General features: G+C 46.1%; 1 protein-coding gene across 5 annotated transcripts; it reads left to right on the top strand.

Moving 5' to 3' along the window:
- The first annotated feature begins 26,335 nt into the window (after window positions 1-26,335).
- Window positions 26,336-88,513, top strand: ACHE (acetylcholinesterase (Yt blood group)). Of its 5 annotated transcripts, XM_073562433.1 has the most exons (5): window positions 26,336-26,482; window positions 57,837-59,369; window positions 59,475-59,644; window positions 63,223-63,288; window positions 79,517-79,762. In XM_073562433.1, the coding sequence occupies exons 2-4, from the start codon at window positions 57,859-57,861 to the stop codon at window positions 63,282-63,284; spliced, it is 1,743 nt and encodes a 580-aa protein (XP_073418534.1). In that variant the 5' UTR covers window positions 26,336-26,482; window positions 57,837-57,858; the 3' UTR covers window positions 63,285-63,288; window positions 79,517-79,762. The 5 variants fall into 5 exon arrangements, with proteins under 5 accessions (XP_073418534.1, XP_073418530.1, XP_073418533.1 ...); XM_073562429.1 differs by lacking the exons at window positions 63,223-63,288; window positions 79,517-79,762 and adding an exon at window positions 85,595-88,513; XM_073562432.1 differs by lacking the exon at window positions 63,223-63,288.
- The last annotated feature ends 55,666 nt before the right edge of the window (window positions 88,514-144,179 follow it).

Below are 144,179 nucleotides of genomic sequence, written 5' to 3' on the forward strand. Positions count from 1 at the left end.
CAATGCTAACAGGGTCTTTTCAGCCTGATCAATAGCATTAGGTTCGTCGTACAGCAACCCCAAGGCTTGAAAAAATGCTTTCACATTAGTCAGAATAGGGTCATCTGGTTTCAAAGAAAACGCCCAATCCTGGGGATCGCCGCGCAGCAAAGAGATGACAATTTTAACCTGCTGCGCGGGGCTCCCTGACGAGTTAGGCTTCAAAGCAAAAAATAATTTACAATTATTTTTGAAACTCAAAAATTTAGATCGATCCCCAAAAAATACATCAGGTGTGGGGATCTTTGGTTCAACAGCATGTGAACGAGCAAGATAGGCGGAAATTCCTCGCACTTCAGGAGCGAGCTGCTCCACAAGATCAGACACTTGCTTTATCTCCATTGAGAGAAAAAAAAAATCCCCCTACGGCCTCAGAGATATAGAGGAAAGAATATACACCTTTTTTTTTTTTTAAACACAATTCTTTCCTGCTATTGAGTACCCCAGGATCTGCGGTTTGGGCGGGTGATTCTGTTATGATTGAGTCACCGTAGGAGGCAAAAACAGAAAAGCTAGCTAAGTCCTGAAAACCGGAGAAGTTGGCAACTATTAGATTGCAGACCCCTGAACCTATCAACACAACTAGCAGCAGCCGTGGGGGTTCCTACGATGACCTAGACCCCTCGATCACAGCCGGAGAGATACATAGGCCTAAAGAAGGAAAGGGGAAATCTAACTGCCCCAGAGCAGACCCCAAAGCAATAGGCAGCCCCCCACATATAATGACGGTGAAGCAAGATGAAAACACTTACACAGACAGAAAGACAGGCTGAGCAAAGACGGGGCCCAAAAACTACCTAGATAGGAACGGATAGGAAGGCTGCTGTCTGCAATCTGCCAAAACCCTATCAGAGACAAAAGCCAACAAGCGGATATAAAAATGGCCCTGAAGCAACTAAGCTTCAAAAATTAAATCAGCACTCAGGTACCTTCAGAAGACAGAGCTCACGGAACACTGCACACTCCAGCAGGGAGTGGCAGAATCCAAAAGCAAGAAAAACAAAAACAAATCTTAGATGCAAAAAGGCAAAACAGAAAACTTAGCTTTAGGAGAGCAGGAATCAGACAGGTGTCCAAGAGTCCACAGAGAAATCACCCGCAGGGCAGAAAGGGCGTAGGCTGCCTTAAATCCAGTCAGTGACTCCACTCAGCCAATCGTCTTCATTAGTCCCAGGTGTCTGATAATCAGGCTCACTACCTTCCTTCACTAGAATAGGGAGTTCACCAGGCAGCTGAATATCCTGACCCTTGAGTCTTGTTCCCAGTGCCTTGTCTGTTCTCTGTCCGCTTGCCAGGAGGCAGTATATCCTGGTCCTTGTGTCTTTGTCCCGGTGTCTCTGTCTGAACTCAGTCTTACCTCTGTCTGTCAGTCTCCTTGTTTGTGGTTCCTTCTCTGCCGTGTCTTTCCTTGTGTCCCCCCCTGTCTGTGCATCTGCACCTTCGCAGCTTTATCTGTGCATCTGCACCCTCGCAGCTTTATCTGTGCATCTGCACCTTCGCAGCTTTATCTGTGCATCTGCACCTTCGCAGCTTTATCTGTGCATCTGCACCTTCGCAGCTTTATCTGTGCATCTGCACCCTCGCCGCTCTGTCTGCACGGCCCCCTAGCCGCTCTGTCCGCACTCCTGCGGCTCTGCCTGCTCCGCACTCCTGCGGCTCTGCCTGCTCCGCACTCCTGCGGCTCTGCCTTCTCCGCACCTCCTGTGTGAACAGGTCTAATCCTGTTCCTTCTTATTCCACCCCTTCCTGCCTATATCCATACCTGCACCTCTTGTGTGAACAGGTCCAAACCTGTTCTCTCATACACCACTCCCTCCTGCCTACACCTGCTGTGTGAACAGGTCCAAACCTGTTCTCTCATACACCACTCCCTCCTGCCTACACCTGCTGTGTGAACAGGTCCAAACCTGTTCTCTCATACACCACTCCCTCCTGCCTACACATGCTGTGTGAACAGGTCCAAACCTGTTCTCTCATACACCACTCCCTCCTGCCTACACCTGCTGTGTGAACAGGTCCCTACCTGCCCCTTCTCTTACCACGCCCGCCTGTCCTGTGTCTCCAAGCCGTGCCCGCCTGTCCTGTGTCTCCAAGCCGTGCCCGCCTGTCCTGTGTCTCCAAGCCGTGCCCGCCTGTCCTGTGTCTCCAAGCCGTGCCCGCCTGTCCTGTGTCTTCAAGCCGTGCCCTCTTGCCCAGTGTCTCAGCCTGCCTGTTAGTCACACCTGTCCGAGTGACTTGTCCCCGTGTGGGATCAGCAGCCACAGCCAGACACCACCCTGGAGTGGCACCCGACAGCTATCTGCCGCACAAGCCTGACCTCACCATCAGAGGCTCCAGTGAAGACCGAGGCAGCTGTCGTAGTCATGCCCCTTCCAGGGTAGTCTGGTTTGTGGCTCAGTGGGGCCACAAACCCCCGGCTCGCGCCATTCAGCCAAGCCACGAGCGTGACAGTTTGCACAGGCCATGGTCCCCGCTGAGTCCAATGTCCTTCCACTCACAGAGCGTCATGAACTCTCTCCCTGCCAGTGTGAGCCACCGGAAGAGTTTGTTCCGCCTTGTGTGGTTCCCATTGTGGAGACTTCTGAACCACTCATAGTCTCCAAGGCCATCTATGAGCAGCTCCTGGCCTACGAAGAGCACGACCCAGCAGATCCGCCTAGGTTCTATGGGGACCCCAAAGAGTGCCAAGGGTTCCTGAAAAAGTGCCTGCACTACATCCTGCAGAATGCAGTTTGTTTCCCCTCTGACCAGGTCAAGGTGGCATATATCATGTCCTACCTAGCTGGTGATGCCTTGAATTGGATCTGTCCCCTTTGGGAAGCAGGGGACCCTGTCGTCATGAGCCTGGTGGCCTTCCTGGTGGCCTTCTGTAAAGTTTTCGACATGCCTCGACCAGTTGCTCCTGAAAAGTCTTCCCCTCCAAGCTTCCAGAGACAGACTAGACAAGAGGAACCTGTGGGTGAAACATCTCAACCACCTATGCCCATCCACCCATCACCTGTTCCACAGTCTGCCGATGTAGCCTCCCGTGCAAGATCCAAGAGGTCTAAAAAGAAGCGGGCCAAGTTACAGCCGGAATCTGGCCTCTGCCCTGTGAAGCCTGTACTCCAGAACCCTGGGTCAGTAGAAGAGGCTGCCCCTGGCGAGAGTACTCCCTCTCCATTAAACTCTTTAACTGTTTCTCTGCCTTCAGGGAGCTTTGGTGTGTTTAAGTCACCAGTCTTACAGAGTCAGTGTGTGGTCTCTGTCATACAGCTCCCGAAGCCGGCGTGGGCGTTGTCTCGAGGTGGCCGAGCCCTATTGGAGAACAGTATAGTCCTGCAAGGACAACTACAGCTCCAGGTCGGAACTTTGTATACGAAGAAGTTCGTCTTCCATTGGCTGTCTGGTATGCCCATGGGTCATTCTGAACCAGAGATCCTGATGCCCATCTATGTTTGGAGACCCAGCAAGGCACCACACTTGAAATAACCAAGTGACAAGAGGTGTCTGGTTCCCTTGCGTCGTATTCAGTCAGCAAGGTCGTCTTCCTTGCCTGGTTTGCTAGTCGCCGAGTCAAGGTGTAAGGATGCCTCTGAAGAGGGGGAGGCGGTCTCAGTCTCCTCACACATCCCCAGCGACTATACCAGTGTTCTGCTCCCAAGAGCACCCCTGCCTCTTGATTGTCTTCCCCAGGATAAAGGGCTGAAGATGGATCCAGAGTGTATGCCTTCAGCTCCCCTGTGGCCTAGGGGTGAAGGTCCCAAGACAGAGCTTCACTCATCCTCTAACCAGGAAGATGTGGTCCAGTTTTTTCAGGGTAACAGGCTGAAGTGGCTCCCTGTATGTATGCCTCCAGCTTCCATTTGGCAGGTGGGTGAAGAGGTTGGAACAGTGACCTACGTATCTCCGTTTCTCACCAACCGGAAGGAGGAGGTCCAATTTTTCTGGCATATCGGGCTGAAGTTGGACTCAGTGAAGGTGTCTTCTGTTTCTAGCTGGCCGGCTGATGTAGGGGTCAAGTCTGAAGCTTCCAGGTCCCTGCCTTTTGCCAATTTGGAGGAAGAAGTCTTTGTACCCTCTGTGTTGGAAACTGACTCCCTTGGGCACCAAGAAACCGGGCAATCTGGGATTCCTGATGGCACACATACTCCACCCTACCTTAAAGATGCCGTGTCAGCCTGGACTGTGTGTGGTTCCATACTCCTTCTTCAGGTCATTCTGGCGGGCTTGAGGAAGAGGGGCCGTAAAGGGGGGTACTGTAACAACCCTGCTGGCATCACTACATTGCCTCCCATCCCCCGCACACCAACTTACTTTCTGCTTCAAGCCATGCTGTGAATACTGTCTGTTGCCAGCCCTGTGCTCCATGTGCTATGCCTCGTGTTTTCCTGCTTGCTCTCCATGTTTCTTGACTGTGTGTATAGGGGGGCGGCGCCTGAACTCTCTGGTTCTTATGCAGTCAGGGTGCACCTGGGTAATCTGTCCCTGACCAATCACCTGGAGCCCTTGACTATTTCTGCACCCTCGCAGCTTTATCTGTGCATCTGCACCTTCGCAGCTTTATCTGTGCATCTGCACTTTTGCAGCTTTATCTGTGCATCTGCACCTTCGCAGCTTTATCTGTGCATCTGCACCCTCGCCGCTCTGTCTGCACGGCCCCCTAGCCGCTCTGTCCGCACTCCTGCGGCTCTGCCTGCTCCGCACTCCTGCGGCTCTGCCTGCTCCGCACCTCCTGTGTGAACAGGTCTAACCCTGTTCCTTCTTATTCCACCCCTTCCTGCCTATATCCATACCTGCACCTCTTGTGTGAACAGGTCCAAACCTGTTCTCTCATACACCACTCCCTCCTGCCTACACCTGCTGTGTGAACAGGTCCAAACCTGTTCTCTCATACACCACTCCCTCCTGCCTACACCTGCTGTGTGAACAGGTCCAAACCTGTTCTCTCATACACCACTCCCTCCTGCCTACACCTGCTGTGTGAACAGGTCCAAACCTGTTCTCTCATACACCACTCCCTCCTACCTACAAGTGCTGTGTGAACAGGTCACTACCTGCCCCTTCTCTTACCACGCCCGCCTGTCCTGCGTCTCCAAGCCGTGCCCGCCTGTCCTGTGTCTCCAAGCCGTGCCCGCCTGTCCTGTGTCTCCAAGCCGTGCCCGCCTGTCCTGTGTCTCCAAGCCGTGCCCGCCTGTCCTGTGTCTTCAAGCCATGCCCTCTTGCCCAGTGTCTCAGCCTGCCTGTTAGTCACACCTGTCCGAGTGACTTGTCCCCGTGTGGGATCAGCAGCCACAGCCAGACACCACCCTGGAGTGGCACCCGACAGCTATCTGCCGCACAAGCCTGACCTCACCATCAGAGGCTCCAGTGAAGACCGAGGCAGCTGTCGTAGTCACGCCCCTTCCAGGGTAGTCTGGTTTGTGGCCCAGTGGGGCCACAAACCCCCGGCTCGCGCCATTCAGCCAAGGCGCGAGCGTGACAGTGACTAAAGTAAGATTTGAGGCTTAAGGAACGCCACCGCCACTGCTCGTCATTAATTTTTGACTGATCCCGACTTCAGACTTTATCAGAGCTGGGCAAAAATTGCATGTGAAAATTTTAGCATAACCTTGCGTTGCAACAAAATTTTTTGACTTTTCAAAGATTTTCTAGCCAAAAATTTTGAAATACAGTAAAAGTTTTGATCAATCCAGGCCATTTTGTCTATTGTTAATGAACCAAAAAAACCTCACATGAGATACTATATCTGCTACCTTTTCACAATAAATCGTAAACCCATAAGGATACAAGAAACTATGCAGACCAATAAATAAATGTAAAACCTGAATATTTATTAGAATGACATAAAAAATTGTTAATACAATATAATATACAAGTACATGGAAGAAAAAGAACTACATAAAGGAGGGTCAATTCTCCACACTAAAGAGAACAAAACCCCATACAAGAAATATAGAGTAACTGAAATGAATATAGTAGTGCAATATATGATCAAATGCATACAGTACCAGCCTCTTACTCAAAATAGGACACACCTAAGGGAAAAGATAACTGATCAAATGTCAAAGGTGTGATATAGATACATAGGTTCTGATAACCTACTAAAGTAAAGTATAACAGAGAAGGGTAGGTAGCTCACCTATCATATACAGTATACTTTGAGACATCCTGTGTTCTGTGAGGGGTAAGCTCCACCTCGATGCGCGTTTCACCTTATTATATATTGCACGACTAAGTGTATATTCATTTGAATCATTATGTATTTCCTGTGTGGGGTTGGTGTTCTCTTTGTGTTGTTAACTGCCTTGTTAACAGATCAGTTTTCAAGTACAAAGTTACGCCAAGAATGGATGATTTACTTTTTCTCAGTTTTATAGATCACAGAAATGTTGATAGACCACATAATACTGTATGGCTGAGAAATGGGGGCCTACAAAATTTTTACAAACAATTTCTCAGCTTTAGAGATCAAAGAATTGTTCACAGACCATGGAACAACTTATGGCTGAGAAATGGAAGCATGGAAGCCTGCAACATTTTTAAAAGCTTTTTCTCAGTTTTAGAGATCACAGAAATGTTCACATACCACAAAATACTGTATTTCTGAGAAATGGAGGCCGGCAAAAGTTTTAAACTTTTTTTTCCTCAGTTTTAGAGATCACAGAAATCTACTCCACCCTACGGAATAGTGTATGGGTGAAATGTAGCCCAGGAAAATGTTTCAACAACTTTTGAGTGTGTTATATAAAACCAAAAGGAGCTCAAAGCAGGAAATACTTTATGGAACAAATTATTTCAGCCCACACAAAAAAAGCTGCAGCTATATTCTTGGCAATGGACTGTTAAGGCCTAATCCCTTTCTACCGACTGGATTCTGTCTCTCTCCCTACTCCTGCAATTCTCTCTCCTTCCCTAGGCTAAATGCAGATTGTGTGTGATACAAACCATTATCCCTTAGTGGGGCTGCTAGTATGATGGCTCAGCTTCAGCACCAGTATCTACACTACAGGCCTCTGATTCGTTTTACTGTGCACACACAGGCCTGGCACTATCTCCCTCCAATACGAAGTGTCACAGAGCTGTGGAATGGAGTCAGTGTGCCTAGGCGGTTGGCACCTCTCCTTCTAAAACCTCTGATGATGTCTCACGGCAAGCCAATCACAATAATGCCACAACCAAGATAGCTGCAACGATACAATGACTCACAGACAATCCCCGCATGCTTAATATCTGCTCAACAGGCGCCAAAAAATACGGGGCAGGATTCAAGTTTGAACTCAAGCATCGCCCATTGTTCAGGTGTAATGAGCACATCCGAGCACAGTGATACTCAAGTGATAACCGAGTATCACTGAGAATCTTTGTTCATCCCTATATTTTACCCTTCAATGTGGACAAATGGAGATTTGAACTCAATTTCGAGATCAAACTAAACAAAAAGACGAAAACCGATACTGCCAAGGTCACGGGGTCGACACCCGTACTGGCTATTATCATTTGTTTTTGGTGAGTCCCAATGATTTTTTTGGACTAATTTCACAGCTTTTCTTCTTTAAGGCCTCGTTCACACGTACCGTTTTTTTCGCGTTTCCGCAGCGGTATTTTCCGCTCGTTTTTGCCGCGAAAATGCAAAAAATAAGCATCCCATGCATTCCTATGGGATTCCGCAATGCTGTGCTAATGCTGCGGCTTTTACCGCGGTGGAATCGCTTCGCGGTAAAAAACGCAGCATGCTCATTAATTTTGCAGAATCGCGGCGATCCCGCACCCATAGGAATGCATTGTTCCGCTTACTTCCTGCATGTGGCTGTGCACACTATGCGAAAAGTAAGCAGAACATTTGCGGATGGTACCCACGGTTCGGAGGAGAGGAGACTGTCCTCCAGGCTTTGGGTACCATATCCCTGTAAAAAATAGAATTTAAAATAAAAAATATTGTTATTCTCACCTTCTGGCGTCCCGCGCAGCCTTCCCGCCTCTCTCCACGCTACCGATCCCAGTAAGCCTTTGCGAGCGATGACGTCCGTTCTCGCGGGATCGCAAAGTCTCGCGGTCATTCGCGAGACGTCGCGATCCCACGAGAACGGACGTCATCACTGTAATTGTTGCAAAGGATTACTGGGACCGGGAGCGTGGAGAGAGGCGGGAAGGATGCGCGGGATGCCGGAAGGTGAGAATAACAATATTTTTTTTTATTATTATTTTTTACATTCTATCTTTTACTATTGAGGCCGCATAGGCGGCCTCAATAGTAAAAAGTTGGTCACACTCGTCAAACACTATGTTTGACGAGTGTGACCAACCTGTCAATCAGTTCTCCAAGCGATGCTACAGATCGCTTGGAAAACGCTAGCAATTCTGCAAGCTAATTACTCTTGCAAAATGCTAGTTTTTCCGCGGGAAGATCGCAGGAATTTAAAATGCGATTTTCCCGCGGAATGGAATTCCGGAATTCTCACGGTAATTTCCGCGACAGTTCAGCTACGTGTGAACCCAGCCTCAATGTGGAAATTACTCTATTAGCACAGCATACCTTGCTTAGAGTTAGTATGCGGGCATGCTTTATCTTTAATATCAGTTGATTAGAGAGTTGTACAAATAAAAGAAAGTTGAATTTGTTACCAATTTTATGATGAGGGTTTTGGGTTTAAAAAGTTCCTTTATACCATTTTGGGCAAATTTTACACCATTTCACCTGCAAATATTGACAATTAACGCTCTGCGCTCTATTTTAATCACAATCAGGAAGTAATGAAAGGAAGAGGTTTAATTTACTGGTTGATAACATCATGTTGCTACTTACATCAAAGTTGTAATAACTGGAGTTGAAATAACTGTACGTGACAGGTTCTTCTGTCTCTGATGGCCTTTCTGAGCGTTTATGCAATTTTCAAAGCATTTTATCCTTCATTGTGGACAAATAGAGCTTTGTTGTCAAAGACACCGCACTGAACTTGCTCACTGAGCCAGTGCGCGTGCCCCGAGTAAGCGAAAGCGTGCTCAAAGCTACCTGTGGAGCGGGCAGCAACCGAATAGATGCGTACTTCAGAGCCGCAGGAGCTGAAGCACGTGACTGCTAGGGGCGTGGCTTAAACTCCACAGAGCTAGGAGCTGCAGGGAAACTCCTAGCAGGGTAACTGCGAGACAAAGTTACCAAGGGCATAGACAGGGAGAATAGTCAGGACGTAGCCAATGAGTCACACACAGAGATAGCTGCAAGGTACCAGAGGGGCGAGCAGAGAGTAGTCAGATCACAGGCAATGGGTCATACACAGATAGCTGCAAGGTACCAGAGGGGCGAGCAGAGAGTGGTCAGGTCACAGGCAATGAGTCATACACAGATAATAACGCAGTACAAAATCAACAGGCAAATTCACAACGGGAAACAGAATCGGGTCAGAACCATATAAACAAGGTATAGCAACAAACAGGCACACGGGGGTCAGCACACTAGGCCAAAGGCAAAAGTATAACTGACAGGGATTGAAGCTTCCCAGGGGTTTATGAAGCTCTCCCAGAACCAGAAAGAGGCCACAATCATTATCCCCAAGTGTGCAGGTCAAAACCTGCACAGAGCTCCAGACATTAACCCCCGGTGTGCAGCTCAAAAACCTGCATTGGGATCATGACAGTACCCCCCTCTCAACAGGGGGCCTCTGGACCCCCAGGCATCCCCGGGTACTTGGCATGGAACGCCCGAACCAGGCGATCCGCATGTACCGAATGAGCAGGGACCCATGAGCGCTCTTCTGGTCCATATCCCTTCCAGTGGACCAGGTACTGCAAAGAGCGGCGCACCCGCCGAGAGTCCACAATATGTCCGACCTCATACTCCAATTGACCCTCCACCAGCACTGGAGGAACAACAGTCTCAGAGTTCTCTTTGACAGATCCTGCTGGTTTCAACAGAGACTTATGGAACACATTAGATATTTTTAAGGAGGCGGGGTGTCAGGAATCGAACCAGTAACCTCTTGTCTGCTGGCCAGCAGCTCAGCCATCTGAGCTATGCGGCTGCTTGGAAGATCCCATGCGAAACCAGATACCAGTGATTCTTGTTCTTGATCAGCTCCACCCTGTGCTCTCCTAATTGGCCCATTGATTGCTAATTGCCCACCCTATATAACCTCAGCCAGTACACTTCCTCATTGCGTGATTATTGTGCTTCCAGCCTGTAGTCAAGCTCCTTCTCCTGCTGCTGCTCCATCTGCTAAGTATCGCTGATCCCGTGTACCGACTTCTGGCTTTTCCTCTGACTTCGTATCCGCCTGCTTCATCTGCTAAGTATCGCTGATCCCGTGTACCGACTTCTGGCTTTTCCTCTGACTTCGTTATCTGCCTGCTCCATTGCTAAAGTATTGCTTATCCAGTGTACTGACTTTCGGCTTCACCTGACTACGCTTCCTGCCTTGCTCCCTCTTGTGGTTACAATAACACTGGCTCCAACCTGAACCAGATCGTGACACGGGGAGACGCAACCTATATGCCACAGGGTTGACTATCTCCATAATCTCATACGGACCAATTAACTTTGGTCCCAACTTAACTGATGGTACCTTCAAGTTGATGTTACGCGTGGAGAGCCAAACCTTCTCTCCCACCTGAAACATGTCTCCCGAGGCGCTCTTTTTGTCCGCAAAATATTTGTATCTCCCCTGGGCCCGAGAGATATTACGCCGGACTTCAGCCCAGAGGTTTTTTAACCATTGAACAGACCCCTCTGCTCCTGGACAACCGGAATCCACCCGAGAAAACTCCCCAAAATGTGGATTAAAGCCATAGTTAATCAGGAATGGGGACATGTTGGTGGACTGACTCACCCGGTTGTTAAAAGCAAATTCAGCCAACGGTAACGCATCACACCAATCCTCCTGTCTGGCGGAGGTCAGACACCTGAGAATTTGTTCCAGGGATTGATTGGTGCGTTCCGTCTGACCATTGCTCTCCGGGTGATATGCCGACGAGAAGGAGAGTGAGATGCCTAATTTCATACAGAACGCCCTCCAAAATTTGGCCACAAACTGCACACCTCTGTCAGACACAACATTCAGGGGTACCCCATGCAATCGGACCACATGCTGCACAAACAACCTTGACAATGTTTCTGCTGAAGGTAATGCTGCCAAGGGAATGAAATGGGTCTGTTTAGAAAACCTGTCCACCACCACCCAGATCACGGTATTGCCCCTGGAAGGTGGAAGACCGGTAATAAAATCCATGGAAAGATGAGTCCATGGCCTATCAGGAACCGGTAAAGATATGAGTTCCCCAGCCGGTCGGTTATGCGAGCTTTTGGAACGGGCACACATGCCACAAGCAGAAACAAATTCCTTGACATCGGCCCTTAATGAAGGCCACCAAAAACCCCTGGTTACTGCCTCTCTAGTGGCCGTGATTAGAGTTGAGCGACTTTTGTTTTTTTAGGGTCGCGTTTCTTTTCGTGAAACCCGACTTTTCCAAAAGTCGGGTCGAGCAAGATCGTCCGATTATAGGGAAAAGTCGGGGTCGTACCGAAACACGAAACCCAATGTAAGTCAATGGGGAATAAAAGTCGGCAGTGAGAGGAGGACAGGAAACACACCAACAGTGCCCATTTGAATGCCAAAAGCATCAATTCTTCTTACTTAAGCTTGTCAACCTTAATTAACTTCATAATACAAGTTACGCACTGAAAAATGGGGGTTATTTGGCTACAGTTGTGGGGGGGGAGGGCTGGCTCCAGGTTTTCATGTGCCCTGGGCGAAAGAGCGCCCCTTTAACACATACCACAACTCATCATGCTCCGATACGGCAGAGAAATAGCGGTATAGTACAATGAAAAATACTTCACTTTTTACATCTCATGACGAGGCCCATCTATTTCTCCATACAGAATCATTGGTCCCATATAATGTTTGAAACAGTATATGATGAGCTCCACATAATGCTACAGTATATGTTGGTCCCCATGGACGAAGCTCCACTGTCTTATGGGCCCAAATAATGCTCCAAACATAATGGGCCCCATTTCTAATGCTCTAGTGTATAATGGGCCCTGTAAATGCTGCTCCAGTGTCTGATGTACACCTTTGGAATGTTCCAGTGTATGGTGGGCCCCATCTATCATTCTCCAGAGTATAGTGCTCCCCAAAAATTGTTGTCCCAACATTGAAAACAATCAAATAAGTCTCCTCGCTAGGTAATCCCTGTACTTGTCTGGACTCCTCGTCGTCCCCATCTTCCATCTCACTGCACAGTATTTCAACTTTGCAAATGCTGTGATCCTGAGCAAGCAGGGGGGGCCCACTCTTTGGCGACGGCACTGGCACAGGGCCCCTGATAGTACGGTGGTGTGTCTGATGGCGGGTGGGCCGAACCTGCACTTTCATCTGCAGCTTCCTCTTTGTCACCGTGTAAGATGGAACTGTATATGGGAAGGGTAACCTGAGTTTCATCAGGGTCAGATTCAGGCCGTGTAGCGTGCGAGGGGAATGTAGTGGTCTGGGTCAATATACCAGCAGATTCATCGAGCAGTGGCTGGGCATCAGTGCACTTGTGTCGCCCCCAGGCGTACGGTCGCCACAGTGGCATTACCTTCTTCCTAGGGAGTGTGATGTCATGCTTGGGAGCAACGAACGATCTCTCTAGCAGGTTAACTGATTGGGCGGTGTTATTCCCACGAGTCATGACCCTCCAAACAGCGTTCATGAAGGCAAAGTGTTTGTTTTACGTGGGCAGTATGGTTGCAAAGCTGAACCTTAAAGGAATGTCCAGAAGGGCACCACCAGGAGTGGAGCCTACGGTTAAATTCGACTCCACCTGGGAAACCTCAACCATGCCAGCTACAGAACAGATGCACACATTGCAAGCTTAATTCCGTTAACGAATGAGACTCCGTCATGCCCGCGGTCCGAGTCCGGCTTACTAGAGGGACACATGAGGCTCTCGCACATGAGATTGGCCAATAACTGGTGTGTCATGCCCTTACATGTCCGTGGCTGCATGTGCACTACACTGAAAAGGCCAGCGTTTGTCACTTACAGGTGCAGATAACCCGCTGAACAACGTTAGTGATGGGGATCACTGATTACAATTATTACCCGCGAACAATGATTTCCCAGTAAGTGCAGGTCAACCGCAGTTCCGGAATTAGGCCTAACCGTCATTCCTGAAAAAATGAAAAACTTGCGTATGCAAACCACTGGTGCTGTAGCTTGCTTCACAGCTCGCCAGCCGTTCTCACGCCCAGTATGGATTACACGTGATTGCACAAAGGTGAGAAAGGGTACCGTATCCCCAGATAACATGTATGGATAGCGTACACATTCAAAATATATGTCTATACATCAGGAGGCAGGCTCAGACGGTGTTAGGCCCAGTATGGATTGCACGTGATTGCACAAAGGTTAGAAAGGGTACCGTATCCCCAGATAACATGTATGGATAGCGTACACATTCAAAATATATGTCTATACATCAGGAGGCAGGCTCCGACGGTGTTAGGCCCAGTATGGATTGCACGTGATTGCACAAAGGTTAGAAAGGGTACCGTATCCCCAGATAACATGTATGGATAGCGTACACATTCAAAATATATGTCTATACATCAGGAGGCAGGCTCAGATGGTGTTAGGCCCAGTATGGATTGCACGTGATTGCACAAAGGTGAGAAAGGGTACCGTATCCCCAGATAACATGTATGGATAGCGTACACATTCAAAATATATGTCTATACATCAGGAGGCAGGCTCAGACGGTGTTAGGCCCAGTATGGATTGCACAAAGGTGAGAAAGGGTACCGTATCCCCAGATAACATGTATGGATAGCGTACACATTCAAAATATATGTCTATACATCAGGAGGCAGGCTCAGACGGTGTTAGGCCCAGTATGGATTGCACGTGATTGCACAAAGGTTAGAAAGGGTACCGTATCCCCAGATAACATGTATGGATAGCGTACACATTCAAAATATATGTCTATACATCAGGAGGCAGGCTCAGACGGTGTTAGGCCCAGTATGGATTGCACGTGATTGCACAAAGGTGAGAAAGGGTACCGTATCCCCAGATAACATGTATGGATAGCGTACACATTCAAAATATATGTCTATACATCAGGAGGCAGGCTCAAACGGTGTCAGGCACAGCATGGATTTGACGGCCCAGACTACACAGCGGAGGAGCAGGGAGAGGTAAAGATTGCAAATGCTGGGGCCCTGCCCAAGCAAGGGGGGCCCACTCGTGGGCGTCGGTACTGGCACTAGGCCCCTCATAGTACGACGGTGTGTCTGACGGCGGGTATGAACCACCACCGTCACAGACACTTGATTGCACTATGAGGGACCCTGTGCCAGTGCCCGCGCCCAAGAGTCGCCCTACCCACCTGTCCAGGGCAAAGGCACTCGCACGGTGTCGTGCGCTAGGTGGTGACCCCGGCCATGGGGGGGGAGGCAGCACAGTTAGGGAGTTTTAGAAAGTGGCATATGTTGATGTTGGACATTCAGCTGATGCAAAAGGTGAAATAGGTCAAGTCCCAGGAAGAGGTGGACCAAAGCAAGCCATTTTTCTGTCACCCTATGTGTCATCAGGGGAAGGTGGGACAAAATCCTTGGAAACCCATGCGTGGTTCATTTTAATGATGGTTAGATCATCCACATTTTGGGTTGACAGACGGGTCCTTTTTTCTGTCAGGATTGATCCAGCTGCACTGAAGACTCTTTCCGATAGCACACTTGCAGCTGGGCAAGCGAGCTCCTGTAAGGCATATTGTGCCAATTCAGGCCAGGTGTCCAGTTTAGCGGCCCAATAGTCAAAGGGGAATGACCTGTGTGGGAGAACATCGATATGGGAGGAAAAGTAGTTTGTAACCATAGTTGACAACTGCTGTCTCCTGTCACTTTCCATCGATGCAGTATTACCAGTTGTGTGAGCGGTACTTGAAAAATCAGTCCACAACATTATCATGAAACCCCTGTCTCCAATGCCACTTCTGCTGTGTGCACCACGAACACCTCTGCCAAGCTGACCCCGGCCCGTACGGCTCGTGTGAGAACCATCACCGCTGCTGTGTGCTGGGAATGCCTCAAGCAACCAATTTACCAGAGTTGCTTGTTTATTAGCCAATATTAGGTCAAGGTTCTCCTGTGGCATGATGTTTTGTAATTTGCCTTTATAGCGTGGATCCAGGATGCTGGCCAACCAGTAGTCGACATCGTTCATCATTTTGGCAATGTGGGGGTCCCTTTTTAGGATCTGCAAGGCATAATCTGACATGTGGGCCAATGTTCCAGGTGTCAATGATGCACTGCGAGTGCTGGTTGGAGGAGCACTTTCTGGCAAATCCACATCCCTCCAGTCACGCACAATACCTGTACCAGACCTTGCCACGCCAACATTTTCACTTGCCCCACGAGATGCATCCTCCTCCCCTAAGTAATCATCCCCATCATCCTCCTCCTCCTCTTCTTCCTCCACCTCGTCCAGGAGAGGTCCCTGAGCAGACAATGGCTGAATGTCATCAAGGATTCCCTCCTCCTCTTCCTCCTCATCAACATTGGCTGCAGAAGCCTGCTCCTTAAGGTGCGTCAAAGTTTGCATGAGCAGAAGCATAAGTGGGATGCTCATGCTTAGGATGGCGTCGTCTGCGCTTACCAGCCGTGTGCATTCCTCAAAACACTGAAGGACTTTACAGAGGTCTTTCAGCTTCGACCACTGCACACCTGTCAACTCCATGTCTGCTCTCAAAGTGCCTGGCCGTGTATCCTCCCACAAATGCATTATGGCCTGCCTCTGCTCGCACAGCCGCTCCACCATGTGCAGGGTGGAGTTCCACCTTGTTGCAATGTCGATAATGAGGTGGTGGTTGGGAAGGTGGAGCAATCACTGCAGCTTCTGCATACGAACGCAGTGTACAGGCGACCGGCGGATGTGCGCGCACAGTCTTCGCACCTTCTGGAGCAGGGCTGTTAACTCCGGATAATTTTTGAGGAAGCACTGCACCACCAGGTTCAAGGTGTGAGCCAAGCAAGGTATGTGGCTGAGTTTTGAAAGGGCTATGGCTGCCACAAAATTACGGCCGTTATCACTAACTACCTTGCCTGCCTCAAGATGTACACTGCCCAGCCATGACTCAGTTTGTCGCTTCAAGTACTCGGCCAGCACCTCGGCGGTGTGTCTGTCACCCAAACACATCATCTGCAGCACAGCCTGCTGACGCTTTCCACTAGCTGCTCAATAGGGGGACACCTCGTGTGCAACAGTGGCAGCTGCAGATGGAGTGCTCGTACGACTGCGCTCTGTGGACGAGCTTTCACTTCTGGAGGAGGGGGAGGAGGAGGAGGAGGGTCGAACGCCTACAGCCAACTGTTTCCTATACCGTGGGCTAGGCAGCACTGTCCCACCACCGCTGTCCCCTGTGGACCCTGCATCCACCACATTAACCCAGTGCGCAGTGATGGACCCGTAACGGCCCTGGCCATGCCGACTGGACCATGCATCAGTTGTGAGGTGCACCTTTCCGCTCACTGACTGCTTGAGTGCATGGACAATGCGGTCTTTCACATGATGGTGGAGGGCTGGGATGGCTTTGCGAGAGAAGAAGTGGCGACTGGGTAGGTCATAGCGTGGTACTGCATAGGCCATGAGTTGGCGGAAAGCTGCGCTTTCCAGCAACCGAAAGGGCATCATCTCAAACGAGATTAGTTTGGCAATGTGGGCGTCCAAACCCAGTGTACGCGGATGAGAGACTGAGTACTTTCTTGACCTACTCATAGTGTCTGGGAGGGTGAGCTGGACTTGAGAGCTGCATATGGTGGAAGTAGCGGTGGACAGGGCGGACTGAGAGAGGGTTGATGATGGTGATGGAGTTGGTGTTCTTTCTGATGGCCTTGAATCAGTCTTTCGTTGATATAACAGTGGGATTCCCTGACTGCTGTGGCCTTGCAACGACACCTCAACATTTGCTGCTGTGCTAACCGGTGGGCTTACAGTGGGGGAAACAATGTAGCGTTGCTGACTACCTTCGTTGTGATCAGTTGCACATGTGGCACTTGAGGTTTGGTGTTGTGTCCACGCTTGCAAGTGCATGGTGTTTAAATGTCTAAGCATGCAACTGGTATTCAAATTTTTCAGATTTTTCCCTCGGCTAAAGGTCTTTGCGCACTTCTTACAGATAACCTTGGCCTGATCATGAGGATTTTGTTCAAAAAAGTGCCACACTGCACTCTTCCTACTTTGGCAGACATTTTGCGGCCTAGCACGCTGTGATCTTTTGACCCTCTGGACAAGCTGTCCAGCAACTCTTTTGATTTTTGGAACCTGTCTTTGGAGTGCTCCGGGCCTGCCAGATAACAGCTGTTGCGATGTCGATGTCTGCTGTGGATGCTCCTCATCTGAGCTATTGGAAGCAGCACCCTCTTCCCCCAATGGATGCCAATCTGGGTCAACAACTGGGTCATCCATCACTTCCTCTTCAATGTCATGTGCACCTTCCTCTGTGTCACCGTGTATGGTGGTATAGTGTGCGGGAAGGGGCACCTGAGTCTCATCAGGGTCAGAATCTGGCTCTGTACACTGCGAGGACAATGTAGTGCTCTGAGTGAATGTACCAGCAGAATCATCCATCAGCGGCTGTGCATCAGTGCACTCCATGTCAGATTCATCTTGGCCTGGGTAATTCACCATTTCACTTGATAATCCAGGCATGGTATGTGAAAACAGCTCCATGGAGTAATCAGTAGTATGGCCTGCGTCATCCTTCAATCTTGGTTGGGGTGAAGGACACAAGGAAAGGTGTGGTTCATGAACATGAGCCTCCAATGACGACTCAGTGCTTTTACTTTTTACAACTGAAGAAGAGGAGGCGATAGAGCTGGAGGCTGAGTCAGCAATGTAAGACAAAACTTTTTCCTGATGCTCTGGCTTTAAAAGCGGTTTGCCAACTCCTAGAAAACTAAGCCTTCGAAGCCTTATGGAGCCAGACGATGACGCAGGCTCAACACCTCCTGCATTCGGTCCTATTTTGCTCTTGCCACTACCATCAGATCCACCACCAACACCATCATTACCAGCTGCCAACCCCCGCCCAATTCCACGGCCTCTTCCACCAGCCTTCCTCATTTTTGGTAGAAATGTAGACAAAATCCAACAAACTATATAGTAATGTAAAACAAGGTACAAGGTGTCTATAGGACAGGGGAGATTTTGAATTTCTGCTCACACTAGTGGACACTGGACACTTTTGGATTGTGTGAGGCCCACTGAATATCTGAGCGCTATGTCACAGGCTCGATGGCACAGCTGTGACCAAAGTGACTAGAGGATAAGTGAGATTTTGAATTTCTGCTCACACTAGTGGACACTGGACACTTTTGGATTGTGTGAGGCCCACTGAATATCTGAGCGCTATGTCACAGGCTCGATGGCACAGCTGTGACCAAAGTGAATAGAGGATAAGTGAGATTTTGAATTTCTGCAGACACTTGTGGACACTGGACACTTTTGGATTGTGTGAGGCCCACTGAATATCTGAGCACTATGTCACAGGCTCGATGGCACAGCTGTGACCAAAGTGACTAGAGGATAAGTGAGATTTTGAATTTCTGCTCACACTAGTAGACACTGGACACTTTTGGATTGTGTGAGGCCCACTGAACATCTGAGCGCTATGTCACAGGCTCGATGGCACAGCTGTGACCAAAGTGACTAGAGGATAAGTGAGATTTTGAATTTCTGCAGACACTTGTGGACACTGGACACTTTTGGATTGTGTGAGGCCCACTGAATATCTGAGCGCTATGTCACAGGCTCGATGGCACAACTGTGACCAAAGTGACTAGAGGATAAGGGAGATTTTGAATTTCTGCAGACACTTGTGGACACTGGACACTTTTGGATTGTGTGAGGCCCACTGAATATCACAGCGCTATGTCACAGGCAGAAATTGGCTAGTGTATCACAAACTACAAGGTGTATGTAGAATTGGGCAGAGTAGGAATCTCCCTAGAGTGCAGGTCTGTAAGAACGGAACATGTCCTCGACTTATCCTCACAGAGTGACACAGATAGCTTCACTGTGGCTGTGATAACAGCCGTTACACGGTACTGTGTGAGGAGCGTACACCGCTGTATGGTGTGAAAACATGCACGCTCAGTACCTCAGCAGGACAAAAAAAAAAATTGGGATTGCTTTTAAAAAAGCAGTTTGCAGCTCAGTACCTCAGCAGGACAAAAAAAAAAAAATTGGGATTGCTTTTAGAAAAGCAGTTTGCAGAGCAGTGGGTAGACAGCAATGCAGCTGTCAGGAAGCCTTAGAAGGCAGCCCAACAACCAACACCACTGATACACCACAATATAGCCTCCCCTTGCACTGCACACACAGTGACTGGTGTGTTGTACAGGCACAATTGCTAGCAGCAGAAGCAGTTTTTTTTTCTTCTTCCCTGCCTAACACTCTCCCTACAGAATCAGCAGCAACCTCTCCCTATACTAAGATCGGCAGAAGTAAGATGGCGGTCGGCGTCCACGCCCTTTTATACCCCCTGTGACGCCCACCAAAGCAAGCCAATCACTTGCATGCCCTTCTGAAAGATGGTGGTGACCCGTGCCTATGTCATCACATTGCCCACAGTGTCCGTGGATCCTGATTGGCTGAAAAAGAGCGCAAAACAAACTTTTGAAACGCGACTTTGGCGCGTAAGTCGCCGACCTCGTGGCCGACCTCATCTAGGGTCGGGTTTCGTTTCATGAAACCCGACTTTGCCAAAAGTCGGCGACTTTTGAAATTTTTCGACCCGTTTCGCTCAACTCTAGCCGTGATACCTGGATGAGCACTCAGCCTAGAATCATGAAACTCCTGCAGAAGTCTAGGCCGCAATGAATCTGGAACAAACAGTTTATCGCTTGGCCTGGTTGCCGGAGCTAGGGCCTGAGCCCTTAGGATTTCTTGTTCCAACTCAGTTGAGACCCCCGCCACTACCACCCCTGGGGGAAGAATGGAGGACAGCGGCTCAGGGGGAGACACTGGATCAAAACTTCTGGACAGGGCATCCGCTTTAACATTTTTGGATACTGGTCGAAAAGTAATTGAGAACTGAAATCGTGAAAAAAAAAGTGACCAACGGGCCTGTCTAGGAGTAAGCCTCTTAGCAGATTCAAGGTATGCCAAATTTTTGTGATCCGTGACAACCGTGATAGGGTGAGCCGCCCCTTCCAAAAAGTGCCTCCATTCCTCAAATGCCAGCTTGACCGCAAGCAGTTCTCTATTGCCTACATCATAGTTTTTCTCAGCTGAAGAGAACTTCTTGGAGAAGAAGGCACAGGGTTTGAGATTGGTAAGGGTGGCCGGACCCTGGGACAGCACAGCCCCCACCCCCACTTCAGAAGCATCCACCTCCACAATGAATGGTTTGGACGGGTCAGGTTGCACCAACACCGGGGCAGACATAAAACATTTCTTAATTGCTGAGAAGGATTCCTTAGCGAGTACAGACCAATTTTTTACATCAGCTCCCTTCTGGGTAAGATCCGTGAGTGGTTTAACCACTTATGAGAAACCTTTAATGAATCTCCGGTAATAATTCGCATATCCTAAGAAGCACTGGAGCCCCTTGAGATCTCGAGGCTGAACCCAGTCAGCGATCGCCAGCACCTTCTTAGGATCCATACGAAACCCCTCACAGGACACAATCAACCCCAAAAAAGACAACTCCTGTACAAAAAACGAACATTTTTCCAGTTTGGCGAACAATTGGTTCTCCCTGAGTCTCTGGAGAACAGTCTTTAGATTTTCCAAGTGAGATTGACTGTCCGGGGAATATACCAAAATATCATCCAAATAAATAATAACAAAACGGCCTATCAGATCAGAAAACACAACATTGGTGAAATTTTGGAAAATAGCGGGTGCATTAGTTAACCCAAATGGCATTACCAGGTTCTCGAAGAGTCCCTCTGATGTGAGGAATGCCGTTTTCCACTCGTCCCCTTCCCGAACCCTTATCAGATTGTAGGCCCCCCGCAGATCCAACTTGGAGAACCATTGGGCCCGAGCTAACTGGTTACATAAGTCTGGGATGAGGGGAAGTGGGTAAGAGTTCCTAACCGTTATCTTGTTCAGTTCCCGAAAGTCGAGGCACGGCCGCAAACCACCATCTTTTTTCTTCACAAAGAAGAACCCTGCTGCCACAGGTGACACAGAAGGCCTGATATGCCCTTTGCGGAGACTCTCAGCTATGTACTCCTTCATGGCTTGGCGCTCAGGCCCAGACAAATTGAACAATCGAGCCTTAGGTAACTTGGCTCCGGATACTAAATCAATGGCACAATCGTAGGGTCTATGTGGTGGCAGTGCCTCAGCCTCACTTTCGGAAAAAACGTCTTCGAAATCTTTCAGGTACTCCGGAATACCTTCCAGATCGACAGACGACACAGACACTGATTTAACAGCGTTAACAAGATGTCCCCGGTTACCACATTTACTATTGCATCCCCATTGAGTGATTTCCCCTGTAACCCAATCAATGGTAGGATTATGGCGTTGAAGCCAAGGCATCCCCAGTACCAGTCCTGCAGGCAAGTTATCTACCACCAGACAACTTAGTGGGTTCCACTCATGTGGAGAAACTTTTAGAGAAAAAAGTTCAGACCTGCAACAAATACCGTCTTGGGTAAGAGGAGACGAGTCAATTGCCACAAGTTTAACAGGATCGTGAAGCCTGACTGTCCCTATCTTATAAAGAGTCATAACCTTGGTATCAATCAGGTTCACAGCCGAACCGCAGTCAATAAAAGCAGTAGTCTGAACAGGACCATAACCAAGTTCCAGTTCCACCTGCAGCACCATTTTTGCACATGAGGAAAATTGTACCTGAAGGTCTGGGTAGCCTCCTCGATTACTACCCAGACCTAGTCGTTTCCCGCCATCTTGGAGGATGACGGACAGGAGGGGCAGTCTTTCTTCCAATGTCCAGATTTCCCACAATAGAAGCACAACTGCTTTTCCCGGCGGCGTCTTCTTTCCTTTCCCTCACAGGTGACAGCGTTCACCTCCATAGCCATAGGAAGAGTCTGGGTCTCATCTCCACTGAAGAATAAGGGCGTTTCCCATTGCATAATGCCTCTAGCCCGCAGCCTGCAATCCATGCGAACCGCTTGGACCATGGCATCCTCCAGGGAGTCAGGTGGAGGATGAAGTGCCAAAGCATCCTTCAGACGTTCAAACAGGCCTCTATGGAACAGCCCCCGAAGGGCGGCATCACTCCAGGAAATTTCCGCTGCCCAACGTCTGAATTCAGTACAGAACCATTCGGCCGAGTGCTCCCCCTGACAGACACTCATCACTTTGTCCTCAGCCAACCGCACTCTATCAGGCTCATCATAAATAAGCCCTAAGGCTTCAAAAAATGCATCCACAGACATTCTCTCAGGGGCAGAAGAGGAAAGCGAGAATGCCCAGGCTTGTGGGGACCCCCTAAGCAGGGACAGCACCACCCACACCCTCTGTTTCTCATCCCCAGAGGAGCGGGGTCTCAATGAAAAAAAAAGCTTACAGCCCTCCTTAAATGCCCTGAAACCATCCTTGTTACCAGAAAACATATCTGGCAATTTAACCGGGGATTCAGGTGGGACTAAAATGACATCTCTATTCCCCACCTGCTGGAAGCCAGCGGAAAGTACCCCCTGAACTGAGTCCTCAACCCGCCGTTGGGACTGGGCCAGAGCTTGGTGTTCCAAACTAAGCTTCTGCAGTGACTGAGTCAAGCTTTTCACCTGCTCAGATAAAGCACACATTGGGTCCATGCTGCAGAAGTGAGGAGAGAAAAAAAAATTGTGGGCCAGTTATAATGTCAGAGACACCGCACTGAACTTGCTCACTGAGCCAGTGCGCGTGTCCTGAGTAAAGTGAACAGTGCTCAAAGCTACCTGTGGAGCGGGCAGCAACCGAATAGATGCGTACTTCAGAGCCGCAGGACCTGAAGCACGTGACTGCTAGAGGCGCGGCTTAAACTCCACAGAGCTAGGAGCTGCAGGGAAACTCCTAGCAGGGTAACTGCGAGACAAAGTTACCAGGGGGCATAGACAGGGAGAATAGTCAGGACGTAGCCAATGAGTCACACACAGAGATAGCTGTAGGGTACCAAAGGGGGCGAGCAGAGAGTAGTCAGGTCACAGGCAATGAGTCATACAAAGATAATAACGCAGTACAAAATCAACAGGCAAACTCACAACGGGAAACAGAATCGGGTCAGAACCATATAAACAAGCTATAGCAACAAACAGGCACACGGGGGTCAGCACACTAGGCCAAAGGCAAAAGTATAACTGGCAGGGATTGAAGCTACCCAGGGGTTTATGAAGCTCTCCCAGAACCAGAAAGAGGCCACAATCATTAACCCCAAGCGTGCAGATCAAAACCTGCCAGAGCTCCAGACATTAACCCCCGGTGTGCAGCTCAAAAACCTGCACTGGGATCATGACATTTGTGCTGTCAGTTCTTGGATCAAACTCCAAACATAGAGACAAAAAATTAAAGGGCAAAATGTGACTGGTTGGCGCAGTAGGTTAGCGCAAGGTGCTAATAACGCAAAGGTTGTGGGTTCAACCACCGTATCGGCCATCATCTTCAGTTTTTGGTGAGTTCCCATGACTTTTTAGACTAATTTCACAACCTTTCACCTTTCAATGTGGAAATTAATGTATTAGCATAGTATACCTTGCTTACAGTTAATGAGCGGGTGTGGAGGACAGGACCCGTTTCTCCCATGTCACCAATGTGACGTAACTACACAGGCACAGCTCTCCGGCGCCCCCTTTGTCTCTTAGGTCAGTAAGGGAACTGCACCTAGAGGAAATGGCCGCCGGGGAGGATGTCCTGTTACCCGCTTGGTATTCTAAGATAAAAGCATCAGCCCAAGATTTATTTTATGATTTAATTGCCTTAAGGGCGCACTAGATAATTACAGAAATATACAGAAAGCTATACAATGGAATTACGGTGGATTTGCAGTCAGAGTAAAATATAACAATAAGGGTACAAGACTTAGAGATATTAAGCTGGAGGTCAATTTACCAGGTTGTAGGTTGCATGCGGATGCCGGGAGCGCTGCAGTCCACAGGTACAAGAATCTTAGTTTCCGGACAGACCCCAAAGCACGGGCCGCTGCTCCCTTGGCAGATCTGTCCCTAGTTCCTTCTTAGATCACCATCATCTGGTTATTCTGTGAGAGTGTGTCTCTCTGCCCTGTGTCCCCAGTTGTTAAGCATACTGGGTTCCTCCCCCCTGTGTCAGAGGGTGGGCTAATAATCTCCACCCTTTAGCTCTCTGCAGAATTTAGTCCCAATATCTAAGAAAGGGGGTAACTTCATCCAGGATGATCGGATCAGGACACGAGAGGTACCAGTGAATGCGGTTTGTTTTGCCCGTTGTGTGGAGAGCAAACATGGCCCCATTGGGTTGCTGTGTAGGGCCAATCTCTATATCTCAGGTCCCAGAGCCCTTACCGACCCAGGAGTCGCACTGCCAGATGCACGATTTCCTCAGGGTCACGCAGATTTTTTATGAGTCTATAACTCGAAAGGTGCGCTCATAATCCATGATCCTAGGATGGAGCCGGAGCGGCTGGGAGAGACAATGGATGTGTATTTCTGTGTCCAGCTGACAGGTATATTCTAATTGAAGCCCCCAGGCACCTTCCTGCCCCATGCTGGGGTGGCTCCTACTCAAGCTTTGAAGTTCTGTTTTGGCCTTCTCTCATTATCATACTAAAAGGCCTTGCTATTCAACATTGGAGTACTAAATCCTGCTTTCTTCAATATGCTTACAGGCCCTGGGGGGGTAGGAGCAGTTAACTCCTTCATCAGAGCAGGCATGTTGCTTTGTCTTTAAAGGGAACCTGTCACTAGTCTGGGCCGATATGAGATATGACCATCACATTTCAGGGCTGGCAGCAACCCGATCTGTAAGAGAAGATGGCATTGCAAGAAGAAGGGAGGTGTCGGACCAAGAAGAGTGACACCCCTCGGACCGGACCATGCCACAGGTGAGTATAAAAAAAGTTATTTTTCTTCTCTTACAGGTCCGGTTGGGGGCAGCCCTGAAAGTTGATGGTCGTATATTATAACGGCCAAAACTGGTGACAGGTTCCCTTTAAAGACAAAGTAGCATGCCCGCTCATTAACTGTAAGCAAGGTATACTATGCTAATACATTAATTTCCACATTGAAAGATGAAAAGTTGTCAAATTAGTCCAAAAAGTCATTGGAACTCACCAAAAACTGTAGACGTTGGCCAGTACCGATGTCAAACCCACAACCTCTACGTTAATAGCACCACGCTCCAACCTACTGAACTAACCGGTCACAGTTTGCACTCTTATTTTTTGTTTCTTTGTTTGGACTTTTATCCAGGAACTGACAGCTCAAAGCTCTATTTGTCCACAATGAAGGGTAAAATACTTTGAAAATTGCATAAACGCTCAGAGAGGCCATCAGAGACAGAGGAACCTGTCACGTACAGTTATTTCCTCACAACTTTGATGTAAGGAGCAACATGAAGTCAACAACCAAACAACTGGCCATGTGATGAGCAACTAATAAGCATAAATCTAACGTTCAGTATTTGGTCAGTATTTTACATCAGTATTTGAAAGCCAAAACCAGGCTTACTACTAAAAATGATGACTCATTCAATAAAACCCAGAGGTGTTTCCTGAAGCTTCTGCCCTTTGAAAAACTTGGACCAAAGTGTATGAGGTTCCCAGGCGGTAAAAAAAATTCTACCGCTTTAGGAGATGCCGACGTTTTATTTTTTTTCTCCTGGAGAGTTTTTGTAAAGGTTTTTGTTTGACGTTCTCTGTGGTTTTTTTTGTGTTTTTTTTTGAGGTGGGAGGAGGAGGATAATTTTTGGACGTTTTTCTCAAATATATTAACCATTTATTAACTCTAGCATTTTTCTGAGGCGTAAGCACTCGGTCATCTTTTGAGCATTTCCACAGTGTTGTAAAAACAAAAAACAAAAATGGAACGCCTTCATAGCAGAAAACGTCTGAACAAGGGTCATGTAGCTTCTTTTAGCCACTTGGCGGTTTTTGGAAGAAATCCATAGCTTGAAAGTATAAACAGCTACGTCCATTCTCACTAGAAACGAACGGGAAGATTATTTCTGAGGGATTGTTCAGGCGTTCTTTGGTGGCGGATCTGCTAACAAAAAAAAATGCAAAACAAAAAAAAATACCCTAAAAATTCTGAAAAAAAGAGAAAAAAAAGGAGCATTTCCTAAAGCTATTGCTTGAAAAATCAGTTATTTAAATTAAAAAAAAAAAGCTTCTCAGCCTGCACATAGCCGTATGGCCAGCTAGTGAGTGCAGGGGGCTGCGCAGACGAGACGCACCTGTCCTGACTTAGAAGCAATGAGGAGGGGGTATAATTGGAGCTGGGGCGGCTGGGAGGCCATGCTGTGCTGAGACTGGATTCCTTGTAGGACTGGTAAGTGCATGGAAAGCTGCAGCCCAATGGCAGGGTTCTTAGTGTGTATGAGGAAAATGGACTGGGCCTTGTCAACAGGTTTTTTTTTTTCCACTGCTGATGACAAAAAGTGTGTATGGTACGTTTAGTCTGTTTGCAGCAAGTGTGATAACTTGCTAGAAGCGCTCAATGTGTGCATATGCCCTAAGGCTGTGGCCCATGATGGGAGTTTTTGCTGTCTAAAACTTAAAGCGTCTTACAGTTCTAGCAAACGGGAAGAGATTTAACAATGTTATGGCCACTGTGTGGCTTTTTTTTTTTTTTTTTTTTTTCATAAAATAACTTGTGCATGTTTGAAATCTGCAGCAAGTTAGGCCTGTTTCACACATCCGTTTGTGTCCATCAGGAAGTTTTTAATAACAAAGCAGCTTTATTTAAAATTACATTAATAAGAGATGAGAAAAATGCATCAAACTTGATGGAAGGGGGGGGGAGGGCCAAAAAAATCTGCTGCATCAAAACCGCATCCTGGAATCTGTCAACCGTGCGGATGTGTGGTCGCTCGTGCGCTCCTTTAAATTTCCTCATTCTGTGGATCCGTCACAAAACGGATCCTGTGCCATCCGTTAGGAACAGATCCGCTTGTCTACCTTTTTGGCGGATTGTAACTGACACAAAAAACTGAAGTGTGAAAGAGGCCTAAAGGGATTGGACACGGGCTAACGCAAACTGTACAGGGAGCAAGTGGCTAATCCCTGATGCGCACGTATGGTGGTGAGCCCATCCTATACCGGGCTGGCTTCATCTGTCATACAGGTGGCAGCCACTAGAGAGCGCTCTGATTACTGCTGTTTGTCGTCCACTCGCCTGTGTATGGTCACTTTGCTGTAGGCTGGTTGGCGGCCCCTCTGGCTGCCATCTTGGTACTCCCAGGATGTTCATCGGAGTCCAAAACTTACTATGCAAAGTATCATGGAACCTGACTGCTGCCCAAAAAAGTAGAATTGCAAACTGCTCATACATATAAGTTAATGTGTGTGCATATGTATGTATTTTTTTTTTTTTTTGTCAAAGGGATAAAGCAAAAAACAGTAGTCTTTATTTATTACACCCGCTCTGTACATGAAGGGAAAGCTAAAGTGTCCCGGACCTGAAGGCGTTAATGCCGCCCGCATATACAGCAGTGATCAGTCCCTGGGAGATGCCACTATCACAGGACACTAATGACTGAGTCCCCCCCCCCCCTCTTTATGAAGTTGGTACAGTCCAGAAGTTTCTAATTGGCTGGAAAGTTACAGAAACTTTTGTGCCAGAAGCAGCAGTGTAAAATGGAGCCGGTGGCCAGTCCGTGCCCCCCGTGTGTGGGAGCAGGCAGGGGCTGCTGGGAGTCACCCGACCACAGGTGAGGAGCTGGGCTTGGTTTGGCAGCATGCTGGTCACTCGCTGAGAAGCTCCTAGTCTGCTCTGCGAAGAGGTTCTGCAGCAGCTAGTACCTGCACTAGTTCAGTCTTCAACATGTAAACTGGACTAACTTTTTGAGTAACTTGCCTCAGCTGCTTCAGAGACTGGCTAGAATCCGTGTCACTCCACCGTAGCTGCTGCAGAACTTCTTGCATCACTTTTTATAGCAAGTCCTCTTGGATATAAATGTAATATGGGGGTGGCATTACAATATTTCTATAACACCCTTCTCGACATGCGCCGTGCATGTACGGTCAGCTTCTGACATGTGCCCCTAACGGCCACGGATGGAATAGCGATCCACCTGCGGCTGTTAACATTCACAAGCCAGGAGCTCGTCACATGACCGTGGGTTACTGTTCGGTTGTCATGACTACTCAGGGTGTGCAGGAGAGGTTCCTAGCTGGATAGCTATGAGCGCCACTCAGTGGCCAGGTCTCCTACCAGGTGATCATTTTAGCTACACTCAGCAGGGGGCGATGGTGAGCACAGAGGGAAGCTCCTCCTCCTGACCATAGGGTATGAGGCATGCTGGGAGGTCTTTGGCTTTTTTTTTTTTTTAATCCTGTTTAGCATATCGCGCCTGCAGTGTTAATATAAAGTGCGGGTGGAGTTGCCCTTTAAATTGGTTTCTCTGATCATGAATTGATTGTTGGGGTCAATAACGCCGATCCGTCATCGGTGGCTTTCTCATTTTGTCGTCTTCCCTTGATGTGAGATTTCTGGTGACCTATGGCAGATGACTTGTTCTGCTCTTCAGCCTCGTGGATCTCTTGCAGGTGTCGGTGCCGTTGATCCAGCGACTAGCTGTACTGTCACACAGGGGTCTATAATGGCGCATCAGAGAGGCTGCACCATTAATACTGGCTTATACAATGACGTCCGCTTCACTAGTTTTTCTTCTCCAGAGCCGATCTTCCTTATATGGGCCCCAAAATGGCCAGTAACTAATGCCCACCTCGTAGTAGTGATGGACAGATCCTACGTGGTCACTGACTGACATCTCAGATGTGCAAAACGCTGCATGTGTCTGTCCTGCAGGGGGCGCTGTCATATTTTCTATAAAGATGGAATTTATTTTTTACCGTAGGGATCAGCTGGATCCTACTCCTGTCCTGATAACTGACCAGCACCATGAGATCTGCCCCGATGGTTTCCTGGGGGGAGGGGTCAGATCAGTGAAACCCACCTGAATGTGAGGAAGCACCATGGGGGGGGGGGGGGGGGGGGGTTCTGTAGGTCTGGGTCACTACACTGCATTCATGCACCTCCACCTATAAAACATAACTTTTAAATGTTACAGGTAGAAGTTGTGCTCCCCTGGTCAAATTACTGTAAGCTCTTGGGCAAGTTGAAATGATCTCTAAGAGGCCTAAAGTTATAGATGACACATTTCCTTTGTAATGTGGCTAAAGAAAATTGATCGATGCAAAATTCTAGGCTCCATTAAAGATTTGTGTGCTCATAACTTTGGCCAAGGTTTCAGACCTTACTTAGACTGTTGGGGTTAGGACTTGTTAACTATCATTGTTGGGGATAGACCAGGTGACTCCAATTTCCCAGCTTTATTAAAACCCAGCCTTCTGTAACCTTGTGCCAAAAAAAAGCAGCCATGGGTTCTTCTAAGCAGCTGCCTAGTAATCTGGAAATGGTGGTGGCCCACAGAGCAGGAGAAGGCTATGTAAAGATGGTGAAGCATTTTCAAGTTGTGCTTTCCTCAGTTTGAATTGTAACTATGAAATGATAGTTACCAGGAACAGTGGAGGTCAAGATGAGGTCTGGAAGACCAAGCAAATTTCAGTGACAGCTGCTCATAGGTTTGCTGGAGAGTCAAATCGGAACCCCTGTTTGACAGCAAAAGACCTTCAGAAAGATTTAGAAGATTTTGGAGTTGTGGCACATTGTTCTACTAGTAAGGCACATGCACAAATATGGCTTTCATGGTGGAGTCATCAGAAGAAACATCTCCTGTGTCCTCACAATTAAAGATTCAGCATCAGAAGTATGCAGAAGAACAATTAAACAAGTCTGATACCTTTTGGAAACAAGTCCTGTGGCCACAAGGATCAAAGATGTGTGGAAGAAAAGGCACTATTTCAGGAAAAGAACATTTTGCCAACCATTAAGCATGGGGGTGGATCAATCATGCTTTTGGGGTTGTGTTGCAGCCAATGGCACCAGGAGCATTTCATGGGAAGAATGAATTCAATGAAATTTCAACAAATTCTTAAACCAAACATAACACCATCTGTAAAAAAGGTGAGAAGAGGATGGCTTCTACAAATGGATAATGATCCCAAACACATGACAAAATCCACAATAGACGACCTCAAAAGGAGCAAGCTGAATGTTTTACAATGGCCCTCACAGTCCCCTGATCTGAAGATCATTGAAAATCTGTGGCTAGACCTCAAAATAGCAGCGGATGGAAGACGACCCAGGAATCTCACAGAACGGGTAGAATCTTTTGAGTAAGAATGGATGAAAATCCCTCAACAAAAGACTCTTGTATGGCTAAAAAAAGTGTTTAAACCCCCCCCCCCCCCCCCTTCATCTTGGTGCCTGTGTAATGGAGATCGCTGCATATATTAAAAGAAAATGCCATGCTACTTGCCTTCCCTCTGCTCCCTTGCATCGACGACTTTCTGATGTCTGCACACTGTAAGCAGTGCATGTCACCGCCGTGTGCCCTCTCACCCTGAGGTCATCTGTCAGAATACTCGCTACTCCTGGGCGTGGGGAGCAGTGAATATATTTCTAAGCACTGTTTTTCGGTGATTCCTCTGTATCCCCATTCATACTGCACCCACACACGATAAATCATTTGAAAGGTAAACTTGCTCCCTTCAGCATGAAAATGGCCAAACAAACCACACATCCACGATTTGATCATAAAATACAATTTAAACATTAATCTTCATAAACCTGCAGAAAGACACAATGACCTTTTTGCACGTTGGTCGTCAGGGGCGCAGGCAATTTCAGAAAAAGCAAGCTGGTTAAATGTATCATGATCTGATGAACACGGGCAGGTATTTATATATGTAGATTGGTCATACAATGTATTGTTTGATAAGTAGAGGCCAAAAAAAGTGAGGTGCCACCTGCAGGTCATCTTCCCTTACTGCAGGTTTATGAAAATGAATGTTTAAACTGTATTTGGTGATAAAATCGTGGATGTGTGGGTGCAGTATGAATGCGGATACAAAGGAATCACTGACGTGTCTCTAGAAATACAGAATAGATGGAAAAGTGCATTTTGCAGTCAAATCTTTTTTTTTTTTTTTTTTTTTTTTTTGCCTTAAAGTAAATGTGTCATCTTTACCTCTAGGCCCTTAAGCAGGTTGAAGATGAAATGATTGCTAAACTGTTCATAATAACAGTAACTTGACTAGGGATGCAAAAACTTTTATATGCCAGTATATAATGGTGGGAGACCATGAAACGTAGGAGACACTGTAATATGGAGTATGAGATGTTCTTCCCTGATACTCTGATCTTAATACAAAATCTTGGCCAGGATTTTATAATCTGCTTGGCAAGGTGGCAGGTCAGCTCATCCTCACCATCCAGACGGGTTGGGTGATGGAGGCTTGTTGCTGCTGGTAAAAGAAGCTGTGATGCACAACATGGGGGTTTTAGATTGTGGGCTTAGACCTGAGTAAAGCCTTCAATGGTGTCCATTATGGCTACCAGGTGTTACACTATGGCCTCCCGATGCAGATTCTGTGCAAGGAGGCTATAAGCCTGCCATTAACTAAGGGTGGTCACTTGGCCAAGCTTGTAAAGATCATGGCAGAGGTGAGGCAGGGCTGTCCTTTCGGCCCACTATTTAGTCTGGACCCTTTCCTCCAACAATTGGAGGATCATGGAGATCTATACAGTGCTGAGGTGTCACCTGCAGAGTTAATGATATGAACCTATCCAGTTGTGTCTTATACTGTAGTGCCACACACTCCTCTAGGAGATCGCAGCCTTAAATGTATTTAACTCCTCTGTGAACATGGAGAAGTGTGAGGCACTATGACTGGGGAGTGACCATGATGTCTGCTGTTCACTTCAGAACAGTTAAGGGTCAAAAAGATTCTTGGCAGTTGTTAGGTGCTGTAGACGAGGAGAAGCTGATGTGTGAGCAGAAGGTGCAGACCTGGAAGTTGAGGTATCTGGAGAAGATCCACCTCTTAAAGACTTTCCTATATCAGGCACTGGGAACACTGCTATGATACTCCCCATACTTGTCAATGTCTTCTTCCCTTCTATTTTAGGGTAACAGTGAAAGAAATTGTCTAATTACAATCTCCTCTGTTATAAGGAGGGTGGTCTCTCAATGCCCTGTCTGGAGCTCTTCTTGAGTTTAAGATTTCAGAGAAGATACCTTGGTCTAGTGTAAGAGCCACACTGAGCAGTCTGTGGTTGGTAGGGGACCTCGTCAAGAGGATCTTGTGAAGCTTAAAGGCTTCTTAGTATGGTGTCCATGTAATAAGTGAGGTCATTAGATGGAGGCTCATGTAAAGCAGCTCAGTAGGAAGGAGCTGTAGAAAGTTCTGTCATCTCCATCAGTGTCCAGGTACAACTGACAGGCGGGCCCAAGTCTAGATGTAAAATGGGCTGCCAAAATCTTCCATGGTTCCAGAGTTCCCCCTCATATGACAGACATTGCATGGCTGGGGCTCCATAGTAAAATGTATCAGACCTCGTCCTAGAGAAGAGTGCCCCATATCCAGGAGACTATGGAATATCCACTCTCGAGTATGGAGTCTGTGTCCTTGTCTCCAAAGTTACCACACCTGGTGGGACAGTCGTATGGTCAGCTGCTGTACAGAGACTTCAGACCTGAGCTCAGGGCGTATGACAGAAGCTCTCTGTATATAATAAATGTGGTGACCATCTACCATCTGTGGTGTGCACAGTGCTGCCTGCTCATCAATAAGGAAGTCCTGTCCTGTGATAATGGCTGGTATAAGATCCTAGAAAGTCTCAAAGCTGTATATAAGGATATAAAGGGGAACCCAGGGAATGTGAACTGGAGGAACATCCATGTATCGGACTTTACAATGTCTTCTAATAAGTGATTTTCTCACACTAGCTTGATTTTAATGTAAAATTTGGTTAGGTTTTTAGACAAATATCATTACAGTAGTAATGGGGCAGTACTATATTGCTTTATATTCTTGTACATAGGGAGCAGTATTATAGTAGTTATATTCTTGTACATAGGGGCAGTATTATAGTAGTTATATTCTTGTACATAGGGGGCAGTATTATAGTAGTTATATTCTTGTACATAGGGGGCAGTATTATAGTAGTTATATTCTTCTACATAGGAGGAGTATTATAGTAGTTATATTCTTGTACATAGGGGGCAGTATTATAGTAGCTATATTCTTGTACATAGGGGGGCAGAATTATAGTAGATATATTCTTGTACATAGGGGGAAGTATTAAAGAACCACCCCAAGTTCTCTATGTATATTGCAATCCTATTATCTTGTGCACGTCCTCGTTTTGCAATGTAAGTAGCTCCACAGCAAACCAATATTATGGCTTCTGGACCTGTTCACAAGGTGTCGAGTGTTTACAAGACCCGTAAACGATGACAGATCTCCAACCTTTCCTCTTTGCGTTAGTTTTGGCAGAACCGTGTGTGTAAAAGGCGTCCTACAATCCAGAATTGTACATAAGTTTATTTGCATAGCCATGATGGGTGAAGGGCCTGGTGTTGCCTCTGACTCCTGTGGGGCTTGTTTTGGTGTCCATCCTGTATTAGGTCTGTTGATTCTTCCTTCTGTGGGTGGGTCTCGGATTACTTGGTAATCCAAGAGTTGTTGGCCATGGCTTATGAGGATTGAGCTAAGACTCCTCCAAACCAGCCAGGGTGAATCAGGTTTGCAGCAGGTCAGGACAGCCAGAGGGGCTCTACTAAGTACTGGGGACTGTAGTCAGGGCGGGGTGAATAATTCTCATCTCAGTCAGTAATGGTGGTGGTGAGCTTAGAGGTTATGGGGTGTGTTTTTTTTTTTTTTTTTTTTTTTTTTTTTTTTTTTTTTTGAGACCGGGATGCATGTAAGGACTTCATAGTGTTATGACTGTTGCAGGTGACTTCACCTTATTACCTCGTAGGTTTTGACTTTTTTGGGACAGTCGTGTCCTGCCCTTTCTGCCTTTCGCTTGCATGTAGCAAACCATAACCACTTAAGTGTAGAAGCCACAATCTGTCACTTCGTATAGATGCACGCAAATACTGACACCTAACGGAAATGTTGAAATCCAAAATTGGAGCATATTGAAGCATGTCATGCTGTACTATTATAGCCCCTTACTAAATATTGGACCCATATCGGAGTTCAAAAAATACATGAAAACCGAAAAAAGATATGAACTCAAGTAGACAAAATATAACAATCTTTATTACATGTAAAAATACATTACATATTAAAAAGGTGGGAAACCCAATTAGAAATACCACCACCCACAAGTCCATTATAGTAGGATATACCAAAAGCCAAGGCACGGTGCTGCTCTTACATAGCCGCCAAACAATGCGAGAGTAATGGGCACAGACATCACTAAGATTCCCCATAAGCAGGCAGTGTCCCAATACAAAAGAATAACCTGCCTCCTGTGGGTGGTGATATAAGCCCCGACGTACGTTTCGGCCTTCTTCCGGGGGTTAACATCACACCTACCAGAGCGTGTCTTTATATACAAGGCAATCCAATCAGAAGTCCCCTCACAAATCACCTTTTTACAATGAAGCTATTGGCTATTCACTTCTTAGAGGATGGGTACATTTAAATCCTCACCATATCCAGGGAGGGGGGTGTATTACATGTAGACAGTGGGCGGAATAATTAAATAATCACACCTATCCGCTCAAAGCACCAATCGTAAACCCGCCCACAGTGTAACTAATAAGGCCCATCTGGTAAATCTACATAAGAAAACATGTAGTAGGGGTGTACTGACATTGCCACCCCATAGTGGCGCATGCTGCACCGACAAGTGGCCCGAGAGAACCGCCAGATGTGGCAAGACGCGAGCCAAGCCCCTTCCACGTCTGACGTAGGAGGAACCAGCCCACACAGCGTTGGACGCCGCATCCAGCGATTCCACCCGGCGGGCGCACAAGGTGCAATCTGGGCAGCCCGAATAAAACCATACCCGAACAGAAGGGATAACCCTCATAATCAAATGGCTAACTTCAAATATAAGGCTACTTTCACACATCAGGTTTTCGGCGTCAGGCACGATCCGGCGTCGTGCCGGAACGCCGGATCCGGCAAATGTTTCGTAAAACCGGATGTGACGGATCCGGTTTTCTGCCGGATCCGTCTTTTTCTTGACAGACAAAACTGGATCCGTCTCATCTGGTTCATCCGTTTTTTGACAGATTACGCCGGATCCGGTTTTTAAAATTGACCCTTGTGACCTTCCGAACGGGATTGGCTACTGGAAAACTATATATAGCGTGTTCCTACAGCCCTTCTTTGACAGGTTGTAGAGGAGAAAGTGCACGTTGGAGAGAAGAGCAAGTTACTGGCGAAGATGGATGTTGTGATTGGAAATATTTTGAAGAATTTGGCGGATTTTATAGCGGAGGCGAATCGTTTGAGGGTGATCTGGAGATGGAGAGAGCGAGACAGCAGCGCATCAGGCATCGTAGACGACGTTTGTGGATCCACCCCATCACAGCCAAGAGAATGACGCGTGGGGTCTATTCTACACTCTGCATGGACCTTCGACGAAACCCGGATAAATTTTTTGGGATATGTACGGATGAAAATGGAGAATTTTGATTACTTGGTGGAGCGCATTGCACACCTCATAAGAAAAGCGGACACCTATTGCCGCTTCTCTGTTTCACCCGCAGAGCGTCTGATGGTGACTTTAAGGTAAGCCACATTTATTGGATATGCTCGCATCAGAGCACACTTTCACTGCAATCTTGTTGGTGGTAGTTTGTATCTCCAAGTGTTATAGCTCAGTTTTGGTATGTAATGCTGTGATTTAAAATTAATTTATTTTTTAATTCCCCACAGATTTCTTGCAACTGGAGAATCCCTTTCGTCACTGCATTTCCAGTACAGACTCGGGATTTCCACCATATCTGGAATTGTGAAGTACACATGCCGTGCGCTGTGGGACTCCTTAGCTGAAGAGTTTTTACCAGAGCCCACAACAGAGAGGTGGATTGAAATTGCTGACAAGTTTCAACAGATATGTCAGTTTCCAAACTGCTTGGGCGCTGTGGACGGGAAATATATCCGCATTGTAAAGCCAGCTGGATCGGGATCGGAATATTTCAATTACAAGAAATATTTTTCAACTGTCCTCATGGCCATCGCTGACGCAGAATACAAATTTATTGCGGTTGATATTGGGGCCTATGGCCGCTCCAATGACTCTCAAGTTTTCAAACTGTCTGCCATGGGGCGTAAACTGTATGGAAACACCTTCCAGTTCCCACCACCTAGACCGCTGCCGCAAACATCTGGTCCACCTATGCCATTTGTCTGTGTAGGGGATGAAGCCTTCCAGCTGTCAGAACACCTTTTGAAACCGTACTCTAGCAGAGGATTGACAAGACCAAAACGCATTTTTAATTACCGCCTCACAAGAGCAAGAAGAATGGTTGAATGTACCTTTGGTATTCTGACAGCCAAATGGCGGGTCCTATTGACTGTGATCAACCTCAAGACAGAAACTGTGGACGAGGTGATCAAAGCTTGCGTGGTACTCCACAATTTTGTTATCTGCAAGGAACCCATTTCCATTGAGGACACCTCTGAAGAAACCACCTTGCAAGATTACCATGACATTACCACTAGAAGTTCTGTGACGGTTTCAGTAATGAGGGACAATTTTGCACTATACTTTGTCACCTCAAGGCAGAGTACACTGGCAGGATGACAGAGTGTGAAAGATTTGTGCCCTAACCAAACTTGTGTACCTTCTGTACCAACAGTATATACCTTTGCCAACCAAAGTTGGCTATCTTGTCATGGTCTCTATTTTTAGCTTTAGGCCACAGGTGTGTACCTGGTTGTGTTTTATGCAAAGTATTTCACCTTTTAACAAAAGTTGTGTACATTGTTAGGAAATCGCCAACAATAAACACAACTTTTTAGGTGAAATACTTTGCTTCAAACACAACCAGGAACACAACTGTGGCAAAAAGCTAAAATTTACCCACAGTTATATACCTGGTTTTGAATACCATTTCACCTTTTAAATACCCTGTATTTAACCTTTTTCGCTGCAGAAAGAAATGACAGACAACCAGTGTAAAATAATTTAACTTTTATTGAAAAATGTTTTTTTTTTTTTAGTAAACTTTTTTTAAAATTTTAATAAACTTGTTTAATAAAGCTTTGAAACTATAAAACTGAAACCATAAAACTGGTCATTTTTATTTAAATACACACATTATAAATCTGTGTACTGTGGGGTGGAAATACTGCTGGAGGGGCTGCGGGACACTTCGACACTGGGAGTGTGGAGAGAGGACTGGGATCGTGGTGGGGAAGGAACAGTTAGAGGTGAAGGTGTGGAAAAAACTACAGAATGGGTGGACATGTGGGAAGCAGAAGAGGTGGTGGGTGGTGGAGTGGAGGGTTGGGCAGGGACTGTAGGAGCAGATGATGTTGATGGCAAGTTGTATGGGGAAGGAGTTTGGTACAGGGCAGGTTGCTGGAAGTGGGGAGATGTCTGGTACGGGGCAGGTTGCTGGAAGTGGGGAGATGTCTGGTACGGGGCTGGTGCTGGGGAGGTTGCTGGTGCTGGGGAGGTGGATGGTATGTAATAGGAGGGGGAGGATGGAAAGTGGCTGGAGGGGGTGTAGATGTAATAGGAGGGGGAGGATGGAAAGTGGCTGGAGGGGGTGCAGCTGGAGGAACTACTGTAGTGGGAGGAAGAGGTTGGGAGGTAACTTGCTGGAGAGCAGCGTGGCATGAATGCATTACATGCATCTGCTGGGCAGGAGAGAGCGTTTCCATGCGCTCCACAACAGACCTGAAAAAGGTGTGGTTTGGCGAAGATCTTGCTTCTGAATGCATGGTTTGCAGAAGTGTCTTCACCTCCAGAATGCTGGAGTTGATCTGCTGAAAGCCTGCGGAGATTTGCTCTGACAAGACTTTTAGACAGTTCTGGAAAGATGCATTCAGATGCAAGAACTCTGGTGCATAACTCTTTTCCTGACCCCTCTGCCGCTGCCGCCCAGTACCCGCAGGTGTACTAGAGGTGGCAGGGGCAGAAGGGTGGGGTAAAGGGAAAGCGATCTCCTCACCAGCAGCTTCATGTAATGTAGGCGGCCACGATGCTCCTGTGCTGGTGGATGGGACAGATGGGTCGAATGTGTGGGAAGGCGCAGATGTACCGGGGCGGTCGAAGTGTCCCTCGGTGCCGGTCTCCTCAGGGATCGCCTCAGAAGGGTCCAATCGTGCAGGCTCCCGAGTGCTGCTCACCGTGCTGTGGAATAAAGAGAAAAAAAAACAATTAAAATACTGACATGGTATGGCCCTGGCTGAAAAGAAAAAATTTACATCTAACATTTTTTTTTTTTTTTTTTCACATGTGGTGTGTAATATTTACCTTCTAGTGACCATTGTTTCCCGGAGGAACAACAGGGCTTCTGCGTACTTGTACTTGCTCCTGCGTCCTCCAGATCCACTCGGGGCCCGCATCTCTTTATTGAACTCCTTCTTGAAACGATCCCTCACAGACCGCCACCGATTCACAATTCTGTTCCCTGAAACGAGTGGTTAGTATACAACATCAGTGTTTCCCAAACTCCAGTCCTCATGGTCCCCAGGGGTCATGTTTTCAGGATTTCCATAGTAAATAGAAATCCTGAACACATGATCCGTGGGGACCACAAGGACTAGAGTTCGGCAAACACTGGTTTACATCAAGCAACCGGTACTGTATATACTTACGCTCTTTAATCTGGGCCCGAACATCGAGGTCCTCCCAGCGGCCCACAAGGAGCAAACAGATTTCCTCCCAGAGTCGTCGGGTAACGATAAGGTCAGCGTGGCGGCGGTCAGCCATATTCCAGAGCGGCTCCCTTTCTCTGACGAGATCGATGAGGTGGTCCACATCGAGTCCTTCATCCTCACCGTCAGAGTCGGGAGCACGCTGTGAAGGCTGTTAAAGAAAGACAAAAATAACATAATTAGCCTCCACAAAAGAAATGAGGAAAAAAAGCAAAAATATTTATACTTACACGCTGGTGACCGCCGCGTTGCTGTCGCCGACGACCCTGGGAGGCACTGCGAGGACCTCTTGGCCGAGCACCAGATTGGGAAGACTAGAGAAGAAAACAAAAAATGTTATGTCTTTGGATGTAGGCATTTGTTTGCTGTGTGTGGTCTGCAGAACATTGTTTTCTATGTGTTGTGTGTAGTGTGATGTTGTGTTTCTGCGTTTGATGCAAAAAACTTACCAATTGTGAGCCCACTCCAAGCGTCTGTCCACCCCTTCCTTCTTCTGGGAGCTCCTCTTCATCTTGTGAATTCTGTTTTGAAATAAAAGGCAATTAATAGACATATATTACAGAGATGATGGATTTTGGAAATAAAAACTTACCGTCAAACGCTGACGATGCAAGGGAGGGCTCCCAGAAGATGATGTGCTGTCTTCCTGGTGGCCACACTCCATGCCTGTGGGTGGTGTTCCAGCTGCTGCCATTGCTGCTGCTGCATCTATTGGGCGGCTGTTGAATAAAGAGAAACAAAGGGCCAATGAATATCTTGATATTCAATAGCCCTAGTTTGGAGGAATGGGGGATTTGATAATTACCGTCTCATCTGCTGCTGGCCTCCCCTCCTCAGCATGTTCCATTTGGGGTGGTGGTGCTGCAGTGGTCTCCTGCCTTCTCCTGCTTCGCTTGGTTGCTTTGTTGGGTGTGGCTGTGGGTCCCACTGTCTTACTTTTATATATGTCTTGTGGGCAGAGCTACTGAGCATGCTCAGACCAAAAAAACCGGATCCGGCTTTCGCCAGATCAGGCGCATTGCGGCGCTCATAGGCTTTCATTGTGTGAAAAAGCCGGATCCGGCTTTTTCGCCGGAGACAAACGTTACAGTAGCCGTTTTTTCCAGACGCCGGATCGCGACACATTGCCGGATCCGGCGAAAACCGGATGAAACGCATGGCCATACGGCGCGATCCGGCGCAAATGCAAGTCAATGGGGGGGAAACCGGATCCGGCATTGCATTTTGCCGGATCCGGTTTCTGTCAAAAGCGCCGGATCGCGCCTGACGGCGAAAACCTGATTTGTGAAAGAGGCCTAAGACAAAATACCCAAATACTAAAACCCCTATTACTAAGAACTTACTAATAGATGTATATCTATCTACCTATAAAACGACATATCTATTAGGGGCATTAAAGTAATTAATAAAAGCAGAACGTTGCACTGGCAAAAACAATTGTATCGGAAGGTTAAACATTTCGTTACCAGATGGCCAAAATAAGAGGTAAAGAAAACACCCACCTGTAGAAACTCCTAATACTGGAAGCCCACCGAAATATGGAAGAATATAATAATTGGAAATATTACAATAGTCTTGAAGATATAAAAATCTTTATAGACCATAATGTACCAATAGCAAGTGTGTGTGTGTGTGTGTGTGTGTGTGTATATATATATATATATACTGTATATATACGACTAGAACCCATAGGAGACACTACATAAATTTAATGCACTAATTGCAAAAATACTTGCACCCACCCCCACAATCTACTGCAAAGATAATCCACATTACGCATAGAAACAGCGGTTTAAACATGTGAACACATCAATAACCTATAATATACAATAAATGTAATAAAATCAGCAAGACATCCTAAACGTTTAAATGCATAATGGTCACAATGTATACATACGGGAGAGAATGCAGAAAGTCATTACATATTACAACAAGTACAAAAACTTTTTTCCTTTTTCCATTTACCCCTTCACCCCCAAGGGTGGTTTGCACATTCATGACCGGGCCAATTTTTACAATTCTGACCACTGTACCTTTATGAGGTCATAACTCTTGAACGCTTCCATGGATCCCGGTGATTGTGACAGTGTTTTCTCGTGACATATTGTACTTCATGTTAGTGGTAAAATTTCATTCATATAACTTGCGTTTATTTGTGAAAAAAAAACGGAAATTTGGCGAAAATTTCGCAATTTTCCAACTTTGAATTTTTATGCCCTTAAATCACAGAGATACGGCACACAAAAAACTTGATAACTAACACTTCCCACATGTTTACTTTACATCAGCACAATTTTGAAACAAAAATTTTTTTTTGTTAGGAAGTTATAAGGGTTAAAAGTTGACCAGCGATTTCTCATTTTTACAACACCATTTTATTTTTAGGACCACATTTGAAGCCACTTTGAGGGGTCTATATGATAGAAAATACCCAAAAGTGACACCATTCTAAACTGCACCCCTTAAGGTGCTCAAAACCACATTCAAGATGTTTATTAACCCTTTAGGTGCGTCACGAATTTTTTTGAATATTTAAAAAAAAAAAAAAATGAACATCTAACTTTTTTTCACAAAAAATACTTCAGGTTCAACTTTTTTTTTATGGTAACAGGAGAAATTGGACTTCAAAAGTTATTGTGCAATTTGTCCTGAGTACGCTGATACCTGATTTGTGGGGGGGAACGACTGTTTCGTCGCATGGCAGACCTCAGAAGGGAAGGAGCGCCTTTGGAATTTTTCAATGCAAAATTGGCTGGAATTCAGATTGGACGCCATGTCACGTTTGGAGAGTCCCTGATGCACCTAAACAGTGGAAACCCCCTACAAGTGACCCCATTTTGGAAACTAGACCCCCCCCAAGGAACTTATCTAGATATGTGGTGAGAACTTTGAACCCACAAGGGCTTTACAGACGTTTATAACGTACAGCGGTACAATTAAAAACATATTTTCCACAAAAATGATCTTCTCACCCCAATTTTTATTTTCCCAAGGGTAACAGGACCGTAAAAGTTATTATGCAATTTGCCCTGAGTATGCTGATACCCCACATGTGGGGGTAAACCACTATTTGGGCGCATGGCAGAGCTCGGAAGGGAAGCAGCGCCATTTGACGTTTTTGGCTGGAATTGAGATCGGACACCATGTCGCGATTGGAAAACCCCTGATGTACCAAAACAGTGGAAACCCCCCACAAATGACACCATTTTGGAAACTAGACCCCCTAAGGAACTTATCTAGATGTGTGGTGAGCACTTTGAACCCCCCAGTGCTTCACAGAAGTTTATAACGCCCGGGCATGAAAATAAAAAATTCATATTTTTTCCACAAACATGATCTTTTAGTCTTTTTTTTTTTTTTTTTTTTTTTTTTTCTTTTTTCATTTTCCCAAGAGTAACAGGAGAAATTGGACCACAAAAGTTGTTGTCCAATTTGTCCTGAGCACGCTGACTCCCCATATGTGGGAGAAAACTACTGTATGGACACACGTCGGGGCTCGGAAGGGAAGCAGTGCCATTTTGGAATGCATACTCTGATGGAATGGTCTGCGGGTGTCATGTGCGTTTGGAGAGCCCCTGATGTACCTAAACTATTGAAACTCCCCACAAGTGACCCCATTTTGGACACTAGACCCCCCCCCCCCCCCGCACGGAACTTGTCTAGATGTGTGGTGAGCACTTTGAACCCCCAAGTGCTTCACAGAAGTTTATAACGCTCAGATGTGAAAATAAACATTTTTTTTTCCACAAAAATGATATTTTTGCCCCCAATTTTTTATTCTCCTAAGGGTAACAGGAGAAATTGGACCCCAAAAATTGTTTTGCAATTTGACCTGAGTAGGCTGATACCCTATATGTGGGGGTAAAACACTGTTTGGGTGCATGGCAGAGCTTGGAAGGGAAGGAGCACCATATGACTTTTTTCAACTCAGAATTGGCTGGAATTGAGATCAGACGCCATGTTGCATTTGGAGAGCACCTGATGTGCCAAACAGTGGAAACCCCCAATTCTAACTCCAACCCAAACCCCAACACACCCCTAACCCTAATCTCAGCCCTAATGGAAAAATGGAAATACATTTTTATAACTTTATTATTTTTCCCTAACTAAGGGGGTGATAACGGGGGGTTTGATTTACTATTTATGGCGGTTTTTATGTTTGGCGGCTGTCGCACGCTAAAAGACGCTTTTTATTGTAAAAATAGTTTTTGCATCACCACATATTGAGAGCTATAATTTTTCTGTATTTTGACCCACCGAGTCATGTGAGGTCTTATTTTTTGCGGGACGAGTTGATGTTTCTATTGGTAACATTTTCGGGCATGTGACATTTTTTGATTGCTTTTTATTCCGATTTTTGGGACGCAGAATGAACAAAAACCAGTGTTTCATGAATTTCTTTTGGGGGGGTGCGTTTACACCGCTCCGCGTGCAGTAAAATTGATAAAGCGGTTTTATTCTTCGGGTCAGTACGGTTACAGCGATACCTCATTTAGGTCGTTTTTTTTATGTTTTGTCGGTTTTATGCAATGAAAACTATTTTATATAAAAAATAATTTTTGCATCGCTTTATTCTGCGAGCTATAACTTTTTTATTTTTTCGCTGATGACGCTGTATGGCGGCTCATTTTCTGCGGAACAAGATGACGTTTTCAGCGGTACCATGGATATTTGTGTCTTTTTGATCGCGTGTTATTACACTTTTTGGCGGTATAATAAATCATTATTTTTTGCTTCGTTTTTTATTTTTAAAGGGGTTAACTAATGGGAAAGTTTTATAGGGCGGGTCGTTACGGACTCGGCGATACCTAACATGTGTACTTTTATTTTGGTTTTTTGTATTTTCAAAAAATGAATTTTTTGGAATTTTTTTTACTAATTTATTTGGCTTTTTTTAATTATTACACTTTTCTAAATTTTTTTTTAACTTTATTACATAGTCCCAGGTGGGACATCACTGTCCTGTGACAGATCGCTGATCTGTCACATCACAGATCACTGTCAGATCAGCAATCTGTCACAGGCACTGCACAAGGCTTCCTCATGCCTGCGCTTTGCAGGCACTGAGGAAGCCAGCTTCCTCCAGGCCCCCGTCGCCATCTTGGATCTGGGGGCCTGGAGGAAAGGAGCCCCCCGCAGCAGCGCTGCACATTGCGCTGCCGTGGGGGGCTCAGGGAAGCACGGAGGGAGCCCCCTCCCTGCCGATGCTTCCCTTTAACTCCCGGTACACTGCGATCATGTTTGATCGCGGTGTGCAAGGGGGTAACGTGTCGGGGGCGGTCCATGACCGCCCCTGACACATTGTGCTGGGTGTCTGTGATAATCAGCTGACACCCGGCCGCGATCAGCGGCGCTCACCACGTGGGCGCCGCTCATCGCGCTAGACGTACTATCCCGTCCATGGGCATAGGGGCCCGGGTCCCATGGACGGGATAGTACGTCTGATGTCAGGAAGGGGTTAAAGTCCCTTTCAAGGAATCCAGCCGTGTATCCCAGATATACAGCATTACTTGATATTAAGGTGGTTGAGGGAATTCACGACGGGTCCACACGGAGCACAAAAGACGCGCTCTGCAATTGAACAAAGAATAAAGTGAATATACATAAAAACAAGGTGAGATAAAAAATTGACCAGAAAGCGGGGGTTGGGGAACCAGAACGAAGCTGCAGGTCTCACTGAGCCCATATGGGTACATGGTCTTTAGAGTCCAAATCCATTTTGTTTCAAGTCTTGCTAGAGGTCGTGTAACTTCACCAAACATCGTGGAGAATTCTATCAATACCGACTTTAAGTCCCCTAGGATCGCTCTGATAGTACAGTTTGAAGTGTCTGGGTATCGTACGTAGATGATCAACACATACCTCTTCCCTAGCAGCAAGAATATCGCGTACACGTTCCCTTATATGTATTTTCAAAGCTCTCGTGGTGAGGCCTATATAAATCTTATTACAACGGCAGTGGGCATAATAGACCACTGCCTTGGTGGAACACGTGATTGAGTTCTTATACTGCTTGCTGCCATCAGAAGAGGAGAAAGTATTGGCCTGTTCTACATTCGGGCACGGAACACCTCCCCACTTTTGTTTTCAAGATGGAAGTTGTTGGTCATTCTTCTCATAATGACTATGGACCAATATGTCCCTCAGATTCTTACTACGTCGTGCGGTGATAGTCGGAACAGATGATAAATAATTGCCAAGTGTCTTATCCGCAAGAAGTACAGGCCAATATTTGGTCATAATTTTTCTCATTGACTCCCATTGGGAGTGGTGATCATTCGAACTTAATATCCTTCTGATGAACATTTCCACCCGGGGCCTAGATCACGTCATGTCTCTTCTGACCCATAGCTCGATCATGTTACTTTTTAACCTGTCGCCTGCTATATCCTCTAGACAAAAATCTTGGTGCCTGCTTATGGGGAATCTTAGTGATACATTTGGGGATGTCTGTGCCCATTACTCCCGCATTGTTTGGCGGCTATGTAAGAGCGGCACCGTGCCTTGGCTTTTGGTGTAACCTTTTGTGGTGGTATTTCTAATTGGGTTTCCCACCTTTTTAATATTTATGTAAGGTAAATATTGACAGCTGCAGAAGTAAAAACGCCTTTTCTTCTGGAGTCTTGCCCACAAGGAAGGAAAAACCGTGGCTCAACTCCTTTTGAAGCCACAACATAACTTCACCTGTAGAGAAACTTTCCAGTAATTCAGCAGCTCTGTGAATACAGCTGAGGCACTAATATATATTATTTTTTTTTTTTTTTTTTTTTTTTTTTTTCCCAGCCCCATTGGTAGCTGACAGGGTTTTGAGGCCACTGGTGGTGGTCATCTGCACTAGCCTGGAAACATCTTAAACAATGAGACACTATCTAGTAAAGAAACATAACAATTTTTTAGTGTTTCTACATTGAGTTCACACCTTGTTTTTGTGGAATTGCCCAGAGTGGGCAGGGTTGTACAATAAACCATGCACAAATTAGTGTGGGCTTAAATTGGCATGAATAAATGAGGGTGAAGTTGTCACAAATAGCCTGGTCCTCAGTTTCCAACATCCATACATTAGGCCCCCAGTATAGTTTGCGGCCCAATGATTGGCACAAAGCTGCGATTCTAGTGCCAGTGGTGCAGAAATCTGCTCGGTGGCATCTCTTCTCCCTAATTCCCCTATTGCAGAGCTGACCTGCGGTGCACTATGGTGCGGTGTTATTTTTGCAGTGTTGGCTGCAGCTGCTCCTTCTGAATGACCTCTGCATTGCAGCCTTGGTAACAAATCTTCCACATGGAGGTGAGCTCATTTTCCAGAGCACTTTATTAAATTACTGCAGCAGAGAGGTCTCGTTGTGTAGCGGATGGGGGGGGAGTGACAGGAGGCTGAAGCGAGCGATGCAGGCCGCGATCCAGAATGGTCAGATGCACATAGATGAGGCTGTCGATGGGCGGGAGGGGGGCCTTGTGGATCTGGGGCTCCGGTGCTGCTCCTCATAAACTGACGCCGAAATGATTTCCTAGTGCAGCTGTGCACATAATGGGATATGAGAACCATCTGGGGGTAAATGCAATTCACTCCAAATTAGCATTAACATGAAGACTGTTCTCTGGGGGGGGTCTCTGCAGACCACGAAGGGGTTAAAAAGCATGTTCTTGCAGCTGTGGTCTCTGCTCCTCTTGCGCAGAGCCCAGTCTACCGCATGCTTGAAAGAACATGTCCAGGTGTGTGTGCACACGTTGCAGACCTGCGGATTAGCCTGCAGTTTTCTCCCTGCGGCTTGACACCTAACCCCTGCGGATTCCGCACAAAGAATTCACATGCTGCGGTTTTGAAACCGCAGAAAAATCCGCACCATGTGCACTGCGTCTTTCATTTTACATAGATACATAGACTAAAATGGTACTGTACAACACAGCAGAATCTGCAACGTGTGCACCCCCCCCGCGTCCCCGTTGCTGCATGCGTGGACATGGGACATGTGGCTGCTGGGACTTGGACACTCAGTCAGCACCCAATCATGGCAAGTGACACCTTATCCGAGGACACTACCTCCATCACGACTCTCCCCCTCAATAACCAGGTCCATATAGTGTTATGGGAGCATGGTCCTATCCCCCTCTATACTGGATCTGCCACTATTCCTCACACCACCCCTATACACGGTCTTGTGCCTCACTATAACACTTGCCCCTTTATTCTGTTCCCATTGACCCTTATACCCCATTCCTTTTTTCCTTGGTGACACAATCCAACCCAAACTATAAATGTGATCAGTGTCAGGAAACCTCCAGCAGATTAAATATAGATGACGGAGGGGAGACGCTCACTTCTGGCTTTCTATATATAGACTGTAGTAATGGCAGGAGGCTATATAAAGACAAGGGGAAGAGGTAGCGGAGACTCTGCGCTCCCGTGTCCTCCGGGGGCCGCTCCATATCCACCACTCGGGCCTACATCTACATTAGTGAATTAAGGACCTGACCCCCGAGGCCGCGGCACTGGACAGGATGTATAAAGCAGGCGAATAGTGGGGGCACTCGGTGACCTGGGGGTCCCTCGTTGGTTGCCCTTATGTTCCGTCATAATGTATGAGGGTTTACACCACCCCACTGTGGGGGGCCATGTACTAGTGGTTATATATGGGCACTAGGCCGTGGGTAACCATAATGATATACAAATATGGCAGCACTCTACTATGTAATATCTAGAAAACACCGCAGCTCCAGGACATGTTCCATGTGGGGGCATCAGATTCAGCAGATGGCAAGGGGGCAGGAAAGCTTCCCATAAGCATTAAGACTTCCCTTCATTGGAACCAAGGTGTCACGGCCAAGCCCTGATAACCAGCCCCGAGCACTAGCATCCCCTATCTGTACAGCAGTCAGGGAGTAACGTCCTCCTGGCATCACCACTGACTCTCAGACGCAACTAGAAGTGTGATCCATCACTGCACAGAACACATCTCCTCCAGACTCCAGTGGTGGCAACTTGCACCACTCTATCAGACGCTCAGCATTGTGCTTGGTGATGTATGGCTGCTTGGCCATGAAGCTCCTGGTGGGGGTGCAGTGTTTATGCTGATGGTAATACCAGAGGAGGTCTGGACTCTGCAGTTATGGTGTTAGTAGATCGGTGGTGACTCTTCTGCCCTCAGAATATTGACCCTAAACCTGGTTACTGACTGTGTGGCCATTACCAGAAACGGCAGTAACACTCTTTCCTCACTGTGGAGGAATTTCAGTTACACTCTGCAGAATTTGGACTCCTGTAGCTCCGGCTCTTTTCATGTAGTATAAGTCATCCAAGCTTTGGCTCAGACTGGTGGGTGGACGTTGTCCCTCAGCACTTTCTGATCTCTAACGCTGATTATACAGCAGTGTTCCTCCACTTCATTCCTCCTGATGTATCTGAGCAGCCTTCATTCCATTACAGTAATTGGACGCAGTGCATGCTCTGGATGGAGTCACATCAGCAGAAGAGCAGGTGGGAGCCTCCCGTTAAATCACACACCTGGCATCAAGGGTCCATAAATCTAATCTAGAATGACATGAAGTATCGACCAGCATCCTGACACCTCACCAGTATGAGGCTGTGTGGGGAGTCTTCTCCTGTCATCAGACAAGTGAATAACTTGCCAATTGGACACGCTTATGGACACCATTTCATAGTGCATCACGGCTCCCTTTCGTCTCAGTTTTGATTGCACTTAAGACTCCCTTGAACATGTTCCTCTCCTGAAAAGTTGAGTGTCTTTAGTGCCAGAGTGGTTTCCCACAGTAGAAAACTAAATTGTCCATTTTTGACTACAAAACCATCCAAGAATAGGCATGCATTGTCCTTAAGCTTTTCCTTGGAGGGTTTCCAACTCAAAAACCTGGCCCTTCATCTGAAGTGGAAGGGGTGTTTTCGCATCAGTTCATCTCGATGTTGACCCAAGCATGTGTAGAGAAATGGGTCTTCATCACAGCCAGGAATAATTATATCTATGAAAGGGTACAGGGCAGATGGTTTAGGAGATGCCTTAGAAACATAATACAGATATAACTTTTCATCTTTATCTAAAAGACGAAAAAAAACCTGAGGACATAAGAGGACCTGCAGAGAATAGCTGACGACCAGCATAGATTCAAGAAGAACATGACTAATATGGAGATGGATAACTTCCTCCAATACACAACATTATGGGTTATCACTAATTTGGTGACAAAATTAACAATTAAAGAGGTTGCACTTGATGGAGCTAGGTCTTTCAACCTGTGTGGACATGCCTTGCCTGCCCCCCCCCCCCCCCCCCACCCAAACATTGCCTGGATGAAGGAATCTCAACATGCCTGACGACCTTGTTCTCCAAGTGAAAGTGGTGGTCTTGTTGGTAAGAACAAGGACATGCAAGAACCTAGAGTTGGGCCAAATGGCAAAAAATAGTCTGGAGCTGTCCCTAGTGCTGAATGCTCCCTATTGAGATTAGGATGGTTAAGATTTGGAGACATTCTTCCTTTCTTCCCTGTTATTACATTTGGCCCCTGACCCCCACACTGTTATACTGGATGTCTTAGAGTTCCGTCAGTGCTGCCTTTTATGACCTCCATAAGGATGTCAACCACAGATGAGCTAAAAAAAAAAAACCCTAGTAAGAGACTATACTATTTGGGTTTGGTCTTCGTTTGGCACTCTTCAGGATCCACTGAAGTACCATCATGGGACAAGTAATTCTCAGATGGGTCAACAGTGAGCCTAACTGGAATCTTACTGAAGGTTCCTGAGAACCAAAGCGTCACTACTAAACACATGAATCACTTTTTTTTTTTTTTTTAAAAAGTGACACCAGATACGACCCCCTCTTGTTAGGCGCAATCCGTCCACCTCAGTACTCCAGTGCTCGTGTTTTATAGCGGCACATGGGAGTGCAGGAGCCATTATTCATTTTGACATGCCTCAATTGCTTTTTGCTCACATTGATGGCACCCGAGACAGTTCTGTGACTGACAATGCCGGGAGAGCTCTTCCTGTCTAAATCGGTGTACTATGTAATTCATTTCTCAGTAGAATGGTCTCTAAGGAAGATGTCTATTTTCAGCTGTCTAACCAGAGCAAGGTCTACATCTATTTCTAGCCATTTGTATCAGACTACAGCAGTCTCTCACTCTGGCAGTCTAGCATTGGAACACTGGAATATGAATGGTCTTTTGTCTGTCCACACATGAGCACTCTGTTCTAGCTGTCTATTTATATAGACATCTGATAAAGCACTCTCTCATCCTGGAAGACTGTAGCTGTCCAAATAGAATTGGGTGCAGCAGACATGGCTGTCATCTTATAGTGGAGCTTCAGCTATTCGGCTCTGTCAAGAACAGTCCTGAATGCGGTGTCCCAGTACAGAGGTGCATTATTTTTCTGGCTTTTTGCATCCTGAGTAGATGGTATCCTAATCCTAGCAGAAGTTGCACTTTTACACTTCTCCCTAAAGGGCCACAAATTTTTATTTTTTTGCAATTTTCTACTTTACTTCCCTTGACTTGGGTCGTAGAGAGCCGCCCAGACTGCGGTCCCTATACTCTTTCGGTCCAAATACAGGAAGGTGCTGCCTGTCTAAAGCAGACGTTGCATCCTCCTATGTGTTCTCTAGCTGTCTTGCTGCTGACAGCATTTTGTGCTCTCTAGCGGTCTTCCTGGCTGCTGTCTCTTCAGCCACTGCAGGGAGGGAGTGATGGAGGCAAAGGAGGAGTTATCCAGAGGCTGGAGAGAGTAAGACACTGAGATAAGCAGAAGGAGGGATAGACTGACGGAGGGAGAGCAGAGCTAGAGAACCATCCACAGGCAAGATCTGTTCAGATTGTCTCAGGTAAGGACGGACTACGACAGTATGTATTGGTATGTGGGCACCTTAACCGATTCTTTGGACTTGTACGCAATGGCTTAGTTTGTCAGCTCTTATATTTTCATGTTAAGCCTTGATCAATGTGTTGGTCATTAATGGGTCATCCGATGACCAACATCTGCTGGACACACGTGTCAACAATCAAGGATGACATGCCTACATGATGGAAATACAACAGGGTTCTCCAGTATGTATCTGGGGGGGTGTCGAGTTGCCCTGTAATGACAGTGACTTGCATTGAGGTGACGATGACATGCATTATTTGTGTACCGTGATGGACAGCTCCTGGGTGGAGAAGATGGCATGTATGTTGAGCATCGCTGCTCAAGTGACATTGATGGGCAGCTTTTTGATGGAGGTGTCATCTATCACTTTTGGTACTGAAGATCTTGGCATAGAAGTTGCCTTGATATTTCATGTGTTGGTTAGCCGTGTCACCCATAAGATGAGAACAGTATAAACCCATGTGTTGGCAATGGCATGACCAACTTGCTATTTAAGGTGATGGTGGCCTCTAAATCATAGACTGGCAGGTAACAATCCATCGGAACCCCAGAAACTAGATGTTTTAATGGCGAGATGACCACCTTTTTACCAACTTATCTTGATTTTTGGAAGTTCCTTGCTAGCAAAGCACCATTAAGGTCCCTCCCATATCCTTTGAGGAACTACTCAAATGCTTCCACTCACTATAGGTGTTTAGTTCTCATTGGCGTAAAGGGCTCAGAGTAACACTTACTCTTCATGTATTGCGTGAAAGCTGTCAGATTGTATGACACTGGCCGGAAGTCTTGAAGATTAGGTGACACAAGCCATACATTTTTTCGCACAGGGTGACTGCTGTCTGTTTGGGGTTGGGTTACTACTGCTAGTGGCTGCAGTGCCTGGAATCGGTCCCACCGGCCATCAGAATTTCATCTTGTCGCGGAAGGAGTTGGCTGTAAAGGGAACAGATGTAGAATGTTGGGATAGTTTCTGGTTGTGTTTGGTAGTTTGCAAGTATTTAATTATAGGTGGCGCTGGTCCAAGGAGTCTATTAATAATTCAATTGTAAACACAGCTGGTAACTATCAATGTGCAAGGCTGCAATCTTAGGACCAGGGACGCAGCAAGATCAATCCCATGGTCATCTTGTACAGTCGGGACACTCTGTAGACATCCAACATGGCTTTTTAAAGGAAAGATCACTTGACCTCCTTGTTGGCTTGAGATGACCTTGTTTCTGTTTTAAATCCTATATATAGAAAACATGTGCACAGCAGACTAATGGTGCTCAGGTAGGTTCCCAAACCGTAATAAATGTAAAGATAGAACCCAGCACTCAACTTGGTGTAAAGATTGTAGGTGATTTTATTCAATCCCAAACGGTAGCATTATAAAACGTTTCGGTCCATACAAAAGACCTTCGTCAGTTGCATACTGAGGGTTGTGTTACACATACAATGGCCAACCACAGGATAGCAATAAGGTGAATGCCAAAAGGCTATACTTGTAGTAAAGTATATTAGGTAACAGCAGGGTGGATGCAGCCTTAGTTGTAGCTGCTGACACGGTATCCCCCATTGGTCTGGGTCAAAATCGCCTACAATCTTTACACGAAGTTGAGTGCCGAGTTCTATCTTTACATTAAATCCTGTATATTGATGGTCACTAAGTGTTTGGAGTCCAGAAGATAAAATATAACAAGGGAAGCCTCCTTCTCTCCTGATTTTTCTAACCTCTGGGATGGAGGAATTTTCCACCCTTCTGCCTACTACGCTGCAATGTCATGGCAGAAACTATTCTCCATCCTCTAGTCACTTCCCATCACCCCCAAATGGGAACTCCAAAAGGGATGAATCTGGTTTTATCCTCCTGATTGCAGAATGACTGAAAACATAGCATTTCTAGTATGTCTAGCTGCCACTTCTGATTCCCCTGTAGCTAGACCCTTGGGTGTTGGAAGACCAGTATTAAGTTACAAGACATACTTTGAATTTGATTAAGCCACCTTCTGTGGAGACACAAGGGGAGGGTGGGTCAGTGAATGCTCTCATCCACTGACCCAAGACCACATGGACCAGGGGTAATCCCACTGAATGCTCATCTACTTATAGTGAATAATCATCTAATTATAGTGTATATAATACTACTCAGACAACACATGGTGAGGGTAAAACAGTGTGGCAATATTTAATTGAACTACAAAATGATGACCTATAGAACAGTCCCAGCAAAATATCCAAGATGGTGCAAAAATAGTCACTCTCTTGGAATAGAGCTTTTGGTGAGCACCCTGAGGGGAGGTAACAAACGTCGGAAGCTAACAGTCCATTAAGGTACATGACTGAAGGGTCGCAGTTTGGCTTCTCCATGGAGCAAGGTGACCAGTAGATCCCAATCCTGGCTTCCCCAAGCATATCCGTTTGTTCAGTGATGGTCATTGGAGCAGATCTGTAGTCTTTCAGCTGGGAGCATGGTCCCCTAAGCTGACATCCTGTAGAATGTCAATTGTGTCCCTCTTGATGGAGCCAAGGTGTCCTGGCTGTTTCAAGTCACTTGTTTCTCCTTGCAGAATGATAGAAAATCCCTTTATACCTAAATCTGTGGGTCAGGTGAAGGTGGGATGAGTTCAAATATCATTGAGTATTTAATCTGCATAGCATGTCCTTCTGTTCTGCAGGTCCACAAACTAGCCTGGTACAATGTGTAATCAACATATCGCTAAACATCTATTCAATTACCTGATGTCCCTGTCCTCGAGAGAAAACCGAAAATTAGTTACACCAAACCTACTCAATGTCCATAGCCAGGCTAATACAAAGTCTTTCTTGTCTCCTGACCTACTGAAAATGAACATCTGGAAAATTAAGAGAAAATGCAGTCACACTTTCTGTATTTCCTGGTGGTCTATATGGGGACAATTGTCTTAATGCTATAATCACACATCTAACGGTTGTGGGGGAGGGTATGAAGAGAAATATCCTTCCCATTCCTGAGGGAGTTACTGAAGGATCTACTGTACTTAACCAAGTATTAATAGATCCTGCTCTGCTTCCTACTTTTAGACAGTTCTCAGAATTTCAGCTAACATAATGTCCCAACACTCATCTGTATAGCCCACAACACTGCCATATAGTGTCATGGTAAACCAATCCACATCATATTCCATTTAACAGACACCCCGTAAATTGCTGTAAAACCATGAGTGTTAGTTTTCTTCTTTGTCTTATGGTCCATGAGTGAGTAAAAGGCTTTGCAGGGACCTTTGTCCAGTAGACAATGCTAGTCCTTGGCTGTCCATCTTCTCCTTCCTGACCTGGCACAACATCATTGCAGTGTGATGTCCTCCCAATTCCATCCACTGACATCTTGCTGGGGCTGCAAATCAGGTAGCAGGTGATTCAAATTTGCAGGACTCTGTAGGCTAAACTCCATTAGCCAGGTTTCCATCCACTTAAAACATCTTCTTTTTGTGGGTTCCAGTTGGGCAGGTATGTCATACTCAAATGGTGGGCCAAAATTAAAAGCTTGGACAAAGTCGGGGGCCAATCTTGACATTAAGTTTTCTTAACAAATATAACAAGTGTTCTTTAAACTTGTTTCCATATGAGAGCTCTACATCTTAATAGATGTTGGCATAAAATATTGGAATAACATGTAAGAACAGTAAAGGGCATATCGCCTAATTTAAACATGTAAAACCTTGAATAATACAGATGATAAAGGTTGCCAACAAGTTCCCCCATCACCATGATGACCCTACTGTATCCCCAACAAAGAATGGTGACCACATCATTCTTCAACAGTAATCCCCACACAGCGCTCCATTCAGTATATTGGCCACAAAGTGTTCTGTACAGTATGGACCCATAACTAAAAAAAAAACCTTTCATGTCCCCCCTGCTGCTCCGATGCCTCAATCCTCTGTACAGCAGGTGCATTGTAATGACATCGTGCCCGCTCTACCATGTCATCAGCTGACACTCCCTCAATCACTGCTTTCAACTGTATTGGCGTTTAGGATGCCAATATAGTTGAAAGTGCATCACTTGCCGATTTATACATGCTCTGAGGACCCAGATTTGGCCCTCAGGCCAGAATGTGACATGAGTGACTTGGAGTCTAGTCTCTCCACCCAAAAAGAAGAAAAATGGAATCAAGACTCGCGTCCAAACTATAGTCAAGTGCTCCTTCTCGTCATTCCACCTTCATTTTGTATTTTCTGGAATGACGCCCTGTCAAATCTTTGGCGTGATGGTGGTTTTCCTCTTCTCCTGCTCTTCCTTGCGGCTTCTCTCCTCCCTCCCTCTTGCTCCCTGTCCAGCTATTTCATTCATTTCATTAGCCATGTAGGGAACCTGCTACACTTCCCCTATTAGTGATGCTTTTGCAGAGGCCTCGATCTGACATCTTGCAGCTCATATTCACATCTGCAGTCTCAAACACAATGCAGATTTTCCCCCCCCTCCCCCACCTCGTAATACAGTGTTGGTGTGGAATCCATGCAATGGTGTTGTGTATGTCTCTTGCGCAGTGACAGGCCTTGTTGCTATCTTTGAAGGATTTCCTGCTCTTCAACAAGCTGCTGTTTTCTATCATCTCACTAATTGCCTTATGTCTACTTCAACATTGAGCAAACAGACAGTGATGACTCTCCAGCTTGTGTTAGACATAAGTCCCTGTAGCAGGTCGTTACATGGACATGACTGACCAAAGGGCGTTGGGTACATGCAAAAAAAAAAATTAACTAACAATGGAGTTTGTGTGACATCAAGTTGTGTTCAGTAGCATGTTATATAGGTCCCATGGTATCAGATATGCCACTGGAGAAGTTGGTGTTGCACACAGCATCTGCTTGGTTAGAGGACCACAAGATACCTTGGTGCACAGTAGCTGAGTGGTCCTGAGGAGCCTTGGGTTATATCTCTGGTCATCTTGGAACTCAATGATGGCATTTAAAGTCAAAGACTGAGCCTGGTCCCTTGCATTTTGTGGAGAGTAGGTTAGGATACCTAATAAAAAAACATAAAATTCCCAAATGTCCACTGTACCCTACAGCAGGTAAGATATGAGATTCCAAGCCAAAGCCTCAATATCCATGGCCTTGTAGATAAAAATTATCACAATGATGCCTTTTGACTCTTGGACTAGGAAAGAAACAAGTGATCTTGCACCCTTGAGTGATGTGATGGCCATGTCTATGCAGTTGCACCACCACTAGATATTCCTGTAATTGATGCTTTCCTGGTGACAGATTATCCTTTATATGCTCCTGAAAACTGGCCTGTAAATGACAAACCCAAACGACAAGGTCTATACACTCTGCGGGCAGTGAGGCGTATACAGCGTTGGTGTGTGTGTGTGTGTGTGTATATATGTGCATGTTTAGTGAAATGTTATCTGTGAGCTGGCCCGAAATAGACAAGAGACAGCTGCTGGATATGTCTTGCTCCCGGTCTTTCTATTTAGCCCCACCAGCTGAAGCTGACAGTGAAAACAGTCAAGGGAGGATAACCTGGGTCAGTACTTGTCAGAAACCACACACCGTAATCTCCCCTTGATGTCTCTAAATGGTGGTGGTTTTGCAGTGTGTTCATCAAGGGGGATTCGAAAGGATACCACTGCATATACATGCCGATAATATCCACATGTTATCTTGCACCCTGACCCCTAGTGTTATGATTGTTTTAGCTAATGTCTGCAAAATTACTCTTACCCTAGTAAAATCGGGTATATCTGGGTTACAGTATTTGGACATGAGTCTGTAAGGTCTTGTCAGGAGACCTGCAGTCCGTTCTGGAATTTTGGCCCATAAACGGTGACATGCCCATCTGAACCGGGTCGTAGTGTGGGGATGTAAAAGCTCTTGGTAGGGAAATAAGGTGGAATCGAATGTACAGATGCTCATTCTGCCATCTTGGCTGCTGTTTCTGCAGAGCACAATAGGATTATATTGGTCATCTTCTAACTTCTGCAATTGCGTTGACATTAAGGATAGGCCTATGGATTTTTGTGCCCAGGATAATGCCTCTTGATGTCAACTGCCAACACTACACAACTGGTCCCTTTAACAACAAGGAGGTTTTTTTTTTTTTTTTTTTTAATATATATTTTTGTTCTAATGTCACTTTGCGTTAAAATGAATGTATTTTGAAAAGACCCAGATACTCTGGCAATTGGAACTCCCACCAGGTCCATACTGTTCCAGTCACTGCTAGGTGATGTAGCAGACCTTAGATTATGTAGGATATCAGATTGTAAATTTTACAGACTGCAACAGATCTATGTTGCACTGTATCAATCATGAGGGCTTGCCTTGGTTTCCTACTGTAGTGATATCCCTGTGGAATTTTTGTTTCTATCTTAAGTGGGCATACACTCTGGTCACCTCCCGTAGTGGAAAACCTTGCACTAGGCATAGTCTAGAAAGTTTCACTGCCTCAAATATCCATTCAATATATCATACTAAATCCAGATTTGTGGTAGGGAAAAACTTGACAACCATGAACATCTGTTACATTTTTCTGGACCTCAAAAGTGCCCTCACCAGTTCTGTGATAAAAAGGCACCCTACAGTCTCCTCCCTTAACTTCACACACCCTCGTCTATTGCTCTCCATAAACCTCCTGTAGCTGTGTCTAACACTGCGTTTACATGGTGAGGTTACAGCTGTTGCAAGGTACTTGGAAATTGAGGAGTCACAAGTTGGTGGGAAAGGGAGGAAACTCAAAATTAAAGATTAGAAGGTGAAATGGGCATAGGAACAACTGACTGTCCTTGGGCTCCTTTTGGGTTTTTAATGTTTGTTGTGGCCTTAGTAGGTTATCCATCTTTGTCTTCTCAAGCTTCTCCCCTACCCTGTTTCTTCCTCTCACTTTATCTCCTTGCAACAAATTCTCGTTATCTCTCAACCACTTATGATGTTCTAGGAAATCTGTCCATTTTCCAGAGCGTTACTTATTTTTTTTACTCTTTGGTTCTGGTCTAATTTTGTCACTATTTTTTTGTAATGGGAGGTGACTCTTAATGCAAAACTTTCTATTTTATTTTTTTCTGCTTGCTCTTTCTCAGGTAACTTCAGTGAGAACCAGTCATGCAGTTCTTGTCTCTTGCAGTGTTTGGTTTCTGCACCCTCTCTCTCCTCTTGTCTCATGTGCTCTGCCAAAGTGACTCTGTACTTCTGATCACCACCCGTTCAGGTAAAGTGAGGGGTACCCGACTAAATGTCCTCTCCAGCCATGTCACTGGATTTCTGGGAATTCCATTTGCCGAACCACCCGTTGATAAGCTAAGATTTCGACGGACAGAACCAAAAAAGCCATGGACTGATGTTTTTGATGCCACCAAATATCCTAATGCATGTTACCAATACTATGACACCTTGTATCCTGAATTCCCTGGAATGGAAATGTGGAATCCTAATACGCCCATGAGTGAGGACTGTCTGTACCTTAACGTTTGGGTCCCTAACCCACGCCCAACAAATGCAACTGTCATGGTCTGGATCTACGGTGGTGGCTTCTACAGTGGATCTTCTGCTCTTGATGTCTATGATGGCCGTTACCTATGTCACACAGAAAATGTCATAGTGGTTAGCATGAACTACCGTTTGGGTGCATTTGGTTTCCTGACATTGACACCAGGAAATGCAGATGCTCCAGGGAACGTGGGCTTATTTGACCAACGCCTGGCACTCCAGTGGGTTCAAGATAATATTGTATTTTTTGGTGGTGACCCTAAAACAGTTACTATCTTTGGAGAGAGTGCTGGGGGTGCCTCTGTTGGCATGCATGTCATCTCTCCAGGTAGCCATAAATTGTTCTCCAAAGGTGTACTGCAGAGTGGTGCTCCAAATAGTCCATGGGCAACTGTTACACCCCAAGAGGGTCGACGCCGGGCTGAGCTGTTGGGAAAGTTGCTAGACTGTAAACAGGGTAACGACACAGAACTGTTGATCTGCCTCCGGACAAAAGAACCACAGCAACTGATTGATCATGAGTTTTCTGTTTTTCCAGCGCCAGGTGTTTTTCGTTTTGCCTTTGTCCCTGTGGCTGATGGAGACTTTTTCCCAGATGCCCCTGAAACTCTGATTAATACAGGCAGCTATAAGCCTTGCCCACTAATTGTAGGTGTCAACCAGAATGAAGGGTCTTACTTCCTTCTATACGGTGCTCCCGGCTTCAGCAAGAACAACGAGAGCTTGATCACTCGGGAACAATTTCTTGGTGGGGTGAGAATGAGCGTCCCAGAAGCCAATGACATTGCTCTGGAAGCAGTCGTGATGCAATATACAGACTGGGCAGATGAGCACGAGGCACTAAAAAACCGGAAAGCTTTGGACCAAATTGTGGGAGACCACAATGTCGTTTGCCCCGTTACTTACTTTGCTGGAAAGGCGTCGGAGTTTGGAAACAGGGTTTACGCATATTACTTTGACCATAGAGCATCAAACATCGCTTGGCCAGAATGGATGGGTGTTCCACACGGGTACGAAATTGAGTTCGTCTTTGGTCTTCCTCTGGAGCCGAAACTAAACTACACCAAACAAGAGGCAGAGCTGAGTCGTCGGATTATGCGATACTGGGCAAACTTTGCACGGACAGGGTGAGAATGAGCACAGCAAAATCTGTGTAATGAGATGGTGATGTGAAAATACTATTGACTTCAATTGTTAATATGTTCGTTTGTTTTCTTTAATTGCCCTAATAGGGATCCAAATGAGAAAACTAATGGCCGCCTGTCAAAATGGCCTTTGTACACTGCAACGGACCAAAGCTATCTGGAACTGAATAACAAGCCCTTCCAGAACCTGCAGGGAATAAGGGTGCAGACATGCACCTTTTGGAACCGTTTCCTGCCCAAGCTTCTGAACATCACAGGTATGGTAGACCATCATGTCTAGTCTATGGACCACACTCGTCAATGCTTGTATGCCAGTATTTGTGCTTTAAAAAGTTGAGGTTTGCATAATTTGACATGATAAAATCTTGACTCTGGTCTCATGACATTTTCATCCAGCTCCAAAGTGGGCGAAGCTAGGACGGGTTAGTAAAAACTGTTGCTTGCCATGCCACATGTCTCTCCCGTCCCTGCTAGAGTAAGATCTGTGGTGGGGCACAAACGCATGTACACTTGTCAGGCTCTCATGATTCATGAGATCGGTTGGCATCAGATCTCTGCACCTCTTCAAGACCTGCGTGAACAGTGCCGGACTGGCAATTCTGGCAAATGCCAGAAGGGCCTGTCTGGTCATGGGCCGCATTGTCTGCTATGTTAACAGAATCGGTGTTCTCAAGACACCCATGCTGTTAAAAGGGAATCTATCACCACTTTTTTTTTTTTTTTTTTTTTTTTTTTTTGCCCTATTGGCTGCCGGCATAGACATTAGGGGCTTATTTACAGCATTCTGTAATGCTGTAGATAAGCCTCCAATGTTACCTGAAAGAAGGAAAACACGTTATATTATACTCACCAGGGGGGCAGTCCGGTCCGATGGGTGTTGCGGTCCAGTACAATGACTCCCTCATCTCCCGTCCTGAAATGGCTCCGGCGCATTGCTCTGCCCTGTTGAGAGCAGAATTGTGCAGTGCGCAGGCGCCAGACCTCTCCCAATGCCTGCGCACTGTAGGACTCTGCCCTCAACAGGGTAGAGCAGTGCGCTTGCACTGGAGCCATTACAGGACGGGAGAAGAGGATGTCATCACATGAAGAAGGGAGGCGCCGGACAGGACAGCGACACCCACCAGACCGCCCACCTCAGTGAGTATAATATAACGTGTTTTTCTTACCTTTCAGGTTACATCGGAGGCTTATCTACAGCATTACAGAATGCTGTAGATAAGCCCCCAATGTCTATTCCGGCAACTGAAAGGCTAAAAAAGGGGTGACAGATTCCCTTAAGAGTTGTGATGAAGCAGAAAGTTGCTAACTCCATCACTTACCCCAGCAGGCCACGGGTATCATTAGAAATATTGGTCTTGTAGTTAATCTTTCTTTCCTCCATCCAGGGTAATATAGCTCATCTGGTTCATGGGGACAACATGGGCCTGTGTGGATTAAAATGCCAGGACTGAATTTCAGCCCCAGTCCATACCGGTGTGTGAACAAGGCATGTCTAGATGAATCTGGCCTGAAATTCATAATCTGTGTTGACTAAGCCTTTTCAGTTGCCTACAGAAGCTGAAACTACCATCAAGATTTGGTTATCACTGATAATCAAACCAAAAACTACAACTTTGTGAGCCAGTCTGTATATATTGTGTGTAAAGCTTGGGCTAGGGGAAAATGTGTGTAGATGGGTAGGTAGCTGGCTTAGTGATAGAAAACAAAGAGTGGTTATTAATGGGGCATCCTCAGATTGGGCCAGGGTTACCAGTGGGGTACCACAGGGGTCTGTACTGGGCCCCCTACTATTTAATATATTAATGATCTAGTGGATGGCTTACACAGTAAAATATCAGGATTTGCAGATGATACAAAACTATGTAAGGTAGTTAACACAAAGGAGGACTGTTTGCAACTACAGACAGATTTGAGTAAATTGGAGAATTGGGCTGAAAAATTGCAAATGAGGTTTAACACAGATAAGTGTAAGGTTATGCACATGGGAAGGAGAAACAGATGCTACAATTACTTACTAAATGGGAAGCTTCTGGGGAAATCAGACGGGGGGGGGGGGGGGGAAGACTTAGGCATCTTAGTCAATAAGAAGCTAAAATGGAGTGCCCAGTGTCAGGCAGCTGCCACCAAGCAAATGGGGTCATGGGATGCATTAGAAGAGGTCTGGGGACACGAGATGAAAACATAATTCTCCCTCTGTACAAGTCACTCGTCAGACCACACTTGAAGTATTGTGTGCAATTTTGGATGCCGGTGCTCAAGAAAGACATTACTGAACTTGAAAGGGTTCGAAGGCGGGCTACTAAAATGATAAATGGAGTTGGTTCACTACAATACCCAGAAAGGTTATCAAAATTAGGTCTATTTACTCTAGAAAAGAGAAGACTTAGGGGAGACTTAATATATGTACAAGTATATCAGAGGGCAATACAGAGATCTCTCCAATGAACTGCTTGTACCAAGGACTGTGACAAGAACAAGGGGGCATTCTCTTCGTTTGGAGGAAAGACAAATTCTGCACCAGCATAGAAGAGGGTTCTTCACGGTAAGAGCAGTGAGGCTCTGGAATTCTCTTCCTGAGGAAGTGGTGATGGCCAACTCACTGAATGAATGTAAGAAAGGAATGGATGCTTTTCTTGTGAGTAACAGTATAGAAGGTTAACATAATATTATAGGTAGATGGTTGACCCAGCTTAGGGGAAGGAATTTTTTTCCCTATGGAGAAAATTGGCTTCTACTCTGTGGGTTTTTTGCCTTCCCCAGGATCAACAATGCAGAACAGCTGCACTAAAAATAGGCTGAACTAGATGGACATAAGGTCTTCCTTCAGCCTTCAAAACTATGTTACTATGTATACCCTGCCTATCTAGTCTTAGGCAGCATAGATCTTGTCATAGCTGAGATCTACCAGTTGAGCAGAAACATGGCATGCCCGCTATACTCCTTCCAGTCTCTGCCTGTTATTAGTGTGATCTTGAGTACTGCCTGTGATTAGATAGGAAAGTCTTGCACTGAGGCTTTAAACTGACAAGGCCTGTCAAAATTGATGACTTTGGCCAATAAAGGCCATAAGATCTACCAGTTTGCTATGTGTATATATACTCTCCTTCCTGCTATTGTTAGTCTTGCCTATCTAGTCCCAGGCAATAAAAGACCTGCTTTTAGCCTTGATAGATATTTGTTGGTGGACCCCATCAATTTTGACAGTGATTACACACAAAGCTCACCACGAGATGTGGGCATACGTGTGTACATGGTGTTAATGCTGCCTATCTTGTCTCCAGCAATACACTACTAGTGTGTAAAACCACTTGTATAATCGTGTGGGGGTTCCACTTGTATGTCTCCTCTGTATCTTGTGTTTTTAGGCAGCGTTTTTGCTATTGTGTAATGTTGGCTTGGCTATCAACATTCCTATACTAATTATGCATGCTCTAACACTTATCGCCTCTTTTAATTTTATGGATGCTCATGACTGCTTCTCTTAACCCCTTTACAGCCAGCAGAGCTAATTTCCGCTTTTGTACTTTTTTTTTTTTTTTGGCTTGTTGGTCCCCCTTGGGGGACTTGAAGATGTGTCTGACTGCTTGTGCTATCTACAGCAATGCAGTCTCCTCAGACAGGGTCAGAAGGCGCTCCATAATGACTCACGGATCACCAGCTGACACGACAACCCTTCAGCGGTGTGAGGCCGCTGGCGACTTCCATACGTTTATGGTGGCTTTCGTGAAGGGGTTAAAGAGAACCTGTTGGCACTGTTTCACGATATAAAGTGAAGATCTGTCTATAAATGCACTTATTCTCCAGCTTAAGGGAGACACTCTTTTGCTTTCTGTAGAGACCTGCTTGACGCCAGTGAAGCTGGACTGTGCATGTGACGTGGCGCTGCGTCGGCCTTAAATGCGTAAGACTCGTATTTTCCTGTCTCTGCATCTCTCCGTTCTTGCACTCTGGCCCTTGTTGGCCCCTGTTTGCCTCTTCTATCTACATTTGTCATTCACAAAAATCGAGGACCACACCCCCTTGACTATCTTATTGAGGACACACCCACTCGACTCATCTGAAATATTTACACAGGCCGTATCTCCGGTCTGGAAAGTCACAATAACAATAGAGCAACATCGCTGGACTCTGGAGAAGAGCGGCGTTTACCCCAGAGAGGATGACCATTTATATGGCAAGTGGTGCCCTCGAAGAATAGATTGTGGGGTTTTATTTTCTGTAACATCCCATAATTCACTTCACATGACCTCACTCGCTGGCGATGTTAATCTTTAACATGTGTTACGGAACAAAAACTGTTCTAAATCCAATCCAAGATATTTTAGGAATCCTTTACCCGCTCCCATCTGTTAGTCCACGGATGATGTATCTTTTGGAGTGCCCATAGTCTGACATTCTCTGTTAAAGGGGAAACTCGCACCCCACCCCCTTAGCACACACTTTTTTAAAATTCACTTTTTCCATCCTACATGACAGCACCACAAGAGAGGGGATCCACCCAGCAAGGACAGGAAACCTTCAAGATAAAAGGGCGGCTCCTCTCTCCACATCAGTTGGTTTCCTGTCCTCGATGGGGAACCCTCAAGATGAAAACCTCTTGAAGATTCTAGAAGAGATGATGCCTGGGTCGGGTGATTACTGGCAGGGACTGGTCTGCTACATCCATCACCTGGTACTGGTAGTCGCCTCGGGGGGCCATATATTCCTATGTCGCCCCAGGGGGAGTGCATGGCCACAGCCCGTGAGGCAGGTGCCTGGGTGAAGTAATGATGCCTCTGAGACCATGGTTCGTGTACCCTCCCTGATGACCGAAACTTGCCCCATAAAAGTCCACGGAGGCCACTTTCCGTGCTCCCTCCCTGTCGACATATAGTGGCCATGCAGCCTGTGAGACACATCGGTGTCCAGGCAGAATTAAAGCTCCTCGAAGGCTATGTGGGTACCCTCCCTTAGACAGGCACTACAGAAACTGCCCTGATGAGGAATTACCTGATTTCAGTGGTGGCAGTGGAGATGCTTCACCCAGTAAGGCCAGACTACAGGTATGATGGGCAACAGCGGGACTCTCCAATCCAGTACCCGTTATCAGTGGTGGTAGTGCTGTCGCTTCTCCCGGTAAGACCAGTCAGCAGGTTGACAGGCGACTGCTGGGCTCGCTGATCTGGTACACTAAAACAGTGGTGGCAGTGTGACAAACCACACTACATGAGAGCTGCTCGGGGGGTCCAGGGCGTCAGCACCGAGAACAGTCCGCAGTTATGCACCAGAAGCATTCCAGGCACATACCGGAAGTGACCCCTGACGCGCACCAGAAGTGAAGGGTGCATGGGTCAGGGGAACGCGCATCGCCGGGTGCACGTTTCAGCAGCCGCGCTTATGCCCGGAGGCACGGGCACTGCCGGAGGGGAGCGTGCCGGAGAAGAGCGCGCATACACCCGAAGGGGGATGAGGGTACCGGAGGAGAACGCGCACCAGATGTGGTTGCCGGGTGCGCGCAAAGGCCGGCTATAGTGCGCAGGCGTGGGGGCATAACCAGGAAGCACAAGCGGCCGGCAGGTGCAGGATCGACCAGGCGTACCAATTGGTTAGTTTAAAAAAAAAAAAAGTGTGCTTTTTATTTATAGGCAACAGGAAGTGCTGGCAGGCGTCACTACACCAGTATTGGGTTGGATGTGACTGCTCTCATCACAAGACAGCAGCAGCTAAGCAGTCTATAGAATGGAGGGCCTTTCGCTAGAGCACTTGCAGCCGTGCCAGGAGCCGAAAGAGGCGGTCACGCTCAGAGGAGAAGAGCCATACACGCCGCAGCAGTGGGAGCCGCTTGGCAGCGCACGGGCGGATCGTCGCCACAAAAAGGAGGGGTCCCTAGTGTCTTTTGGAGACAGTGAGAAGACCAGTCAGCCTCCAGATCCGATACCTGTTCTGTGATGCGTCCGAGTGGTCAGTGAGCTTCGAGAATGTCCGGTACTCTAATGTACTCTCTTGCTCTTGTCTCCTCTCTCCCCCTCTCTTACTTACATTGGTGGGGTGGAGTATAGGAGGTCCCTAAGAAGAGTAGGGGAAAAAATTAAAGTGTCCTTTATGCAGTAGTCCCTTAGGAGCATCCTGGAATAAAAGATTGTGCCAGGATTGTATTAACAAAACAGTAGCGGAAGAGACTCCATCATTCTGACAGTCTGAGAACCCTAATTCAAACAGAGGTTTGCAAATCGGTGAGGGCATTGCAATCTACGGATAGCAAAACTAGAGCGCTCCAGCCCCTCAGTGGTCTCTCAGGAGGACTCCACAGGGCCAGAGGAGGACACTCTGGTGATACCATATCTGGACAACTTCTTGATAGTGGGAAGAAATTTCTCACTGTCAGGAAAAAGTCAAAATAGTGATGGAGACACTACAGACCCTGGGATGGCAACTGAACCTCAAAAAATCCAAACTGGTACCAGCAATGATCCAGAATTTTTTTTTTCTTTTTTTTTTTTTGGCTTAACGGTGGACTCGGTGGTACAGGAGTGTCACCTCCCAGAGGGGAGAGATCAAAAATCTAATCATGGCAACATTAAAAAAAAAAAAAAAAAAAAAACAGAAATGACTCTGAGGAGGGTCATGTCGGTGTTGGGGTCCCTAACGTCCTGCATACCATCAGTAAAATGGGCCCAGTTTCACACAAGAGAACTTCAGTGGTGTTCTACAAAACGATCTGAGGCTTCAGGGACAGTTGGAGCAGAAGCTCACCCTCCTGGACCCTGTACTCCAGTCACTCAAGTGGTTACAGAGTCCTCACCAAGAGGAGTGCCCTGGACATGCACGCACACACCCCCTCCAGAATAGTCACAACGGACGCCAGTCCTTGGGGCTGGGGAGCCCATCTAGACACACTATGGCTCCTGGGTCCAGGAGGAAAGTCTCTATCCTCAAACGAGTGGGAGCTACTAGCCATCAAAAGGAGCAGGAAGGATTGACACACCTAAGAGGACATCATGTGAGAGTCCTGTCAGACAACCATACAGCAGTCGTATATGTGAAGCACCAGGGGGCACCCATCCTCGGTCCCTGATGCGAATAGCAGGAAGGATCATGGCCCTAGCAGAACACCAGTTCCTCTCATTATCGGCCCTGCATACTCTAGGCGTAGACAACCTGAAGGCAGACTTTCTGAGCAGGAACCACCTGAGGCAAGGAGAATGGTGCCTAAAGGAGTCCATTTTTCAACAGACTGTGCATATGTGGGGGAAACCATCATAGATCTCTTCGCCTCAAAAACCAACAAGAAGGTTAAAAAATTCTGCTCCCTAAGTCCAGCAGACAGGCCGTTGGCAGTAGACTCCTTCAGGATAGACTGGACACCAGGTCTCATGTATGCCTTCCCTCCAATATGCCTCATTCCAGCAGTTCTGAGGAAGATCAGGGAGGACCAAGCCAGAGTAATTATGATGGCTCCTTTTTGGCCAAAAATACCATGGTTCTACTGGCTGAGTGTCAGTAATGGACCCATGGGTCCTCCCAGAAGATCACAACCTGCTGACACAAGGTCCCTTCAATCACCCTCCAAATTCCAGACTGAATTTGACAGCCTGGAATTTGAAAGGTCACTGTTGAAAAAAGGTTTCTCAGCGAGGCTAGTATCCACCTTACTCAATAGCAGAACCAGTGACTATGAAAATATATGGAAGGGTATGGAGGAAATTTTTATCTACCTCAGGCCCAAGTACCGGTAGGGGCAGTACTGGAGTTTCTGCAGAAGGTTAGAGTTGGGGTTAGCGGTCAGCACCCTCAAAGTTCACATTTCAGCCCTGGCAGCCTTATTCAACTATGACCTGGCAAACAATAGATGAGTGACCAGGTTTATCCCTGCCTGTACTAGAGCTGACTCTGTCCTGTCTCCTAGGACTAAATTTAGATCCCAGGGAGGAGGCTTATCTCTGGAAGAAAGTCTATTTGAACCGCTAAATGCAGCGTCAGATAAAGTGTTAACTTTAAAGACAGCCTTATTAGTGGCACTCGCATCGGCCCGTAGGGTCGGAGACTTACATGCACTATCAGCAGACCCGCCATACACTCAGGTCATGGGCGATAGGGTTGTGTTAAAATTAGACCCAGCATACCTCCCTAAGGTAGTGTTGAAATTCCACAGGGCTCAGGAGTTAGTCTTGCCATCCTTTTGTCCTAACCCCAGTAACCAGAAGGCGGAAAGACTTAATTTCTTAGACGGTAGATGTATTTAGAGATGACAAAACCTTGGAGAAAACAGAGGGCCTTTGTCTCATACCAGGGGGCAAGGAAAGGCCTTAAAGCCTCTAAGCGGACTATAGCTAGATGGGTGAGAGGCCATCATGCTAGCATATAGTAGTGCAGGCAGGGCTGTTCCAGAAGGCCTAAAAGCCCACTCCACGAGGGCCATGGCGACGTCCTGGGTGGAGAGAGCTAACGCCTCCATTGACCAAATCTGTAAGGCGGCCACTTGGTCCTCTCCATCTACCTTTTTCAAACATTACGGATTAGACCTATCTGCTACCTCTGATCTCGCATTCGGGAGAAGTGTTACAAGCAGTGATCCCTCCTAAAGAGAATACAAATCTCTAACTCTCTCGTGGTGCCGTCATGTAGGATGGAAAAACACAGGTATTGCATACCAGGTTGTGTTTTCATGAAACATGACGGCACCCTTATATTCCCTCCCTATTGATCACGTCATTAGTTGGGTGCATTATACACTCCCTTGGTGTTGGGAATCTAATAGCGTAAAGGATGTAGTTATGTGTACAATAACCTGCGGAGTTCCCCTCGTGATCAGTAAAACTGATGCGGAGAGGAGCCGCCCCTTTTATCTTGAAGGTTTCCTGTCCTCGCTGGGCGGATCCCCTCTCTTGGTGCCGTCATGTCTCATGAAAAAACACATTACCTGGTATGTAATACCCGTGTTTCCAGCTGTCCTTTTTCCTCATGCTTTATACTGCAGTTTTTTTTTTTTTTTTTTTTTTTTTTTTTTTTTTCTTCCTCCAGTAAATTAGATCAATATTCTCCCTCACTGGCTCTTCTATTTTATAAAGTACCTGCTGCACATAGAGGGTAACCAGCCTCACTATGGGGAATATTGGGCATTAAAGGGCCAGGCTGCAATTGAAAACATGCTTCCCTTTTATATCCTGGAAATCCTAATTATTTTTTGCAAGGTTTCCCACCTACAAAGATTGGAGAGGTCTGTAACTTGTATCGTAGAGACACTTCACCTCTGAGACCATCTAAAAGAAAAATCATAATTTGAACTTGATATTTGGTACAAAAACTTCTTGTTTGCAATTAGAGGTCAGACGTTTCCTGTAGTTCTTCACCAGGTTTGCACACACTGCAGCAGGGATTTTGGCCCCCCTCCTCCATACAGATCTTCAGTTCTTTCAGGTTTTGGGACCGTTGCTGGGCAACATTGAGTTTCAGCTCCCTCCATAGATTTTCTATTGGGGTCAGGTCTGGAGGCCAGCTAGGCCACTCCAGGACCTCAAAATGCTTCTTACTGAGCTAATCCTTAGTTGCCCTGGCTGTCTCGGATAATTGTTGTACTGGAAGACCCAGCCACGACCCATCTTCAGTGCTCTTAAACATGGAAGGTTGTTGGCCAAAATCTCACAATACATGGGCCCCATTCAGCTTCCCTTCAACATAGTGCATTTGTCCTGTCCCCCTTTGCAGAAAAGCACCCCACAAAGTATGATTTGCCCCACCATGCTTCAGTTGGGAGGGTGTTTTGGGGATTGTACTCAACCTTAACTCCACTTGCAGAGTTGAGTATCCAAAAAGTTCTAATTTTGCTTCACTTATGACAGGGAGAGGGATACACTCAGCTAGGACAGGGTTTTAAGTGGGGTGTAGGTTTTTTGGACTTGCCCACTCCTGTCCCTCTACTAGAAGAGCAGGCTGTGGGCCAGCCTTCAGGTGATGGATGCACTATCCATAGGTCCAGGTGGCTCCTGGGTATACATGCAGGCAGCACAGATGCTTATGCAGAGCATGTCTGGATCTTCCGGCTGCAGTCTCAGTGGTGAGTCGATCTTCCGGGGGACTACTCTGCTGGCATCAAAAGCAAGGTCCACTCTGAATGGGCGTGCCCAGGTGACTTCAGGAGTGTGCCAGAAGCAAGATGGCGGCACCGTGGGCAAAAAATGCCGGCCAGGAGGCTTGGGGATTCAGCGCCTCCTGGCTGGGCTGTGTGGAGGGGAGGGGCACATTTTCAGGACCAGATGAGGTGGAACCGGGAAGTGCGCCCCCCCCCCCCCCCCATAAGAAAGGATAACTACAAGAAGGCACATGGGTTTAGTCTTGCTCCATCATGGCGTACTCAAGAAGGCGACAGCAGCATGCACCACTACGGTTGCATGGGCATACTAAAGGGAGCAGCTGTTTCAGTCAAGAGTAGAAGGTTGTAGGACTCCTCGGTATCCAGGAGGGATGTCGTATGTACCCCTGATCAGCCTCCAAATCGGTACCCTTGATGTGACAGTGAGTGATCTCTGTGAATGTTGCCTGTTCTAATGGGGCCATTTTGTTGCTTGGCCTTCCTAGGCCCCTAGTGGGATCACAAAGGAAAAATGGGGCACACTATGCAAGACCATGCTGGCAATGCATTGGCAGTGTCTGCTCAGATTGCATCCAAAAAACATCATGGATGAGACTTCTGACTGCCGCAAGTCCAGTTAATAGCAAGATTCAAGCAGTAGGGGGATGGCTCTCCCTTTCTTCCTGCCTGGGTGAACATTTTCCCCCCCATCATTGAGTCTTGTGAAGGACAGTTTGAAGATGACGTTTGTCTGTCTGCCTCGTCGGACCTTCATAATACCCCTTGAAGTCGCCAAAAGAAAAAGTTGCCCTGGAAACAGATCGTGGGCTTTTTTTAACTGGTTGCGAGATTCTGGTGGAAGGAAAGGATTTTAGTCCTCCATTTTAAAAAGAAAATAATAATCCGGATGGTTCCTTCCGAACTATCAAGCTCGGCAAACTCAACCGGTGAACTGTAAATTGCTCCTTCAAGATGGAATCGGTGAACACGGCTGTAAAGCTGTTATACCACAATTATTTCATGTCTCATCAATTTGAAGGATGCATATCACATCCAAACTACCAGTACAGAGCTTCTGTTCGGGCTGTCAGTAGCTCCAAGAACTTTCACCAAGGTAATATCGGAGGTAATGGCTTGGCTTTGAACTCGGAACACAGTTATCTAAACGACTTGTAGTAGGAAAGTCAGTACACCACTGCAGAGCAGCTGAGAGATGTAATGGTGGACCTGGAGGAGCTTGGTTGGATGACTAATGATCTCTAGTCTAGACTAAAACCAGAAAGGATACAGTCCTTCCTGGGCCTGGTTTTGAACGCCAAGCACCAAATCTGTCTCTTACCAGAGGACAAAACAATGACACTGGCACTGCCGGCAATAGATCAGCTAAGAATGACCCTGAAAAGAGCAGTCTTTGCTAGGATCCCTGACATCCTGGCAGTAAGATGGGCCCAGTTTCACCTGATGCAGCTACAGTGGGAGTCTGTCTGCACAAAGGTCGTTAAGATATTTAGAAAGGAAATTTCTTTCTTGGACAGACAGAACTTGTCATCAGGGGCCCAGTGGGAAAGACCCATACAGGACATAATCACAACAGATGCAAGCAACTCTGGTTGGGGGGGTACACTTGAGGAATCACACAGTTCAGGGGGACCTGATCTTCTCTAGAAAGAGGCCAGGGATCAGACCTGAAAGGGCTGAGGATTTCTTCCCTTCCTCTTCGCTCAGTGTCCGGGTCATGTCAGACAATCTAGCAAACATGGCTTATCAACCACAAATGGGGAAACTAGGTCCCATACCCTAGTGATGGCAGCAGACGGTCTTCAGCTAGCAGATCACCTGTTGTCCCTTACAGCACTTCACATAAGTGTAGGGTTAGTGGGGCAAGCTGGGGGGGTGGTCCCTCTTACCGCGCAGAGACGAAACAGACAAGATGGAGGCAGGTACTGGGTACAACAGGTCCAAGTTTATTTCTGCGTGCCGTCCGTCTGACGGCCCTCACAACATATCGCTCTCTCTCGGCCCTCCGCATCCAGAGCCGCTTCACGACACAGCACAGTACCTCACTCATGGCCCTCTATATTCAGAGCCGCTTCACACACCGTGTTTCTCGCCGGGGACGTATATATACGTCCTGTCCTTTCCTGACTTAGTTACAGCTTCCGACACTGTGGCTGCCCTAAGCCAAATCACCAACAGTCTGTTCACTGGTCAGACGTCGTACTTTACACGGTGTGCCTATTCCCTTTATCTCGTCTCTGTTGCGGTCTATCTGTCAGGACCACCCCCCTGTGCTCTCTCCTTAGTCCCCCTGGTCTGGATTCACCTCACAGCGCACAGACCGTCGCAGTCCTCCTGTCACTGAGGCTCCCCCTGGGGACTGGAACTTTCTGGAACCCTCCCTCAGTATTTATCGCTAACCCGGTTCCTTGAAACTGTCACTGTCACCACGCCCCCCCATGACCAACGGTTTCTAAAGCCCTAAGCTGTTGTGAAGTCCTTTGCTCACACTCCTCCCTGCCATCTAATGGTCAACCCAAGGTACTGCACGTCCACTACACTTTCCTAGCTGTTTCCCCACTGTAATAACTGACACCTACCTACACTGTGCAAACCTTTCCTTCTTCACTCTGACTAGTCCGTCCATCAGGTCACCTTCCCTACACTCCTCCCTTCCTTTGTCCATTGTCGTCCTCGACAATCGTCATCCCTGCCTTTGTCGTTCTGAAGCTACACCTACATTCTGTTGTCGGACCAGCTGTTGAGCCAAACCCACCATCTGCGGGGGCCGAACCATACTGGGAGCACTATGCTCTGAGCAGCCTACTGCTACTCACCAGCGCGCACGCCACATGACAACGTCTTTCAAATTGGGCTAGGTACACCCATATTCTCTATGGCGTGTACCTTCCCCTACTGTCACCTTCCACTATTCGGTACACCATGATCGAGGTCTCTTGCCTTCCAGATCATTACCAGCGCCCGCCTTCCTCCTTCAGGGGTGTCCGTGGTGTTGGGCACCTGACCTAGGACGGCTGTCTTCCTCACGCCTTCCAACTCATTTTCCTTTCTTTCAATAACATGTCATGGTCGGCGTCCCGGTCTCCCAGACCTCCTCAACTCTTAGATCCCTACCGGATCTCACTTTCCTTTGGTCCCGCAGACCTTCCCTTACCCGGACCTGTTGCGTTTTCTTGTGCATATTGTACACCAAAACAACTTTACAATATCACAAGTACCATATCTATATCTATATCTTCCTTTTCTTTTAAAACCAACATATAACATATAACAACATAACATGGCAGATCCTCTTTCTTCCTCCCCCTTCCTTGGACCTGGACACTCCTCTGCTTTTCCGTATCCCCGTTCTGTCAGGTAAACATATCTTCGTATATAAAGAACATAGAAAGAAAGAGAGAAAATAGTTGCATCAGATAAACAAACAAACATTTTTTCCTAAATGCAACTGTCCTTATAACCTGTACAACGGTGCATCGAACTCCTGACTGTCCACTGAGAGTGGGATAGACTGAGGTGAGGGCTCCACAGCTGTGGAACTCCTGGGGGAACCGAGAGTGTCCATATCAGTCCTTTTTCACGGGGGTCCGCTTTGCTCAGACTCCGCCAGTACTGCCACTGCATAATACCCGCGGGGGCAGTATTCCTTATAGTAGGAGACTAAGTCCCCTTCTTTCAGGGCCCGGCCATGACTTATGGATGCTACGTTCACGTACACTTTCTGGCCAGACTGGTCATGAATGAAACCGTACCCCCTGTCCGTGTTGGTGTACACCAGCCGTCCCCGGGATCTCTCCACCGCCATGCCAGCCTCCCCTTTTGAGTGAAGCAGGCTCCATACCTCCTGCTCCCGGATCTTTTGTTTTATCACCTCCGCCACCCAGACAGAGGGGGTCGCGCCAGTCCCAGAGTCCGGTGGGTGGGACCTTGCCGAGAGGGCGTGGATCAGAGGCGGCCGATTTCTGTGGCTGCTGGGGCCGGGTGGCGGATGGGAGCAGCCGTGTTTCAGGGGGGCTGGTCCACAGGGCCTGTCACACAGGCCACAGCCGGTTCTAATGCAGGGTAGGCCGCATCCAAAACTTCTAACGGAGCCGAAGTAACGGCCGGTTCTAGCAAGGCAGCTCTCGACAAAGGGAGCGCAGCAGCGTCTTCTTCGGCTGTACGCCGCACTGGTAGCTCCGGGCGGGGTATCTCAGGGACTTGAGCGGGGGCCTCGCTCAGTTCCGCATACACCACGGGGCCTGTGGTAACTAGGCCTTCCGGTGCGCAGGGGACCGCGTGCTGCAGCAGAATGGTGGGGGCAGCCTGCGGAGGCACTGATGGGGCCGGGGGTACTCTCACCTTCCCCGGCGCTGCAGCCTCCTTCCCATCATCACACGGTGGCCCCCGCAGCCTCCGTTCCTTGCTCCACTGTCCGGCGGGCCGTTCCTCCGGACTCGGGAGTTCCGCTGTGAAGTTCTCTGCTGGTATTTGTGGCAGCCGCTCTCGCTGACTCCGCTCCCCAGCTCAGTATTCTGCGGTTCACCCGTGGCTCTGAGGGCAAGTTCTGCTCCATCTCTCACCTCCATTGCCACTCCAGGCGGCCGATGCCCCGGCACCCGCAGCGTCTCATACCGTCCGTTGGGCAGCAATCGAATGGCGCCAAACAGCCACAGCCAAGTCCTTCTTCTGTGCCACTCCTCCTGCTGGGTGGGGCATTGGCAGGCCTTTCCACCCATCTGCTAGGGTCCAGTACATGGGAGCGTCGGCCTCCGGGCACATACTGCTGTCCACGGGGATACGTTGGAGGGGGTCCCAGTCCATTCAACACAACTGCAAACACCCGGACCTCTCCCCTGCGCTGTAGTAATGCCACCATCTTGCGCAGCTCCTGATACCGCCCCGGATCTTCTGTCAGCACCACTGAGTCACCACAGCGCTCCCAATTTGTAATCCAAAGGTAAGCCAATTGTAATCCAAACAGAATAGTCCAAGTCCTTTTCCATTCTTTGAGGCAGGCCTGCCGCAGAAGATGAGGTATTAGCGGCGGCGATCCTGCCAACTACGCCAAATGTAGGGTTAGTGGGGCGAGCTGGGGGCGTGGTCCCTCTTACCGCGCACAGACAAGATGGAGGCAGGTACTGGGTACAACAGGGCCAAGTTTATTTCTGCGCGCCATCCGTCTGATGGCCCTCTCAACACATCGCCATATCGCTCTCTCTCGGCCCTCCGCATCCAGAGCCGCTTCACGACACAGCACAGTACCTCACTCATGGCCCTCTATATTCAGAGCCGCTTCACACACCGTGTTTCTCGCCGGGGACGTATATATACACGTCCTGTCCTTTCTCCTTTCCTGACGTAGTTACAGCTTCCGACACTGTGGCTGCCCTAAGCCAAATCACCAACAGTCCGTTCACTGGTCAGACGTCGTTCTTTACACGGTGTGCCTATTCCCTTTATCTCGTCTCTGTTGCGGTCTATCTGTCAGGACCACCCCCCCCCCCCCCCCCCTGTTCTCTCTCCTCAGTCCCCCTGGTCTGGATTCACCTCACAGCGCACAGACCATCGCAGTCCTCCTGTCACTGAGGCTCCCCCTGGGGACTGGAACTTTCTGGAACCCTCCCTCAGTATTTATAGCTAACCCGGTTCCTTGAAACTGTCACTGTCACCACACCCCCCATGACCAACGGTTTCTAAAGCCCTAAGCTGTTGTCAAGTCCTTTGCTCACACTCCTCCCTGCCATCTAATGGTCAACCCAAGGTACTGCACGTCACCTACACTTTCCTAGCTGTTTCCCCACTGTAATAACTGACACCTACCTACACTGTGCAAACCTTTCCTTCACTCTGACTAGTCCGTCCATCAGGTCACCTTCCCTACTTTAGGAGTAGAGGAATACAAAGGCAGACTTCCTGAGTCGCAAGGGACAAACGGGGAGAATGGTCTTTAAAATCTTAGATCTTCCAGCCGATAGAGCTCTCTGGCTGCCCCCCAAGCATGAACTATTTGTCAGCTTACACAACAGGAAAGTGAGGAACCTCTGTTCATTAAACCCAAAGGAAAAACATCTGTGGTGATGCTCTTCAGATTCCTTTGAAATTCAGGATTGCCTATACACTTCCTCCAATAGCGATGATTCCAACAGTGGTGAGGAGGATCAGGCAAGGGTGATTCTCATTGCTCCACTTTGGCCAAGGAGACCATGGGTTTTACCTTCTAAGGTTAATGTCTGTAAGATACATGGATCCTGTTGTAGATCCCAGACCTTCTCACGCAGGGTCCAGTATGCCACTCATGAAGGGCTTTCATCTATCAGCATGAAATTTGAGGAAACTTAAGAGTCAGAAAGGTTAGTCTCCACCCTGTTTGAAGAAAACCCAATAACTTCAAATTTACAGCAGGACATAGAAGAAATTTCTAGAATCTTCAGGGCTGCCTCTTGGGATAGGACTCCAGTGGGACCCATTCTAGAGTTTCTGCAATCAGGGCTGGAGTTGGCAACCAACACCCTCAAGGTACAGGTCTCGGCCTTGGCTGACCTATATAACTGTAATAAGTGCACACGCTGCAGATTCACCGGTGGATATGTATCTGCAGGTTTGCTACCTGGACAATGGAATAGGTGGCAAACTGTAGCAGAATCCACAGAAAATTGACATGTCAATTCTCTCTGCGGATTCAAAACTCCAGCATTTCCGCAGTCGAAAATCCGCAACATGTGCACAGCAGAATGTAAATCACATAGACTTACTTTGTACTGTACACTGTCTGCAGTTCCGCAGCGGCCAAATCGTAGCATGTGCACATAGCCTAAATAGATGGGTGCCCCGACTTTATAAAATCCTGTGGTAGGTCCAGATGGGTTAGTCCAAAAATTCCACGGTGTTTTAAATCTAGTACTAGAGGCACTAACTAAAAGACCAGTTTGAGCCCTTACAGGATTCATCTACCAAGTTCCTCATGCTTAAGACCATTTTACTATTGGCTCTGACATCTGCCTGCAGGGTAAGCAGTACACAGGCCCTGACAGCAACACCCCACCACCACCTCCTCATACACAAGTGAGGATGGGATTGTACTAAAACATGACCCGGCCTATCTTCCCAAAGTAGCTCTCAAGTTCCATAGGAGCCAAGACATTATTTAGCCTTACTCTTGTTATAGCCCTAGGAGAGGAAAGATTCCATAGCTTGGATGTGAGGTGGTGTCTGGAGTATGTCCATGACCAGTGAGTGGAGGAGGGACCAGTCCCTGTTTGTAGCCTTTCAGGGTGGTAGCAGAAAGGGGAACGGGGTATCCAAGGGTACCATTGCCATATGGATCAGGGAGGCCTGTTATGATGAGTCACCGAAGGAGGAAAAACAAAATACCAGCTAAGTCCAGAAAAACCAGAGAGGTTGGCAGCTATCGGATTGCAGACCCCTGAACCTAGCCACAACTAGCAGTAGCCGTGGGGGGTTCCTACGGTGCCCTAGACCCCCTCGATCACAGCCGGAGAACTACATAGCCTAAAGACAGAAAGGGGAAAAACTAAACTGCCCCAGAGCAGACCCCCAAAGCAATAGGCAGCCACCAACATTTTAAAAGACATCAATAAACTGGAGCAAGTTCAGAAAAGAGCGACCAGAATGGTGACCGGTCTGCAAACCCTGTCTTATGAGGAAAGGTTGCAGGATTTGGGAATGTTTAGTTTGCAAAAGAGAAGACTGAGAGGAGACTTAATAGCTGTCTACAAATATCTAAAGGGCTGTCACATTGTAGAAGGATCACCTTTATTCTCATTTGCACAAGGAAAGACTAGAAGCAATGGGATGAAACTGAATGGGAGGAGACACAGATTAGATATTAGAAAACTTTTTGACAGTGATCAATGAGTGGAACAAGCTGCCACGAGAAGTGGTGAGTTCTCCTTCAATGGAAGTCTTCAAACAGAGGCTGGACAGACATCTGACTGGGATGATTTAGCGAATCCTGCTTTGAGCAGGGGGTTGGACCAGATGGCCCAGGAGGTCCCTTCCAACTCTACGATTCTATGATAATGACAGTGAAGCAAGATGAAAACACTAACACAAAGATAGCTTGGGCCCCATCTTTTGCTCAACCTAACTAAATAGGACAGGAAAGCTGCTGTCTGCCATCCGCAAAAACCCTATCCAAAATGTGCCAACCGACTGATAGGAAAAACAGGCCCTGAAGTCGCTAGGCTTCAAAAGACTATATCAGCACTCAGGTATATTCTGAAGACAGAGCAAAAGATCAACAGATCAGAGACAAAAATGGAATTCAGCTCACCCCCGGCCAGGGATGGCAGAACTCCCAAAAAACAAGGCAAGACAAAACTGAGTACAAAGCAGAGCAGAAAAACTTAGCTTTGAGACGCAGGAATCCGACTGGTCTCCAAGAATCCAGCAGGATCACCAGCAAGGCAGAAGGGCGTCAGCTGCCTTATATCCAGTCCTCAATTCCAGTCATCATCTAGCTGCCCTGGTGTTTGGTAATCAGCCTCACTACCTTCCTTCACCAGAGGAGGGAGTTCATCAGACCTCAACGGTGAAGGGGAAAAATGAACTCACAACAGAGGCCACTAGTTTATCTTGTACTACAAGTGGTGCCCCAGATCCTGAAGGCATCAAGGCTCACTCCACCAGAGCTGTGGCAAACTCCTGGGCAGAAACAGTGGCGGTATCTATTGATCAGATCTGTAAGGCTGCTACCTGGTCCTCACCATCTAGCTGCTTTAAGCCCTGCAGACTTTTGTTAGAAGGGTGCTGCAAGCAGTGGTCACTCCCTAAGGTGTCTCAATTCTACAGTAATCTCAGGTGTGCTGTCATGGGTGAAAGGGGGGGGGTTTACCAGTAGCCATTTTTTTTTACAGAACCATGATGGCACCCGTCTCTTAACGTATTGGCCATGTGTAAATTAACCCAGAGGTCCTCTCGTGCTCTGTAACTAACTGAAGTGGGGGGGGGTACCTCCTTTATTTTGGTAGATTTCCTGTCCTATCTGGGTAGATCCCTCTTGGGTGTGTGGTCATGGGTTCTGGGGAAAAACGCTACCGGTAAGTAATCTTGGTTTTTTTTTTTTTTTCTCGTCTGACCACATGACCTTGTCCTAGGTCTCCTCTCGATCATCCAGATGGTCATCGGCATGCTTCAAACAGGCCTGGACATGTGCTGGTGTGAGCAGGGGGACCTCGTGTGCCTTGACAATGTAGTATGTCTCCAACTATAATTGAGATTTTGGTCCCAGCTCTCTTCAGGTCACTGGCCAGGTCCTCCTGTGTACTTCTGGGCTGATTCCTGACCTCTCTCAATCATCCTTACCCCACGAGGTGAGAACACGTGGCGCCCCAGACCAAGGAAGATTGACAGTCGTCTTGTTTCTTCCATTGTCTTAACACCACTAACAGTTGTTGCCTTCTCACCAAGCTGCTTACTTATTCTGTAGCCCATCTCAGCCTTGTGCAAGTCTACAATTGTCCCTGGTGTCCTCTTTGTTCTTGGCCATGGTGGGAGTGAGTATGGACAGGTCTTCTTATACAGGTAATGAGTTTTTTGTTTCTTTTCTTTAAGAAGCCTCCTACTCAAGTCTGAGAGCCAGAATCCTTGCTGGTTGGTCAGTCATAAATGACTTTATTTTGCATCGTATTGCATGAAATATGCAAGAATCATAGCAATGTGATTTTCTGTTTAATTTTGAGTTTCTCGCAGGTGAAGTGTACCTACAATAAAAATTACAGAACTCTTCATCCTTTGTAGGTGGGAAAATGTGCAAAATCGACAGTATCAAATACTTCTCTTCCCCACTGTCTTTAAAGGGATTGGAGGGTGTTTTTTTTTTTTTTTTTTTTTTTTTTTTTGTTTCTCCCCCCCCCCCCCCCCCCCCCCCCCCCTTGACAAGCAAGAGCACTGGGATGAGTAGAGTTATCATGGGGATACAAACTACTCTTACTGGGTAGTGGGGCATTTAATATAGATAATGAGTGGCTATTGCTGAGAATTGTTAGAATTGCAAAAGGCTGTATTTTTTATTTTTTCCTAATTCTGATCTGACGTCTGACTTTCTCCCTCCCTCTTATAGCACCTGCTGGGCCCTGCTCAAACTGCCTCCAGGACGGCCCCCTTGTGGTGCTGGTCACACTGTGCGTTTCTAGTGCAGTTTAGAAAGGGCTAAATGCGAAGTCCCAACTCCCAATGGACTGACCGCAGCACAAGAAAAGTACCTCCAAGCAGATATATCCCTGCATGCTTCTTCATCTGTTTGGTGCCTATCAAAGTTTCATTTCTTTTATTCATTCAATAAATTTTACCCTTTTTATGCTTTTAACTATTTTGGCTTTTATATATTTATTTATTTTTTATCTTACCATTTCACCTTCCTAAAACGACTAAAAAAAAAAAATGCATGGCTCTGACTCGTTCATCAATTTTGCATGCGTATTAACCCCTTGTACAGTGTGAGCATCATGTTAGAAGCGGCACCACCTATTGGTCACTTGGCGATGACTTTCAGGACCCTGGTCCAGGCACTGCGCTTGCTCCCATTGCCACGGATTACCAGACCCTGCAAATCTCCTTCCTCCTGGCTCCCATTATGCCTCTTTTATTAGATGCTGTGACGTTGTGGATGTTCCCAAACACTGCAACAATGGTGATGCGCTAGGGATGCTGGCATGGGCCTCCAAAATAAAAAATAAAAAAATTGCATCTTAAAGTTAGTATATTCAAGCAGACTAGTAACTTTACGCAGACCCCAATTATCCCCAAAAAGTGGGTGGTAAGTCTGACAAAGCATATAAGGGCTACAGAGTCCTTGTCTCATCACCAGCAGCGATCTAGAGGCTGAACCCTCCCTGAGATTGAACATAAGTGCTGGCTCTCGCCTGCGGCAGGCATTGCTAAAGGGCGGACAACGGCACCATGGGGATGCTCTGCTGCTTCATTGACACTATGCTGTGAGCTCCCCCTAGTGGTGGCCGCAGACAACAAATATTATAGCTATGCCAAAACAGAAAAAAAGTCCCCATAAGTCCTTCATGTGTTACAGATATTTGGATTTTCAATGCCTTCATCCAAACTTTATTTTTTTGTTGTTCTGGTGGTGCCCACTTCAAGCACTTAATCCCAATAAAATACATAGTGATATACCAACACACTCAAAAGTATCTGTAGTGTCAAGGAAATACTAAATGATTCTCTAAATTATAACTTTAAGTGAAAATGTGGTTTTTCAGCACACTGGAGTCAATATTTTGTAGGGTTTTTATTTTTCTGGGGTCTGACTCTGCATATCTAGAGTTGGGGGTTTTTTTTTTTTTGTTTTTTTACCCCCCCCCCCTTGCTCAGTGAGATTGCTGTTCAGACAACTCCATCCCAATTTTCACATCTTGTCACAGATTCTCAATGGGATTTAGGTCTGGACTGTGACTGGACGCACATGGATATTCTTTCATCTAAACCCTCCATTGTAGCTCTGGTAGGCTGTTCAGGGTTCTCCTCCTGGAAGGTGAACCTACACAAGGCTTTTGCAGCCTCTAGCAGGTTTCTGCAAGGATTGTTCTTTATTTAGCTCCAACGATCAACTCTAACCAGCTTCCCTGCCCCTGCTGAAGAAATGTCTCCCCACAGCGTGATGCTTCCACCACCATGTGGAGATGTTATCATGTGATGCTAGTTTTCTGCCACTCAAAGCACAGCACCCTGAAGATGCCATCCTTGCTGTCACACATGGCAGCTGCATCATACTGAGGGGAGGCTCTTTGTCAGCAGGGGCAGGGAAGCTGGTCAGATGGAGCTAAATATGGGACCATCCTGGAGGAAAAACAAAGGGAGACCCTGGCATAGCTTCACTTTCCAGCAGAACAACAACCCTAAACTTGCTGCCAGAGCCAATAGGACTCAAGTTGTACATCCTTGGTATAAAACTAAAGGACCATAAACAGTACATTGGTTTCTGGATTTCCTTAGCATTGGACTGATACTCAGGAAATCCTGAAAACGTGCACTGTTGGTGGCCCTTGGCGTTGTTGTTTAACACATCTGTGTGCAAATGGCTCGGTCACAGTCTACACCTAAATCCCACTGAGAACCAGTGAAAAGATTAAATTGCTGATCTGAAGCCTCATCCAGTCTTGGAGCAAGTGTCCAAACAAGGAACAAAAAAAGCTTGAAATGAACAACACCTCAAACTCGATGAAAACCTAAAAATATTCCATGTCTTGGTGATTTAATTTGTATTAAAATAATCCTCTTGCATGTATACCATTCTTCTACTTTTCTTATGCTGCTTGCTATTGGATTTGATGACCTATCCCCTTATCGTAATAAAGGAACACCAGAACCAGTTAGCGTATTTCTTAGATGTGCATGTGTAGAGGCGCCTACCGCCATTCTCTTATGGAAAACACTAAAATCTGTGCCCCAGCTAACATTGTCCATCCGGCATTCCTACCTATAGAGGGTAAATCTGAGCTAAATGGCTCATGAATGGATTTCATATGCTCTAGAATTTCGTTCTAGTGTCAAACTGTTCTCTATTTATACAGCACCATGGAGTCAATGGTGCTATATGTAAGAAGGGGTTAAATACAAATTGGATATCACTTACAGTAAACAAACTTACAACAGACTGGTACAGAGGGGAGGGGAGAGGACCTGCCCTTGCGGGCTTACATTCTACAGGATGGTGGTGAAGGAGACAGTAGGTTGGGGGGGGGGTTGCAGCAGCTCCAGTGATGGTGAGGCGGTAGCTACAGTAGTGGTGAGAAAGCAGCAGGGTCATTGCAGGCTGTAAACTTTCCTGAAGAGATGGGTTTTCAGTTTCTATCAGAAGGATCTGAATGTGAGGACATGTTGGGACAAAATTCCAGAGGATGGGGGATGTTCAGGACAAGTCTTGGATGCAGTTGGGTGAGGAGCAAATAAGTGTGGAGGAGAGCAGGAGGTCTTGGGAGGATTGGAGGTTACGTGAGGGAAGATATCAGGAGATTAGTTCAGAGATATATGGAGGAGACAGGTTCTGGATGCATTTGTAGGTTAGTATTTTGAACTGGGCATGCGGAGGGACTGGGAGCCAGTGAAGAGATTTGCAGAGGGGAGGAGAGAGATGAATTAGTCGGGTAGCAGAGTTAAGGATGGACTGGAGAGGTACGAGGGTGTTAGCAAGGAGGCAACAGAAAAGATGTTGCAGTAGTCAAGGCTGGAGATGATGAGGGCATGCACAAGCATTTTAGTAGATTGAGGGTTGATCAAAGGCTGGATTCTGGAAATATTTTTGAGGTGGAAAGAGCTTGGCTGTGCATTTTGAAGGATGGGGCAGAGTCAAGTGTTTATGCGAGGCAGCGGACTTCCAGTATTGGGGGGGAAAGCGTGATGTCGTTAATTGTGATGGGTCTGGTAAGGAAGATCTGAGATTGTGGAAAGATGATGAATTTGGATTTGTCCACATTGAGTTTGAAGAAGTGAGAGGAGGATATGGCTGATAGACACTCTGGGGTTGTGGACAGCAGGGAGGTGATGTCTGGGCCAGAGAGGTAGATCTGAGTGTCATCAGCATAAAGGTGGTACTGGAAGCCACGGATATTTGAGTTGTCCCAGGCCAAGTGTATAGATTGAGAAGAGTAGTGGTCCTAGAACAGAGCCTTTGGGGACTCCAACATAGAGAGTGGAATAAGGAAGTGTGGGAGATGTTGGATAGGTATTAGGAGATCAGGATAGGGTGAGGTCTTTGATGCCAAAGGAGGAAGAGGATCTGTAGTAGGAGGCAGTGGTCAACTGTGTTGAAGCCGAGGACAGGTCTAAAAAGGAGGCTTATAGTGTATTAGCTTTGGCTGTAAGTAGGTCACTTGTAATTTGTCAGGGCTGTGTTAGTGGTGTGATGGGGCGGAAACCACATCGTAGATTGTCAAAGAGCTAGTTTGATGTGAGGTGGGAGGGAAGCTCAGAGTGGACGTGCTGTTCCAGGAGTTTGGAAGCAAATGAGAGCAGCAATGAATGAATGGATTTCTTATACTCCAGAAACTCTAGATATTATAATTCTAGTGTCAGATTGGTCTTGACTTGGGTAATATTGAAGGCTTGGGTTTTGTATTGTACCGCTAGCAGTAAGAGTGTCAGAGGCTTCACCGTACTCACACCATGTCAATTCACACCTTATCCTGTGCTGTTACTCAGCTTTTTCTATAACCTTTGTGTGGAGAAGATATGTTGTAAACACTGCTTTAGTAATGTCAGTACTGGTACCCCAGTAGCAACCATGTGGATCATTTAATAACAGTGCACTGAGATTATCCAGGTTTTTAAAAATAACATCCAAAAATTATCCATTTTTAGGCAGTTGTGATCTGGCCTACTGCTCAGAAGTTTCCACAGAGCAGAATAAATGTGGTATAAAAATACACCACTCCTTGTCAGATCTTGCCAAACTGCACTATTTGACTAGAAAGGTGTTCAAAAGAAGAAATAATAATTCTCCCTCTTCCACCACCTCATCAGCTCTGTGTTAACCCAACTCCCTTTTTTGGTCTGCTTTTCTTCACATGATGGGGCGCATCAGGCCTGCGGCACCTTCAAAGGCTGGTGCCATCATGATGTCGCGAGAGGCTTTACACATCGAGCCGTAACTTCGAGAATAAGTTCATACTGAAGAACTAACAGGACCTATAATGTGAAGAACGAATGCCTGGGAATTAATACCGGACTGAAAAAAATTCAAGCGGCTACCTGTGTTGAGATGCCTGCGGGAGACAGGAATATTAGCGTTGAGGGATTCAACATCTTTATCAACGATGTAGACGAAGGAATTGAGGGTAGACTGATTACATTTGGTGACGACACAAAGCTAGGAGGGTTAGCTAATACTAGAGAAGATTCAAAAAGATATAAATAAACTGGAGCAGTGGGCAGCAACTAACAGTATGGTTTTTAACAGGGAAAAATGCAAAGTACTACATCTAGGCAATAAAAATGAATAAAAAAAGCATATACAGAATAGGAGGAATCGATCTAAGCAACAGCACATGTGAAAAAGACAGGTATACTAATAGATCACAGACTGAATATGAGTCAACAGTATGATGCAGCAGCAAAAAAGGCAAATGCAATTCTAGGATGTATTAACAGAAGCATACAGTCTAGATCATATGAAGTCATTATTTCCCTCTACTCCTCTTTGGTCCGACCTCATCTGGAATACTGTGTCCAGTTTTGGGCGCCACATTTTAAAAAAGACATCAACAAACTGGAGCAAGTTCAGAAAAGAGCGACCAGAATGGTGACCGGTCTGCAAACCCTGTCTTATGAGGAAAGGTTGTAGGATTTGGGAATGTTTAGCTTGCAAAAGAGAAGACTGAGAGGAGACTTAATAGCTGTCTACAAATATCTCAAGGGCTGTCACATTGTAGAAGGACCATCTTTATTCTCATTTGCACAAGGAAAGACGAGAAGCAATGGGATGAAACTGAATGGGAGGAGACACAGATTAGATGTTAGAAAAAACTTTTTGACAGTGATGGTGATCAATGAGTGAAACAGGCTGCCACGAGAAGTGGTGAGTTCTCCTTCAATAGAAGTCTTCAAACAGAGGCTGGACAGACATCTGTCTTGGATGATTTAGCGAATTCTGCTTTGAGCAGGGGGTTGGACCAGATGGCCCAGGAGGTCCCTTCCAACTCTACGATTCTATGATTCTTTCTGGTCCATTGGACATTTCAGCAACTTGTGGCCACGGGACGGGATCCTTAAAAACCACCTCTCGCTTGGTGGTATCTATGACTTTACTTTTGATTAGCTATCCTGGCACGTCATTTTTCTTGCTAGGATGGCTACTCAAAAGAAAAGTTATGGAGTCTCAGGTGGTTTTCGGGGCTCCATCCAGTAGCCACAGGTCACTTATTTGGCTGATTAGGACCAGATTCTGTGCATCATTCGTATTAATTAGTGAGTTAGTAAATTTATTACTGTGTATGTATATATATTTTTTATTTATTTGATGTGATTTTCTCTAGCGACCATCTACCTTTCCAAGACTTGTTTATTCGTGCATTTCCTGCTCGGTCCGGATTTTGGGATACGTCTTCCTGTCCTCCTTATTACGTCTTTTTCTTATGCTGTTCTTCCCTCTCTTCCTCTTTCCCGCTTCCTACGTCCCCACCCCGTACAGATAACATCGATGAAGCGGAGCGCCAATGGAAGGTTGAGTTCCATCGTTGGAGTGCCTACATGATGCGATGGAAGAACCAGTTTGACCATTACAGCAAGCAGGAGCGCTGCAGTGAGCTGTGACCTGACCGACCCAACCCTACTGCTCTTCTAGCAAAAAGAAAAAAAAATATGACATCACTACTCTTGATTCTATAGTGAGAGTCCTGGGGGAGGGGTTGGTAGACGCTTGTGTCCTTACCGCCGCCTTGTGCGATGTCACATGTAAGGACGTTAACACTGTACTACACACACGCAAGTCACGTGATTTGTTCCCGTCCTTTGTATGTACTGTACGTTTCCCAAAGTCCAATCACCCCCCTCCATTCCGCGTGGTGGGGGGCATATTCCTGTATGACGCTGTGACCCCCTTGTCCGCATGCCCAAATGTATATAGTGTTTGATGATATAAAGATATACAAAGATATTATATAAACATATTTCTAATATATATGGAGGGAGACTTATGTGTAAACTATTTATTTGTGATGCTGTGAACGGTTGTCCCCTCTACCAGGTACCCAAATTGTGGGGTACCCGGCAGAAGAGGGCAGATGTACCGCAATACTCACCAGTCTCATAAGCTACTCGCTTTTATACACACCTACACTAGTACGGCTGTCTGTCTTAAAGGGGAAGTTCACTTTTAATTCTGCCCTCCCTGCTGTAAGGAGGCACAGCCATAATCCTCCAGTCATACATCGGGGAATCTAGCACTTCAGCTGCTCATCCTCATGATCTTCAGTTAAAGTGGACTCCCCCTTTAAATCAAACCATCCTCAGTGGGTTCTTTACAGAAAGCCATAGGTTCCTTTAGATCTGCTACAAGCCATATGTCATTTATGGTCCAACCCAACCTTTTATGTACTTAGTCCCGCATCAGTTATATAAGAAGGATTTGGGAACTGCGGTTCTCTGGCTACGAGGGTAATACAAGTCCCAGCATTATTGTATGTGCATTTCCACTATGTTAGACATAAATTACATTTTTATTTTGTTACTGTTTGTATTTTTATGATTACACAAAATGTATATAAATGAGTCGGGGGCCCTTTTAAAATGACGGTGTTGACCGGTGAAGATACACCCATAACATCCAATCAGATCTCGGCATTCATGTGATACTATGTAACAATCGTGACCTTTCACCAAATTTAAAGGGGAATTCCATGTAAATGTATAGAATGCCATTAGATGGCATATGGGGTCCACAGTGATTGAGAGAGAACCCCCAGCTTCTTTGACATAGCTTCCATACTTCCATTACTCAAATGACACCTACATCATTGGAGAAAGTTCACTTGTCAGATGTCTATTTCCCACCTTACCATGGCACACAACTTTTCCCATCCGCTAGGTTGACTCACGTTGAGGTTTCTTATTAGCTGTGGGCATATATATATATTTTTTGTTACAAAGTCCGTTTAGTCTTCTTATATAGGTATCATATAGACTCAAAGACACTTGCAAGAGGTTTACCTTCTGGTTGTTTTTTTTGTTTTTTTGGGGTGGGGGTACCTCAAGTCCAGTGATGCCAGACCACTCTCCCCTCACCATCTCTTGACCTTGTCTACAGATTCTTCCAGGGTGTTCTGGGAGGCGCCCTCCTGGGCTTCTTCTGGCCACCTCGCCAATAGTTGGAGAAAGGGAACACCTTCCCTGTAGACTGGTGACCATGTAGATGATTTTTCGTTAAGCAGAGACTGGGGTGGTTTATTGAGAAGCGCAGTAAAGCAGATTCTGGAGGGTTGAGAAGATGGGCAACGCCATAGCGGTTTACAGAAGTGATGGCATAAGAGGTTAGATTCAGCGTGTGGCCTTAAGTGCAATGAGCTGAGAAAAATTGCAGAACCAAAGGGGTACCATGTAGCCTAGAACCAAAACAATATTTACAAGAAACCCTTAGCCAAGTCCTTCAAACTTCCATTAAGTATACTAATGGATCTTATGATGGCATCATTGACACCGTGGACCTAATATCTCTTCTGCGACCATCCTATTAAACATCAGTCCCATTACTAATTCAGCATATCTCTTTCTTATGACGATTAATCCCTTGTCCCTGACCTATTACGATTATTTTTTTTTCGAACCACCTACTAGATCCCACATTACCACACACAATATACTCCTCTATTCTCTAGAAGATATTGAACACACAAAGCCATTAAACCTAAAGTAATGTTATAAGTTTTTCAAGGTTTGAATTTATAGTTAGATCCACAAGGTGGCCTAATAGGGACAATACATATTTATAGCTGGATTTCCCCTTTAAATCCCCAATCTACACACAATCATGACTGTTATCTTGACTGTTAGATCCTAATTTTGCCCAAATATGCAAATATAACCAATTCAGCCAATAATAAACTAGTAAAAGCCTGATTGGCTGCTGCTGGTTTGGTCTGCTGAAAAAAAGAAAAAAAAAAGATCTGGTTGGTTGTGATCTTTTGGGAGTTTCCTGTACTGTTTCATGTGAATTTACAACCGTTGGTAATTATATATTTATAAGATGTGCAGTATTAAATTATATTACAGATTATAAAGATATATACATAGATTCTAGATCTATATTTAACTACACTTGAAATCACTTCTACAACAGTTCCAGATACTGGTCAAGTTCTCTGGTCAAACCCTTCTAGCTTGGGTCCTCCAAGACAAGGTTCAGAGATCTACTGCTTGAGACTTTAGTCTGGAGAAAGGAAAGGTAAAACGTGTAATACTGATGGTGCCCAGATCTGGGAACGAACAGTTATTGGCCAACCTGAATGCTACTGTTATGGAAATGAGACCTTCCTTTTAAATGTGTGCTGATGAGGAAAAGGCCTTGTATGTGCATCGCTCAATAAAGAACATGAAATATTTGACTTTTGTAAAATGTGTCTTGTTTAATTTTTTTGGATTTGGTATTCTCCTCCTCCTCCCCCTTTACTCAATTTCTGATGAATATTTTATTACTCTCCTCATAATAGTTCCTGAACTTTCTTCCTCCATATTCTTTGGTCTCCTGTAGTTGTCTCATAACTTTCATCTTCTACTCTCTCCTATCTCAGTATGCCTCTTACTCTCTTTTTAATAACTTTCCTCTTTATTTTCTTTTTAATGTGCCAATTGATTCTTTTTTTAAACCTTCCTCTTGCTCTCGCAGTTCTCTCATGATTTTCCTTCTGTTCATGTTCTTCTTACTCCTCCAACTTTTTACTTTTACTCTGGTCAATGTTCTTCTTACTCTTCCACTTGTCTCATAGCTCTCTTCTTCTCAACTTCACTCTCAACTCACTCTTCCAATTGCCTTGTTACTCTCCTTGGTCATAACTTCTTTTCTTGTCCTCCATAAGGTTTCCGGGTGCCTCTAATATTGACCTTCCTGTCCTTGTTACCATTTGTCCGAATTCCCCTCTTCTCTTTGTTCTTACTCCTCTGATTGTCTCGGACTCCCTTTCTCTCCAACTTCCGCCCTTATTGTTCTATTCTCACTGTCACCCAGTGATCCTCTTATTTAACGTCTTTTCCTTGGTAACTAGTATCCTGTAACTCTTCTCCATTTTTGATATTTTCAATGTTTTCTTTGTAAGGTGGCTTTGTCAGTGGTCGCTGGGCAGGTCTAAATGGCTACCACAAACAGGCTTTGCGTAAATTAATCTGCTTCACAGAGCCCTATGGTTGCCATGACCTTCACCCTTTAACCCCTATACAGAGATCTGGACAAACACAGGGGTCCTTCGGCAAGGGCCACACAGTCAACTGCTGTTTGATGGTTCAAGCTGTTACGAAGGATAATCAGGTAGCCGGTAAAGACCAAGATTGGCAGCAAAGTTGCGAAATCATCAGGCAGGATGAATTGTCAATATACAAGCTGAGGTGAAAACAGGAAAGCACAAATACAACACAGGAGCAGAACCCACAGACCTAAACCAGGGAGCACAAAGATATCGGGCAGCTTCCAGCAGTAAGCTAGAAGGTGAAGTAGGGTGAGGTGCACTCCAATTTGCTTTAGCAGGGAGCTGATAACTCCGGTTGTACAGCAGATACACGCATACTGCCAAACTGGACAGCACTGTGTGTCCCAGCCACCCAAATCTAAGTGGCTGGATAGAACCTGTGCCGTCCAGAGCTTATGGTTCCAACAACTCTTTTCTCATCAGTGCCGTCTGCAGAATGAATATGGTGGCGCCTTATGACAGAAGCACATGTCGTAGGATCAGGTCCTCATCCCTTTAAGAGGGTCCTCCAGACACTTAAGACCAGGTTTATTAGGATACAGAAGTTGAAGCTTCCTGATAAGGTTTTGGCACTGTTATTTCTCTTCGGAACACAGGATATCTCTTCCGGGCCAATACACATGGCATTGCACAGGCTCGCTCACCATAAGAGGATTCACTGCACTTCATACTCTGAATTACCTTTAACTACAACTGGAGGAGGATGATTTCTGACTGGGTGAAACGGGGAACGATATGACTTTAGGAGGGACTTATGAAACAAATTGAGTATCTTAAAAGATGGAAGGAGTTTCAGGAGGAAAGCTGCAGGGTTAATGACCTCAATTACCTCATAAGGACCAATATTTCTAGGACCCAGCTTGGCAGAAGGATATTTTTGGTGGACAACAATACCTTGTCCTCAACTGCAAAGCTTGGGCCTCTGGAGCATCTCTTATTAGCAGCTGAGGTCTGATCATCCTCTGCCCGCTTTAAGTTCCCTCTGACTTCAGACCAGATGAACTTTAATTTATCCACAGATTTTCAACCTCTGGAGTATTCATCACATTGAAAAGGAAGATGAGGATTCAATCCAAGATTACATAAAAATGGAATAGTTTTAATGGATTCCTGACATTGATTATTAATAGCAAATTCAGGTAACTGCAGATGTTCCACCCAGTCAGACTGATGATCTGACACATAACCCAGAAGATATTGCTCGAATGTTTGATTACTATATACTGTCTGACCATTGGTCTATGGGTGATAGGCAGAAGAAAAATACAACTCAATATTGATCTTTGTACAGAATGCCCACCAAAATTTGGAAATTAACTGGGTCTCCCTGTTGGAAACTATGTTTTCCAAAACACAATGTAGCCGCACAATGCGATTAATGAATAGTTTGAGAGTTAGACAACGCAGAGGGATGAAATTACACTGAGACTGTCAACCACAACCAAAATAACAGTATTTCCATCTGAGGGTGGGAGGTCAATAATGAAGTCCATGAAGAGTTGAGTTCAAGGACTCTTAGAAACGGGTAGGGGCTGGAAAAAGCCGATGGGACAGGTTCGGGGCATCTTGACTAAAGCACAAGTTTCACTAGCGATCACGTATTTCCTACAGTCTTTTTCAATGGTTGGCCAGCATAACTTCTTGGTTACCAGTCAGACGGTAACGTCAATACCAGGGTGACCTGCAAGCACAGAATCAGGAGACTTCTAAAGAATATATAGGCAAAACTTAGGAGGAACAAATAGATTTTGGGTAGGAGTAGAGTCAGGTGCTTGCTTTGGGATCTACGGATCTCATCTACAAGATCTAAGGGAACAGACGAGACAACTAAACCTTCAGCTAGAATAAGACGTGGTTCAGATTTTTCATACTCACACGGACAGAAACTTCAGGGTGTGTCAGCTTTTATGTTTTTAGTACAAGGTCTGAACGGCACACAAAAAATCAAATCTAGAAAAGAACATAGCCCATCTAGCTTGCCTGGGGTTGAGTCTTTTAGCTGATTCTAAACAAATCCCATTTTTGTTTTCCGTAATAACAGTGATTTTATATTTGGCACCTTCAAGGAAATGTTGCCATTACTCAAAGGCCCAATTAATTGTCAACAGTTCACAATTTCTGATGTCATAATTCCTCTCGGCAGACAGAAAATTTTGTGGAAAAAAGGCGACATGATTAAGTTGAGCGAGAGGCTGGGTTCTTTGGAATAGAACCGCTCGAACTCCAACCTCAGAAGCACTGACCTCCACAATTAAAGGACGCTCTAGATCGGGCTGACCCAATATCGGGTCAGACGAAAAACATTCCTTTAACTCAGTGAAGGCATGGATTGCGTCAGGCTTCCAATTAAACACATCTGCCCCTTTTTTTAGGTAAGTCAGTCAGTGATTAGGCAATATTGGAGACATTTTTTATTAAATTTACGATAACAGTTTTCACACCCAAGAAAACGCATGGCTTTCAGAGACTTGGGTTTTACCCATTCCTTTAAGGGTTGGTCCATAAAGGGGTCCATACAGAAACCTTTAGAAAACAAAATATACTGAAGGAAATTTGCTTCTGGAACAAAAAAAAAAACACAACTTTGAAGTTTAGCTAATAAGGAATTGTCTCAAGTCTTTTGGAGTACAGTTCATGTTGAATGTGAAAAAAAAAAGATGTCATACAGACAACCACACACTGACCCCCTATATCACTGAATAGGTCATTGACAACATTTTGAAAATCATCCTACGCATTAATTAGTCTAAAAGGCATCACTCGTTACTCTGAGTGACTCGAAGGTACAGTATGTTAAATGTCGTCTTCCATTCATCTCATACAGATCAGCTTATGTGCATTGTGCACCCCTGAGATCAAGCTTGGTGACCCTACGGCCTCCCGGCAGCTGGTTATACAGATCGGAGATGAGTGGCAGAGAATACTGATTCTTCACAGTAATTTGTTAAATTCCCGATGGTCAATACATGGTCTGAGACAACCATCCTTTATATAAACAGAAAAGGAGCCAGTGCCTACTGGTGACATAGGCGGTCTGATGAACCCTTTTTGCAGACTGTCTGCTATATAATCTTTTATGGCCTGACATTCTGGTCTAGAAAGATTATATATTTTACCCCTGGGGAGATGGGAGTTTGACACTATTAGAATTTCTTGTTCTTCAGTACGGGCTTTGCAAGTAGCCCAGCATACTCCCATGTGTTGTATTTCCTAGGTCTATATAAGACCTCTCAATACTCACACCTGTATATTGGTATGGTTATCAGACTTTCTACTATTTTAGTTTGTCGGTGCACAGTCCCTGCCCACAGGTTCCACTCCAGGCCGTTTCTGGGTGCCTGTGGTTTCCAGTCCCTGAGTTCTTCAGGGCTTCCTGTAACCCTGCTGCCTGTCAGTGTTCTTCAGGACTTTACCTGTATGTCTGCGGCTTACAGTAACCTTGCTACCTGTCAATGTTCTTCAGGACTTCACCTTTTTGTCTGCTTCTTTCAGTAACCTTGCAACCTGTTAGTGTTCTTCAGGACTTCACCTGTTTGTCTGCGGCTTCCTATAACCCTGCTGCCTGTCAGTGTTCTTAAGGACTTCATCTGTTTGTCTGCGGCTTCCTATAACCCTGCTGCCTGTCAGTGTTCTTCAGGACTTCACCTGTTTGTCTGTGGCTTCCAGTAACCTTGCAACCTGTTAGCGTTCTTCAGGACTTCACCTGTTTGTCTGCGGCTTCCTATAACCCTGCTGCCTGTCAGTGTTCTTCAGGACTTCACCTGTTTGTCTGCGGCTTCCAGTAACCTTGATACCTGTCAGTGTTCTTCAGGACTTTACCTGTTTGTCTGCGGCTTCCTATAACCCTGCTGCCTGTCAGCGGTCTTCAGGACTTCACCTGTTTGTCTCCGGCTTTCAGTAGCCCTGTTTCCAGTCAGTGTTCTTCAGGACTTTACTGGTTTGTCCGTGGCTTCCATTAACCATGCTGTCAGTGGAGGACTTCTGTTTGTCGACGGTTTCCAGCAACCCTGCTACGTGTCAGTGGAGTACTTTACCTGTTTGTCTGCAGCCTCCAGTAACCTGTCAGTGTTCTTCAGGACTTCACCTGTTTGCCTGCAGCTTCCAGTAATCTTGCTACCCTATTATGCCCTAACCAGTAACACGGAGGACCGTGACGGACCAAAGAACCGATGTAGGAAACAGCCTCCAACAACAAAAGGAGATCTTAAAAATATGGTTTTTATTCAGAAATAAATTAAAAAAATAAACATGATAAAAAAGGAGATGACAACACATACTTGAAAGAAAATGAAAATGCCATTGTGCAGGAATTATAATGGAGATCACTTCAATTCTGGATTTGAATATCAGAGATAAGGCTATAATATCATAATACCAAACCCTCTGTCAGCAGACAGACCAGGGACAATAAAAAGAGTGCACTTAATATAGTTGGTATTCAGGCAAATCTTAATGTAAGGTTACAGACAGGCATATCAACCAAGCTCCAAGCTGCAGCAGTGGACCCCCTTTACGTATGGTTCGGCTGTTCTTCATCAGAAGAGGATGCACCTGATATTATTATTATTTATTATAGTGCCATTTATTCCATGGCGCTTTACATGTGAGGAGGGGTACACATAATACATACAAGTACAGTAATCTTAAACAATACGAGTCACGACTGGTACAGGATGAGAGAGGACTCAGCCCGCAAGGGCTCACAATCTACAAGGGATGGGTGAGGATACAGTAGGCGAGGGTAGAGCTGGTCGTGCAGCGGTTTGGTGGATCAGTGGTTACTGCAAGTTGTAGGCTTCTCGGAAGAGGTAGGTCTTCAAGTTATTTTTGAAGGTTTCCATGGTAGGCGAGAGTCTGATATGTTGTGGTAGAGAGTTCCAGAGTAGAGGGGATGCGCGGGAGAAATCTTGTATGCGATTGTGGGAAGAGGAGATAAGAGGGGAGTACAGAAGGAGATCTTGTGAGGATCGGAGGTTTCGTGCAGGAAAGTACTGGGAGACTAGGTCACAGATGTACGGAGGAGACAGGTTGTGGATGGCTTTGTATGTCATGGTTAGGGTTTTGAACTGGAGTCTTTGGGTAATGGGGAGCCAGTGCAGGGATTGACAGAGGGGAGAGGCCAGGAAACAGCGGGGGGACAGGTGGATTAGTCGGGCAGCAGAGTTAAGAATAGATTGGAGGGGTGCGAGAGTGTTAGAGGGGACCCTCTGCTCTGCACCACACACCTAGGACAGGTTCCAGCATCTCCTAACATTGCATTCATATATCAAGTACTTAGCACTTTATTACTCCCATACCTTTATTTTGCATACTAATTTTTTCCTTTTGAAATGTTCATTATGACGCGTGTTATGTTGCTAGTGTAAATAAGATTACAGCAATTATTTCAATTAACTTTAAGGTGTTTACCATCATCATGCTCTGCATATATAATCTCTCGGAATTGAAGTGATCTCCATTATAACTCCTGCACAGGGGCTTTTTCGTTTTCTTTCAAGTATGTGTTGTCATCTTTTTTTTATCATTTTTTTATTTATTACGGAATAAAAAACATATTTTTTAAGATCTCACTTTGTTGTTGGAGGATCTTTAATCTTACTACCCTGTCAGTGGAGGATTTCACCAGTTTGCCGTATCCATTAACATGTTACCTGTCAGTGGAGAACTTCACCTGTTTGTCTGCGGTTTCCAGTAACCATCTTATCTGTCTGTGGTCTTCAGGACTTAACCTGTTTGCCTGCAGCTTCCACGGGATTCGGAGTTTCTAGTTACTCCGGAGATCTGTCTGCTATCTGTTTCCGGTCTTCTAGGACCTCTGATGCATGTCTGGTGGTTTCCACTACGTCTCATAGCCGCCTGCAGCTTCCTTGGTATTTAGACTTTCTTGTTACTTTGGAGTTTTGTCTGCTATCTGTCTGCAGTCTCCATGACTCCTTTAAGACCTTCAGTTTGCCTCTACGTGTTGACCTGCAGCTTCCAGGACATCTCCTGCCTGCTTGTGGATTCCATGACCTATATTAAGACTTTCAATTTTCAATTTACCTCCAGTAACTTTGCTGTTTCCCACGTGCAACATCCGTCTGTGGCATTGAGGCCTGTGTGCCCACCCGAACCTTGGGCTTAGAGGATCCACCTCACCTAGTGTGCCCGCTCTCTATAATAATACAAGAATCATAATTTCTTTGTGGGGGTAATTTTTCAGATTTGGTCTTTAGACCAAATTGCAGATAAAGACATGCATTTGTTCTGACACTCAGGGCTCCCGGGCACAGTATCACCCTGGTGCCAGTCAATGGACCGGGTAATGTTTATGTAACCATGACATGCCCAGAACCACAGCTGCGTACAAGTTCTGAAGGACAAAAAATGACACAGATTCAAAATGTAAAGCTCCAACAAGCAGGGACACCTCCTTAGTGATGTACTTCACCATGCCCTGGGAGAAAGGCGTAGCATCAATTACAGTGACCTTAATTGGAAAACACAATTTTAGAAAGGGTAATCCAAGATCTTTTGCCACCTTGACATTAAAAAAAAGTTGGTACAGAACCTCAAATAATAAAGACCTGGAACCACACAGATTTTTCTAGGTAAGATAAACAGGTACCAATAATTTTGCAGAATCACAAGAAAATACCTGTGTGCCTAGTTGGGCATCTTAGTGCCCACCTAGAGGCTGGTGCATTACTGGTGGCGGTTGTCTTGGTTAGGAAGACCTCTGACTTCCAGACTCTCCACAGTAGTCACCAATATCCAGTTTTTGCTGCTTGATACCTTGAAGTTGATGGAAGTAAGTCACCTCAATCTGCATGGGCTCCTCAGTGAGGGTAATAGGTGTGTAAAGTTTTCGATTGCGGTAATCGCGACCAAGATGCTTCCCGTTTTGATCTGGCACTTTAAAGATAAGGAGTGTCCCAGTCCCAGTGTGCTCTCGGGTGTGACTGCATCATACTCACTTGTAGGCCTCAGTTGATACCTCCAGCTGTACAGCACACGGATACTGCAAGATTGGACGGCACTGAAAGCTCCAGTCATCCAAATCTTAGACAGAGCCGGCGCTGTAGAGAGCTTCTGGGTCCAACGACTCTTCTATCAGCAGCGACACCCGCAGAATGAATATGGCGGCACCTGGCCACTGAAGCAGGTCCTGGTAGAGATGTTGTTACACTCTTCATCTACTCTTTCCTAGTTGTCCCACTCAATGACTCTTCTTTCTAGTTAAATTTTTAACTTCCCTCCTGGCCTTTTTATACTTTTTCTTTTCCATCACTGGATGACTTTTCAGTCTTGCTCACTCTCTACATGTCTACTTTACTTTCTATAAGTTTAGTGAATCTGTCTTTCACCATCTGTCCATTTTTTTTCCCTCCAGTTGTCTACAAACTTTTTTCCATCTGTATCATCTTTTATGTTGTGGGCACTCATAGTTGACCTTCTCCCCTCCAGCTGGCACTTCTTTTTACTCCTCTACTCATAATCAATTTTTTATACATATATACCAAACCCTGGGCCCATTGATGACAACTTCTAAAGTAAGAATGTGATTTTATCTTCCCTTTTCTTCTTTTTAGATTGTTGTATTCCATAGCTATAATTTTCAATTTTACATCAATGCAGCTGTATATACTGTATATTTTTTCTTCATCCTTTCTATAATGACTTTCACCTCCTTTACTACTCACCCCTTATATTTTCTTTTCACTCACTAAGGAGTCTTTTGACTTTCCAGCACTCCTACTGAATCCTAGATACCATGTTTTTCAATTTTCTGTTGTAGATATGTGACATCCCAGAGTCTGGTTGTCACAGTGATAGATTTAATCACAATTTCCTGCTGCAGGTCAGAAAAGGGAGCTGCCTTATAAATTCTGGCCAGCAGAGGGGGTTGGTGAGTCAGTTAGAAATCAGCTGAGGGGGTTGTCATGGAAACGAAACAGCTGTCAGCTGTGTGGAAAAATGACAGTTAAACTTGAGGACGTGAGGTAAAGAGATCTTTCTGGAAGATCCTGTCAGATGAAGACAGGGAGCTGATCTGAGAGGAGCTCGATAGGCAGAGCTGATCTGTGAAGAGGGAAAGGACAAGAGCAGAGACTGAGAGACTCTAGGGAAGCTAAAATACCGCATATAGCAGACCCCTGAGTAAAGCGCTAATAAAGAGAAAAGGGACATCAGAGTCCTAGGCTGACAGGACATCAGAGTCCTAGGCTGACAGGAACTGTACGCCCTGATAGCCGAATCTGAAAGTACAGGGGATTGTAAATTCCTGTGCACATTAATCACCTGAGGGCACGGCAGCGGATAAGAAGCCCGGGGCCGACGGTGAAGAGAACGGTACCCGTGGAATAGGCTCACGCTGACAGCCGTACAGGTTAGTGAAACCATCACGAATAGACGGTCACAGCATAGTTATATACAGCGGAGACCCACACACAAAGCGCAGAAAGGGAGGTCCTAAATCCCCACCTGGCAAGGTGGATCCCCTGAATGCCTCCAGGCGAGCTGGACTCATTCCATCACCTGTATGTGGTACTCCGGACTACAACCACTTTCAAGTAAAAGGTAAAGAAACTGCACCTCTCTGTGTCTTTCTCTAATTTCTCTGCACCCCAACATTCACAGCCATTTTTACTATTTATTTAACATCTTTGCACTGGTACTACAGCCCTACCTGTGGAGGGCTACAACATCATAGCTGCGCCCAACATCCATCCCAGAGAAGCAACATCGCAGCGCTAGTCACCTCTGACCAGATTACCACAGGTGGCGTCACGTATTTCACCATCTAATAACTTTATTTTCATTTTTACCACATAAATACCACACAACTTTCCCCTATTTTATTACTGGACGCCTCTGGGCCATGAACCGGGTCGCGCCACCGTGACACCGTCCCCCGTGGATGTCGACGGGCCCAGTACCGAGTACCCCCAGGCCCCACGGGGCGCTCCAGATACTTCTCTACCGGATCTCTTCACCACCTATTTATTTTGACTGGTCCCTCTTTGCCTTCTCTTTCATCTTTCTCGTCCCATCTTCGGATCTTTCTTCCCAATTTCTTCTAATATTCCCTTGTCCGGTCATTGTGATGCTAATAAAAATATGGATATCTTATAGCCTACATATTGTAATATATTGATTAGTCCATATTGAAATTAACCTGCATTTGAAGGCCCCATATCCAGTTCTTGGAAACCAGTGTTCATGAGGTCAGACCCGCAATGGCTATTGAAATGCAGCCTTAGTGTTGAGTATACTAACAGACAATGCTTGTTGAAACAGTATGTTTAATCTGGATTATTGGAAAGAATTAACCTTTGTGTACGCTGTTGACTTACTTGAATTTTAAGAGCAGTGAATGGTGTGAGTATATTGACCTGGCATCACCTGATATTTGTGTCATATGGGGGTTAAAAGTGGACTAGGCATATAGACAATTGCACATTATTGTACATAAAGGCCCCATCTCACTAAGCAATCTCGGTAGCGAGATCGCTGCTGAGTCACAACTTTTGTGACGTAACAGCGATCTCACCAGCGAGATCGCTGTGTGTGACAGCGATCAGTGAGCAGCCCCCCTGCCGGTATCGCTGATCGCTGGAAGAAACCTCTGGACATTTCTTTGGTCGCTGGTCTCCCGCTGGCCAGCACGCATCGCTGTGTGTGACAGGCGGGAGACCAGCGATCAGCTGTAAAAAATAATAAAAAAAATAAAAAATATAGTTATTCTCACCTTCCGACGTCCTGTTCAGCCATCCTGCCTCTCTCCACGCTCTGGTCCCAGTAATCCTTTGCACGAATGACCGCGAGACTTTGTTATCCCGCGAGACCGTGACATCTCGCGGTCATTCATGCAAAGGATCACTGGGACCGGAGCGTGGAGAGAGGCGGGATGACTGAACGCGACGTCGGAAGGTGAGAATAACTATATTTTTTATTTTGATTCTATTTTTTACAGGATGGCCAGCGATGCCGGGCGCTCGGCATCGCTGTGCTGATCGCTGGTGAAGCTGTCTGTGTGACAGCTCACCAGCGATCACATAGCGACTTACTAGCGATCCTGACACCTTGATATCGGTGTCGGGATCGCTGGTAAGTCGCTTAGTGAGACGGGGCCTTAAGGCTATAGAAATATAGCTGGGGAAGCCTAATGTAGAACCAGGAATATAGTTGGCGATCTGAAACCATTATAGTGTATTCAATCTGAAACCCATTATAGTGTATCCAATCTTAAAGATCTCTTTAACTGTAGTCTGAAATGTATATATATTGTGCTAGGGCTCTGATCATAGCATGTTGTTGGAAACTTTGTTCTGGTGTATGATTTACTCTTATCATATGTAAATGTTAGGGCAGGAGTAAATAGTCCGAAGAGGCAAGTCTTGTTTGATGTTACTTATTCATGATAGGTGGCCACTGTCGTGATTGGAACATCAGACAACTAACTTGTGTATTTTCATGTTTACACAATATTATATTGTGTAAACCTTCATATAAAAGCCGGGGAGGCAGTCAGAAGAGGCAGGAGCTTTGTGGACCTGTGTAAGAGGACGCTCTTCACAGTGTAGGTCCTAGGACGCATTCTGTCTTCACTGACCACTCCTCCAGCTGAAGTATTTCCGGACAGATGTAAATGCCCCTAGTGAAGTTTCTTTTCTCTTCTTCTTTCTGATGTGAGTATATGTACTAAAATCTTTGTAGTTTGAATATATAAGTATACGCAATATCATACTATTTTCTATTTCGATATCATTGTCATGCATTCCATTGATTTGGTGTTTTTGTCATTTGGATTGATCATTGTATAATAAAATTGTGTCATATCCAAGTAGTAGCCTTCTTTAAAGCCGTATCCAAACCTTATTGCTAAACAGTTGGCAATACAGTCATCTTCTTTCCCATTTGTAAGCTGTATGATTCTCTCTCGAGCGTTCCTAACTCTTCATCCAAATCTCCCCCTTTATCTTCACGTCTTTTGATTTTCCTCACCTTTTTTATTGGGATTCATTGACTTTTGGTTTTCCTTGACTGTTCTCCATTATTCTTTTTTAATATGTCTTTCATTTGGTCCCATTCACTTTATTTTTCACTTGTCTGTCTACTTCATCACTTGTTTATATTGATGCAATCCCGGTCACTAGTTCTGGTACTCTCAAGTTCTTCTGGTTTTGTCTTTGTTTAGTCTTGTAGGTCTTAGTTATGTTCTGGAGAGGGACGTCATGCAGCCAATCGATGGTAACATACCGACTTCATTCACATTCCATCCTAATGGAAGAAGGTCACATGTAATGCCCTATTTGGATGTTTATCTCCCTTGAGACCAGCTAGGGACAGGCAAGCAAAAGCTGATGATGCCTTGGGTGAAACGTGCATTGGGGCCAGGGTTCCAACACTATACAGCCACTAAACTATAGTTCATCATTGGATGTAAGTACTACGCCTATTCTTTGCACATCTCTCACTTTCTTGCATACCATCTTTAGTGTAGCGTATTATTAGGTGACACTTATTTGTGTTCATATACTCTTTATGAGATCCATTAGTGTACTTGTACTGGTGTATAGTGTCCTTCCCCTCAGTTTTTGGCACTCTGCTTTATTTTACATTTAGGGTTTTTTGATTATTGTTTTAATAATATTTAATGAGACTTAATTGGCACTTCATCTCTTTTGTTGGTATTTACTTCTTTACTTGGTGCATCATTATACATGTTTTTCTATATATAAAAAAAAAAAAAATCTCACTCTTATTGGTACTATGGCTAGCAAAAGCGCAGAAACAGTGCCACTTCGTTCACGTTGGGTTTGGAAGGTAAAATCCCTTTTGGGCCAAAGCTGATTGAGATTTTAAGGGTTTTAAGGATGATCTGGATATCCGAGGAATGAAGTACACTACCAGCTTATTCCAGAACATGATGTAATCATTTTGATGCCTGAACTGGGCCAAATACTAAAAAGTTGAATTTAATTGTCTCCATCTGTTGTACTTAATGGTACAAGTATGATTAAAATGGTGGGTATGAGCCACTGTTTAACCCCTTCATGACCCAGCCTATTTTGACCTTAATGACCTGGCCATTTTTTGCAATTCTGACCAAAGTCCCTTTATGAGGTAATAACTCAGGAACGCTTCAACGCATCCTAGCGATTCCGAGATTGTTTTTTCGTGACATATTGGGCTTCATGTTAGTGGTAAATTTAGGTCGATAATTTTTGCGTTTATTTGTGAAAAAAATGGAAATTTGGCGACAATTTTGCAATTTTCAAATTTTGAATTTTTATTCTGTTAAACCAGAGAGTTATGTGACACAAAATAGTTCATAAATAACATTTCCCACATGTCTACTTTACATCAGCACAATTTTGGAAACAACATTTTTTTTCGTTAGGAAGTTATAAGGGTTAAAAGTTGACCAGCAATTTCTCATTTTTACAACAAAATTTACAAAATCATTTTTTTAGGGACCACCTCACATTTGAAGTCACTTTGAGGGGTCTATATGGCAGAAAATACCCAAAATTGACACCATTCTAAAAACTGAACCCCTCAAGGTGCTCAAAACTACATTCAAGAAGATTATTAACCCTTCAGGTGCTTCACACTAAAGCAACATGGAATGGAAAAATGGACATTTTAATTTTTCCAACCAAAATTTTCTTTTAGCATCAGTTTTTTCATTTTCACATGGGTAACAGGATAAAATGTATCCTAAAATTTGTTGGGCAATTTCCCCTGAGTACACCGATACCTCATGTGGTCATAAACCACTGTTTGGGCGCACAGCAGGGCTCAGAAGGCAAGGAGCGCCATTTTACTTTTTGAATGTAAAATATGCTTGAATATTTAGCGGTTGCCATGTCGCGTTTGGAGAGCCTCTGTGTGCCTAAACATCGGAGCTCCCCCACAAGTGACCCCATTTTGGAAACGAGACCCTCCAAGGAACTTATCTAGATGCATAGTATGCACTTTGAACCCCCAGGTGCTTCACAAATTGATCTGTAAAAAAAAAAGTACTTTTTTTTTCTCAAAAATTTTATTTAGCCTCAGTTTTTTCATTTTCACATGGGCAACAGGATAAAATGGATCCTAAAATTTGTTGGGCAATTTCTCCTGAGTACATCAATATCTCATATGTGGTCATAAACCACTGTTTGGGCGCACCGCAGGGCCCTGAAGGGAAGGAGCGCAATGTGACTTTTTGATTGGAAAATTAGCTCCAATCGTTAGCGGACACCATGTCGCATTTGGAGAGCCCCTGTGTGCCTAAACACTGGAGCTCCCCCACAAGTGACCCCATTTTGGAAACTAGACCCCCGAAGGAACTTATCTAGATGTGTGGTGACCACTTTGAATCCCCTAGTGCTTCACAGAAGTTTATAACGCAGAGCAGTGAAAATAAAAAATAATTTTTTTTTGCTCAAAAATGATTTTTTAGCCCGCTATTTTTTATTTTCACAAAGCTAACAGGAGAAATTAAACCACAAAACTTGTTGTGCAATTTGTCCTGAGTACACTGATACCCCATATGTGGGGGGGACCACTGTTTGGGCACACGTTGGGGCTCAGAAGGGAAGTAGTGACGTTTTGAAGTGCCGACTTGATGGAATGGTCTGTGGGCGTCATGTTACGTTTGCAGAGCCCCTGTTGTACCTAAACAGTGCAAACCCCCCAAAAATGACCCCATTTTGGAAACTAGATCACCCAAGGAACTAATATAGATGTGTGGTGAGCACTTTGAACCCCCAAGTGCTTCACAGAAGTTTATAACGCAGAGCCGAGAAAATAAAAAATATTTTTTTTTCCTCAAAAAATGAATTTTAGTCCACTATTTTTTATTTTCACAAGGGTAACAGGATAAATTGGACCCCAAAAGTTGTCCAGTGTGTCCTGAGTACGCTAGTACCCCATAAGTGGGGGGAGACCACTGTTTGGGCACACGTTGGGGCTCGGAAGGGAAGTAGTGATGCTTTGAAATGAAGACTTGATGGAATCGTCTGTGGGCGTCATGTTATGTTTGCAGAGCCCCTGATGCACCTAAACAGTGCAAACCCCCCCACAAATGACCCCATTTTGGAAACTAGATCACCCAAGGAACTAATCTAGATGTGAGGTGTGCACTTTGAACCCCCAAGTGCTTCACAGAAGTTTATAACGCAGAGCGGTGAAAATAAAAAAATATTTTTTTTTCCTCAAAAAATGATTTTCAGCCCACTATTTTTTATTTTCACAAGGGTAACAGGATAAATTGGACACCAAAAGTTGTTGTCCAGTTTGTCCTGAGTACGCTGGTACCCCATATATGGGGGGGACCACTGTTCGGGGACACGTTGGGGCTCGGAATGGAAGTAGTGACGTTTTGAAATGCCGACTTGATGGAATGGTCTGTGGGCGTCATGTTACGTTTGCAGAGCCCCTGATGTACTTAAACAGTGGAAACCCCCCACAAGTGACCCCATTTTGGAAGCTAGACCCCCCAAGGAACTTATCTAGATGTGTGGTGAGCACGTTGAACCCCCAAGTGCTTCACAGAAGTTTATAACGCAGAACCGTGAAAATAAAAAATCTTTTTTTTCCACAAAAATAATTATTTTAGCCCCCATTTTTTTATTTTCCCAAGAGTAACAGGAGAAATTAGATCCCCAAAGTTGTTGTGCAATTTTTTCTGAGTACCCTGATACCCCATAAGTGGGGGTACACCACTGTTTGGGCACACGTCGGGGCTCGAAATGGAGGGCGCACCGTTTGACTTTTTGAACGCAAAATTGGTTGGAATAAATGGTGGCTCCATGTCGCGTTTGGAGACCCCGTGATGTGCCTAAACAGTGGAAACCCCTCAATTCTATCTCCAACCCTAACCCCAACACACCCCTAACCCTAATCCCAACCCTAAGCATAACCCTAACCACAACCCTAATCCCAACACACCCCTAACGAAATCCCAACTCTAACCCTAACCACAAGCCTAACCGTAATCCCAACCCCAACCCAACCCTAATCCCAATTCCAACCCTAACCCTAATTCCAACCCTAACCCTAATTCCAACCCTAACCCTAAGTCCAACCCTAACCCTAAGTCCAACCCTAACCCTTAGTCCAACCCTAACCCTATTTCTAACCCTAACCCTAATTCCAACCCTAGCCCAAATCCTAGCCCTAACCCTAGCCCTAGCCCTAACCCTAGCCCTAACCCTAGCCCTGGACCTAACCCTAATGGAAAAATAAAAAATATATATTTTTTTTATTTTATTATTTGTCCCTACCTATGGGGGTGATAAGGGGGGCGGTGATTTACTTTTTTTTTATTTTGATCACTATGAAAGTTTATCATAGTGATCAAAATAAATGAATGAATCTGCAGCGTTGCAGATTCGATTCGGCGCACTGCGCATGCACCCGCCATCTTCCAAGATGGCGGCGCCCATGACGCTGGTCGACGGGACACCGGGACGGATAGCGGGAGGTCGGAGGCACAAAGGAGGGTGAGAGGGGGTGATCGGAGGGGTGATCGGAGGGCTGGGGGAGCGGAGGGAAGGCGGGGGGCAGATTATGACGGCGGCTGCCGATCGGTGCCGTCAGACAGTGACGGCAGCCGATCGGTGCCGTCAGTCGGTGTGTGGGGGGTCGGGCCTCGGTGTCCAGCCATGTCCGATGCTATTTCAGCATCGGCCATGGCTGGATTGTAATATTTCACCAATTTTCATTGGTGAAATATTACAATCGCTCTGATTGGCAGTTTCATTTTTAACAGCCAATCAGAGCGATCGTAGGCATGTGGGGGCTAAGCCACATCCCCAGGTGTTAACTCTGAAGGGTCCTTTGTGTGCGGGTCGGGTGACCTTTCAGTGACCCCGGTCACCCGACCCGCCGGGGGGCTATTTATAGCATGACACCTACGTAGGCATCATAGGTCGTTTGGGCACGACTCTTCATGACGCCTACGTAGGCGTCATGGGTCGTGAAGGGGTTAAGAAGCAGCTACATTCAAGGCAATGAAGATTTCAAACAGCACTCCTAGTGGTTTGGAGGACTTACAAACCATACATTAGTAAGAGACATCTTTAGTCATACTCATCATTTTTAATGCTAACAGTTGGATGAGAAATTTAAGAGGACTTATCACTTGCCATAACTGTGTGCATTCCTGAGATACAGCCTGTCCCTACCAAGAGGGGAGTGAGCCCGAAGAAGATGTCCACTAGGCTAACAAGACTAGATACACATAGAGGGAAGAGTGGGCCATGTCTCAAGAATGGAGAAATGCAGGAATAAAAGAAAAACAATGCCAGGTTCAGAAGAACAACAGTATTAAGTCCAGGTAAGAAAGCCATTTCATAGTTATGGCAAGTCTCGGGTCCTCTTTAAGGAGAAACTCAGATCTTAAACATAGAACCTGATACTTTTCGGAAGAGCTCTATGTCCTCAGAAGTCACATCAAAGGAAAAGAGCAGCAAGATAAGATGTCACATAAAAGAGTAAGACAGCTGCGTAGGAATCAGGCCTGATATCCAGATACTCGCCACATGGCAGTGTAATCAAACATGGCAACAGCCGTGCTGCATCAACACAATTATTTTCTGCCTTCATCCGGGTGCTAATAAAAAACTGATGCCAACAAGACACAAATTTCACCATGTGTCACAGAATCTGAAATGAACAAGTCGCAGTTTCATTAACCTTTAGAAAGACTTCTTCACCCTCTGTGTAAAAAAGTATTCACATATCAGTGAGTATAGGACTATCAGGATTAAAGAGGACCTGTCAACAGGGCAAAAGTGACCAGTTTTCGTCCATATGTTATTACTGCTGAGTATTACCCTGACTATTCTGTTTTTTTGTGTTTTTTTAATCCACCATATGGTTCCAGAGATATGCACCTTTTTTTTAGTGATCAATTTTACGGTCTTAACTAAGGGGGCATCACTCACAGGGTAATAATATAGAGAAATCTAAAAACGCGCCCCAGAGGATCCTGTGAGTCACAACCTTCTTAGGAAAAAACAATCACTAAAAATAGACCCATATCGCTGGAACCATGTGCCTATATAACAGGTAACTTGATTAGTGGACTTCGGAAGTGGGAAGAATGCCCACAAATTTGTCAGGAAACAGCTGGTGGGGAAGTGTAGCACTGATCAGGGTCGCCAAACTTCCTGGGTCCAAAAGACCAAGTACCATTATCCCAGTAACCAACACGGTACACGTGTCACACTTGGTGAAGGATATGTAAGTGCAAAACAATGGGAAGAGGAAAGGGGAGCCTAGACACTAGGGAAGAGGGGAGTGGAAACCACTAGGCAGATCTAAAATCATCCTGTCTGTCCTAAACGTCCCCATATCGTTTCTGCACCTATCGCCGATTAGGAACCTATTCCCTGCCTGACCAGTGCAATAGGCCCTACATAGGGGGATGGGGTGCCCACTAGTCAGTCCCCACTAAAACTAAAGACATAATGGTAGACGGACAGGGGTAAACACTTAGCTTTGAGAAAAAAATTAGATATCACGCCAGCAATTCTCCAAGGGTCCTCAGGGAAGACACTATCCGACTGCTAGAGCTTCCAACAAGGGTGCAGCAAGTATGAGCTAATACCTGCACCATGCTGCAGCAATTGAATGTATTTAAACATTCAGCACAGGTGTGTGATTAGTAGCAGAAGGTGGAGGTAACTGTTGGGTCCTAGAGAGAGATGGATATCGCTCCATAACAGAGATGCAAAAATCAAGAAGGTGCTTGAGCTAAATGCAAAGACCTTCTACAGCCGGATTTAGGTTGACTGTCTGTCACACCCAACATACCCGTGACAACATGCATGCGCCCCTCACTGGGTCTACATTACAGGCCATATAGGCGTAATAGGAACAACGCCACCCTATGTTGCAGTTGATCAATTCAGGGAACATGATACACAGTGCAGCTACATGTTCAGGACTGTGACATCGCTAACAGATCACGTCCTTAACAATAGCCTTCGGCAGATCTTCATCGGAATTTGGATGCCCCCAATTTGTGGCTCTAGTTCCCCTCCGTGGTGAGCCCACCCCCTTTTGGGTACTCCAGTATGGGAAAGTGATAGTGTCCTGTTTCCCTAGTTCAGCCTACTACCTTTCAACTGGGCCAACCAGGTCATCGCGTTCCGACGATCACCCTGGGCAACCCAAGTCTGTACCAGCCTGGGAAGGGTGTGGATGAAGCTGTCTATCACCACACACTCAAACATCTGGGCAGGAGTGGCTGCAACCACTTTTGGAGTAGATGTAAGAAGCCAAACATCTGCAAGGAAGGGGGTTTGTTGCCGTCATATGCCAAGTGGTGGACTCCTTGGGTGCTAACTGACATAGGTACTCCTAGGCGTGTCAAGATTTTGGTCTTTAACTTGGTGTCAAATATGGTGCCAGCACCTCTACCCACTGCTCTGGCGGATGTCTATCCCGATCAGCAACGCTCTGAAAAAATGTCAGAAAGGCTTCCACATCTTCCCCGGGGTCATCTTCTACATGGTCTGTCTTACCGTCTTTTGGACATGTGAGACATCAGCCGGATCTGGGGATGGGGTCATCAGTCAGCCTTGCATGGTGTTTGCCAGAAGCTGCTTCTGTTGTCACTTCAGCTGCTGTTGCTGCTGCTGTTAAATCTGCTGTAGCAACAGCTTGTTCATATCTTGCTGCTGCTGCATCTGGACCAGGTGTTTAACTAACTCCTATATGCTTGCTGACGTCTCTCGATCCCCAAGACTTTTGGGAAAATACTCTGGACTGATAAGATAAAAGTTGAACTTTTTGGCAGGTATATGTCCCATTCCATCTGGAGTAGAAGTAACAAAGCATTTCAGAAAAGGAACATCATACCAACAGTAAAATATGGTGGTTGTACAGTGATGGTCTTGATGGGCTGTTTTTCTGCTTCTAGACCTGGAAGTTTTGCTGTGGTAAATGGAAGCATGAGTTATGCTGTCTACCAAAAAATCCTGAGGGAGAATGTTTAGCCAACTGTTTGTGACCTCAAGCTGAAGCGCACATGGGTTATGCAGCAGGACAATGATCCAAAACACACCTGCAAGTCCACCGGTGAAAGACTTTAGAGTGGCCTAGTCAAAGTCCTGACCTTATTCCAATTGAAATCCTGTGGCATGACCTCAAAAAGGTGGTTCATGCTTGGAAACCATTCAATGTGGCTGACTGACAACAATTCTCCAGAGCGTTGTAAAAGACTCATTGCCAGTTATCACAAACACTTGATTGCAGTTGTTTCTGCTAAGTGTAACCCAACCAGTTATTAGGTTTAGGGGACAATCAGTTTTTCACACAAGGCCCTGTAGGTTTAGATTTCTTTTTCATTAATGATAAAGACTTTCATTTTAAAACGGCATTTTGGAAATCAGAACCCCCGCTTGACAGCAAAAGACCTTCAGAAAGATTTAGCAGATTTTGGAGTTGTGGTACATCGTTCTACTGTTCAGAGACCCCTGCACAAATATGGACTTCATAGAAGAGTCGTCAGAATAAAATGTCTCCTGCATCCTCACCATAAAATTCAGTGTCTGGAGTATACAAAAGAACATCTAATTAAGCCTGATGCCTTTCGGAAACAAGTTCTGTGGACTGATGGGATTAAAATAGAACTCTTTGGCCACAATGATCAAACATAGGTGTGGAGAAAAAAAGGCACAGAATTTCAGGAAGAGAACATCTCACCAAACATTAAGCATGGGGGTGGGTCAATCATGCTTTGGGATTGTGTTGTAGCCAATGGCACTGGGAACATTTCACGGGTAGAGGGAGGAATGGATTCAATGAGATTTCAATAAATTCTTGATGCAAACATAACACCATCCGTAAAAAATCTGAAATTGAAAAGAGGATGGCTTCTACAAGTGGATAATGATACTACACGTCACAATCAACAAACCACGACCTCAAAAGGCACAAGTTGGAGGTTTTACAATGGCCCTCACAGTACCTTGAACTGAACATCATTGAAATCTGTGGCTAGACCTCAAAATAGCAGGTCCAGACATGTACTGGCTTTAGCAGGGGGACACTAGAACCCCCCGTGTGGTTCTAGGATTTTTGCTCACCGCTCTTGTGATCATTTTGACCCCACAGGGTGAGATCTTGCGTGAAGCCCAAGCTCGAGGGAGATTATCAATGGTCTTGTATGTCTTCCATTTCCTTATTATTGCTCCCACAGTTGATGAAGTCCGGAACTTACAGCTTCATAAAAGCTTATCAGATTAGTCTGACAGGAATGGTCCCTTGTAAACCCATGTTGATATTGGGTCATGAGGTTATTCTTCTTCAGATACTCCAGTATAGTATCTCTTAGAAAACCCTCCAGGATTTTACCCACAGTTGAGGCTAAAGCTCACTGGCCTATAATTTCCAAGTTCAGTTTTTGTCCCCTTTTTGAATATTGGCACCACATTTGCTATACGTCAGTCATGGGCATACCCAGGATCAAAACTAGGGGGGTAAGCCATAGTTGGGCGCATGGCAAATTGTAGGGCACGCCCCCAACCACACCCATTTCACAAGTCACACCCATATCCATGCCCCAAACGCACCCATTTAGCACTGCTGATCACACTGATTGGTACTGAGGGCACAGTGGCTGGCATTATGGGCACAGTGGCTGGTACTGAGGAAAGGAAAGAACAGAGAGAGAGAAAAAAAAGAACAGAGAGAAAGAAGAGATTGAGAAAGAAAGAACAGAGAGAGAAAGGAAGAGCAGAGAGAAAGAAATAACAGAGAAAGAAAGGTGAAAGAAAGAACAGAGAGAGAAAGGGGGAAGAAAGAAAGAACAGAGAGAGAAAAAGAGAAGGAAAGAACAGAGAGAGAGAAAGAGAGGCGAAAGAAAGAACTGGGAGAGAAAAAGAGAAGGAAAGAAAGAACAGAGAAAGAGAAAGAAAGAAAGAGGGGAAAGAATGAAAGAACAGAGAGAGAGAGAAAGAACAGAGAGAGAAAGAAAGAGGGGAAGAAAGGAAGAAAGAACAGAGAGAGAGAAAGCAAGAATAGAGAGAGAAAGAAAGAGGGGAAAACAAGAACAGAAGAGAGAGAGAAAGAAAGCTGGGAAATAATGAAAGATCAGAGAGAGAAAGACAGAAAGAACAGAGAGAGGAAGAAAGGAAGAAAGAACAGAGAAAGAAAGAATAGAGAGAGAAAGAGAACAGGGAAAGAAAGAAAGAGGGGAAAGAAAGAAATAACAGGGAGAGAGAGAAAGAAAGAACAGAGAGAAAGAAAGAACAGAGAGAAAGTAGAATGAACAGATAGAGAGAGAAAGAAAGGGGAGAGAATTAAAGAAAGAGAGAAAGAAAGAGGGGAAATAAAGGAAAAAAGAACAGAGAGAGAGAATTAAAGAACAGAGAGAGAAAGAAAGAAAGAACAGAGAGAGAAAGAAAGAGGGAAAAGAAAGGAAGAAAGAACAGAGAGAAAGAACAGAGAAAGAAAGAACAGAAAGAGAAAGAAAGAACAGAGAGAGAGAAAGAAAGATTAGAGAGGGAAAGAAAGAAAGAACAGAGAGAGAAAGAAACAGAGAGAGAAAGAAAGATTCTATAAACATACTATTGCAGCCCGGCTCCCATTGTAATACCCACCTGAGCCTCCGGTGCAGGACATATCATGATCCACTCACATGGCCAGCATCCCCAATTCCAAGGTTATCCCGCTGTCCGCACTGTCGGAGGACACAGTGATGGATCTGAAGCATTCCCTGAAGTGCCTCCATGGTTCCATCACAATCTCCTCCCAAAATTACCTCCTTTCCGGTCAGCTTCCATCACGTCACTTCCAGTGGAATGTCCCGTGCGAGTTTTAAAGTGCTCCTCGGGTCTCTGCCATGTACTCCTGCATCCACGGGAAAAGTAAGCTCCCAGCCCGAACAGCGGGGCAGAATCTCAATCGGGACTGTCCCGCTGGATCCGGGACTGTTGGGAGGTATGAATGCTCCCCACCATACACTTTGTACACGCAGGTCTCTGCACACCTCATACACACACAGTTCCACTTTGTATGCCTCGTACACACACGGCTCAGCACCCGTACACCTTGCACACACACGGCTCCACTCAGTACACACATGGCTCCACTCCGTAATCCTCGCACAAATGCAGCTCTGCTCCATACACCTCATTCACACGTGGCCACGCTCCGTACACCTCGTACTCACATGGCTCCACTCCGTAAACCTTGTACACATGCGGCTCTGCTCCGTACACCTCGTACACACACAGTTCTGCTCCGTACACCTCGGCTCTGCTCCATACACCTCGTACACACACGGCTCTGCTACATCCCCACTGTAAACCCCTCCTGACCCCACACATAAACTTCCCCTCATCCAGCACCATGACAACCAGCACAGCAGAGTCCTGCATATAGGAGGCCCCCTGATCATGTGACCCCTGACTCCTCCCCTCCTGTGACCTCATCACAGGTCCTGTGCAGCCCAGCGACGTCATTGCTGGGATTTAGAAGTGAGGGGCTGTGCTCTGGGAGGGCGAGGATGGGGTGCATGGGGGGCGTGGCGGCAGGAAAAGTAAACTTGCTCTCCACAACCGTGGCCAGGAGGTGTTGTTTCATTGTGCACTCCTGCCTCTAGGGGGGAGCTGCCCCCCTCCCGCCCCACAGTGGGTACGCCCATGATGCCTGTCCTGTGGTACAGAACCTGTTATTATGGAATCTTTAAAGATTAAAAATAATGGTCCATCTATGACTGTACTTAATTCCTGCAGTACTCGGGGGTGTACCCCATCCGGGCCCGGGGATTTGTCAATTTTAGTGATTTTTAGACGCCGCCGTACTTCCTGCTGGGTTAAGCAGGTGACATTTAATGGAGAATTTTTTGTTATCACTGATCATGTTATCCGTCATGGGATTTTCTTGTGTAAATACTGTTGAAAAAAAGTCATTTAGCGTATTGGCTTTTTCCTCATCCTCATCCACTATTTCACCCAGACTATTTTTAAGGGGACCAACACTATTATTTTTTAGTTTCTTACTATTTATGTAGTTAAAGAATATTTTGGGATTATTTCTACTTTCTCTGGCAATGAGTCTCTGTCTCAATCTTTGCTGCCTTGATTTGCTTTTTACAGATTTCCCGGACCTTTGACCATCTGTAATAGACGCACACAGCAGATGTGACCCGACTTCCCCTGACGGTGGCTGTGACAATTCCTGGGCAAGACTCCAGGAAACCGCTAGCATTTTCTGAATGGATTTCATGAGAGGACAGTAGAGAGAACTGAGAGCCATAGAAGAGGAAAGTTTCTTCTGCCACACTAAGGAAGGAAGATAAAAGTCCGGTCGTGGGTTAATGATTAAGCAAAGCTCTTCAAAGAAACTAATGTTTTCTTCCTAAAAAATACTGGCAATATTACAGATTTTTGTGCACCAGCAGATGCCCAGGTTACACCAGCTGTACATATATAATTATATTCAGAAGATGCTCAGGTTATATCAACTGTACATATATCTATAAGATAACACTGGGAGTGTCACTCTGTCCAAAGCCTTTATAGACTGCGCAAGCGCGACCCGCCTGCGCAGTCTGGCTCCGGACAGAAGAAGGCATTCAGCGTTTACAGGTAAGAGCAGTGTGTATGGCGCCGGAGATCACCATACCACGATCTCTGGTGCCATACTTACAAACTTACCTGACTGGGAGGAGCGTTGCAGCGGCACTTCTCTTCTCGCTGGAGACCGGGAAGGAGTGCAGTGTCAGAATTGCGCATGCGCATAGCGCTATCCGGCACCATTTTACTGAAGACACATTTGCAGTGTGCCTTCAGCAATATGGCGCCGGACAGCACAGTATGGGCATACGCGTACTCCAGCACTCCTCCCCCAGCCTCCGGCAGAACGTGACAGCGCTGGATCACAGGGAAGAAAGGTGAGTATAAATGTTTTTTTTTGTACTGCCCACCTGAGCCTCCGGTGCAGGACATATCATGATCCGCTCATATGGCCAGCATCCCCAATTCCAAGGTTATCCCGCTGTCCGCACTGTCGGAGGACACGGTGATGGATCTGAAGCATTCCCTGAAGTGCCTCCATGGTTCCATCACAATCTCCTCCCAAAATTACCTCCTTTCTGGTCAGCTTCCATCACGTCACTTCCAGTGGAATGTCCCGTGCGAGTTTTAAAGTGCTCCTCGGGTCTCTGCCATGTACTCCTGCATCCATGGGAAAAGTAAGCTCCCAGCCGGAACAGCGGGGCAGAATCTCAATTGGGACTGTCCCGCTGGATCCAGGACAGTTGGGAGGTATGAATGCTCCCCACCATACACTTTGTACACGCACGGCTCCGCACACCTCATACACACGGTTCCACTTTGTATGCCTCGTACACACATGGCTCAGCACCCGTACACCTCTCACACACACGGCTCCACTCAGTACACACATGGCTCCACTCCGTAATCCTCGCACAAATGCAGCTCTGCTCCATACACCTCGTTCACACGTGGCCACGCTCCGTACACCTCGTACTCACATGGCTCCACTCCGTAAACCTTGTACACATGCGGCTCTGCTCCGTACACCTCGTACACACACAGTTCTGCTCCGTACACCTCGGCTCTGCTCCATACACCTCGTACACACACGGCTCTGCTACATCCCCACTGTAAACCCCTCCTGACCCCACACATAAACTTCCCCTCATCCAGCACCATGACAACCAGCACAGCAGAGTCCTGCATATAGGAGGCCCCCTGATCATGTGACCCCTGACTCCTCCCCTCCTGTGACCTCATCACAGGTCCTGTGCAGCCCAGCGATGTCATTGCTGGGATTTAGAAGTGAGGGGCTGTGCTCTGGGAGGGCGAGGATGGGGTGCATGGGGGGGCGTGGCGGCGGGAAAAGTAAACTTGCTCTCCACAACCGCGGCCAGGAGGTGTTGCTTCATTGTGCACTCCTGCCTCTAGGGGGGAGCTGCCCCCCCGCCCCACGGTGGGTACGCCCATGATGCCTGTCCTGTGGTACAGAACCTGTTATTATGGACTCTTTAAAGATTAAAAATAATGGTCCATCTATGACTGTACTTAATTCCTGCAGTACTCGGGGGTGTACCCCATCCGGGCCCGGGGATTTGTCAATTTTAGTGATTTTTAGACGCCGCCGTACTTCCTGCTAGGTTAAGCAGGTGACATTTAATGGAGATTTTTTTGTTATCACTGATCATGTTATCCGTCATGGGATTTTCTTGTGTAAATACTGTTGAAAAAAAGTCATTTAGCGTATTGGCTTTTTCCTCATCCTCATCCACTATTTCACCCAGACTATTTTTAAGGGGACCAACACTATCATTTTTTAGTTTCTTACTATTTATGTAGTTAAAGAATATTTTGGGATTATTTCTACTTTCTCTGGCAATGAGTCTCTGTCTCAATCTTTGCTGCCTTGATTTGCTTTTTACAGATTTCCCGGACCTTTGACCATGTGTAATAGACGCACACAGCAGATGTGACTCGACTTCCCCTGACGGTGGCTGTGACAATTCCTGGGCAAGACTCCAGGAAACCGCTAGCATTTTCTGAATGGATTTCATGAGAGGACAGTAGAGAGAACTGAGAGCCATAGAAGAGGAAAGTTTCTTCTGCCACACCTTTACGATGGACTACTTGCTAGAGATGGGGTGCACCTCACGAAGACTGGAAAACATGTATTTGGAAGTCATCTTGCTACACTTGTAAGGAGAGCTTTAAACTAGAACAACATGGGTAGGGAAGCAAAAGACCAGAAAAAGCCATACACCTGACAAATGCTATTGAGAACTCTGCTATTAGAAGTGGAAAGGAAGAACAAAGACAAAAGAATCTAATTAATAAAAATATTGGAGAAAGAGAAACCAATCACAAACTAAAATGTTTCTATACTAATGCACAAAGCAAGGGCAACAAACAAGGAGAATTGGAACTACTAACACAGGAAAAGAAATATGATGTCATTGGAATCACTGAAACTTGGTGGGACGATACACATGATTGGAATACAAGACTAGAAGGATACAACTTATTTGCAAGAAACAGACTTGATAAACGAGGAGGGGGTGTCGCATTGTATGTTAGAAACGCGTATATCTGCACAGAGATTGAAGCTTCAGAGACTGGGAGTTCTGTGGAAACTGGGTAAGAATACAAGGACAGAACAATGGAAAGGACACCATTGTAGGCATTTACTACAGGCCGCCTGTGCAAGCCGAAGATATGGATGAACTCTTTATGCATCAAATGGCCAAGTTCTCCAAAAAATATGACATAGTTGTCATGGGAGATTTCAACTATCCAGACATTTGTTGGGAATCTCTCTCAGGCAAAACTAACAGGTCAAGGAAATTCTTATCCTCTCTTGCTGACAACTTTATCTTCCAAAAGGTAGGGGAGAAAACAAGGGGAACTGCTACCTTGGATCTAATCCTTATAAACAGGGAGGAAATGGTTGAGGAGGTAAAAGTGGCTGGGACCCTAGGAGGTAGCGACCATGCTATTTTAGAATTTTGGATAACTAGAGGAGGAAGACCTGTGAAGACTCAGACGTCAAGGTTAGATTTCAGAAAGGCAGATTTTAAGGGATTCAGAAAGAGAATTGGAGGGATCCAATGGCTGGATATCCTTAAAGACAAAAATATCCAGGAAGGATGGGAAATCTTGAAAAATGAAATTCTCAACGCACAAATGTTAACAATTCCGAAAAGAGGGAAGAATAGGAAGCATTTAAGGAAACCTGGATGGATGACACAGAACTTAAGCACATGCTAAAAAGGAAGAAAAAAATGTTTATAAAATGGAAAGAGGGAGGCATATCTAAAGAAGAATATAATGCTGTCTGCAGAACCTGCAGGGCACAAATCAGATTAGCTAAATCTGACAATGAATTGAGGCTTGCAAGAGATGTCAAAAGCAATAATAAAGGATTTGGGGGATATGTCAAAAGTAAAAGAAATGTCAAAGATGCTATAGGATTTTTACAGGATGAAAATGATGAAATGATAAGACAGGATGTTGAGAAGGCCGAACTTTTAAATTCCTATTTTGCATCTGTTTTCTCTCAGAAAGGAAATGTAACATCAACTGTTATTCACTGTCCTATTAAGGGTATAGAAGAATCCAGGATATCTATTAACAGAAAGATAGTGAGGAAACACTTAGCTAACCTAAATGAATTCAAGTCACCAGGTCCAGATGAATTACACCCCAGAGTACTGAAGGAGATAGCAGAAGAAATTTTTGAACCCCTCTCCATAACCTTTGAAAATTCTTGGAGAACAGGAGAAGTCCCAGAAGACTGGAGAAGAGCAAATGTTGTTCCTATCTTCAAAAAGGGGAAGAAGGTGGACCCAGGCAACTATAGGCCGGTGAGTCTGACTTCTATACCAGGAAAGATCTTTGAACAAATTATTAAACAACATGTATGTCAGTACCTGGATAAGAATGAAGTGATTAAACAGAGTCAGCATGGGTTTGTAACTAATAAGTCATGTCAGACTAACTTAATTTCCTTCTATGACGGAATCACTGATTGGGTGGATCAAGGAAATGCTGTAGATATAGTATATCTTGACTTCAGCAAAGCATTTGACAAAGTATCTCATACAATCCTTATTGAAAAAATGACTAAATATGGACTGGACAAGGCAACTGTTAGGTGGATTCATAACTGGCTTAGTGATCGGACCCAAAGAGTGGTCGTAAATGGCTGCACATCCAGTTGGAAGAATGTCTCAAGTGGGGTACCACAGGGCTCTGTCCTGGGCCCTGTATTGTTCAACATCTTTATCAACGATTTAGATGAAGGAATTGAGGGTAAACTGATTAAATTTGCTGATGACACAAAGCTAGGAGGAATAGCTAATACTAGAGAAGAGAGAGAGAGGATTCAAAAAGATATAAATAAACTGGAGAAGTGGGCAGCAACTAACAGAATGGTTTTTAATAGGAAAAAATGCAAAGTACTACATCTGGGCAATAAAAATGAAAAAAGCATATACAGAATGGGAGGAATAGGGCTAAGCAACAGCACATGTGAAAAAGACTTGGGTATACTAATAGATCACAGACTGAATATGAGTCAACAGTGTGATGCAGCAGCAAAAAAGGCAAATGCAATTCTAGGATGCATTAACAGAAGCATACAGTCTAGATCACGTGAAGTCATTATTTCCCTCTACTCCTCTTTGGTCAGACCTCATCTGGAATATTGTGTCCAGTTTTGGGCACCACATTTTAAAAAAGACATCAACAAACTGGAGCAAGTTCAGAAAAGAGCGACCAGAATGGTGACCGGTCTGCAAACCCTGTCTTATGCGGAAAGGTTGCAGGATTTGGAAATGTTTAGTTTGCAAAAGAGAAGACTGAGAGGAGACTTAATAGCTGTCTACAAATATCTCAAGGGCTGTCACATTGTAGAAGGATCAACTTTATTCTCATTTGCACAAGGAAAGACTAGAAGCAATGGGATGAAACTGAATGGGAGGAGACACAGATTAGATATTAGAAAAAACTTTTTGACAGTTAGAGTGATCAATGAGTGGAACAGGCTGCCACGAGAAGTGGTGAGTTCTCCTTCAATGGAAGTCTTCAAACAGAGGCTGGACAGACGTCTGACTGGGATGATTTAGCGAATCCTGCTTTGAGCAGGTGGTTGGACCAGATGGCCCAGGAGGTCCCTTCCAACTCTACGATTCTAAGAGTTGTTATTTCTTCACTAAGGAAGGAAGATAAAAGTTCGGTCGTGGGTTAATGATTAAGTAAAGCTCTTCAAAGAAACTAATGTTTTCTTCCTAAAAAATCCTGGCAATATTACAGATTTTTGTGTACCAGGTTATACCAGCTGTACATATATAATTATATTCAGAAGATGCTCAGGTTATATCAACTGTACATATATCTATAAGATAACACTGGGAGCGTCACTCTGTCCAAAGCCTTTATAGACTGCGCAAGCGCGACGCGCCTGCGCAGTCTGGCTCCAGACAGAAGAAGGCATTCAGTGGTTACAGGTAAGAGCAGTGTGTATGGCGCCGGAGATCACCATACCACGATCTTTGGTGCCATACTTACAAACTTACCTGACTGGGAGGAGTGTTGCCGCGGCACTTCTCTTCTCGCTGGAGAACGGGAAGGAGTGCGGTGTCAGAATTGCGCATGCGCATAGCGCTATCCGGCGCCATTTTACTGAAGACACATTTGCAGTGTGCCTTCAGCAATATGGCGCTGGACAGCACAGTATGGGCATGCGCGTACTCCGGCACTCCTCCCCCAGCCTCCGGCAGAACGTGACAGCGCTGGATCACAGAAAGGTGAGTATAAATGTTTTTTTTTTTGTACTGCCCCCCTAAGCCTTCGGTGCAGGACATATCATGATCCGCTCACATGGCCAGCATCCCCGATTCCAAGGTGATCCCGCTGTCCGCACTGTCGGAGGACACGGTGATGGATCTGAAGCATTCCCTGAAGTGCCTCCATGGTTCCATCACAATCTCCTCCCAAAATTACCTCCTTTCTGGTCAGCTTCCAGCACGTCACTTCCAGTGGAATGTCCCGTGCGAGTTTTAAAGTGCTCCTCGGGGCTCTGCCGTGTACTCCTGCATCCGCGGGAATTTCGGAGGTGGGCCACTGACACTAAGTGGAATGACCCTGCACTCTGTAGCCAGTTCTGTGAAGGGCTGTCAGTAAGGATGAAGGATGCCTTAGCCGTGTATGAGACTGCAGTGTCCCTTCAGGCGGCCGTGTCTCTGCCTATCTGGGTGGATCGCCGTCTTCGCCAGAGACATAAGGAGACACCCCAAAGAGTGGGAGGTCCAGGGCCAAGGGAAACCTGGTCTGAGTCATCTGAGGAACCTATGCAGTTGTGTGGGGTCAACTCGTTCTGGAATGCAGTCTGTTGTTCGGTGCAAAGGAGGAGTATGTTTTTACTGTGGTAGAAAGGGCCATATTGTGGGCACGTGTCCTTCCCTATTTCACTGTAAACAGTGGCCGGAAAACTAAGGAGCCCAGATTGCGGGGAGGATAGCAACCAGGTTGTACAGTACATATCACCTCTGTGGGTAGGACACAAATTTTTCAGCATGCTGAAATCTATCTGGGCAAATATAAGGTGGTAGTTTCTGACTTTCTGGACAGTGGTGTAGGTATTAATTTGATCGATGCTAGGTTTATCCAGGTCCAGGGTCTCAAACCACAAACACTGTCCATACCTATACCTATCGTTTCCATCAACTCTGCACCCTTGAGACAGGGGTATTTTACTCAAGTTGTCCGAGGGTTACATCTATAGGTAGGAGCCATGCGTTCAGAAGGTATTGACTGTTATGTGGTAGACGGTCTACCCTCTCCTGTGGTTTTTGGACTTACTTGGCTCACTCTGCACAATCCTGTGGTAGATTGGCAGACTCAGGAGGTGGTAAAGTGGAGTGAGTATAACCAGGGACACTGCTTAGGCACCCGGCTTGCAAGGGTGGATACCCAGTCTGTTCCTAAACACCTGTCTGATATTGGGGATGAGTTTTCTGGGCAAGGGTGCTAAGAACTCCCTCCCTATCATCGCTATGACTGTACCGTTAATCTTTTCACTGGGCCCAAGCTGCCAAAGAACAGACTATATAAAATCTCTGGTCAAGAGAGGCAGGCCATGAAGGACTATATCGTGGAAACTTTGACGAAGGGTAATATCAGAATATCATTCCCTATTGCTGCAGGGTTTTTGTTTTTTTAAAGAAGAAAGACGGGGGGGGTTACACCTATGCCTAGATATCTGCGAACTCAATCAGATCAATTCGCTCACCCTCAACTCGCTCACCCTCGCAGGAATCTCAAACACCTCAATTTACAATCACTCTCTGAGTCCCTTCTCCCTCTTACAGACATAGCTTCCCTTCATGATACAGATGCTGCTGCCACTTTTTATAACACCACAATAACAGCAACACTTGATTTGGCTGCCCCCTCACGCAGAGCAAAACTCGTACAATCAACCGGCAGCCCTGGCTGACCAGCCTGACCAAAGAACTGAGACAGGTTTCCAGGGCCGCTGAGCGGAGATGGAAGAGAACCCATTCTACTGAGCACTTCAGCGTATACAAGCAGTCCCTTGCCAGCTTTAAGTCCACGCTCTCTGCTGCTAAACAAACTTACTTTGCATCTCTCATATCCTCCCTGTCTTACAACCCTAAACAACTCTTCAACACTTTCAATTCTCTACTCCGTCCCACAGCACCTCCTCCCCCTCCTCTCATTTCTGCTGAAGACTTTGCCTCCTTCTTTAAGCAGATCGACAAGATCAGACAAAACTTTGGCCCGCAGCCCCCAATGCCCCTCTTAGCCGCTCAGCCCTGTTCTGCAAAAGCCAGCTTCTCCACCATGACAGAAGATCAGCTCTCCACCCTTCTGTCAAGATCACACCTCACCACTTGTGCCCTCGACCCACTCCCGTCTCACCTCATCCCTAACTTGGCCACAGTCTTCATCCCATCTCTAACACACCTCTTCAACCTTTCACTTACAAATGGTGTCTTTCCCTCATCCTTCAAACATGCCTCAATCACACCCATCCTCAAAAAGCCCTCCCTTGATCCATCCCCTGTGTCTAACTATCGCCCGATATCTCTTCTCCCTTACTCCTCAAAACTACTGGAACAGCATGTATATCTTGAACTGTCCTCCCACCTCTCCTCCTGTTCCCTCTTTGACCGGTTACAATCTGGCTTCTGACCGCATCACTCAACTGAAACTGCCCTAACTAAAGTCACTAACGACTTACTAACCGCCAAGAGCAAGCGACACTACTCTGTCCTTCTCCTGGACCTGTCCTCTGCCTTCGACACCGTAGACCATTCCCTCCTGCTACAGACTCTCATCTCTTGGCATCACAGACTTGGCCCTATCCTGGATCTCATCTTACCTAACAGACCGAACATTTAGTGTTTCCCTCTCACACACCACCTCCTCACCTCGCCCCCTGTCTGTTGGTGTGCCTCAAGGCTCTGTCCTAGGACCCCTACTATTCTCCATCTACACCTTTGGCTTGGGACAGCTCATAGAATCCTACGGTTTGCATTATCACCTCTTTGCCGATGACACGCAGATCTACCTATCTGGACCCAACCTCACCTCCTTACTGACTGAAATCCCACAATGTCTGTCTGCTATCTCAGCCTTCTTCTCTGCTCGCTTTCTCAAACTGAACATGGACAAAACAGAATTCATCATCTTTCCCCATCTCACTCTACCCCTCCACCAGACCTACTGTATCCATCAATGTCAATGGCTGCTTTCTTTCCCCAGTCCCGCACGCTCGGTGCCTTGGGGTGATCCTCGACTCTGTGCTCTATTTCAAACCACATATCCAAGCCCTTGCCTCCTCCTGCTGCCTCAAACTCAAAAATATTTCCCGGATCCGCTCATTCCTCAACCACGAAACCACAAAAACACTAGTGCATTCTCTTATCATCTCCCGCCTCGACTACTGCAACCTCCTACTCTCTGGCCTCCCCTCTAGCACTCTGGCTCTGCTCCAGTCCATCCTACACTCTGCTGCCTGACTAATCCACCTGTCTCCCTGCTTCACTGACTTCCTATTTACCAGAGGCTCCAATTCAAAAACCTAACCATGACATACAAAGCCATCCACAACCTGTCTCCTCCATACACCTGTGACATGGTCTCTAGGTACCTACCCGCACGCAACCTTCGATCATCTCAGGATCTCCTTCTCTATTCCCCCCTTATCTCTTCTTCCCACAACCGCATACAAGACTTCTCCCGTGCTTCCCCCATACTCTGGAACTCTCTGCCGCAACACATCAGACTCTCACCATCAACGGAAACCTTCAAGAAGAACCTGAAGACCCACCTGTTCCGACAAGCCTACAGCCTGCAATGCTCCTCGGTCTACTGAACCACCCACGACCTGCTCTACCTTCTCCTACTGTATCCTCACCCATTCCTGTAGACTGTGAGCCCTCGCGGGCAGGGTCCCCTCTCCTTATGTACTTGTGTGTCCCTTGTCTTACACATGTTTATTATACTTTTCTATATTTCCCCTTTTCACATGTAAAGCGCCATGGAATAAATGGCGCTATATAAATGCATAATAATAATGTCCGGGATTCGTATCTGCTCCCTCTCATCCCGGACCTCTTTAATTAGATTGTAGGGGCAAAATGATTTTCTAAATTGGATCTCTGTGGGAAGTATAGTCTCATTCACATTAAAGAGGGGGATGAGTGGAAGAAGCTTTCAATACACATGAGGGACACTATGAGAACCTTGTGATGCCATTTGGGTTAACTAATGCTCACGCTGTATTTCAGCACTTTGTAAATGACATCTTTAGTCACCTGGTAGGTAGATTTGTGGTAATCTATCTTGATGACCTATTAATTTATTCACCTGACCTTGAGTCCCATCAGGTACATGTCAGGCAGGTCTTACAGCTACTCAGAAACAATAAATTATTTGTCAAACCATAGAAATGTATGTTCTTTTGAAGAGATCCCTTTACTAGGATATGTTTATCATCCCCCTATTTTCGCATGGGTCCGGCAAAAGTCTGAACGGTACTGGATTGGGATCATCCTGAGGATTTGAAGGCGTTACAAAGGTTTTTTGGGTTCCGCCAACTACAACCGTAAGTTCATCAAAACTTTTTGGTATTGGACAATCTTCTAATGGATATTACCAGGAAAAGGATAAACTTTTTCAAATAGTCTAGTAAGGCCTGGGAGGCATTCAATAGCTTGAAGGAGTATTTTGCATCTGCGCTAATTCTCATACAGCCTGATGTCACACAGCCTTTTAATGTAGAAGTTGACACGTCTGAAGTGGGGGTGGGGGCTGTATTGTCGCAGGTTGTGTGTGCTGGTAAATGGCATCCATGTGCATACTTTTCTTTAAAAAATTCATATGCGGAAAGAAATTATGATATTGGTTACAGGGAACTCTTGGCAATCAAGAGTGGCGTCATTTTTTAGAGAGAGACGTTCATTCGGTTAAGGTAATCACGGATAGGAGTCTCGTATATCTGTAATAACGTGCAGGAGGAATATATGTCACCACGGAGCAGGCAGACCAACAGTAAGGGTTAGTTCACACGTACCGGAACTCTCGCGGAAATTACCGCGAGAATTCCGGAATTCCATTCCGCGGGAAAATCGCATTTTAAATTCCCACGATTTTGCCGCAGAAAAACTAGCATTTTGCAAGCGTATTTAGCTTGCAAAATGCTAGCGTTTTCCAAGCGATCTGTAGCTTGGAGAACTGATTGACAGGTTGGTCACATTCGTCAAACATAGTGTTTGACAAGTGTGACCAACTTTTTACTACCGAGGCCGCCTATGCAGCATCAGTAGTAAAAGATAAAATGCAAAAAAAAATAAAAAATGGTGTTATTCTTACCTTCCGACGTCCCGCGCAGCCGTTCCCAGTAATCCTTTGCAAAAATGCCCGTGATGACGTCCGTTCTCGCGGGATCGCGATGTCTCGCGGTAATTCGCGATGACGTCGCGCGAATGACCGCAAGACTTTGCGATCCCACGAGAACGGACGCCATCGCGGGCATTTTCGCAAAGGATTACTGGGAACGAGAGCGTGGAGAGAAGCGGGAAGGCTGCGCGGGACGCCGGAAGGTGAGAATAACAATATTTTTTATTTTAAATTCTATTTTTTACAGGGATATGGTACCCAAAGCCCGGAGGACAGTCTCCTCTCCTCCGGACCGTGGGTAACATCCGCAATTGTTCTGCTTACTTTCCGCATGGTGTGCACAGCCACATGCGGGAAGTAAGCGGAACAATGCATTCCTATGGGTGCGGGATCGCCACGATTCCGCAAAATTAATGAGCATGCTGCGGTTTTTACCGCAAAGCGATTCCGCCGCGGTAAAAACCGCAGCATTAGCACAGCATTGCAGAATCCCATAGGAATGCATGGGATGCTTATTTTTCGCGTTTTCGCTGCAAAATCACGCGGTTAAAACTGCTGCGGAAACGCGAAAAAAACGCCACGTGTGAACTCAGCCTAAAAGGGGAGGTTAATACTGGTAAACATACAATATAACAGAGAAAATGCTGTAAAAGGTAATATCAGAAACTGGAGAAATAACAGAGGTGCAAAACAACAGAAAGTTATTCTCTTATGGGGAAGAAACTTATCGGTTCCTGGAGATCTTGATTGCAGAGATCACTCTTCTCCCACGTAGGCACCGAGGCACAAGCGGTGCTTGATGTCCTCTGTTTCTGGGGTCCTAGGTATAGTCCAACTGGCGTATGGGGGTTAACGTGGGAGCCCAAGGGGTATGCGGATGGTGGTATCCCCCTGTACTCAAGGTCCTTCCCTCTGCTGTGGCAGCGGCGCTCTCTCACCAGGGTCAGGGGCTCTGCCTGGGACAGTCTCTCTTGGCAGGTCAGTGTCACGTTACGGTATGTCCCTTTGTCACAGGGAAGCGTCTCAGGGTAAGGCAGGGTCTCACTGCAGGGGAGCGTCTTGTCAAGGCACACGGTCTGTCGGTGTGACAAAGTCTCTACCAGGACGGGAGCGACCAGCCCTCCTAGCAGTGCAGTGACAGGCTTCTCGTACTCAGTCTCGTGCTCAGTGCTCACCGCCTATGTCTGCGGTCCCTCAGTGTTCAGTCACTGCACCCATCTCCTCTCCTCTCCTGTGTCAGCGTCCTCTCTGCTCCCGTCCCTACGCGGTACTGCTGAAAGCGTGCGCAATTCTCCCAGGCCCAGTCCTGCCCTCTTCCTGTTCCTGCTTCTGGTACAGTTCCCTAAAGCATCCCCAGGGGAACCTAATGCCCTGCTTAATGGTTCCAGGCACGGAGCTAGGAAGGCAAGCGGAAAAGTGGAAGTTGGAGCCTCCTCAGTTACTTCCGTCGTTTCAGGCACCAGCCCAGTTTCCGGGTCTCCCTGAAGAAGTAGAGAGTCTCCGCCTTCTTCATCCTCAGGAACGAACACGGGTTCAGCCACCGGGGGCACCGGGACAGATGGCACCACTGGAGGATCTTGAGACAAACAGGGATTCAGCATATTCCGATGTAATGTACAAGTGGGGAGTTCTTCACCTGTTTCAGGCTGAACTTCGTAGACGGGTCCCCGCCTGCCAACCCAGGCGTACACCCCCGTCCGTGGGTAGTCCTCCTCGGCCTCTAACGCCAATTCAGTCAGTCCCTTCCCGGGTCGGCCGAAGAACAGTGAATAGGGTGTGAACTCTGTGGTACTGTGTTGACGGTTATTGTATGCCCACACCAAGTCGGGGACGGACTCAGTCCAGCGTGCTTTCTGATCTTCTTCAAGTGTCCTCAACATCTGGATCAGGGTGCGGTTGTATCTCTCACAAGCTCCGTTCCCACTGTGGATGGTAAGGGGTGGTCCGAGACTTATCAATTTTGTACAAGTGATGCAGCAGCTCCTCCATCACCTCTCCCAGGAAGCAGGCTCCTTGATCCGAATGGATTCGCTCGGGACACCCGTACACTTGAATGAAATGTTTACAGATAGCATAGGCCGTAGATTAGGCAGTCTGGTCCAGAGTAGGTGTGACCACAGCAAATTTGGAATAGTGGTCGATCATCACCAGGCAATGTTCATAGCCCTGGTGTGGTGGGCCAATCGTCAAGTAGTCTATGGCCAGTAACTCCATGGGTGCAGAGGACCTCACCGCTTCTGTAATGGCTCACTGTTCCGTTGGCTTAACTAGTTCACAATTTCGGCACTGCTGACATACTTTCTCCACGAAGGTCCTCAGGTGGGGATGATAGAACAACCGTTGCAGCCACTGAAATGTTTTTTCCGTCCCGAAGTGTGCTCCCTTCTCGTGTGCTTCCTTAGCCACCTGTTCTACCAGGGACGAGGGGATGATCGTTTGCCAAATGAAGCTCAGTTCAGATTGTAGGTACACTTTCCTGTACAAGATTCCATTCCATAATTGTAGCCGCTCCCACTTGCGCAACATTTTCAACATCTCAGTGGGCATGGCTGCCCGCTCACTCTGGCCGAGCACCTGTTCGGTTATGAGCCACCGCCTCAGCTGGGCTATCTCTCGATCTTCTTGCTGTATCTTGTCCCACTCATCACGGGGTTGTTCCAACAAATTATCAGGTGTACTTCCTTGAGCTGTCTCCTGCATCGCTGCCACCGTCCTGGCAGTGCCTCCAAATTCTGGAACCTCTATAGCCTCCAACTCTTCATCCCGGCTGGGCACTGGCGGGCGGTAATCTACTCAAAAAAGGGCATCCACATGAGTAGTCTCCACTCCTCTCCTGTAGGAGATCCTGTACCGGAATTTTGCCATTCGTGCTACCCAACGTTGTTCTAAGGCCCCTAGCTTTGCTTTTTCGAGGTGGGCCAACAGATTGTTATCCTTACGCACGTGGACTTCCGAGCCAGCCAAATACTCTGCAAACTTTTCAGTCATCGCCCACACCAGCGCCAACAGCTCCAGCTTGAATGAGCTGTAATTTTCCGGATTTCTTTCTGAATCATGTAAGGAGTGACTGGCGTATGCGATGACATGCTCCTTCCCGTTCTGCACCTGTGAGAGTACTGCCCCGAGTCCTTGTAGACTTCCGTCAGTGTGCAAGACGAACAACTGCGTGAAATCAGCGTAGGCCAACACCGGGGCCTCAGTCAGGGCCTTCTTCAGGGCCTGGAATGCCTTCTCCTGTTGCTCTCCCCAGTGTACGTTCCTGTTCTTCGCACATGAGGGTACTCCTTTCAGCAATTCCAGGAGGGGGTTTGTGATGCGGGTAAAATCCTTCACAAAGCGCCGGAAGTATCCTGTGAGTCCCAGGAACGCTCGTACATCCTTCACGGTTTTTGGGGTCGGCCACTCCTGCACCGCAGCGATTTTCTCCTGCGAGGGCTTCACTCCCTCGGAGACCACATGCCCCAGATAGTCAATTTGTGTTCAGAAGAGGTGGCACTTCTGGGGTTTCACCTTTAAGCCATATTTCTGTAGCTGACACAGAACTTGCTCCAGTCTCCGGAGATGTTCTTCAACGGTGGGAGCAAAGATGATTTTATCCTCCAGGTATATCAGGGTGGCTTCGAAGTTCAGGTCCCCCAGACACCGCTCCATGAGCCACTGAAATGTTCCCGGGGCGTTGGCCAGCCTGAAGGGCATGCGGTCGAACTCAAATAGTCCCATCGGGAGAATGAAGGCCGTCTTGGCTTGGTCTTGTTCAGACATGGATACTTGCCAGTACCTGCTGGCCAGGTCCAGTGTGGAAAAATATCGGGCATTTCCCAGTGCTGACAGGGACTCCTCTATCCGTGGTAGTGGATATGAATCTCGCACTGTGCAAGCGTTGAGCCAGCGGTAAATCACACAGAAATATAGAGTTCCATCTTTTTTCCGCACCAAGATGATGGTGGCAGCCCACGGGCTCTGGCTTTCACGGATCACTCCCTTCTTCAGCATCTGTGACAGCATTCCCTCAACCTCCTGATACATTTGTGGGGGTATCTGGCGATATCTCTCCCGTATCGGTGCCGCGTCCCCAGTGGGTATCTCATGGGTAACGGCCGTCGTGCGCCCAATATCATCGTCATCCTTTGCGAACACCTCCTGATCCTTCCCCAGCAAGGCCTCCACCTGGGGAACCTGATGAGAGGGCATTTCTGAGAGTTCTGCCCGCATTTGCTCTAGTATCCGTCGGTCTTCTTGTAACACCCAGAGATCTGGGGCAACCTCCACTTTCCCGGTCACCAACCATGGGTCTTCCACTTTGGCAGTCAACTGCTCTGTTTCGGAGGGCACCAGCTCGTCTGGTACGCCTAGAATGTGGGCCAATTCTGCTCTAGGAGCCAGGGTCACATCAGTCTCTCCCAAGTTCACACAGAGCATGAGTACAGTGCCGTTTCGCACAGTGGCGAGGGTCCGTGCGACTAGTATCCCTGACGGCAATTGGTCGGCTGGGCTAGGCTCCACTTGCACCTCCGCTCTTTCTAGTGGGACTCCTGCTCTCACCGGCAGGGGAAGCACGGTCTGTCCAGGGGGTAGCACTCGGTTCACAGAAGAAGGGATGATGACTTTGCCTAGTTCTTTTCCTCTGCTGCAGATTTCCCAGACCCGTGCTGCCCAGGTCAGTTGTTGAAAGACCTTCTTCTGTGGGGTCTGGTCACTCCACTGTTGTAAGAATTGATCTGGGGTCTCATTGAGTAGTAGGCTTTCCTAGGTCTTTAAGCACGTTCATGCCCAGGGTTACAGTATGCTTCCGAGCGGCTTCTCCATCTACCAATACTACTCCTTTTCTCCACATACATTTTTTCCACAGACTTCTATGTTCAGCCACACCACCCCTGTGATCGGGATGGGTAGGTGATTGGCCGCCGTAAGTTTAATGACTGGGCCCTACTCAGGCCGCAGCGCCTCTGTGAAGTGTCTACGAAAAAATTTTTCGGGCAAGGTGGTCACTTGTGAACCGGTGTCTACCAGGCATCGCACAGCTCTCCCGTTGATTTCGGCCCAGACCAAGGGGCACATGGAAACTAGGCAGGTGGAACTATTTTCACTCCTCCTCTGTTCTTCTCGCTCCGGGCGGTGTCCCTCACGCTCGGAGCTCCCTAGTTTAACGGGAGCCACGGGGATGGTCGGCTCTGCTGGGGACACCACCGGGTAATATGACCGGGCTCTCCACAAGGGTAGTATGTGATAGGGCGTCTTCTCGGGGTAGCTGTAGCTTCTCTTCGGGGAACAGCTCCTCTTCCCCGCATCCGTGGTTTGGACCCCTCTGCCTGGGTTATCCTGGAAGTTGCCATTTCTTCTCGGAACTGACTGATCTCCATCCTCAGGTCTTCCACCCATCGGGGGACTTTGTCTTCAGTGCTAGTTGCCTCCCCGCTCCGCACCTTTCCCACCGAGCCTGTCACATCCTGCTCTTGCTCGCGCGTGCGGGCCTCACTACCTACTTCAGAAAAGGTCATGCCTGGCTTCACCCGCAGGTGCTCTCGCATAGCCTGCTTCATCATTCCGTCACGTAACCCCGTCACCATCTGGTCTCTGAGCACCACGTCTACTGACCCTACACCTACCCCGTCCTTTCTTTTGATAGCAGTGTGAAGCTCTTGTAGGGTGTTCATAAACTGGGTCACGGTCTCCCCCTCTCTATGCACCCGATGGAACAGTCGCATCTGTAGTTCCCCTACGTCAGTGGGGTCCCCATGTGTTTCCTCTAGGATACATAACACTTTCTGCAAAGTATTTCTTTCTAGGAGGGTCTATGCATGACAGAGTCCCGTACCTCCCCTTCTAGGGCCATCAAAGCTATTTCTGCCTCTAGTGCTGGTGCCAAGGGGTGTATCCGCAGTAACCCCTGAATTCTCTCTGTCCAGTTCCATAACATCACATTGTTCCCCGTAAACCTCGGCAGATTATTCAACATGGCTCCCAAGGAGATGCTAGTCTTGGGGCCTTCCCTGACTGCTTGGTCCGCTATATCCGTGTCTTCGTGTAACATCCTGCCGACTACGCCAAGTGTAATAACGTGCAAGAGGAATATATGTCACCACGGAGCAGGCAGACCAACAGTAAAAGGGGAGGTTTATTTACAGGGAGTAATACTGGTAAACATACAATATAACAGAGAAAACGCTGTAAAAGGTAATATCAGAAATTGGGGAAATAACAGAGGTGCAAAACAACAGAAAGTTATTCTCTTATGGGGAAGAAACTTATCAGTTCCTGGAGGTCTTCATTGCAGAGATCACTCTTCTCCCACGTAGGCACTGAGGCACAAGCGGTGCTTGATGTCCTCTGTTTCTGGGGTCCTAGGTATAGTCCAATTGGCGAATGGGGGGTTAACGTGGGATGGCGGTATCCCCCTGTACTCAAGGTCCTTCCCTCTACTGCGGCAGTGGCGCTCTCTTACCAGGGTCAGGAGCTCTGCCTGGGACAGTCTCTTTTGGCAGGTCAGTGTCACGTTACGGTACGTCCCTTGGTAACAGGGAAGCATCTCAGGGTAAGGCAAGGTCTCACTGCAGGAGAGCGTCTTGTCAAGGCACACGGTCTGTCGGTGTGACAAAGTCTCTACCAGGAGGGGAGCGACCAGCCTTCCAAGCGGTGCAGTGACAGGCTTCTCGTACACACTCTCGTGCTCACCGCCTGTGTCTGCGGTCCCTCAGTGCTCAGCCGCTGCACCCGTCTCCTCTCCTCTCCTGTGTCAGCGTCCTCTCTGCTCCCGTCCCTGCACGGCTCTACTGAAAGCGTGCGCAATTCTCCCGCTCCCAGTCCTGCCCTCTTCCTGTTCCTGGTTCTGGTGCAGTTCCCTAAAGCATCCCCCGGGGAACCTAATGCCCTGCTCGGTGGTTCCGGGCACGGAGCTAGGAAGGCAACTCCCCCTCGGCTCCTTCGGTGCTTCACCCCCCTTACATATCTAGAGTCCGTGAAATGTCCAGCGCATCAACAGACAAGATGGGCATTGTTCTTCACCAGGTTTAACTTTTTTTTTACATAGAGGCCGGGGAACAAGGACATTAAGGCGGATGCCTTATCTCGTTGTTTTCCTGGGGGTGGAGATAATTGTGAACTGCTTCCTATACTCTCTGTCTGAGCGTTCTTAGTGAACATCATGATTCGGTCTTGGCTGGACATCCCGTTATAAAGCCACCACAGATCTTCTTATTCAGCGTTTTTGGTGGTCAGGTGTACATCAGGATGTCTTGGAGTATGTAGCCACCTGTGCACGTTCTAAAATCTCTCATACTCGTTCGTCTGGGTCTCTCCAACCATTGGCGATTCCCAGTAGACCTTGGACACATTTATCGGTCAATTTTATCATTGATCTTCCCGTGTCAGCAGGCAGTACTGTAATTTTGGCGGTGGTGGATAGATTCAGTAAAATGACACATTTTATTGTGCTACCTGCTTTATCTAACACCAAGACCTTGTTGCAAATTTTCATCAGTGAGATTGTAAAATTACATGGGATCCCTACTGGTATTGTTTCTGATCAGGGGTGCAGTTTATTTGCATATTTTGGGGGGCATTTTGCACTTGTTTGGGGATACACCTGTCATTCTCTTCAGCATTTCACCGGCAATCTAATGGGCAAACTGAACGAGTTAACCAGAATCTTGAGACCTATGTTAGGTGTTTTGTGTCTGAGAATCAGGAGACTTGGGTAGCCTACTTACTTCTAGCTGAATTCACCATAAATAATCCTTGTCATGAGTCTACTGGTAAGCCTCCTTTTTTTGGGACACACCGGTTTCATCCTCAGTTCCGCTCATTTAATAGGAATAGTTTTTCCGGAATACCTGAAGAAGAACGTTTTTAACCCTTAAGCCCCAAGGGTGGTTTGCACGTTCATGACCGGGCCAATTTTTACAATTCTGACCACTGTCCCTTTATGAGGTAATAACTCTGAAACGCTTCCATGGATCCCGGTTATTCTGACATTGTTTTCTCGTGACATATTGTACTTCATGTTAGTGGTAAAATTTCATTTAAATAACTTGCGTTTATTAGTGAAAAAAACGGAAATTTTGTGAAAATTTCGCAATTTTCCAACTTTTAATTTTTATGCCCTTAAATCACAGAGATACGGCACACAAAAAACTTGATAAGTAACATTTCCCGCATGTTTACTTTACATCAGCACAATTTTGGAACCAAATTTTTTTTTTGTTAGGAAGTTATAAGGGTTAAAAATTGACCAGCGATTTCTCATTTTTGCAACACCATTTTATTTTTACGGACCACATCACATTTGAAGCCACTTTGAGGGGTCTATATGATAGAAAATACCAAAAAGTGACACCATTCTAAAAACTGAACCCCTTAAGGTGCTCAAAACCACACTCAAGTAGTTTATTAACCCTTTAGGTGCGTCACAGGAATTTTTTGAATATTTAAAAAAAATGAACATTTAACTTTTTTTCACAAAAAAATAATTCAGGTTCAATTTTTTTTATTTTACCAAGGGTAACAGAAGAAATTGGACTGCAAAATTTATTGATCAGTTTGTGCTGAGCACGCTGATACCTGATATGTGGGGGGAACCACTGTTTCGGCGCATGGCTGAGCTCAGAAGCTCAGAGCGCCGTTTGACTTTTTCAATGCAAAATTGACTGGAATTCAGATCGGATGCCATGTCACATTTGAAGAGCCCTTGATGTACCTAAACAGTGGAAACCCCCTACAAGTGACCCCATTTTGGAAACTAGACCCCCCAAGGAACTTATCTGGATATGTGGTGAGAACTTTGAACCCACAAGGGCTTCACAGAAGTTTATAACGTACAGCGGTACAATTAAAAAATCATATTTTTTCCACAAAAATGATCTTTTCACCCCCAATTTTTATTTTCCCAAGGGTAACAGGAACCTAAAAGTTATTGTGCAATTTGTCCTGAGTATGCTGATACCCCACATGTGGGGGTAAACCACTATTTGGGCGCATGGCAGAGCTCGGAAGGGAAGCAGCGCCATTTGACGTTTTTGGCTGGAATTGAGATCGGACACCATGTCGCGATTGGAAAACCCCTGATGTACCAAAACAGTGGAAACCCCCCACAAATGACACCATTTTGGAAACTAGACCCCCCAAGGAACTTATCTAGATGTGTGATGAGCACTTTGAACCCCCTAGTGCTTCACAGAAGTTTATAACGACTGGTCGTGAAAATAAAAAAATCGTATTTTTTCCACAAACATGATCTTTTAGTCCCCATTTTTTTTATTTTCCCAAGGGTAACAGGAGAAATTGGACCACAAAAAGTTGTTGTCCAATTTGTCCTGAGTACGCTGACACCCCATATGTGGGAGAAAACTACTGTATGAGCACACGTCGGGTCTCGGAAGGGAAGTAGTGACGTTTTGGAATGCAGACTTTGATGGAATGGTCTGCGGGTGTCATGTTGCCTTTGGAGAGCCCCTAATGTACCTAAACAATGGAAACCCCCCACAAATGACCCCATTTTGGAAGCTTGACCCCCTAAGGAACTTATCTAGATTTGTGGTGAGCACTTTGAACCCCCAAGGGCTTCACAGAAGTTTATAATGCCCGGGCATGAAAATAAAAAAATCGTATTTTTTCCACAAGCATGATCAATTAGTTCCCAATTTTTTTTATTTTCCCAAGGGTAACAGGAGAAATTGGACCCCAAAAGTTGTTTTGCAATTTGTCCTGAGTAGGCTGATACCCTATATGTGGGGGTAAAACACTGTTTGGGCACATGGCAGAGCTTGGAAGGGAAGGAGCACCATTTGACTTTTTCAACTCAGATTTGGCTGGAATTGAGATCAGACGCCATGTTGCATTTGGAGAGCACCTGATGTGCCCAAACAGTGGAAACCCCCAATTCTAACTCCAACCCTAACCCCAACACACCCCTAACCCTAATCTCAGCCCTAACCCTAACCCTAGCCCTAATCCTAGCCCTAACCCTAACCCTAGCCCTAACCCTAACCCTAATGGGAAAATGGAAATAAATATATTTTCTTTGAATTTTATTATTTTTCCCTAACTAAGGGGGTGATAACGGGGGGTTTGATTTACTATTTATGGCGGTTTTTATGTCTGGCAGCTGTCACACGCTAAAATACGCTTTTTATTGTAAAAATAGTTTTTGCATCACCACATATTGAGAGATATAATTTTTCCATATTTTAACTCACCGAGTCATGTGAGGTCTTATTTTTTGCGGGACGAGTTGACGTTTTTATTGGTACCATTTTCGGGCACGTAACATTTTTTGATCGCTTTTTATTCCGATTTTTGGGACGCAGAATGAACAAAGACCAGCGTTTCATGAATTTCTTTTGGGGGGGTGCGTTTACACCGTTCCGCCTGCGGTAAAATTGATAAAGCGGTTTTATTCTTCGGGTCGGTACGGTTACAGCGATACCTCATTTAGGTCTTTTTTTATGTTTTGTTGGTTTTATGCAATGAAAACTATTTTATATAAAAAATAATTATTTTTGCATCGCTTTATTCTGCGAGCTATAACTTTTTTATTTTTTTGCTGATGATGCTGTATGGTGGCTCGTTTTTTGCGGGACAAGATGATGTTTTCAGTGGTACCATGGATATTTATATGCGTCTTTTTAATCGCGCGTTATTGCACTTTTTGTTCGGCGGTATGATAATAAATCATTATTTTTTGCTTCGTTTTTTATTTTTATTTTTTAAGGGGTTCGCTAAAGGGGTTAACTAATGGGACAGTTTTATAGGGCAGGTCGTTATGGACGCGTTGATACCAAATATATGTACTTTTATTGTTTGTTTTTTTTATTTCCAAAAAATGAATTTATTGGAAGAATATTTTTTTTTTTTCTAATTTATTTGGCGATTTTTTTTTAATTATTTTAACACTTTTTTTTTTAAACTTTACTACATTGTCCCAGGTGGGACATCACTGTCCTGTGACAGATCGCTGATCTGTCACATCACAGATCACTGTGACAGATCAGCGATCTGTCACAGGCAGTGCAGCAGGCTTCCTCGTGCCTGCGCTTTGCAGGCACTGAGGAAGCCGGCTCCCTGCAGGCCCCCGAAGGTCCCCGTCGCCATCTTGGATTCGGGGGCCTACAGGGAAGGAGCCCCCCGCAGCAGCGCTGCATATTGCGCTGCCGTGGGGGGCTCAGGGATGCACGGAGGGAGCCCCCTCCCTGCCGATGCTTCCCTTTAACCCCTGGTGCACCGCGATCGTGTTTTATTGCGGTGTGCAAGGGGTTAATGTGTCGGGGGCGGTCCGTGACTGCCCCTGACGCATTGTGCCGGGTGTCAGCTGTGATAATCAGCTGACATACGGCCGCAATCAGCAGCGCTCACCACGTGGGCGCCGCTGATCGTTATGACGTACTATCCCGTCCCTGGGAATTAAGTCCCAGGGCACATGGACGGGATAGTACGTCATATGGGATTAAGGGGTTAATCATCAATTACATCTGTGTGGCAAGGGTTTTTTGATAATTTGAGAAAGATGGGGTCCAATTACAAATATAAGACTGTGGTTGATCGCAGATGTTTGGTGGGTTTGTAACCGTCGTCAATCCCATAGCATTCCGCCTTTACTTGTTACCCACTTTTAGGATCCATAATGTGTTTCATCGATATCTAATATGTTGCGTTCTCTGTACCATCACCGCTACTGCCATATCCAGTCATTGTGGATGGAAATTTGTAATTTCAAATAGCCAAGATCGTTGTTTCTCGCTTAGTTCGCCGGTCGCTTCAGTATCTGGTACACTGGAAGGGATACAGTCCTGAAGAGAGGATGTGGGTACCAGCATCTGACATCCATGCAGCCAGGTTGATCCAGTCTTTTCATGTGGCACACCCTAATAAACCCGGCCCTGAGATTCCGAAGGTCCCTCGTAGAAAGTAGGAAAGGTACTGTCACAGGTTTACTGCAACAGGGAGGAGCCAGAAGACCACAGCATCTGATTTCTCCTACTCCTGCACTGATTAGAATCACTTTATATTCATATTAAACGTCGTAAATTTCTTCTAGCAGTGCAGGGGTTAATTGGTTCAGTTGAAAGCTCCTAGAAGCTTTCCTGAGTTAGCCACTACCATGTCCTATACAATCTGAGCCCTGGCTAGCACTCAATGTCAGAGGTAGCTTTTACTGAATGGCTGAATGTTGTTGGTTAGTATTAGCATACATATTAGTATTAGCATTTGGTGGATTTATCTGTGATTGTTGCTAGGTTTGAGTGTGTGATAATTCCCCTCCTTCTCCTGTTATGGTTTAACCCCATCCTCCACTCCCAGGTGCATTCTTCTCTTGCGTGTGAGGGTATATTTGTATGATTGGTATTTTCTGTTATCAGTGTTCATATTACCTAATTAGTCTGGTTGGTGTATTATGGTACACTACTACTCCCCTCTTCTCTGATTGGGGGAAGGGTACAGACTAAGGGTTGATTCAGGAGCTAAGGCAAGGTACATTGCCCCAGCATCTTCACAATCAGAAGTAATCTGGGGAACAGGGTGAGCTATGGCGTCCCTAGTATTAGGAAAAGTCCTGGGAGACACGACAACAGAGATGTGACACAGGATAGTCCTCAGCGTTGGATGCCCACCATCTTCCCAGGAATCAGCTTATGGGGAATTGTGGCCCTTACTAATCTACCCGAGTCCAATAGACAAGTCATTTGCACTCCGTTCACAGATATGGGACATGCCTGGTTGAGGAACAGCACTGCAGGCAGGATATGCAAAGTATGAGCAGCGCTATCCTAAGCTGCAGTCTATTGTCTCAGTGGTCATGGGGCAACGGGCGGCTATGTGAACCGGGTTATGTATGTTCCAACAAATTACATTATTGAATGGGGTCTTTGGCAACAACTTAGATGCCTCCTGGGCTCTTGGACGCCCCCCCCAAATGCAGCTCTATTTCCCATCTTTGGGGTGTCTGCCCGCCTTTGGGAACACCAGTACAGAGATGCTAAGACCCTTTACTTCCCGAGGAACTCTTAACTGCCTGGTATCTTTCCACTAGTCATCGGCATTCCAGGGATCTCCCTGGGCAACCCAGGATTGCACCAGCCTCGGAAGGAAATGTATGAACTTTTCCATAAGACCCTTCCAACCATCTGTTTTGGGGAGGAATATTTAGGCTGCAATCGTTTTTGGACCAGATGTAGGATGTCAAACATTTGGGACCGGGGTGGTTTCTCACCGCAATAGGTCTAGTGGTGCACCCATTGCGCCCTGACAGTAAGAGTCACTCCTAAGTGCGCCAAGATCTCAGTTTTCTGTTTGCCGTACACTTTTGCGTCCTGTAAGGCCAGGTAATAATAGGCCTTCTGCAGTTACCCTGCTAAATATGGAGCCAGAACCTCCGCCCACTGCTCTGTAGGCAATTTCTCCTGTTCCGCCACTCTTTCAAAAATTGTTCTCTGTTGTGAACTCATTTTCTGGTCTGCCTCTGGTTTCTGGTGAGGGAGCTGGTTGTGCTGACAGAGGAGTTGTGAGTTCTCTTTCCGGGTTCCCTCTGATGGTGGCAGGAGGTAGTGAAGCTGATCTAATTAACAGAGACCTGCCACCTGATAATGAGGAAGAGGAGTGGACATCTGGAGTCTCAGACCGGATTTAAGACAGCTGACTCCCTATTCCCATGCTGGTGATTTTTTTCCTGCCTCCTGAGGTCTTAGTTTCCAGCTCAGTTCCTGCCTTCTCAAGCTAAGTCATCTTTGCTAATGTTCACATTTGATTTGGTTTGGTCTATTCAGTTTTTTGTGTGGTCAGCCAGCCCCGGCTGGGGCTGTGCTGAATTTCCACTCCTATGTCACTGTATGTGCCAGTTTGCTTTTTGTCCCTTATTAGATTGGCCTCTTTTTGCTCTGTTCTAAGAATATGCCAGAGTGCTGATATAGTGGGAGTAGTCTAGTGACTTCAGGGTATTTTTTACTGTCAGAAGTGTTGGACATTTTTGCAGGGTTTTTTAGCATGATTGCAGACAGTATCTTTCCTTTCCTGTCCTTTCTAGCTAGTGTGGGCCCCATCATTTGTTCAGCCTATTTTCCTACCTGTGTTCGTGCTTTCATCTTGTCTCACCGTTAATACATGTGTGGGGGCTGTCTATTCCTTTGGTCTGCTCTGGGGCAGTTTAGATTTCCCCTTTTCTTGCTTTAGGCTTATTTAGTCCTCCGGCTGTGACGAGGAGTCTAGAATCATCGTAGGTATGCTCCACGGCTGCTGTTAGTTGTGTAGTTAGGATCAGGGGTCTGCAATCCGCGTAGTTACCAACCTCTCTGGTTTTCTGTGACTTGGCTTGGTCTTGTTTTCCTCCTCGGTGACCCATTCATAACAGCTCTCCTTCCTTCATCACAGGACTTGGGGAAGAGGCTGCAGACCACCCATGAATGCTTGCAAGGAGTTCCATCTGGCGTGCAAGCACCTCCTGTGCTGTCGCTGCTGCTCCTGTTTCTTTCCTGTTGCACCAGCTGCTGCTGCTGATGCTAGTGCTGTTGGACCTGGACCAGATGTTTCAAAAGCTCCTGCATGCAGTCTGTCATCACTTTCACCCACTACCTGCGGTAGTCACTGTTACAACCCTGCTGGCATCACTGCATAACATCCCATCCCCACATACCAACTTACTCACTGCTCCAGGCCATGCTGTGACTTGTCTGCTGCCAGCTCCATGCTCTCTGCCTCTTGCTTCCTGCCTGCTCTCTGAATGCTTCCTGGCTGTGTGCATAGGGGGGCGGCGCCAGAACTCTCTGGTTCTTATGGAGTCAGGGTGCATCTGTCTAATGTGTCCCTGACCAATTACCAAGAGGCCTCTAGTATTTAGGGCAGCTCCACCCAGTGGAACCTGCCTTTGCAATGTCTAAACTCAGTTAGTGTCTTGCTGCAGATTTGCCAGGTCTTGTTCTGTGTTTCGCCTTCTCTGGAGGCTTCACTCCTAGCTTTGCCTTGTACCTTTCTGTCCACCCTCCAGGAAGCAGAATATCCTGGTCTCTGTGCTATTGCTCCTGACCTTTCCTGTACTCGTCCTTGCAGCCCTCCAGGAGGTAGAATATTCTGGACCCTGTGTCTTTGTTCCTGTACCTTGCATCATACCATTACCTTGTCTGAACTCTGTCTTACCTCTGTCTCCCTGTTTGTGGCTTCTTTCCCTGCTGTGTCTTTCCTTGTGTCTTTTCTGTCTGCCTGTGCACCGTACTCTTGCGGCTCTGCCTGTGCTCTGCACTCTTGCAGCTCTGCTTGCTCTGTACTCTTGTGGCTCTGCCTGTGCCCCGCACTCTTGCGGCTCTGCCTGTGCTCCGCACTCTTGCGGCTCTGCCTGCTCTGTACTCTTTTGGCTCTGCCTGTGCCCTGCACTCTTGCGGCTCTGTCTGTGCTCCGCACTCTTGCGGCTCTGCCTGCTCTGTACTTTTTTGTCTCTGCCTGTGCCCCGCAATCTTGCGGCTCTGCCTGTGCTCCATACTCTTGCGGCTCTGCCTGCTCTGTACTCTTGCAGCTCTGCCTGTGCTCTGTACTCTTGTGGTTCCGCTCTGTTCTGATTCTGCTGCAGGACTTCTTGCAGCTCTACAGCCCTTCTCCGCAGCCTTGCAGCCCTCCTGTGTGAACAGGTCTATCTGTTCCTCCATATACCATTCCTTCCTGTCAGTACCAGTACCTGCACCTGCTGTGTGAACAGGTCTCTACCTGTTCCACCATACACCACTCCTTCCTGCCCGTGTCGCCTTTCCAGTTGGTCTCTGTCACAGTGTCTCAGCCATGCCTGCATGACAGTGTCTCAGCTGTGCCTGCCTGCCAGTGTCTCAGCCGTGCCCGACTGCCTGTGTCTCAGCCATGCCTGCTTGCTAGTGTCTCAGCTGTGCCCGCCGTGCTCACATGCCTGTCTGTTACTCTTGCCTGTCGCCCGTACCATCTCCCCAAGTGGGATCAGCAGCCACAGCCGGACACCACCCTGGAGTGGCACCTGCCGCACAAACCTGACCTCACCATCAGAGGCTCCAGTGAAAACCAAGGCAGCTGTCTTAGTCACGCCCCTTCCAGGGTAGTCTGGATAGTGGCACAGTGGGGCCACAACCCCCTGGCTCATGCCCATCAGTCAGGGCGTGAGCGTGACAGTCACAGTTCCCCTTGGGATTTGTACCCGTGCTTCTAGCATGATTTGTGAGGGTCTGGCTCTGTGGTAGACGCTGGTTCACATACGGGACTTAGCTCATTGATTCAAAACTAACAACAGGTTTATTAAGGTTTCATAAACCATCAGTGATAACAAAAAAAGCAGCCTCTTACAGATAAACAAAAGGAATACGAGAACAAAACAGAAAATAACCAGTCCATATAACACACGAGCTCACCCATTTAAACGTGAGTGTTATGCTCTCAGATTCCAGCAGAGACTGAGGAGCACATGCCAGGCCTCCTGAGTCCTCACCTTGCAAAACACACAGACCAAGTGAGACAGACCCAGCTCTCCTAAATCAGGCAATCCAAAACCTGGACGGGAAGTAAGTGAGCAGCCAATCCCACCCAACTCTTACAGCTGCTCATAAAACACAGACCCATAATCGGGGCCCATTAAACACCTCTCAACACCTGCTTGTCTGGATCCTACATCACCGAGGCTTGGCACCTCAGGGACACATACCTCCCATCCACGACCTGTCCAGCTGCCACTTTACAATATACATTGGGTACGGAAAGTATTCAGACCCCTTTAAATTTTTCACTCTTTGTTTCATTGCAGCCATTTGATAAATTGATTAAAGTTCATTTTTTTCTCATTAATGTACACTCTGTACCCCATCTTGACTGAAAAAAACAGAAATGTAGAATTTTTTGCAAATTTATTAACGAAGTAAAAGTGAAATATCACATTGTCATAAGTATTCAGACCCTTTGCTCAGTATTGAGTGGAAGCACCTTTTGAGTTAGTACAGCCATAAGTCTTCTTGGAAATTATGGAACAAGTTTTCCACACCTGGATTTGGGGATCCTCTGCCATTTTTCCTTGCAGATCCTCTCCAGTTACGTCAGGTTGGATGGTGAATGTTGGTGGACAGTCATTTTCAGGTGTCTCCAGAGATGCTCAATTGGGTTTAGGTCAGGGCTCTGGCTGGGCCAGTCAAGAATGGTCACAGAGTTGTTCTGAAGCCACTCCTTTGTTATTTTAGCTGTGTGCTTAGGCTCATTGTCTTGTTGGAAGGTGAACCTTCGGCCAAGTCTGAAGTCCAGAGCACTCTGGAAGAGGTTTTCATCCAGGATATCTTTGTACTTGGCAGCATTCATGTTTCCTTCAATTGCAACCAGTCGTCCTGTACCTGCAGCTGAAAAACACCCCCCATAGCATGATGCTGCCACCACCATATTTCACTGTTGGGATTGTATTGGGCAGGTGATGACCAGTGCCTAGTTCTCTCCACACGTACCACTTAGAATTATCACCAAAAAGTTATATCTTCATCTCATCAGACCAGAGAATCTTATTTCTCATAAACTGGGAGTCCTTCATGTGTTTTTTAGCAAACTCTATGCGGGCTTTCATACAGTATGTCTTGCACTGAGGCTTCTGATGGGCCTCTCTGCCATACATGCCCGACTGGTGGAGGGCTGCAGTGATAGTTGACTTTGTGGAACTTTCTCTCATCTCCCTACTGCATCGCTGGAGCTCAGCCACAGTGATCTTGGGGTTCTTCTTTACCTTCTCACCAAGGCTCTTCGCCCATGATTGCTCAGTTTGGCTGGACGGCCAGGTCTAGAAAGACTTCAGGTGGTCCCAAACTTCTTCTATTTAAGGATTATGGAGGCCACTGTGCTCTTAGGAACCTTGAGTAATGCAGAAATTCTTTTGTAACCTTGGCCAGATCTGTGCATTGCCACAATTCTGTCTCTGAGCTCCTTGTCCAGTTCCTTTGGCCTCATGATTCTCATTTGGTCTGACATGCACTGAGAGCTGTGAGGTCTTATATAGTCAGGTGTGCGACTTTACAAATCAAGTCCTATCAGTTTAATTGAACACAGCTGGACTCCAATGAAGGAGTAGAACCATCTCAAGGAGGATAACAAGGAAATGGACAGCATGTTGCTTAAATATCAGTGTCTGAGCAAATGGTCTGAATACATATGACCATGTGATATTTCAGTTTTTCTTTTTTAATAAATTTGCAAAAATTTCTACATTTCTGTTTTTTTCAGTCAAAATGGGGGGCAAAGTGTACATTAACCCCTTCACCCCCAAGGGTGGTTTGCACGTTCATGACCGGGCCAATTTTTACAATTCTGACCACTGTACCTTTATGAGGTCATAACTCTGGAATGCTTCCATAGATCCCGGTGATTCTGACATTGTTTTCTCATGACATATTGTACTTCATGTTAGTGGTAAAATTTCATTCAAATAACTTGCGTTTATTTGTGAGAAAAACGGAAATTTGGCGAAAATTTTGAAAATTTCGCAATTTTCCAACTTTGAATTTTTTTGCCCTTAAATCACAGAGATACGGCACACAAAAAACTTGATAACTAACATTTCCCACATGTTTACTTTACATCAGCACAATTTTGGAACCAAAATTTTTTTTGTTAGGAAGTTATAAGGGTTAAAAGTTGACCAGCGATTTCTCATTTTTACAACACCATTTTATTTTTAGGACCACATCACATTTGAAGCCACTTTGAGGGGTCTATATGATAGAAAATACCCAAAAGTGACACCATTCTAAAAACTGCACCCCTTACGGTGCTCAAAACCACATTCAAGAAGTTTATTAACCCTTTAGGTGCGTCACAGGAATTTTTTTGAATATTTAAAAAAAAATGAACATCTAACTTTTTTCATAAAAAAAAATACTTCAGGTTCAATTTTTTTTATTTTACCAAGGGTAACAGGAGAAATTGAACTGCAAAAGTTATTGTGCAATTTGTCCTGAGTACGCAGATACCTGATATGTGGGGGGAACGACTGTTTCGGCGCATGGCAGAGCTCAGAATAGAAGGAGCGCCGTTTGACTTTTTCAATGCAAAATTGGCTGGAATTCAGATTGGACGCCATGTCACGTTTGGAGAGTCCCTGATGTACCTAAACAGTGGAAACCCCCTACAAGTGACCCCATTTTGGAAACTAGACCCCCCAAGGAACTTATCTAGATATGTGGTGAGAACTTTGAACCCACAAGGGCTTTACAGAAGTTTATAACGTACAGTGGTACAATTAAAAAATCATATTTTTTCCACAAAAATGATCTTTTCACCCCAATTTTTATTTTCCCAAGGGTAACAGGACCCTAAAAGTTATTGTGCAATTTGTCCTGAGTACGCTGATACCCCACATGTGGGGGTAAACCACTATTTGGGCGCATGGCAGAGCTCGGAAGGGAAGCAGCGCCATTTGACGTTTTTGGCTGGAATTGAGATCGGACACCATGTCGCGTTTGGAAAACCCCTGAGGTACCAAAACAGTGGAAACCCCCCACAAATGACACCATTTTGGAAACTAGACCCCCTAAGGAACTTATCTAGATGTGTGGCGAGAACTTTGAACCCCCATGGGCTTCACAGAAGTTTATAACATAAAGCCATACAATTAAAAAATCATATTTTTTCCACAAAAATGATCTTTTCACCCTCAATTCTTATTTTTCCAAGGGTAACAGGACCCTAAACGTTATTGTGCAATTTGTCCTGAGTACGCTGATACCCCACATGTGGGGGTAAACCACTATTTGGGCGCATGGCAGAGCTCGGAAGGGAAGCAGCGCCATTTGACGTTTTTGGCTGGAATTGAGATCGGACACCATGTCGCGTTTGGAAAACTCCTGATGTACCAAAACAGTGGAAACCCCCCACAAATGACACCATTTTGGAAACTAGACCCCCTAAGGAACTTATCTAGATGTGTGGTGAGAACTTTGAACCCCCATGGGCTTCACAGAAGTTTATAACATAAAGCCATACAATTAAAAAATCATATTTTTTCCACAAAAATGATCTTTTCACCCTCAATTCTTATTTTTCCAAGGGTAACAGGACCCTAAAAGTTATTGTGCAATTTGTCCTGAGTACGCTGATACCCCACATGTGGGGGTAAACCACTATTTGGGCGCATGGCAGAGCTCGGAAGGGAAGCAGCGCCATTTGACGTTTTTGGCTGGAATTGAGATCGGACACCATGTCGCGTTTGGAAAACTCCTGATGTACAGTCATGGCCAAAAGTATTGACACCCCTGCAATTCTGTCAGATAATATTCAGTTTCTTCCTGAAAATGATTGCAAACACAAATTCTTTGGTATTATTATCTTCATTTAATTTGTCTTAAATGAAAAAACACAAAAGAGAATGAAGCAAAAAGCAAAACATTGATCATTTCACACAAAACTTCAAAAATGGGCCGGACAAAAGTATTGGCACCCTCAGCCTAATACT

The sequence above is a fragment of the Dendrobates tinctorius genome, unplaced genomic scaffold (assembly GCF_039654945.1).
Source record: "Dendrobates tinctorius isolate UK_male_01 unplaced genomic scaffold, ASM3965494v1 ptg000351l, whole genome shotgun sequence".
Lineage (NCBI taxonomy): Eukaryota > Metazoa > Chordata > Amphibia > Anura > Dendrobatidae > Dendrobates > Dendrobates tinctorius.

Bases quoted from the DNA above. Each gene is read 5' to 3' on its own strand.
- ACHE (XM_073562429.1), top strand. From the start codon at position 57,859: ATGCAGTTCTTGTCTCTTGCAGTGTTTGGTTTCTGCACCCTCTCTCTC. The intron at 59,370-59,474 runs GTGAGAATGAGC...TTGCCCTAATAG, and splicing joins GCAAACTTTGCACGGACAGG to GGATCCAAATGAGAAAACTA. The intron at 59,645-85,594 runs GTATGGTAGACC...CACCCCGTACAG, and splicing joins CAAGCTTCTGAACATCACAG to ATAACATCGATGAAGCGGAG.